Raw genomic sequence first — 144,179 nt, 5'->3', positions numbered from 1 at the left:
GCCTCAGAGTCAGTTGGACTTTTTTTCATGCTCTTGGTTGACCTGCTTGCCATTGCTGGAAATGTGGCAGTAATGGCAGTGATCATCAAAACTCCAGCACTAAGGAAATTTGTCTTTGTTTTTCACCTTTGTTTGGTGGACCTCCTTGCAGCTTTGACTTTAATGCCATTAGCAATGTTATCCAGTTCTTCTCTTTTCAATGATATTATCTTTGGGGAAGCCATGTGTCGGGTCTATCTCTTCCTCAGCATTTGTTTCATAAGTATGTCCATCCTGTCAATCTCTGCCATTAACATAGAACGATATTACTATGTAGTTCACCCCATGAGATATGAGGTGAAGATGACTGTTGGCTTAGTGATATCTGTTTTGGTTGGTGTTTGGATCAAAGCAGTCATCATGTCTATCATTCCAATTTTGGGCTGGAGCACCAAACAACTCACAAGTTCTTCTGGTTACAGTAATCGCCATTGCTCTCTACAGTGGAGCAGCACCTTCTACAGGAAGATATTCATAGTCTTTTTTGTAATCTTCTATTTTTTGTTGCCTGTCTTAATCATATTTGTGGTGTACTGCAGCATGTTCAAAGTTGCCAGGGTAGCTGCCATGCACCATGGGCCACTCCCAACATGGATGGATACACCACGTCGGAGGTCACAGTCTCTCAGTAGCAGGTCCACAATGGTCACCAGTTCTGGAGCACCAAGAACCACTCCACAGAGAGTATTTGGAGGTGGAAAAGCTGCTATTATCCTGATAGCTGTAGGAGGACAATTTCTTTTCTGTTGGATGCCATATTTTTCCTTTCACCTCTACTCAGCACTGAGTTCCCAGTCATTTCCTGGGGGTCAGATAGAGAAGGTGGTGACTTGGATTGGGTATTTTTGCTTTACTTCCAATCCTTTCTTTTATGGGTGTCTGAATCGCCAGATCAGAGGAGAGCTTAGCAAACACCTCAGTTGTTTCTTCAAACAATCTCTGCAGGAGGACATGAATTTACCTAGCCGGGATGGTTCCATTGAGGAAAACTTCTTACAATTCCTTCAAGGCACTGGATGCAATATTGAGGCAAGAAACATTAATGCCAACTCTAGTCCTAAATTGGAAGAGCCCACCATTGACTTTCGGATCCCAGGACAGATTGCAGAGGAAACCTCAGAATTCCTGGACCACCATACACAGAGTGACATTACTGCATCTGACAATTACATAAGAACGATACACTTACCAAAAAATGAGCCCTAGTAATCCTTGTACATGACAATCTCATTAGACTCACGTGTGAAACAATGCAGATCCCATTCAAGCTTCAGCATTTGCTTATGCTGATCTCATTATTTTATTTGTTTAATTTGCTCTTTTATTTTGGTTTTGGAGTCTTTAGAAGATGAAATCATGAAATGTTCACTAGATCCAGGAATAGTGTCAGGATTTAAGCATCATATTTCTCTCTGGCTGTATTTTGATTTAAATATGTCAGGATGAATGATTTGACAGTAGAGTGTAGTATAAAGTGGAAAGTCTACCGAGGGCTTACAGAGCAGAAAGTAGAGTCACAGAGATCCCAGAGTGCCATGCATGCCCTGTCTCTGCTGTCTGTGGGGCTGATGCAGAAAGCTAGTGCAGATGATAGCGCACATTTAGCGCGACGTCTACAAACAAGTTCTGGGCATATGATGCAGAAAAGGGTTTTGTGTAGATGTTAACCCTGCACAAAACCTTGCATTAGACACCAGCGCACAGCATATTAAAATGAATGATAATTATAGGCTACTAGCAATTCAGCCCTAATGCACAGACCTACGCATGAGACTTTAAGGCAAACACAACAAAGAACTTGAACACCAGGGTTAGCTGCCATAGGAATTTAATGCCAGTTTCTTCTTTTTGCTGTGAGTATAACAAAACCCGCCACTTTTAAGACAGAATGGGAGGTGGCGATTCTGCACACAGGTCTCAGTGGAAAACAATTGTGTTGCATATACTGGAATGTTGTTCTGCGCATAAATGTCGGCATTACAAAACTTTTATGTGCAGGAAATGTTTTTGATGCCAACATTCCAGCACGTGTACAGATGTGTGCCAACACTTTCATTTTAGTCAGACATGCGCACAGTTCTAGCTGCCCTCATGCCTTGTGCGCATGTGTCCTGATGAGCACACAAGTTCCACATGTTTCAGATTTGCATATGATTAGCTTACTGCATTGGCGAGCAAAACTTAAGTGTTATGTTCACATTTGAAACCGTGTGCTCTGCCATTAGTACGCAACACAGAGTAAAGGGTGACTCATGACTCTCAAGACAGGGGTGACAGATGAAAAATTCTTTATTGAGAGTTGTGAGTCACCTTTTACTCTGTGTTGCACCTTGTTTCTCTACAGACATTTCTTCCTGTTTTCCTGTGGACTCAGCCATGAATGCACAACCTTCTGCATCGCCCCTTTGTCCTTTCTTCTTGGCTCTTATGATTATACCTTAGAACCGTGCATTTTCCCTTACAGCTCCTTGCATACCCTTCAAATTTCTATTTTGAACAGGTATAGCAACATTTTTCTGGGTCCTGATTATGAATGGAAGAACACTAAGTACCAGTTTATTCATCCTTCAGTATGTACAAGACCCAGCTAGGTGTCCTCAACACAGGTGGTGTTTCGGCATAACAGCCTTCATCAGGAGAACACTGCTGAATTTCCGTATGAACATAAATTCCTTGCAGGCAAAAGAGTGGTACTAATGCTCCACTGTTTGAATTGCCAGCTTTCCTGCAAAGCCAGCATTACTGGTGATATTAGTATTTTCTCCTGATGAAGGCTGTTATGCTGAAACACCTAGCTGGGACGTGTACATATTGGAAGACAAATAAACTACCTTTGATTTACATCATCCTGGTACTGAGTGTTCTTCCACTTTCTCATGTTTTTCTTATTGGACCTATTTGTGGAAGCTTTTGGTTTTTTGCAGTTTGGAACTTCCTGATTATGAGTCTCTTTATTCTAATTTTGACCGGTTTCCAAACGATGGATCTGTAAGCTGAACAAGTTCTAGAAATGGCATTAGAAAACTCATGTCAGATCTGAGTCAGAAAATTAATGAATGTCCTTGTTGCTCCTCTCAGCAGTCACAGATACCTTTGCCTGTCTATCTGCTGCTCTCCTCCTCAGTATTCCACACCTAGCCCTCTGCTGTTACCCCCCCCCCCCCCCCCCCGCCACATGTCTCTCTCTTCTTCTGCCACTTTCCTCCGGTCTAATAACATAGGGTCAATAATGAAAGCAGTTTAACCAAGAGCACCGCCATTACTTTTTCAACCACTGAAGTGAGGCTTGGCAGCATGTACTTTCCCACTTCTTCTCTGTCCCAATTTTTGTGAAAAGGGACCATATCTGTTCTTCTGTCCCGTGGAACCTCTCCTGTCTCCAAGGATTTATTATACAAATCTCTAACAGGACCTGCATCTCATCCAGCTCCATGACTTTGTCCACTTTCAGTTTGTTTAAGTTGATCATAAACACTTTCTTCTATGAATGGTCCAATATCCACTCCATTTTCTTCTGTGAACATTGAGCAGAAGGTTTTGTTTAGCACTTCTGCTTTTTCCTCATCACTCACCACATAGCGGTTCTCAGCATCTTTTAGTCTTACAATCCACTTTTTATTTTTTTTGTTACATTTGTACCCCGCGCTTTCCCACTCATGGCAGGCTCAAAGCGGCTTACATGGGGCAATGGAGGGTTAAGTGATTTGCCCAGAGTCACAAGGAGCTGCCTGTGCTTGAAGTGGGAATTGAACCCAGTTCCTCAGTTCCCCAGGACCAGAGTCCACCACCCTAACCACTAGGCCACTCCTCCACTCCTTTCTCCTTTCCCCAACGTACCCCAAAAGAGTCTTGTTACCTATCTTTATATATCTAGCCATTTTCTTCCTTCTGTGCTTTTGCCAGCTGTACTTCTGTCTTTGTTCTTGGAGTTTTATTCAGTATTCTTTTCTGTGTTCCTCTTGTTGCATTCTTAAATATTTCACGAATGAACGTCTTCTGCCTTTATTTTTTTCCTGTCACTTGTTTGTAGAACCAAATTGGTTTTATTTATCATCTTCGTGTATTTCTTTTCCTTACATAAAGATCTGTTGCCATTTTTATAACTCCTTTCAGCTTGGACCACTGTCCTCTACTCCTTCATGTTACTAAAGTCAGCATATTTGAAATCCAGGACGTCGAGTTTTGTGTATTGGCACTCTCTTTAGCTTTTATATCAAACCATACCATGTGACAATCACTACTGCTTAGGTAAGCACCCACTCGCACGTTAGTCACATTTTCACCATTTGTGAGCACTAGATTAAGCATCACCCCTTCCCTTGTGGGTTCTATCACCGTTATCTGAGCAGAGCATTTTGGCAGGCATTCATGAAATCTCTACTCAATTTTTGGATATCTATGACAGATCTTTGTAGAAGTTCTCTGTTCGTGTTGTAGGTTTGTAGTCAACACATGTTGATAGAGGTTCCATCTTCTCTTTCCAAGATGATCCATATTGATTCCTTCTTTCCTCTGGGCCCCCTGCATTTCAGCCACTTGAATATTGGGTTTCATGTAGCCTCCTTTTCAGCCATCTTTATCCTTCCTAAATAAATATAGCCCAGTAGGTTGATTTTGCATTCATGGGAGTCATTAATCCATGTCTCTGTGATAGCAACAATATCTAAGTCTCCCTCTAACTTCAGGCCTTGGGAATCCGGAAATTTGTTGCTTAGTCTGAGAGTGCTTGTGCTCATTGCTTTCCAGCTGTATTTTATTGGTGCTTACATCTTTTCCATAGCTTGTTGCCTAGTCTCCTCCTTTGTTGCTTAAATTATTATTTTTATTTTTCCCACTGCTGTCATGCTTTTGCTGGGAGTGGCTTCCTGAACTCACTTGCTTCCATTTGCCAGCCCCATCCTCTAATTTAAAAGTGTCCCTGTCCTTCTGCCACTTGATTCTGCAGTGTCCCAGACCCTGACTCTCTGCAGGTCTCTTTTACAGTGTGTGTTGCCCTCCTCCCCAGTGTTTGAGACCTGGCCCTTTGCTGTACCACCCCCCTCCAGCTTCTCTCCCTCTGCTGCCCTCTTCCCCAGGGTTCCAGACCGGGCCCTTTTTGTACCCCTCTCCTTCCTCTCCAGTATTTCTCTTCCTCTGCTGCTTTCCACCCTAATATTCCAGACATGGCCGTTTGCTGTACCCCACTCTCATCTCTCCAATGTTTCTCTCCCTCTGCTGCTCTCCTGTTCCTGATCCTCTGCTGTTTTCCACTTTATTGCCTCTGTTTCTGTCCTTTTGCTACTCTCCACCTCAGTGTTTCTTTCAGCAGATTTCCTGACCTACGTCTCTGCCTGGGGCATTCCTAGACCTTTCTACCTGGAACCTAAACCACTCATTGCCTAAACACATCTTATTTTCATTTCTCTCTGTGCTTATACACTGCTCATAATAATTCATTTCGGCACCTAGTAGGAAATGTAGCTTATAAATTCCTCTACTGAGGAGGAGTGACGTTACATTTTAGGAGTTCATCTAGGTCCCTTCTGTACATAGTTGTCTAGTAATCAGTCACAATTTATTTCATATACAATCTACATACCAAAATCTATGCCTAAAAACAAGCATATGTGCAGCAAATGAGTTGACTCTCTTTGGCTTATGGAGAAGTGGAAGGCACCAAGTAATTCTCATCCCTCTATTACAGAGCTGGACTCTATTTAGAATTAAATATAAGTGACTTCATATTTGCTTATTATTTGAATTTGGCTAGTCACCATATCAGGGAAAAAATGCTCATAGTGATTTTCAAAATTAGAATAAAAACACAAATACCAAGGTACAGCAGATGAAGACATGACAATAAACATAAAATATAACAACAACATAGTCTGTTTAGCCAACAAATTAGCTGTAAACAACCTAAGAAAGGGGCCAGGATTAAAGTCAGAGCATATGATTCTGGCTTATTACATCAGGCTATAATCTATCAGGCTCGTTTTCAAACTGAGTTAGGCATTGGCCGCTGGATGGCCAACATTTTCAAAGTTTATACAGACAGTATTGGACTGATTAAGGGACCCTTTTACTAAACCGTAGTAAGTTCTGGGCTTAATGTGCTGTAACACAGAATTTTAAACTGCGGCAAGTCCAAAACTAATGCAGCATCAAGTAGGGGCATTGCCAGCGTTTGCCATTCTGGCCACGTGGGACCGGCACACTTTTACCGTGAAGGCACTTAGCACTACCTATTCAGTTGGTTAGTGAGCAGCAGGTCCAGCGTGTTATATACTGGGGGCTCTCCATGTCCATTCTCTCTTCTTTTTCATTAATTTTCAAGACGTCTTTTTATTGAACACCACAACAAAATTACACAGTATCCAATAAACAAAAGTTATGCAAGAACCTTAACATCCATTCTCCACCCACTGCTAAGAAAATATGCCATTAACGTGTGAGTTGCCACATGTTAATAGCATTTTTATCACACAAGTGGTTAACAAGTGTCTGCGTTAGCTGTTATCACACGCTTTACCATGCGTGAACAGCCTAACGTAGTTTAGAAAAAGGGCCCTAAATGGCTACATAATCCAGTACTGTCTGTATAATGTGGGCTGAAACAGATACTGACAATCTTCACCCGCTATCTGGATAAGTTATCTCTTGCTGAACAGTGCTGGTGCAGCCACTATATAATATGTATATTCAGCTCTGCTACCTATATGAATAGCAGTTCAGAATATAAGGATTGTATTAAACGTTATGTATCTGACCATCCTGGCTCAAAACTTACCCCTGTATTAATAGCCTGAATAATCAAACATACAATAAATTTGTGTCCTATGGAATAGTCAAAACGAGTTACTATCAATGTCAATAGCAATAAAATTAATAAAATAGATGCAAACAGAGTTAACTAATCATACACTGTCACAGTCAAACAACAGGATTAAGTATGTTTCAGTGGCAAGAAAAACAAGAGGCTGTAGAGCTTATTTTTCGAAGCACATGGACGTCTCAAAATGCCCAAATGGATGTGTACTTCAGACGTCCAAATCCCAAAAAGAGACATTAAACTCTGCAGTACATCCAGATAGCAAGAGGGCATGCTGTGGGCATGTTGTGGGTAGGACTAGGGAGGGCCCAAAATCAGGACATCCAACAAGAAGAGGATGAAACTTCTAAAAAGAAGGACTTCCTAAGTTAGACCTTTTTCCAGTCATGTCCAAGGTACAAAGAAGGTGCTCTGAGCAACTGACCACTGGAAGTATTGCAATGAAACCTCCTTAACCCCCAGTGATGCTGTCTCCATCCCTCTCCTCTGAAACTGAAATGGTATACCAGGCTCAGGTATTATGGCCATTTTTAGCAAAACATGAAGCAAGTCTGAGGAGTAGCCTAGTTAGTGTAGTGGACTGTAAACCGAGGGACCCAGATTCAAATCCCACTTAACTTCTTTTTATTATTATTATTGTTAGCCCTCGACAAACAGAAAAATTCCTACTGATCCTAAATATATAGGCCATATGCAAGCCTGAAGGCTATTGAATTGGTGAACATTTTCTGTTCCTGGAGGGCTCACAATTCCAAAATAAAAGAGTTAAAGTGGGAGTTGAACCCAAGTCCCATAGTTCAAAGTCCACTGCAGTAACCACTAGGCAATCCCACTGCTTTGCAAGGATGTCTGTGAGGTCATTCTTCTAAGAATGCTGCCAGACATCCTTGTCCCTGCTGCTTTTTTGCTATTCATATCTTCATGCTGGATGTCCTCAGCACAAAGACATCCATCTTATGTATTTTTGAACAGGAAATCCTGACGTATGTGAGATGGACATTCGTTTTGGACATTTTGAACTGGATGTCTCTATTCTGACTTGGATGTCCTTTTGAAAATGCCCCTTCATGGCTCTGATTATAACTTCAGTCTAAGAGAGGGTAAGGCAGATAAAAAGTAATATGGACAAGTGCAAGGCACATTGGGAAGAATAACTCAAATTATAAATATTTGAATACGATGCCACTTTCCACATTAGGAGTCACCACCAAGGAAAAGGATTTAGATGTCCTTGTGTACAATACATTGGAATCTTCTGCTCAGTGTGCAGCAGAAGCCAAATAGCAAACAGAATGTTAGGAATTATTAGGAAATGAATAGAGAATAAAACAAACGACATCATAATGCCTCTATCGCTCCATATTGAGGCTGCACATTGAACTGCACACAGTGTTCAATGTACAGAGAAGGGCGACCAAAATGATTAAGGGGATGGAAGGATTCTCATATGAGGAAAGGATGAAGAGGTTAGGACTCTTCAGCTTAGAGAGGGCTGAGGGGAGGTAGGATAGAGATCTATAAAATCCTGAATGGAGTGGAACAGGTGTACATTTTCAAAAGTACAAAGACCAGGGGACACTTTATGAAGTTACATAGTAGCACATTTAAAAAAAATAGGAGAAAATATTTTTTTTCACTCAATGAATAGTTAAGCTCTGGAACTCATTGCAAGATGATGTGGTAAAAGCAGTTAATGTACCTGGGTTTAAAAAAGGTTTGGGCAAATTCCTGGAGGAACAGTCCATAAATCATGATTAAAGTAGACCTGGGGAAAGCCACTGCTTATCCATGTGGTCAGTAGCCTAGAATCTTGATACTTTTTGGGGCTCTGCCAGGAACCTTTTGACTCAGATTGTCCACTGTTAGACACAGGAGACTATGCTAGATGAGCTTTAGTACTGACCTAGTAGGGCAACTCAGTTTTGGATGTAAGGGATATAGACAAAGCTATCTGTACAGTACAAAATAGATTGCAGGGGTTAAATGCCATATGGCTGTAGGAGACTGTGGTAACATGGGCATGGCAGTGGCACTCATTCACTATAGAAACAGCCAAAGAGATAAAGGTAAACCAAAACTCCTTCTTGCTTCAATATATTAAAGCCTGTTGCTAAACAGGCTGTCTGTCTTGCAATTAAGGTCTCTCATGGGAGTGCCGCCATGGATGGACCCGGGTGTATCTGTGCCCAGCAGTGCACTTTTATTGTAGCAGGTGGGGATCCCCAAGCTTTGCCAACTGAAGACATCTGCAAAAGCATGTTGAACTCCCTCCAGTGCATCTCAATCAGTGGCAACTTTAGTGAGCTGCCCCCAATGCCGGCACGCAGTACTTGCTCAGTTTTTGCACATGTGCCAAAACTGAACATGTGCCCGGTGCTGGCATCAGGGGTGGCTCACTAAAGCTGCCACTGACTGAGGTGCACTGGAGGGAGTTCAACATGCTTACCCAGAGATATCCCAGGTTATCTCCCAGTTGCCAAGAGGTCATATGTGTGTACTTGGTACAAAGAGCTCCCACCTCTCAGAGGATGAGTCTGAAGGCTATAGTAGCAGACTTAGAGGAACTGAGGCAAACAAAAAGGTATATAGAGGAGACCTACAAGGACAGAGTGGAGAAGTCCTACCTCCAATCTGGCAGCCTTTGTGCTGCCTTGGAGGAGAGAGGTCACCTAATAGCAGAACATCCCCTTGGTGAAGCAGGATGTGATACAGCCAGGACCTGCCTCCATTATCCTTTCACACCAAGAATATGTCTCCAAGGGCCCAGGAGGGAAAGGTTAGGAAGGTCATTTTAATTGAAGATTTGATTTTAGATATGCAGATAAATAGCAAGTGGGAATGAGGATTGCCAGGTCACTTGACTGCCTGGTATAAAGGTGGTGGCGGACCTCACATATCACGTAGAGAGATTTTAGACAGTGCTGTGGTGGTGGGGAGGGAGGTCAGCTGTCTTGGTACATGTGGGTACCATCAACATAGAGGTCTTGGAAGCCATATTTAGGCTCTTAGGACTCAAAGAAGGTATTACCTTCAAAAACTAATTAAAAAAATAACTAAAGTTAGCCCAATAAAAAAGGTATCATCTTTTTTTATTTGCTTTCTTTTATTGCTATTTATGGCTCTTAGGTAGAAAGGCGGGCTAGAAATAACAAACAATAAAATAAATAAGGTCGAAATCTAGAACCTCCAGGGTAGCATTCTCAGAAATGCTCTGCAAAACCCAAGGCAGAGTTTTGGAGTCTCAACGCGTGGATGAGACAATGGTATAGGGAATAAGGCTATCTTGCCATTTCCTAAAGAATCCATTTCCATCCCGGCAGTCCCTTCCCTTATTGTAACCCACTCTTGGAATGCATTTTCGATCCCATCCCTCACCTCCTTCACTAAGCTTCTCAGCTCCATTAGCCTACCTGTTCTTTAGCTCCTATCCCCTTGTCTTGGTTAACTATCCTGTATCACTGTCTCCTTCCTCTCCTTTATCACATGGTCACCACCAGCCTTTCAACAGGCGAATTCCCCTCCTTTTGGAAACATGTGGTGGTCAAACCCATCCTTAAAAAGCCAACTTTGAATTCCGAACTCCCATTCAACTGCCACCCATTTTGAATCTTTGTATTGCATCTAAAATTAACAAACATATTGTCTGCAAGGAACTTTCAGATCACATACACTCTAGCAACTTCCTACACCCATGGCAATCTGGATTTCACACAGGTCAAAGCTTCAAAACCATCATTACATCTCTTCTAAATGATCTACACAGGGTCCTTGATGATGGCAACATGATTCTCTTAATACTCCTCACTGGCCTCCCACTTAGCCATCTATAGTCTGGTGTAGAACAGGTTGGTTGGTTGCTCTCTCACTCCTCCTGGGAACCTCACTGTTGGGGTCTGCAGACTGCAGTCACTTATCCCTCAGAGATGTCTGCACTTCTTCACTCAGAGATATATATGTTCTCTTCCTAAGGCATCAGTACAGATGCCTGTGAGCTACAGCTCCAGAGCAACTGTGCCCAGTGACCTAGTGGTGAAAACAGGTGACTTGTTGTTCAGGGGTGGTGATTTTGTGTTAGCCACATGGAACATGATTGCAAAAGAAGTTTTTTTTTCTGATCGAAATGGCAATCACCCTGCATTCTGATGACGTCTGAATTCTGCGTCAATTTGCATTCCTAATCAATGGCGGCCAAGGTGAGTGGTGTTTGTTCTTTGGGACTTCAGATACTGTGTTGCCATGTTGTAGATGTAATTAGGAATTCAGATGGATGCATGCCTTCAGTGCATCACATAACCTGTACACTCATCTGACCTCTTCCTGCCTTACCTGTGTCCATTTATCTGTTTCCAATCACCTTCTGTCCCTGACCCTCCTGTGTAAAAGTATGTGTATGTCTCTGCTTCTGAACCTCTGTCCTGAAGAACAGCAAAAGATCCACAAAATATATATTTGCAAGAAAGGAGTTGTACACAATCTCTTCATCTTTAGAATATCTGTTTGTATGTTTTGTACATGTGCTGGGCAGACTTATACGGTCTGTGCCCTTACAATGGCAGATAGAAATCAAGGTACGGTATACACAAAACATAGCACACATGAGTTTATCTTGTTGGGCAGACTGGATGGACCATGCAGGTCTTTTTCTGCCATCATCTACTATGTTAATATGTATGTATAGGTGTGTTTATGGATGTCCCAGCAGCTACTGTTTGCCTGTAGTCTATGGCTATGCCTTGTGGCTGCTGGCGAAGGCAGGAGTGCAGTCCATATCATTGCTGCTGCACTTCACAATCTGCAGTTCATGAACTTCACCGATAGTCAATCTATACACAGAGAACCCTTGTGACAGGGAGACCAGCAAGCACCTCTATGGGCAGCTGCAGGCTGATATGGAGGTCAATACTTGGAGGGAACATGGCCTACCCATGGCTTCCCTGGACACCGAAACATAGCCACTTCCCTGGGAGATGGTGCAGGCCTTAGGCAGCCAGCCACCTCACATTGCATTGTGATGTTCTTGGACTGTTATTTGAACAGGTCTACTAAGAACAACAAAAGACCATGCCTGCCTTGCATGAGTTGGCAGGCCCCCAAGGTGAGGAGGGTGCTTGTCCTAGGCAGGTGACCATTAGGGTTGCCAGCTGGATTTAGAGTCGCCTGAATGGGTTGATCCAGTTCTGGCTTGATTCCATTGCACACAAGGCCTCCTTAGTCTGGCTTTTCTTAGGGAATGCAATGGGGGAAGCAGAAGTACAAGTCCCTGCAAGCAGTGGGATAGGCCCAGGGCTGGAGCAACCTTGTGAGGTGAGTCTAGGTTCAGTTGGAAAACCTAGTGACCATAGCTATCCCTTAGGAACATGGCTGGGGAAGCCCATTGTGCACCCACAGGGAGAGGCTGAGGAGAGGTTCAATGATGTTCCGTTTCCTGGATCTGTTGGGGAAGGAGCTGCACAGACGCATCCCAGTATGTAAAAGTTGTACAGCATACTGCATTAACTTTGCCCTGAGGCACTGCATCCCTAAGGCAGGGAGGAGGAAAGTGACAGCGCAGATGAGGGAGATGAGGCACCTCAGAAACAGACCCAACAGAGAGGGCAGCATGTGATAGAAGAATTGATGCAGATACAGTATCACAGCAAAAGGTTCTCACATATTTATTGCACTAAAAAAAAACCCCAATCCAAACATCCTTAAAACACACAAAATATTTACCCATCCCCCTCCCCCAACAACAAAATTAAAGGTTTGACAACCGTCTTTACATGAAACAAAAATTACCTATACCCCCACCCTGCCCCAGCCCCTCCCCCAGTAACAAAATTAAATGTTAGACAACTGTCTTTAAATCCAAACTAAAATTATCCCTTCCAACCCCCCTTCACCAAAAACAATTATAAGAATGCAGTCTGACAGAACAGAACCAATACCCAAGTTGCTGTCTGCTGGTAGCATCTGCCATAGGTCATCTGTGAGGTGGAGGATCCAAAGGAAAGACAATAGTAGCAAGATCCCTGAGACAGGCAAAGGCCACTAGGGGCATGCGCCACAGATGGCCTTCGCTTTAGGTTCCTCCAACAGCCCTCATCCCCGCACACCCCTTCCACTACTGATGGACGGCTGGCTGTGGGATGGCAAGTGCAAAGTGATGCATGTGGGAAAGAGGAACCCGAATTATAGCTATGTAAGGAGAAATTAGATCTTACCTGCTAATTTGCTTTCCTTTAGTCCCTCCGGACCGGACCAGGATTGGACTGATGGGTTGTGCTCGCCTACCAGCAGGTGGAGACTGAGAAAAAACTCTGACTCTAGAGAGCCAATAGGAGCCCTGGCCATGTGATCTTAGCCTCAGTATTTGAATAACAAAGCAGGAAAGAAAGAAAGACCTTCTGTGCCGTATGGAATCCTAGCAGCCACAAAGCACTCGGCAATGCCAAGTATCAGAGCTGACCAGCAACTCTCACCAGAGAAGTGGTATGGCCCGATATGTATTACAGCTCACCAGCAACTCTCACCAGAGAAGTGGTATGGCTCACTTGTACTATAGCTCACCAGCAACTCTCACCAGAGAAGCGATATGGCTCACATGTAAAATAGCTCACCAGCAACTCTCCCCAGAGAAGTGGTATGGCTCACTTGTCTTATAGCTCACCAGCAACTCTCACCAGAGAAGTGGTATGGCTCACTTGTCTTATAGCTCACCAGCAACTCTCACCAGAGAAGTGGTATGGCCCACTTAAGATTTTATATATATTCCATCAACTGAGCTTACCAGCAACTCTCACCAGAAAAGTGGTAAATCATATTTAAGGTTTTATAGATATTCCAGCAACTGAGCTCAGCCACAACTCTCACCAGAGAAGTGGTATGGCGTATTAAGGTTTTATAGATAGATTCCAGCAATTGAGCTCACCAGCAACCACCAGAGAAGTGGTATAGACCACGTAAAGTTCTGTATATATATAGTATTGTTCCACAAAACGTAAAAGAATGAATACACTTCCTACTTAATAAAAGAAGCTAAAGAGTAGAGAGAACATGGGAGGGGCCTGGTCCGGTCCGGAGGGACTAAAGGAAAGCAAATTAGCAGGTAAGATCTAATTTCTCCTTCCTTAGCGTCCCTCCGGACCGGACCAGGATTGGACTGATGGGAAGTACCAAAGCAGTAATCTGAAGGGAGGGACCCTATGAAAACTGCAGAGAAATGTTCATGCTGCATAGGCCACCTGGCGACAACTAACATATAGTGTGTCCCAAAGAGCAAAATAAAATGAAACTAGGACTAAGTTGCCAACTTACCAATGTGCACCGAGAGCACCAAAAATCGCTGTAGTAAGAATAGAGCCCGCTTCTGAAGTTGTGGAAGATGTTGTAATACGCTGTGGAACTGCCCTCTCAGCGAGAAGAGAAATAGACACTCTAATTTCCTTGATCCTTCGAGATATAGCGGGTTAGAAACAATGAAAAACTTTTACGCCTACTGGCTAGAAGGACAAAACCAATAAGAAAAAAACGATTGGGAAAGGTGAAAACTTTAAACTACAGCAGACCGAAAAGAAGTTACCAACCGTAGAAGTATTCCACACATAGATCTACTTGCTGCAATGGCTACTAGGAAACACTGCTTGAAGAGGAAAACTTTATAGAAAAAGTTATGGCTACTAGAAAACAGAACTTTAAGAGTCTGTTCACGTACTTCACCTAGCTGGTGAACGAAGCGGGGGGTACAGGTGCAGGACTCCTTTAAGAAAACCGCTTTGACAGTGGATGCTGCATAAGCGTGCAGTTGTCAACAGTATCATGCATCACTGATAGAGCTGCCAAATGAACTCTAATGGATGAGTAAGATAGACCAGATTTCGCAAGATGCAGAAGATATTCCAAAACATGCGAAATGGATACTGTTTGTGGAATGAAGTGGCGAGAGGAGCACCACAGAGTGAACCGTCGCCCCTTTGATTCATAGGACTTTAATGTAGATTTCTGTCTGGAAGCAATTAAAACTTGAAGTACTTCCTGCGAAAATATCAAAGACGTTGCAGACCCAGTAACCACGCCATAAGTTTGAGTGACTGGGGGTCCGGATGTAGAAAGGTGCCTTGGTTCTGCGTGAACACCTAGTGGGATGACGGAAGAAACGCATATAGAAGGTTGAAAAACCCCTGCTGGACGTTGGCATCTGTCCCTGTCTCCGTCAAGACTGTTGCTGAACAGAAGAAGCAAGAAATGTTCGTGAGCCTGAAGGCAAAAAGAGATAGCCCTGAAGTGTCGCAGTGAGGAAGTAAGGCTGAAAAAATGAGAGTCCATTCACCTAAATGCAGGGTGAGACAACTAAGAAAAAATGACTACAAACTCAAGAGTATACTCTTAACTCCTCCTTGGCGGATGACATAATCCATTGCCATGGAAAGGACCAACATAGCTCTCTCTGCCTTGTTTGTCAGTAGGGAAAACAAAATTCACCCGAAGGTAAAACGAATTGCTGAGGTCCCCCAGAAAAAAATATATACAAACAAGCTTCTGCCAAAAAGTGTACTGCACGAAGCATCCCAATGACAGAACTAAGGTTCTTGAGATAACTAGATGACACTTAAATAGCGCGATTGATGACCCTGAGATTCGCAATAGGATGAAGGAAAATTCCTTCTTGAGCATTAGAAAGTAAAATTGCATTCTGCAGAATAGAGCGAGGAAATGGCCGAAGGCCCAAGGTCACCAAGAAAAATATAAACTGGGATGTTTGCAGAGGAGACAAAAGACTGTGCGCCCAACCTGACTAAACAAAGAGAAAATCAGAGATATCTGATGAGAGATCAAATGAGAGATCAAATGAGAGGCCTGGCTACAATCACCACCCAACCTAGAGACTGTAAGAAATGCAACACCTGGTGCGTGACCTGAGAACTCTGCTGATAAGACTTTCTCCAATTAGGCAGTCGTCTAGGTAATAATGAAATGACCCTAAGAGCGCAATGAACATCCTCTTAGATCTATAAAAGAACGGAAGAGAGAGTACTGCTGAAAATGACCGGTTAATGCATAAGCAAAAAACTAGCCAATCTCTGGATCCTGAGGAGAAGAGGAAGGGTGACCAAGGACACCAGTTAAATAGGGCTACAAACTCCAACCCTAACTCTATGGCGTTCCATAGTTGGGTAAGTTCTGAATATAGAAAGTTCTGAATATAGGAGTCCACCAGCTATGGTAGTACGCTCCGGACAGAAAACAATTGTCCCAGTATGAACGTCTGATTCACCGGCCTGTAATTTCTTGGATCTCCCTAATCCACATACCACTAATCCATGTACCACGGTCATGCGTCCTCCCTCACTGAGATGTAGATTGTACGCTCCTTTGAGCAGGGGACGTCCTTCTTTGTTAATTTGTACAGCGCTGCGTAACCCTAGTAGCGCTCTAGAAATGTTAAGTAGTAGTAGTAGTAGTAGTAGTACCAGACTCACACCCAATAGATATGAATGCTGAGCTTGTTTCAGGTTAAAACACCGAATCTAGGCCCAGGGTCCCCGGTGTTCCTAGTGGTGTACAGCCATGGCAAATATTGTATGCGTTAGTTTGCAGAATTACTGCAAAGCCTTGCTTTTGGAGCAGAGATTTCTGTTCGATACTCTTGTGAGAGGGTTTTTTTTTTTTTTTTATGCTGTTCTGGTTGTAGAAAGGTGGACATTTGAGCTTTCCCAGAATGGCAAAACTTATGTACCTATGCCCATTAGATATGAATGCTGGACTTGATGGACTTTAGGCCTTACCCAGCATAACCATGCTTATGTACCTATGGCAAAAATACACAGGAAGTGAGTGAATCTCCTTCCAATTGAAAGAACACTCTGGAGTGAAGGCGCATAGAATGAAAATGAAAAAGGACAAACGTGGCAAATACCTGTAACGAAAAAAGTGAAGTTGTGCCACAGCCACTTGGTGAAGGCAGTGTAGACAAGACTGTATCTGAATTCAAGAAAGCTTGATATAACATCAGGTCTCTAAGGAAGAGGAAGAGATAGCAGATGGTATGTATAGGCATACTGGACCAAACCAGGATGTTTATAATCTGCCAATGCTGAACTGATAGAGTAGAGACAAACACGAGTAGATGGTTTGAGGACCTTCCACTATCTTTAAGTGGGAAATATGCAAAATGAAAGGATGACTTTATTCTCTAAGTGACATTGAGGCATATTTTCAAAGCACTTAGCCTCCCAAAGTTCCATAGAAACCTATAGAACTTAGCCTCCCAAAGTGCTTTGAAAATATGCCTCTATATGTCCTGTAAAACCCAGAAGAAAGCTAAAATGAAATATGAGAGGCTTCAAGGCAGTTGGAAAAGAAGGGAAGACATGAATAAAGCATGCCTGCTAAGGCAGCTGAGTGATTGGGAGCTTGGTAGACAGGACTGTCCCTCAGAGAATATGAAAGAGCTGATATATCCCCATGGCATCTGAACAATCTACTGTATGCCTCTAGAGAAGGCTTCTTAAAGTCTGAAAAAGAAAACACTGTATAACACTACAGCCATTGAGAGTGATTGTCTGTTAAGTTCTTAAAACCCTATATAACATCATAGGCATGGAGTAAAATGCTTGAAAGGAACTAAGATATTATGGTCAGAATTGCAAAGTACCAATCAATTGACTCTTAGACAATGTAGTCCTATTCACCAGGGAATGAGAAAGACAGAAATTTACTCTATGCCTATAGAGAAAGTTTCTAAAGTTCTTAAAACACTGTATAATACTACAGCTATTGAGGAAAATGCTTGAAATGAATTATGATATTATGATAAGATGTAGATTTTCCACCAGGCAATGAAAAATGACTGAGCACCAGAAAAAACTAGTGTTAACAGCCCCGTGATACATAGAAATTTAAAACAAGAAAAGCTTGTTATATATCCATATATGAAAGGAGCCCCCTTTCAACCAAATATTGCCTGCTGATGTGAAGAGCATTTTAGAATACGCCGTTCAGCACAAGAGCATTTTAGAATACGCCGTTCAGCACATACAAAAGTGTACACATCTTGGAGCCAAACTGCTCTATGAACTGCAGCCTTACCTTCAGCAGAGAGATCCCCGACTGATAAGACGGAGGGAGAATCAAAATGGCCGCCGTTCGCGCCACTGGCCCCGTGGCGATCGTCGACAGCGCGCCCGACACCTCCGAACAAGCGGAGCCCAGTGGAACGGCGAAGAAAACAACAGAGCCGGCGAAAAGGCCCCGAAAAAACCGGAGGCAGCACCGGACCCGAAGAAACCTTGAAGAGAGAGCAAAATTTACACGTTCCGGCTGCGAGAACTGCGCAACGCTGATCGACAGCAGCTGTTTGAACTTTTAAGCCATATCGGAAAAAACAGGTGGCCGCGCTTACGCGGTTCGCACCTTTCTTTTTTTTTTTTTTTTCATTTGTTTAAACTGCCGCCGCCAAAACGCAAGAAAATGGAGGAAATTAAATCTGACAAGAAAAATCGCTGTTTAAAGTCACAGACACTGAATTATTTTCTTCTATTAGTTTTTTTTTTTTTTATAACTCCTCAATCATAATAAAACACTGGAGCTGCCTGCTCATTAGAAGTCTGGGGAAAGAAAGGCTGCTTCTTTGAATTTCCTTTTATTTGATTTAATTCTTTTAAAGCAGCTGCCTGTTAAAAGTGGCTGCCTCTCCCAAAGACGGTACACCTTTCCAGAGAAAGGGACGGCCCTTCCCTGCTAAGCCAGGGAGATGGGGAGGAAGGGGGGTGGACTCGAGACACCCGAGTTTAACACCCCCGAGGCTGTCAAAGAAAGAAGAGAAAGGAAACCCTGTCAAGCCTCTAAATAAGATTCCAGGCACAGAAGAATTATCACAAATATCTGTAATATCTAAAGAGAAAAGGAGAGAGACTAATGGGCTCACTTCCTACCTGCTGGGAGACTGAGAAAATACTGAGGCTAAGATCACATGGCCAGGGCTCCTATTGGCTCTCTAGAGTCAGAGTTTTTTCTCAGTCTCCACCTGCTGGTAGGCGAGCACAACCCATCAGTCCAATCCTGGTCCGGTCCGGAGGGACGCTAAGGAATGCAAGGTTCCACATTAGGAGTCACCGACCAGGAAAGGGATCTAGGCATCGTCGTTGATGATACGTTGAATCCCTTTGCTCAGTGTGTGGCGGTGACTAAGAAAGCAAATAGAATGTTGGGTATTATTAGGAAAAGAATGAAAAACAAAAATGAGGACGTTATAATGCCTTTGCATTGCTCCATGGTGCGACTGTACTTCAAATATTGTGTTCAATTCTGGTCACTGCATCTTTAAAAAGATATAGTGAAATTAGAAAAGGTACAGAGAAGGGTGACATGTGATAGTAAAAGCAGTAACTGAGCGGGCTTTAAAAAAGGTTTGGATGGCCTCCTAAAGGAAAAGACCATAGACCATTATTAAAATGGACTTGGGGAAAATCCACTGCTTATTTCTAGAATAAGCAACATAAAATGTACTGTAGGGGTCTTGCCAGGTATTTGTGACCTGGATTGGCCATTGTTAGAAACAGGATGCAGGGCTTGATAGACCTTCCGTCTGTCCCAGTATGGCAATACTTATGTACTTATATTGTACAGCTCTCAGCCTCACCCAGCTCCTCCTCCAATGGGCCTGGGAGATCCTGCCTCTCCAGCCCCTCCTCTGCCTCAATGCCTTCAGCTCTCTCCTCTTCTTCCAGCTCTGGTGGTGATGATGGTGCTGCTGCTGCTGGCACTGGGCCTTCCTCCTCCTCAGGAGCTTGGCCATGGGCAGCTTGACCATCTGCCTAACGTGATATCAGAATGGGCAGACATTGGTATGTGATGACATGGCAGGAACTAGGGCCAAAAAGGGCTGACAGGAACACTTTTGACATGCTGGATAGATATGACCACACAACTCATTGATTAGCCATAGGGAAGAGGGATCAACAGCCAGTGGAACAGTTCCCTGACAGTGCAGGCTGCGACATTCATTGAGCAGATATGTGACTTCCAGAAGTTTTATCAGTTGCCCTGGACTCCTGTCCTTCTTTTGGCTGCCTTTGATGCATGTTCCCTACGCCCCAAGATGCTTATATCCAGGAATGGCCAACATATTAATGCTTGTAATTGGTCAAAAGGCAGCCAGAACATTCATTTCCTGACACTAATACTGGCTGTGAATAAAGCTGCATAAATCCCACATGTCCATCTAGAAGAGAGTCAATGTTTATATGGAATGTATGGTACCTAGTCTTACCTCACTGTCTGCGGGAGGAAGACCTGGAGCCCACCACTTGGAGGAGACATACCCTTCCGGTCCATGTGCGAGTGACCATGGTCCTGGCCTTCCTGGCAACTAGCACCTTTCAAAGGTCTCTGGGACTTGCAGCAGGAGTAAGCCACCCATCTGATTCATGCATCATAAACCAGGCCATTTGAGAAGGGACACCCTTTATATCCAGTTAATGATGGCCTATTACCAGCTAGCCAGTGGTATGCTGGAGCCGGCTCGCAAGAGCCAGTTGTTACATTTTTAAAGATCTTGCGAGTCGGTTGTTCTGCACGGCGAGCCAGCTCCGGTAAATGAGGTAAGCGTGGCAGGAGGGCGCCACGAGCCATGCTTACTCCGTTTACCTCACCTCCCACCACTGCCCTCGTTTGTCTGGGCCACCCTGGGGGTTTAAATCTTTTTCATTACCTCCGTCAAAGCGGCCACGTCATTGAAAGCCCTGCCCGTCTCTAGCCTTCCCTTTGTGAGTTCGTTCCCTCAGAGTCCCGCCTTCTGACGTCATTTCCTCTTTCTGCGAGGGCGGGACTCTGAGGGAACGAACTCACGAAAGGAAGGCTAGAGACGGGCAGGATTTTCAATGACACGGCTGCTTCGACGGAGGTAATAAAAGAGATTTAAACCACGCAGGGTGGCAGGAAGAAAAAGGGGGCGAAGGGAGAAGAGGGCGGGCAGGTGGATATGAATGGGAGGGGAGGATGGGGCGAAGGAGAATTGCTGGAGAGGGAGGGGAGGGGAGAGAGGAGAATCATAAGTACATAAGTATAAAATGTTTGTACGTTTGGGTAGCTTGCCAGGTGCCCTTGACCTGGATTGGCCGCTATCTGGGACAGGATGCTGGGCTCGATGGACCTTTGGTCTTTTCCCAGTATGGCATTACTTATGTACTTATGAGATGAGAGAAAAGGAAGAGAGGAGAAAAACTGCTCATGGATGGAGAAAATAGGCAGAAGCTGGATCCACTGGACAGTCAAGTCTGCGGAGTAGGACCCAGCTTTTACTTACGGATGTAGGGCAAGAAATGAAGAAGAAAGGAGGAAAGTAAAGAAATATATGGAAAGGAAGCCCTGGAAATGGAGTTAAGAGGACAGACAGCAGCAGAATCAGATACTGGACCAGCATGATCAGAAAACAAAGTCACCAGACGACAAAGGTAGAAAAAAATCATTTTATTTTCATTATAGTGTTTGGAATATGTCCACTTTGAGAATCAGGTGCTCAACGCTAAAAGTTTATATTTATTTACTTATTTATGGCATTTTATCCCACATTAAACATGAATTAGATTGGAACCTGGGATAATTTAATTTTTTTTTCCTGGAGAGAGTAATGCATTGCCCACCCCCCCCAAGGCTCTCTTCCCGGCTCTAACCAGCTCTGCAATTTTGAGGGGGGGGGGGGCGCAGAGGTGGACGAGGGGTGCAGAAGTGGACTGGGGAGATAGCCTGTTGTTAAACATTTACCAGCACACCACTGCAGCTAGCCCAATTCCCTTCTGTCCTGGGAGCATTCAATTCACACACGTGGCCCTCAGGCCACCTGCAGCTACTGAGCGAGACTACCGGAACTGGAGAAGCTATCACTTGCTCAACATGTAGGCGGTGTGCAACACTGCAATGAAAATCACAGATGTGTGTGTGTGAACTACCCAGGATCATGCCATGATTCATATAGCCTTTCATGGTCTGGCATCCATGATGCTTTCCGGAGGGGAGAGATCTGAGGTGGCTGGTTATTAGGTGAGGATCATCCTACAACCCCAGCAACCTTTGGTTCATTTACTACATCTCTCTCTTTTCACCATGGGTGCGTGGCCTGCGTGGGCCCAGTGACATAGTAACATAGTAGATGACGGCAGAAAAAGACCTGCACGGTCCATCCAGTCTGCCCAACAAGATAACTCATATTTGCTACTTTTTGTGTATACCCTACTTTGATTTGTACCTGTGCTCTTCAGGACACAGACCGTATAAGTCTGCCCAGCACTATCCCCGCCTCCCAACCACCAGCCCCGCCTTCCAACCACCGGCTCTGGCAAAGACCGTATAAATCTGCCCAGCACTACCCCCACCTCCCAACCACCAGTCCCGCTTCCCACCACCAGCTCTGGCACAGACCGTATAAGTCTGCCCAGCATTATCCCCGCCTCCCAAACACCAGCACCGCCTCCCGATCTTGACTAAGCTCCTGAGGATTCATTCCTTCTGAACAAGATTCCTTTATGCTTATCCCATGTTTGAATTCCGTTACCGTTTTCATTTCCACCACCTCCCGCGGGAGGGCATTCCAAGCATCCACTACTCTCTCCGTGAAAAAATACTTCCTGACATTTTTCTTGAGTCTGCCCCCCTTCAATCTCATTTCATGTCTTCTCGTTCTACCATCTTCCCATCTCTGGAAAAGGTTTGTTTGCGGATTAATACCTTTCAAATATTTGAACGTCTGTATCATATCACCCCCTTCTCCTTTCTTCCAGAGTACACATGTTTAGTTCAGCAAGTCTCTCCTCATACGTCTTGTAACGCAAATCCCATACCATTTTTGTAGCTTTTCTTTGCACCGCTTCGATTCTTTTTACATCCTTAACAAGATACGGCCTCCAAAACTGAACACAATACTCCAGGTGGGGCCTCACCAACGACTTATACAGGGGCATCAACACCCCCTTTCTTCTGCTGGTCACACCTCTCTCTATACAGCCTAACAACCTTCTAGCTATGCCTTGTCGCACTGTTTCGTCGCCTTCAAATCCTCAGATACTATCACCCCAAGATCCCTCTCTCCACCCGTACCTATCAGACTCTCCCCGTCTAACACATACGTCTCCCGTGGATTTCTATTCCCTAAGTGCATCACTTTGCATTTCTTTGCATTGAATTTTAATTGCCAAACCTTAGACCATTCTTCTAGCTTCCTCAGATCCTTTTTCATGTTTTCCACTCCCTCCCGGGTGTCCACTCTGTTACAGATCTTAGTATCATCCGCAAATAGGCAAACTTTACCTTCTACCCTTCGGCAATGTCACTCACAAATATATTGAACAGAATCGGCCCCAGCACCGATCCCTGAGGCACTCCACTACTCACCTTTCCCTCCTCCGAGCGAATTCCATTTACCACCACCCTCTGGTGTCTGTCCGTCAACCAGTTCCTAATCCAGTTCACCACTTCAGGTCCTATCTTCAGCCCCTCCAGTTTATTTAAGAGCCTCCTGTGGGGAACCGTGTCAAAAATCTAAGTAGATTACGTCCATAGCTCGTCCCTGATTCAACTCTCCTGTCACCCAATCAAAGAACTCAATGAGATTCGTTTGGCACGATTTCCCTTTCGTAAAACCATGTTGTCTCGGATCTTGCAACTTATTGGCTTCTAGGAAATTCACTATCCTTTCCTTCAGCATCGCTTCCATTACTTTTCCAATAACCGAAGTGAGGCTTACCGGCCTGTAGTTTCCAGCTTCTTCCCTATCACCACTTTTGTGAAGAGGGACCACCTCCGCCGTTCTCCAATCCCTCGGAACCTTTCCAGTCTGCAAGGATATATTAAACAAATCTTTAAAAGGACCCGCCAAAACCTCTCTGAGCTCCCTCAATATCCTGGGGTGGATCCCGTTCGGTCCCATGGCTTTGTCCACCTTTAGCTTTTCAAGTTGTTGATACACACTTTCTTCCGTGAACGGTGCTCTATCCACTTCAATCTCATTTGTACTATTTCCAGTCCATCGTGGTCCTTCTCCAGGATTTTCTTCAGTGAAAACAGAACAAAAGTATATATTTAGCAAATTTGCTTTTTCTTCATCATTTTCCACATAGCGTTTCACAGTATCTTTTAGTCTCACAATTCCCTTTTTAGTCATTCTCCTTTCACTAATATACCTGAAGAAATTTTTGTCACCCCTCCTTACATTTCTAGCCATTTGTTCTTCCGCTTGCGCTTTTGCCAGTCGTATCTCTCTCTTGGCTTCTTTCAGTTTCATCCGGTATTCCTCCATGTGTTCCTTTTCTTGAGTTTTTCTGTATTTCTGGAACGCCAACTCTTTAGCCTTTATTTTCTCAACTACTTGCTTGGAGAACCATATCGGTTTCCTTTTTCTCTTGCTTTTATTTACTTTCCTTACATAAAGGTTCATGGCCCTATTTATAGCTTCTTTCAGCCTGGACCACTGTCCTTCCACTTCTTGTACTTCCTCCCAGCCCATCATCTCCTTCCTCAGGTATTCCCCCATTTTACTAAAGTCAGCATGCTTGAAATCCAGGACTTTGAGTTTTGAGTGGCCGCTCTCCACTTTAGCTGTTATATCAAACCAAACCGTTTGATGGTCACTGCTGCCCAGGTGGGCACCCACTCGGATATTTGACACGCTATCCCCATTTGTGAGCACCAGATCCAGTGTCGCTCCCTCCCTCATGGGTTCCATCACCATTTGTCTGAGCAAAACACTTTGGAAAGCATCCACGATCCCTCTACTTCTTTCCGATTCCGCAGACGGAACCTTCCAATCTACATCCGGCAGATTGAAATCTCCCAGCAACAGCACCTCTCTCTTGCTTCCCAACTTTTGAATATCTGCGATGAGGTCTTTATCTAATTCCTCCAATTGTGTCGGAGGTCTGTAGACAACACCCACGTGGACAGAGGTTCTATCATCTCTTTTTAAGGTGATCCATATCGCTTCTTCCTTTCCCCAGGTCCCTGTCATTTCAGTTGCAGTGATATCATTCCTCACATACAGAGCTACTCCTCCACCTTTACGACCCTCTCTATCCTTCCTAAATACATTATAGCCTGGTATGTTTGCATCCCATTCATGGGAACCATTGAGCTAGGTCTCCGTGATTGCAACAACATCCAAGTCTGCCTCCAACATCAGGGCCTGAAGGTCATGAACTTTATTGCTTAGACTGCGAGCATTTGTGGTCATCGCTTTCCATCTACATTTCCTGGTATGCGTTTCAACATTAGTGATTTGGGGGTTTCTTTTCTCTTTGGGTACCTTCATATCTTTTTGTTCCACTTTTATTATTTTTTATTCGGCTTCCGTTTTGTTTTCAAGAACATCACAGTGCTGTAATGGAGTAAAAGAATTTTGTAGGGGCAACACTTGTGAAGTTGGATGTTTTCTTGTCACATAACGAAGTCTGCCTGAGTCTAAAGTGATCCATCTATTTTTAGGTGGTTTTATCCTTTGTGGTAGTGGTGATAATTTGGTATGATTCTGTGCAGTATGATATTGTGCGGTCCTAGATGCTGCTTTAAGTGCATCTAGTTCCTGTTTTACTTTGCTGAGCTCGTGTTTTAATCTAGTGTGTTGCAGACAGATAGGACAAGCCTTAAGTCTCCAGATAATTGGTCTTGAAACTAAAGCACCACAATTATTACAGAGAATAAAAGTCATCCTGATTGGTTGAAATGGGTATGAACAGGTGTGATATAGTGAGAAGCCTATGGATCTGTTGGCTGAGATTATTATTAGAGCAGTAATCCTTAGCTGGTGAGTAGAAGACTGGGGATTCCTGTGATAATGAGGGGTTTTCTTTTCAGAGACATCACAGAACACACTTATGGAACTTGATAACATGCAACAAAAGCTGTGTATCCCTTCTCTAATATCTTCTGTTCTCTCCTGTCTTCAATGCAGGTGACCATGACTATCCACTGAGGAGGTGGCTAATGACTCCCATAGTGAACCCCCAGAGCACAGATAAAATGGGGCCCAAGCTGCAACCTGAGCAGTGATTGAATGTACATTTGGACTCCTAAAGTCCTGATTCCAATGTCTCGACCATTCGGGGGGGGGGGGGGGGGGGAAGCTATAGACCGTCCAACTTTGTTGCCTGCTGCATGCTGCACAATTTGCCAATATCATGTCATATGCCGGAACCATAGGACCAGGCCGTACAGAAGAGTGATGAAGATGAGGAACCTTAGGGACCCCGAGATGATCTGCCACCTCTGCAAGACACATTTTTTTCTGACAATTGTGAGCTATATATTAGGGACAACCATATAGCGGTCAATTCCCCACCACATCCCCCCTCCCATCCCCATTGTGCAGTACAGTCAAATAACTGATTGAAGCTAATATGAAGAGTGAACCCATGTTTCCCCCTCCCTTACTGTTCCTCCTAGCTCCTTCCACATGCCAGTGACCTCTTCCCTAAACAGGACCTGCTGTCAATGATTTCTCTTCTCAACACTCTAACAGTCTCTCCCTCTTCTCCTTGTTCATGCTCAGGGTGGACAAGAACTTCCTCAGCTTCATGCATTTCTTCCTCCTCTGGTGGTGGCTCCTGCTCCAGATGATCCTCCTGCCTCCATGCCTGTGTTTCCAATATCCTCACCTGTTTCCACCAGTCGAATACTGACATCCTGTGCCACTGCTGCACCCTGCTCACTGGACCATGGGGCTGGGATGCGTGTCATGAAAAGTTTGGTGGTGGGCATCTAAACTCCACAGTGGTGAGAATGTGAGATATTGAGGGGAGGGGAGGGGAGGGGAGGGGAGGGGGGTTGGGAAGTGGCATAGTAGCCTAGTGGTTAGGGCTGTAGCCTAGGACCCAGGGGAATTGGGCTCAATTCCTACCTTGGCTACTGCTCACCCACCCACCTAACCCTGTACTAGGAATAGTGGGCCTTCAAATTGCTTCGAGTTTGTTTTATTTTACTCTTCATGCCTAATTTCTGTATCACTAACTATTGCATTGTAATTGCCTTCAAATTTTATGCCCATAATAAAGTGTTGAACCATTTTAAAGTGATTTTTTTTCTTATAAAACCTTCACTTACTGAAGAGAGAGAGAGAGAGATATGTCTTTCACATAACACCACCACTGCTAGTCTTGCAGGTGACCTGTGTAGTACCCTCATAACACAGCAGCCATAGAGCCATAGGCATTGAGATGAAAAGACAGGACACTGATAGGAGCGTCAACTTTGTTGTAATATAAAATAAAATGAAAGCTTTCTTATTTATAAGATATAATAAAATAAAATAAACTTTTATCTAAGAAAGTGAAGGGGTGTAAATTTGCCAACTAAAGATTTTAACTGAAAAACATGAGGGAGGGAGGGAGGGAAAAACGAATGACAATCCAAAAAAAGGGGCAGATATCTAATATAAATAAAAGGGTGAGGGAAGGGGAAAGAGTCACTGAGGGTGGAGGGGAGGGAGATGACCCCAAGAGCAGTAGGAGTAGAGTTACCATATGTCTGGTTTTACCCGGACATGTCCTCTTTTTGAGGACACTGCGGGGCATCCGGGCGGGTTTTGCCAGCCTGTTTATCCGGACAGGCAGGTGCATGGGCCTCAGGGTATCATATCATCCCCTCCCCTCCTTTAACTTGCTATCATGCCCTGGTGGTCTACTGGCCTCTTTGGGACAGGAAAGAGCCCCCTGTTTCCTGCCCGGTGCAGATGCAGACCTATCTTGGGCTGCCTCCTTGCAGTGGCCATTTTTCACACTGTCCCTGCATGGATGACATCATGATGTTCCGCATGCTGACGCTGATGCTCAGGTTCATCTTGGATCTAGAATTTCACGCTAAATAGAGTGCGCCATGCTTTGAATTGTGCTATGTGTGAATATTGGCATGATTACTTAGCCGCTCAGGCCAGGGACAGCGCCATTGCTCACGCTGTACACGATTCTATATATGGTGCACGCCCTTTGTGGAATCAAGCTGTGTGGATTTTTGGGCACACATTTTTTGGCACGTAGATTTACGCGCAGTGGGCCATATTCTATAACAATGTGAGTTAATTTTGGAATGCCCATGAAATGCCCATAGCCACACCCCTTTTGAACTGTGTGCTTTAGAATTTAGGCGCAGTTCATTACAGAATCCGGTTACTGAGCTCTGCGCCTAAATTCTAATTATTGCCAATTAGTGCTGTTAAATATGCTGATTGGCTTGTTAAGCCAATTAAGTTATGCTCATTGTTATAGCATACGCCTGGATTTCGGTGTGGCTCTCTAGGTGTGCTGTATACAGCCAGCAGGCGGCAGCCCGCATAATTGCTGCAGTCAGCGCTGACCCCAGATATTCAATGCCAGGCCATTTACGGTGACCAGCATTTAATATCTAGGGGGGGGGGGGGGGGGGCGCTTACCTAACCAGCTACGTGAATACTCAGAACTGGCTGGTTAATAGTGAACAGATAGGACCTGCTGTTTATGTGGCCCGATTTGCCTGCTAAACTTAGCCGGTCAATGCTGAATATTGCCGGATGAATTATTGACGAAAACCGAGGTTTCACTTACTAGCATAAATCAGCTTCTACCTACCTACATTTAGGCACCCACTCATACCAGGTATAAGACCAGGTATGTCACATATTAAAACATGTCAAAGGAAAGCCAAACAGCTGAAAAGTGAGTTGAAAAAGGCTGTTGGAGACAAAATAATATTTTTCAAAGAATTGAAAGAGGAGCTGAATGAAGAAAACAGGAAGCAGCATAAGCACTGGCAAGTAAGATGCTAAACCTTGATAAGGAAGGCGAAAAGGGAACGTGACTAGAATCTTGTCAAATAGCCAAAAACTCATGGTAAGACCTTTTTCAGATACATTAGAAGCAGGAAGCCTGGAGGAAGTCAGTTGGACATTAGATCATTAATGAGTAAAAGGGGCAATCTGGGAGGAGAAGGCCACAGTGGAGAGACTAAATGAAGGACTTGCTTCCATCTTTACTGAGGAGGATGTAAGGGAATCACCCACTCCAGAAATGGTATTCAAAGGTGACAATACTAAAAACAATTTTTGGTGAACCTGGAAGATGTAATAGACCAAATAAATAAGGTAAAGAGCAGTAAAATATCTGGAATGGATGCTATACACCCCAGAGTACTGAAAGAACTCAAATAAAATTGCAGATCTACTATTAGCACTCTGTAACCTATCATTACAACTGTCCATGCTATCTAAAGACTGGAAAGTGACCAACATAATAGCAATTTTTTAAAAGGACTTGCTTCTAGGGATGATCCGGAAACCTATAGACTGGTGAGCCTCATGTCCATGCTGGCAAAAATGTTAGAGACTATTATAAAGAACAAAATTATAGAATATACACACACACATGGAGGTGTATTTTCAAAGCATTTAGACTTATAAAGTTACGTAGAAGGGCATTTTCGATATGATGTCCAAGTCCGACGTTGGACGTTTTGCTCAAAACATCCAGAATCCGAATAGCAAATATAACTATTTTCGAAACAGCAAAACGTCTATTTTTTTTCTTTCAAAAATGGCCACTTACTAGATGTTTTTGCCATCTGTCCATTTATCTTTTTGGTCTGTTTAAAAAAAAAAAAAAAAGACCACCTGAAAAATGAACAAAATCAAGCCATCAGGATGTAGGAGGTGCCAGCATTCTTAGTAGATTGGCCACACAGACATTACAGCAGAGCAGTGGGGCACCCTAGGAGGCACTGCAGTGGACTTCACCTGAAAACTCCCATGTCCACATCTCACCATTGCTTCCTTATATTGTAGAGTGAGCCCTCTAAAACCCATCAAACCCTAATGTACCCAACTATACAGCACTACAATAGCCCTTATGGCTGCAAGTGTCACCTATATGTAGATACAGTAGGTTTTTAGTGGGTTTTGAATGGCTCACATTTTCCACCATAAGTGTAATAGAGTGGAAGGAATATGGGCCTGGGTCTCCTTCTGTTCTGTGCACTGCACCAACCACTAGGCTACTCCAGGAACCTGCTTGCTGCTCTAATAGGACAGGCCATAACATCTGATGCTGTCATATCTAGTACGTACTGCTTCTTTTACACTTCTTTTTTTTTCAGGGTGGGGGGGGGGGGTGGGGGGTAGGAGAGGGGTCAATGGCCACTGGGGTAGTGAGAGGGGGGGTCATTCCTTTATTCCTCCAGTGGTCATCTTGTCATTTAGGGCACTTTGTGGCTTGGTTGTTATTAAAAAAAGTTTTTGTCCTGGACGTTTTCGTTTTCTTCCATTATGGCTAAAAAATGTCCAGGAAAGCCAAAATCCCTGCCTTAACACACCCCCTTGAGGTTTAGACACACTACCAACGAACTGCATAGAAAAATGTCTATAAAATGGGTTTCGAAAAAAACATCCAAATGCTGCTTTATGCCACTTTTTAGATGCTTTTCTCTTTCGAAAATGAGCTCCATAGTAACCTATAGAACTTTGTAAGTCCAAGTGCTTTGAAAATGAGCCCCAAGGTTTAATAGGCCAGAGTCAACATGAATTTAGCTAAGGAAAGTTTTGCCTCACAAATTTGCTATATATTTTTGAAGGTGTGAATAGACATATAGATAAAGGTAAGCATACGATATAGTGAATCTAGATTATCAGAAATTCCATCATGAGAGGCTTCAGATGAAATTAAAAATTCCTGGGATAGGAGGCAATGAGGGGCATAATCGAACGGGGACGACCATCTCTAAGGACGTCCTGACGAAGGGGTGGGGAAACCGCTATTATCGAAACAAGATGGGCGTCCATCTTTCATTTCGATAATACAGTCGGGGACGCCCAAATCTTAACATTTAGGTCGACCTTTGAGATGGTCGACCTAAATGTTGAGATGGGCGACCTTAGAGATGCTTGTCCCCGGTTTTCGGTGATAATGGAAACCGAGAACGCCCATCTCAAAAACAACCAAATCCAAGGCATTTGGTCGTGGGAGGAGCCAGCATTCGTAGTGCACTGGTCCCCCTCACATGCCAGGACACCAACCGGGCACCCTAGGGGGCACTGCAGTGGACTTCACAAATTGCTCCCAATTGCATAGCTCCCTTACTTTCGGTGCTGAGCCCCCCAGCCCCCCCCAACCCACTCCCCACAACTGTACACCACTACCATAGCCCTAAGGGGTGAAGGGCGCACCTACATGTGGGTACAGTGGGTTTTGGGTGGGTTTTGAAGGGCTCACATTTACCAGCACAAGTGTAACAGGTAGGGGGGGGGGGGAATGGGCCTGGGTCCGCCTGCCTGAAGTGTACTGCACTCACTAAAAACTGCTCCAGGGACCTGCATACTGTCATGGAGCTGGGTATAGGAAAATCACAGAAGTACCAAGAGCCTTAGGAAAATGGGACACGATTCTTTATTAACAACTGTTGATATTCCAAGATAGACCCGACACGGGCCGTGTTTCAGCGCCTAGCGCCTGCATCAGGGATCTGGTGTGTTCAAAGACCAAAACTTCTTTCCTATAAAGTTGGATAGCAATTGCGGCACAGGCGCTAGGCCCGGTCGAGAGCCTCCGCTTCAGACCACAGGGATCAGCATTCAGCACGGCAACTACATCAACAGCAAACCGTTGGCCAAGCAACCGAGAGCCGTTTCACTAACATTCAAAAGTCTGTCCCATTTTCCTAAGGCTCTTGGTGCTTCTGTGGTTTTCCTGACTTTTTTGTACTTTGGACCCTCTCTGTACTGTTTTATGGAGCTGGGTATGACATTTGAGGCTGGCAAAAAAAAAAAAAAAAAATTATTTATTTATTTATTTTTTTTTTAGGGTGGGAGGGGGTTGGTGACCACTGGGGGAGTAAGGGGAGGTCATCCCCGATTCCCTCCGGTGGTCATCTGGTCAGTTTGGGCACCTTTTTGAGGCTTGGTTGTGAAAAAAAATGGACCAAGTAAAGTCGACCAAGTGCTCGTCAGGGATGCCCTTCTTTTTTCCATTATCGGCCGAGGACGCCCATCTCTTAAGCACGCCCCAGTCCCGCCTTCGCTATGCCTCAGACACGCCCCCGTGAACTTTGGTCGTCCCCGCGACGGACTGCAGTTGAGGACGCCCAAAATCGGCTTTTGATTATGCCGATTTGGGCGACCCTGAGAGAAGGACGCCTATCTCCCGATTTGTGTCGGAAGATGGGCGCCCTTCTCTTTCGAAAATGCCCCTGAATGTCTGTTGTTAATCGGGAACTACTTAAAAGAAAAGATAGAAAACTATCCAGAAGGTCAAACAGGGTTGAATTGCCAAATCTTTCACAGGGATCTGTTTTGGGAACAGTGCTAATTTTTTAACATTTTTACAAACGATCTGTGAACTTTTAAGAAGCAACTCTTCTGTTTTTTTTTTTTACAAATCATCTTTCAAACAGTTGTGCTTCGAAGCAACGACACTCAAGGCTGCCCAGTGCACATGGGAGCCATAGCAAACCGCAGCCCTCTTTTACCCCTGAACTCTGGGGGGGGGGGGGGGGGGGGGGGATCCAGCCACCCAGGTGTGACACCCCGGGAGCAGGAAGAGACCCTCATGGGCCTCAGCCCCATTCAGACTGGCAATAGCCAGAAGCACAGAAGAAGAGGAGATTTTACTATGTATTTATTTTATAATAAATCTGAAAAGAGCTCTCTGGAGCACTGCAGAAAACAGGGACCCCAAAGGCCTACCTGACCTGATCAAGCTACGCAGACTATGCACATCTGAGAAAATACTGGCTCTCTGGGATCTGCACAGCAGGGGTAGACTGATAGGGATCTGGGACCCTACACAAAAAAGGTCATGGGCCCCTAACCACCTATCAAAAGTGATTAAACTATATAGGCCCTGGGGAGAGTGGGCCCCCTACTGGTGTGGGCCCTTGGGCACTGCCCTATTGTCCCAAAGGTCAGTCCTCCCCTGCAGCAAAGGATCTCTGAGGTTTGACATTCTCAATCTCCACCTGCTGGTGCATTGGTGCATAACCAATCTGTCTGGACTGGTCCAGAAACAGGGCTTAAAACTACCTCCCTGGCCTCCTGATGTGCTGCATTTACAAGTCTCCCTTCCATCTGGATCTGTTCAACACATGCTTAACATCTGCTTACTATAATTGGCAAGAGCTAGTGGCATGCAAGGATGTCCTCACAAACTTGTTTGCACCCCCTTTTATTTGAATGCTACATTGTACTTCCTTTAGATTGTAAGCTCCTTCGAGCAGGGATTGTCCTTCTTTGTTAAACTGTACAGCGCTGCGTAACTCTAGTAGCGCTCTAGAAATGTTAAGTAGTAGTAGTATAACTTTTCTTTAAACCAAAGTTCAAGCCTACGTGGTTTACAAAACAAAAAAACCTTAAAAAAAAACTGATAAAAAAACTGAAATCTTTACATATACAGAGATGTCAAGCTACCCAGTTGCAGGCTGGAGACTTTTTGGCCAGATCTGGTTTTGAACTTACAACCCAAAGCAATTTGAAATTTGTAGTACCTGATCCTGCCCATGGAAATGAGGGATGCAAGTACATAAGTATTGCCATACTGGGAAAGACCAAAGGTTTCCAACAGTGGCCAATCCAGGTCACAAATATCTGGTAAGATCCCAAAAAAGTACAAAATATTCTATACTGCTTATCCCAGAAATAGTGGATTTTCCCCAATCCATTTAATAATGGTCTATGGACTTTTTGTTTAGGAAACCGTCCAAACCTTTTTAAAACTCCGCTAAGCTAACCGCCTTTACCAAGTTCCATAATGCACCAAGATGGAGTGGTCAGAAATCCAGGACTGTCCAAAATCTCCAGTCTGGAAATGGGTAACTTGGCATCAATTAAATATAGCAAAGGCAAAATGCCAAAAATGCTTCAATCACCAAGCTGCCTCATTTACATAGTAACATAGTAGATGACGGCAGAAAAAGACCTGCACGGTCCATCCAGTCTGCCCAACAACATAACTCATATGTGCTACTTTTTGTGCATACCCTACTTTGATTTGTACCAGTATTCTTCAGGGCACAGACCATATAAGTCTGTCCAGCACTATCCCCGCTTCCCAACCACCAGCCCCGCCTCCCACCACTGGCTCTGGCACAGACCGTATAAGTCTGCCCAGCAATATCCCTGCTTCCCAACCACCAGCCCCGCCTCCCACCACTGGCTCTGGCACAGACCGTATAAGTCTGCCCAGCACTATCCCTGCCTCCCACCACCGGATCTGGCACAGACCGTATAAGTCTGTCCAGCACTATCCCTGCCTCCCAACCACCAGTCCTGTTTCCCACTACCGGCTCTGGCACAGACCGTATAAATCTGCCCAGCACTATCCCCGCCTCCCAACCACCAGCCCCGCCTCTCGATCTTGACTAACGCCTCCCGATCTTAACTAAGCTGCCTCATGTAGGTATCTGCATGATTGTATTACAGATTAGTTATCTTGTTTTACAATTCCTTATTCTCCTTTGCGACTATTGTAATCGCTTAATGATCATAGACTTGTTCTTCCTTCTCTATCTCAGGCTCATTGGGAATCTATGAGATCTTCTGCCTTTTCGGTCCTGTCCCCTTTCCTCTGGAATAATTTACCTCTAGATTTGGAAGCCGAGCAATCCTTTAAGAAAAAACTTGACCCATCTTTTCACTGTGACTTTTATATGTGTTAGTTCTGGTGAACTTTTGAGTAGCAAGTTACTTACAGTTTTTATTTAGTTGCCTCTGTTTTCCTCTGTAGCTTTCTAAAGTTAGTTTTGGGTGTGTCTATTTTCTGGTATACCTGGGATCTGTCCTGTCACTCAATGGCATTCTGTTTTCTTTTTATTTATTTATTTGATACTTTTATTCGACATTATCCAAATACAATTATTCAGCTCTATGTAGTTTACATAAGTAATAAACAGTACAAGTTAATGTACTTGATGGACCATTAATGTAATGTACTTGATGGACCGTACAGGTCTTTGTCTGCCGTCATTTACTATGTTATTATGTATAATACATGCTATTATAAAGGAACATTCTTGAAAAAAGTAGCGGTGAAGAGAAAGATCTTGGTTATAACCGATTTCAACATCTGGTGAAGGAATTTATTGAAGAGAAAAACCTTCAAGAATTTGTGAAATGTCAGATAGTTATTGAGTTGTCTTATTTCCCTTGGGATAGAATTCCACCATTTAGTGCCTAAATGAGAGAAATCTCGAGTTAGAATGGATTTGTATTTGATATTTTTGTAATTAGGGAAGTGTAGAATGAGATAATCCCCTGCAGTTAATGTTGTTTTGAGTTGGGAGATCTATTATGTCACACATATAGCCTGGAGCCGTCCTGTAAATGATGTATATGTTATAATATTTTATTATATATTTGTGAAATTTTGTAAATCACTTAGATATGGGATTTCCCAGGATTTGGTGATTCATCAAATCACTAATAAACATATCTTCTGAAAACATACTGGTTGATATTTAGCCCGTGGCAGTCAGTGTCTTTTTAAATGCTGACTGCTGTGGGCAGAATTAGTCCAGATTCCAATATCATCTTTATGCTGACGACACCCAGCTTTGTCTCTCCACACCAGACATCACTGCAGAAACCCAGGCCAAAATATCGGCCTGCTTATCCGACATTGCTGCCTGGATGTCCAACCACCATCTGAAACTGAACATGGCCAAGACCGAGCTCATTGTCTTTCCACCCAAACCCACTTCTCCTCTCCTTCCACTCTCTATTTCAGTCGATAACACCCTCATCCTCCCCGTCTCTTCTGCCCGCAACCTCGGAGTCATCTTCGACTCCTCCCTCTCCTCTGCCCATATCCAGAAGACATCCAAGACCTGTCGCTTCTTTCTCTATAACGTCAGCAAAATTCACCCTTTCCTCTCTGAGCACACCACCCGAACTCTCATCCACTCCCTCATTACCTCTCACCTTGACTACTGCAACCTACTCCTCAATGGTCTCCCACTTAACCATCTATCCCCCCTTCAGTCCGTTCAGAACTCTGCTGCGCGTCTTATCTTCCGCCTAGGCCGATATACTCATATCACCCCTCTCCTCAAGTCACTTCACTGGCTTCCGATCAGGTACCGCATACAGTTCAAGCTTCTCCTACTAACCTACAAATGCACTCAATCTGCAGCCCCTCACTACCTCTCTACCCTCATTTCCCCTTACACTCCTACCCGTAACCTCCGCTCACAGGACAAATCCCTCCTCTCAGTACCCTTCTCCACCACTGCCAACTCCAGACTCCGCCCTTTCTGCCTCGCCTCACCCTATGCTTGGAATAAACTCCTTGAGCCCATACGCCAAGCCCCTTCCCTACCCATCTTCAAATCCTTGCTCCAAGCCCACCTCTTCAATGTCGCTTTTGGCACCTAACCATTGTACCTCTATCCAGGAAATCTAGACTGCCTCAATCTTGATTGACTGCACTTTTTGTCCTTTAGATTGTAAGCTCCTTTGAGCAGGGAATGTCCTTCTTTGTTAATTGTACAGCGCTGCGCAACCCTGGTAGCGCTTTAGAAATGTTAAATAGTAGTAGTAGTAGCAGATAGTCAATGCTGGGCCATGTCCAGGCACCAGCTATTGGGTCTTATACGGGTACTGGTTGAATATTGCGGATAAGAAAGCAAATAGAATCCTAGAATTATTAGGAAAGGAAAACAAAAATGAGGACGTTATAATGCCTTTGTTCTGCTCTGAGGTGTGACTGCACTTTCAATACTGTGTGCAATTCTGGTCACCGCATCTCAAAAAAGATATAGCGGAATTAGAAAGCGAAGGGTGATGAAAATGAAAAGTGATAGGACGACTTTCTTATGAGGAAAGGCTAAAGTGGCTAGGGCTCTTCCGTTTGGCAAAAAGATCTATAAAATGATGTGTGAACAGGTAGACATGAATCGTTTGTTTACTCTTTCCAAAAATACTAGGACTAGGGGGCACGCAATGATGCTTGAAAGTAGTATTACGTAAGCTGCATTGAACCTGCTATGAGTGGGAAAGTGCGGGGTACAAGTGTAGCAAATAAATCACTTAAACTCTGGAATTCACTGCCAGAGAATGTGGTAAAAGCGTTTAGTTTAGCAGAGTTTTAAAAAAGTCCATAAGCCATTATGAAGATGGACTTGGGAAAATCCACTGCTTATTTCTAGGATCTGTTTTACTGTTGTGAGATCTTCTTGCCTGGTACTTGTGTCCTGGATTGGCCACCGTGTTTCCCCGAAAATAAGACACTGTCTTATATTAATTTTTGCCTCCCAAAATGCGCTAGGTCTTATTTTCAGGGGCTGTCTTATTTTTCGGGGAAACATTGGGGTTGGATCAGGGTTGGCCTGCCCCCCCGGAACTAACCTTAAACTCCTCCTTTCACCTTCGCAGCAAGCAGCAGCAGGGCAGGCCACTCCTTCCTTCCGTGTCCCGCCCTCGCCTGACGTAACGTCCACGAGGGCGGGGCACGGAAGGAAGGAGAGGTCTGCCGTGCTGCTGCGAAGGTGAAAGGAGGCGTTTAAGGTTAGTTCCGGGAGCGACGGAGGGTGGGTGGAGGGGGGGCCCGGCACCCTCGGGTGGGGGGGCGGCCTTGTCCGGATCTCGGCGGCCCTGCTTTCAAACAAAAATTTGCTAGGTCTTACTTTCGGGGGAGGCCTTATATCTACCAATTCAGGAAAACCTCTACTAGGTCTTACTTTCGGGGAAACAGGATATTACTGGAAACAGCTTACTGGACCTTCGGTCTGTCCTGGGGGCAATTTCTCCAACTGGGTTAGTTTTGTGCCTACATGATGACAGGAAGGTTATTATGTTCTTATTCCAGGACTGTCCTAGGCCACTGCCTAATGGCTAGGCTGGCCCTGATTTCATTAACCATTTTTTTTTCCCTGGAGAAGAAAGAGAGCGTTTAGAATTGGTCATGACTACTTGCTTAATCTATTTTACCTGGGAAGTAAGTAAGTAACGGCTGCTTCTGGCTGCTGTGCGCGCCCTTTTAAGCGGGCCGGAAGAACTACAGCTCCCAGAGCACCTGGCTTCCGCTTCCGGTGGGCCGTTTCCGGAGTTGTTTGCCTACAATTCCGTTGGGCTGGGCTGGCTCGTGACGGTGGGTCTCGCTCTGGCAGACAGTTACTTTGAAGCCTGCTGAAGTAACGGAAAGGGTGGCAGCGGCGCTCGTGCTTAGCGGAGCCGAGGGAGGGGAGAGTCTGACCCGCTGGGCCCTGCAGCCGTCATGGGCTGCACATTGAGCGCCGAGGACAAGGAGGCGGCGGAGAGGAGTAAAATGATCGACAGGAACTTGCGGGAGGATGGAGAGAAGGCGGAGAAGGAAGTGAAGCTGCTGCTGCTGGGTAGGGAAGGGGGACGGGGTGGGGTGGGGTGGGGTGGGGGGTTGGGATCTGAATGTGCTGATGAGGGTTGCAAGATGGGCAACACCCCAGACTCCCCTCCTCTTTTCACATTACAAATATAACTCCTTTGTATCTGTCTTCAGTGGATTGTAAGTGCTGCATGGCTAGTAGCACTCTACAAATGACTAGTATGCTTTATTTAAATGTATGTTCTGCAGAGCTCTTCACTCTCACTCTTTTACAGACAGGAACATCTCTGATCACATAGTGCTACTTTTTGTGTATACCCACTTTGATTTGTACCTGTGCTCTTCAGGGCACAGACCGCCTCCCACCCACCAGCTCTGGCACAGACCGTATAAGTCTGCCCAGCACTATCCCCGCCTCCCAACCACCAGCCCCGCCTCCCACCACCAGCTCTGGCACAGACCGTATAAGTCTGCCCAGCACTATCCCCGCCTCCCAACCACCAGCCCCGCCTCCCACCACCAGCTCTGGCACAGACCGTATAAGTCTGCCCAGCACTATCCCTGCCTCCCACCCACCAGCCCCGCCTCCCACCACCGGCTCTGGCACAGACCGTATAAGTCTGCCCAGCACTATCCCCGCCTCCCACCACCAGCTCTGGCACAGACCGTATAAGTCTGCCCAGCACTATCCCCGCCTCCCACCACCAGCTCTGGCACAGACCGTATAAGTCTGCCCAGCACTAACCCCACCTCCCAACCACCAGCCCCGCCTCCCACCACCAGCTCTGGCACAGACCGTATAAGTCTGCCCAGCACTATCCCCGCCTCCCAACCACCAGCCCCGCCTCCCACCACCAGCTCTGGCACAGACCGTATAAGTCTGCCCAGCACTATCCCTGCCTCCCACCCACCAGCCCCACCTCCCACCACCGGCTCTGGCACAGACCGTATAAGTCTGCCCAGCACTATCCCCACCTCCCACCACCGGCTCTGGCACAGACCGTATAAGTCTGCCCAGCACTATCCCTGCCTCCCACCCACCAGCCCCGCCTCCCACCACCGGCTCTGGCACAGACCGTATAAGTCTGCCCAGCACTATCCCCGCCTCCCACCACCAGCTCTGGCACAGACCGTATAAGTCTGCCCAGCACTATCCCTGCCTCCCACCCACCAGCCCCGCCTCCCACCACCGGCTCTGGCACAGACCGTATAAGTCTGCCCAGCACTATCCCCACCTCCCACCACCAGCTCTGGCACAGACCGTATAAGTCTGCCCAGCACTATCCCTGCCTCCCACCCACCACCCCCGCCTCCCACCACCGGCTCTGGCACAGACCGTATAAGTCTGCCCAGCACTATCCCCGCCTCCCACCACCAGCTCTGGCACAGACCGTATAAGTCTGCCCAGCACTATCCCTGCCTCCCACCCACCAGCCCCGCCTCCCACCACCGGCTCTGGCACAGACCGTATAAGTCTGCCCAGCACTATCCCCACCTCCCACCACCAGCTCTGGCACAGACCGTATAAGTCTGCCCAGCACTATCCCTGCCTCCCACCCACCAGCCCCGCCTCCCACCACCGGCTCTGGCACAGACCGTATAAGTCTGCCCAGCACTATCCCCGCCTCCCACCACCAGCTCTGGCACAGACCGTATAAGTCTGCCCAGCACTATCCCTGCCTCCCACCCACCAGCCCCGCCTCCCACCACCGGCTCTGGCACAGACCGTATAAGTCTGCCCAGCACTAACCCCACCTCCCAACCACCAGCCCCGCCTCCCACCACCGGCTCTGCCACCCAATCTGTCTCCAGGGTGGATTTCCAGGGTAAAGGGTAGTACTGAGCCTTCCCCATATGTCCCAGTATGAGTGGTTTCAGGTTTATAGAACATATTTAAAAGGGGTCATTTACTAATGTACTTTACAGCACATAGGAATAAAATTGGCCCTGTGGGCATTAGATTGTCAACTTTTAGTAAATGACCCTCATAGATAGTGTGCTGATCATTATTATAGAGCACAAAAAAGGGGATCCAAATCTTCCACCAAAAAGCAAAGTACACAGGGATGGAACTCAACCAAATCCAAATGACAAGCCAAAAACACAGTGGTGCTCTTACCATTGTGTTTTTGGCTGGTCATTTGGATTTGGTTCACTTTCATCCCTCTGTACTTTGCTGTGATCGTAATTATGGCAGGAAATAACATTCATGAGCTTCTGATTGATAAAGTAAATAGCAGGAAGTTCAGATAGTAGTTGAGATGGAAAGATGATTTTAGACCAGGCTTTTCTTAACTTTCAGTGGCAGTTAATATGGATGGATGCTAATGTAACTTCACTATATAGATGTCTAGGTTACTGTACTGAATATATCTTGTGTGCTTGCAGGAATGCCCATGCAAGAACATGTTCGAGCCCCAAGAGTAAAAATGTCAACTTTTTTTTTTTTTTTAGAAGTTTTATAGGTTGTATTTGAGATGATGACCACAGGCTGAACTGCCACCGTGCTGTGTTTTTACTTAATTTTAAACTCATTTTTAGTTGCTGTATTAGGTTTTATACTTGGTTCTACACTCTTTTTGGAAAAGGCTGGCATGCTTTTTCTTATTTATTTATTTATAGCATTTGTATCCCACATTTTCCCACCTATTTGCGGGCTCAGTGTGGCTTACAATACATAGTGAATAATGGAGATACATTTTGTTACAATTCAATTATGGGTTACATCATGAAGGGTTATGGGAGGCAAAATCAAAGTATCATTAGGAAAAGAGAACAGTGGAGTGTAACAATGGGAAAATGATAGGGCGATAGGACAATAATAAGAAACATTTGGGTATAGCGATTTAACTATAGGTAGAGTTCTAAGTGCGGTGAGGATATGGGGGAAGAGAATTCAGAAGAGAGTGTGTTGATGCACTTCTGTTAGTTTGTATGGACTTCATGCGTTTTGATCCTTGCGATAAGTTTTATCAAAGAAATGAGTCTTCAATAGTTTGCAGAAGTCGGTTAATTCGTAGATCATTTTCAGGTTGCGTGGTAGCGTATTCCAGAATCGTGTGCTCATATAAGAGAAGGTTGATGCGTGCAATACTTTGTATTTTATGCCTTTGCACTTAGGGAAGTGGAGGTTGAGGGGTGTTCGGGATGATCTTTTAGCATTTCTGGGTGGTAGGTCTATTAGATCAGACATGTATGCAGGGGCTTCACCGTGAATGATTTTGTGAACTAAGGTGCATACTTTAAAAGTTATACGTTCCTTGAGTGGGAGCCAGTGTAGTTTCTCACGTAATGGTTGTGCACTTTCGTATTTTGGCTTTCCGAAGATGAGTCTGGCAGCTGTATTCTGGGCTGTTTGAAGTTTCCTCAGTATTTGCTCTTTGCAGCCTGCGTATAGTGAGTTGCAGTAGTCCAGATGGCTGAGTACAAGTGATTGCACTAGGCTGTGGAAGACAGATCTTGGAAAGAACGGTCTTATTCTTTTCAGTTTCCACATGGAGTAGAACATCTTTTTGGTTGTGTTGTTCGCGTGAGTCTCAAGTGTTAGGTGTCGGTCGATAGTGACTCCGAGGATTTTAAAGTTTCTGAGATTGGCAGATTTAGTTTAGGTGTGTTGATGGCGCTAAATTTTTTCGTGTTGTATTGGGAGGTAAGTATGAGGCATTGAGTTTTTTCTGTGTTTAATTTCAGTCAAAATGCATCTGCCCAGGTGTTCATGATGTGTAGACTTTGGTTGATTTCGTTGGAGATTTCTTTAATGTCTTGCTTGAAAGGAATATATATTGTTACATCATCAGCGTATATGTATGGGTTAAGGTTATGGTTTGGTAGAAGTTTTGCCAAGGGGATCATCATTAGATTGAAAATAGTTGGTGAGAGGGGGGATCCTTGTGGTACTCCACTATCAGGGGTCCATGTGTCGGACGTAGTTGAATTTGATATGACCTGGTATGAGCGCAAGGTTAGGAACCCCTTGAACCAGTTTAGGACATTGCCTCCGATGCCAAAATATTCAAGTATGTGTAATATGATTTTATGGTCAACCATATCAAAGGCACTTGACATGTCAAATTGTAGGAGGAGTATGTTGGTGCCGGTTGCAATCATTTGTTTAAATTTGGTCATTAGGGTAATTAATATTGTTTCCGTGCTGTGATTTGTTCGAAATTCTGATTGGGCATCATGCAGTATTGAGAACTTGTCGAGATAGTTTGTGAGTTGTTTGGTTACCATTCCTTCGGTTATTTTGGTTATTAGAGGTATAGATGCTACTGGTCTGTAGTTAGTTATTTCGCTTGCGTTTTTCTTAGTGTCTTTGGGTATTGGGGTGAGTAAAATATTTCCTTTTTCTTTTGGGAAAAGTCCGTTTTGTAGCATGAAGTTCACGTGGTTTGTTAGGTCTATTATGAATTGCTGAGGAGCTGATTTCATGAGGTTGTTTGGGCAGATATCTAGTTTGCATTGGGATTTGGCGAATCTTTTGAGTGTTTTAGAGATGAGGTCTTCTGATATTAATTCAAATTCGGTCCAGATCCTGTCTGCTGGGTATATTCCATCTTCTGGGTCTAGACAGTTTAGGAGTGTGGCGTATTCAATAGGGCTGGCTGGTGTTTTAAGTCGTAGTTGTATAATTTTCTCCTTGAAGTATTTCACGAGGTCGTTGACCCCTGGTGTATCTTTGCTGCTGTTTGTAACTTGTGTGGTGTCTAACAATTTATCTACTAGGAAGAAGAGTTTATGTGTGTCTTTGTAGTTTGGTCCAATCATCATTTTGTAGTGTAGTCTTTTAGTCTGTTTTATGGTGTATTTGTATTTCCTCCGAAGTAATTTCCAGGTATTCAATGTGTGTTCATCTTTCTTTTTGTTCCATGCGCGTTCTAGTCTTCTGACTTGTGTTTTGAGTTCTTTCAGCTCTTCGGTGAACCATGGATTAGATTTTTTTTCTATGTGATGTTCTGGTTTGGATTGGGGCAATTGTGTCTAGTGTTGTCTTACATATATCGTCCCATTCTTGGAGGAATTGAATGGTGTCTGCATTTGTTGACCATTCATTTTGGTAGACCTGTTGCCAGAATATTGTGGGGTCTATTTTTCCTCTCGTGGTGTATGTTGTTCGTTCGTGTTTGTTGACTGCGTTTCTGTGTATTTTTCGCCAGTGGAGGGAGACATATGCTTTATGGTGGTGTGTCCATCTTGTGTCTTTAAGTAGGAGAGTTGAGTCTGGGTCGAATTTGTGTGTAATGATGTCTAGTGTGTGTCCTTTTTCGTGTGTTGGTTGAGTATTAGGTGCGTGTAAGTCCCAGAGTTTTAGGAATTCTTTGCATTCTTGTGTGCCTGTTGAGGTGTCGTCTTCGAGGTGTAGGTTGATGTCTCCTATTATGAGGATGTTTGAGGCAGAGACACATGTGTTTGCGATGAAGTCCATGAGTTGTGTTTGGGAGTCTTTCCATTTTCCTGGTGGTCTGTAGAATAGGATTGTATTGAGGTGTCCTTGTAGGTTCGGATGATTTGATTCTTGCTGAGGCGATTTCGAGTTGTGGTGAGGTGGATTCACCAGTGGTTGTGATGGTGAACTCGGATTTGTATATTATGGCTATTCCGCCACCTCTTTTTCCATTTCTTGTCCAATGGGTGATTTTGTATTCTGGTGGGCATGTCTCTTTGATGGCGGGGTCTGTGGGGCTGTGAAACCATGTTTCTGTGATGAATAGAAGGTCTAGGTTCTCTGTGGTAATCCAGTCTAGTATGTCTACTGAGTTGCTTACTGCTGATCTAGCGTTGATGTATCCTATTCGGATTGAGCGGTATGGTTCTGTGGGGAGGTTAGGTGTGTTTATTTTTATTAGTTGTCTGTTTCCTCGGTGGTTGAATTTGTTGTTGTTGGTTTTCTTCTCTTTCTGTTGGTGGTGTTCGTGTGCGGAGACTTTGCCTTTTGGTTGGTTATTGTATTTTGGTCTGGTGAGTTGTTAATAGGTTGTACATATAGTTGGTGTATTGTGGTTGGGTTGCTGTTGATGTTGGGGGTGATCCATGCGTGGCGGATTATGGGAATGAGATAAATTATTATCAGTAGCTTATTGGTGTTCATGTTGGTGTTCATGTTGGCTCCTAGGAATGCTGATGTTAAACAGAAATGTCTCTACTTGTTTGAGCTCTCAGGGGGCCAATGCAGAAAGCCACGCAGTGCAGACACACGGCTTCTACTGCAAAACTATCTCAAAAGTATGTTGCAGCGATGCGGTCATCAAGACCTTGCAAATTACTGCTCCATTAAAAAGTGTGTGCTGTTATTGACCGCTATTGCTTCTAATGTTAAAGAAAATAATTATAAGGTTCTATATCAATAGTATTTGACCCTAGATTGTATTAGCCATTGATATCCACAGTCTTCATCCGTGTGTTGGAAATGCGGTTCCAAGGGCACAATGGGCCACGTGTGGTGGATCTGTCCGAAGGCTAAAGCCTTTTGGAAGAGCATATAATATCAGATTATGTGGATCATGGGCTTGAAAGTGCCATGGGACTCTGGGATTTTCCTTCTTAATAGGGCTGGCCTGGGTATCCGTAAAACTCAAACTGTCCTAGTTCGACATCTGCGTGCAGCTAAGTTGACACTGGCGGCAGCTTGAAAGGATCATCGCTGCTAAGCTTAATGGAAAAATTGACTGCTGTCAGATGTCGTGCAGTTGGACGTTGGAATGTAATCTGGGGGTCAGTGCATAACTGGACTTTTTTCTGAGTGAGAGAGGCCTTTTCATTTTGCTCGGCAAGCTACAAACTGATGTGGACCCTTTTTTATTCATAGGGTATGGTCCAACAATTGGAGGACTCTGAATTGTTTGCTTTCTAGGACAGCTGTTGTAGTAAGTTGTTTGTATTGTATGTTTAGTGATGCTTACTATTTTGTGTATGATTCTTTGCTGTTTAATAAAGACCTCTTTAAAAAACAAAATAAAACTCTGCGCTGTCAGAGAAAACCGTGCACTCAGTGACAGTAATATGCAACTCAGTGTGAAAATGCCCCCCATCTTGTTATTGTGTAAGTGGTGATGGTGGTTTAGTGCCACCCCCCCCCCCCCATTTGATTCCTGCTCCCCTCCAACTTTAAGCTTAATAAACCACTCCACTGTCTCTTGCCCCAACATTTTAAAATAGATCTCTGCTGGTCTGTTGTACCTCTCTCCCCTTCCTACCTATTTCAAAAAGTTCAAAGGTAAGAGCGATGTTCACTCCTGCATCTGGATCCACTGTCATTCAAAATGGGGGCATCAGACCCCTAGCAGCATGTTCTGATACACTGCTGGGGGGGTCAGCCTATCAAATAAGGCAAATATTACCTTATTTGGTAGACTAACACCTAGCAGTATGTTGAGATCCATTTTTAGGGGTCTGGCGCTGCCATTTAAAATGACATTGATGCTAGAGACAGGAGCAAGTGTCATCACTCCTGTCTGTAAGGGGGAGGGGAGGGGGTACACTAGTGTAGCAGGTAGAGACCGACTGAAACTGCTTTTTTTTCCTGTTTTGGCCAAAACCGAAACTGGCTGAAACTGAAATTACAGCTAAAGCTCATCACCTTGTTTAGGCTGAAGCTGAAACCAAAAACTCAAGTTTAGTTCTATGAATGTGAACCAGTGAGGACTCTTGGGGATTGTCAGAGCTTGTAGTCTGCATCGCGCTCCTAAACCCACAATATCCAAACTATTCATGTATCAAATCTAGTAAAATTTTGAACTCTGTTCCTAAACAAATTCATACTTTTCTTGAGTGTCTCTAGTTCTGTAAAGCTCTGAAACACATTTTAATACATGATCTGATATTTTACCAAATGATCTTTATATTTCATATTTTATTGTAACCTGCTTGGATTCCTTGTTGATACAAGTGGGATATAAATACCAAAAATAGAATGATTTTAAATAAAAAAGTACTATTACTAGTGCTGTTTAGGACAGACAAACAGGACAAATAAGAGATAAGGGAATTACTAAGGTGGGAATGATAAAACGTGTACTGAACAAGTGAGTAAGGGTAAGGAATTAAAAGCAGCATCAAAAAGGTGGTCTTTTAGCCTAGATTTGAAGATGGCCAGAGATGGAGCTATTCCAGGCATATGGTGCAGCAAGATAAAAAGAACGGAGTCTGGCATTAGCGGTGGAGGAGATAGGTGCAGATAAGAGACATTTACCCACTGAACGGAGCTTCTGGGGAGGAATGTAGGGAGAGATGAGAGGTGCTGAGGAGCTGCAGAGTGAATGTACTTGTAAGTCAATAAGAGGAGTTTGAACTGTATGCGGAAACGGATAGGAAGCCAGTGAAGTGACTTGAGGAGAGGGCTAATATGAGAATAGCGACACTGGTGGAATATAAGTCGTGCAGCAGAAATTTGAACAGATTGAAGAGGAGAGAGATGGCTAAGTGGGAGACCTGTGAGAAGGAAGTTGCAATAGTGTAAGCGAGAGGTGATAAGAGTGTGGATAAGGGTTCTGGTAGTGTGCTCAGACCATATTTTATCTTCAGGCATATTGCCTCTACACACGTAGACTGCAACTAATGAAAACTGAAACCAAAAGCCAAGGTGCTTTTACAGTGGCTGAGTTTATGCTACAGTCAGAGTGATGGTTAATGTCATAACTCCACAGAGAGGCTAATTCCTAAGGCGCTTATCGTCCCAAATTTATAGACTTAAATACCTGCTAACATTTAGTATCAAAAGCATTAATTTGCTTTATTTACCATATAAACTATTGTCAGATTATATGCATTACTTGAATAGTGTTCCCAGTTTACCTTATAATCGGTTAGTGGTGTAATCAGGGCAGGAGCAATGCCTCAGTCGTGGCAGCCATCTTGGGAGCAGAGCTGAAATGGGCAGGAATAAATGGGGATTGCTCCTGTCTCAACTACATCCCCAGACCACCAGGGATTGTAAAATGGGCCCGGGGGAAGCACTCAGGGTGGGGGAGAGGGTTCTGAGACGAAGGACAACTCCTATTTGGAGAAAGGAGACATAAGAGACAAAGTACTAATTTTCAATTTCCACCGAAAACACCTGGTCATTTTCTGCTAAAACCGAAAAAAATGTCTGAAAATTGGTTAGAAAAGGGACTTTGGCCGGTTTCAGTGCTGTAACCGACACTGAAATTTGTTCGGCCTCTACTAGCAGGTATTTTTTAAAATGTTGGGGCAGAGAGGGTCATATTGGGAGAGGGAAGGGTGCTTGCTAGCCTATCGGGTATTTTTTTGGGGGGGTGCGAGGAGGAGGGCTTCCAAACTACCATGGATTTATATTTTTATGTGGGGGAGAGTCACTATGGTTTTGGGGGGGAGGGGGTCAGGTTGGAGGCGTTAAATCCTCACAGCTAACTCTTTTACGCTACCTCAGTTGGTGGTAAATTTCGTGCATTGTGCTGACTTTGTTCTTCTTCAAATATCTGTGCATAACGACACAACTAATGGACTTCTGTGCATGCATTTTAATATGCCGTGTGCTGCTGTCTACTGTGCAAGTTAACTTTTGACGCTGAACCCCTTTCTGCATTATGTGGCTGGTAATATGCATGGAGATCACTGCTTGTGGTAGCCTTTTGCATCGGTCTCAATGGTATTCTAAGGTTGGCAAATTTTGGTAATGAAAAGTGTTTTTTCTCATCAAATTAGAGAGGTACATTTACTTTCTGTGATCTCTGCTTTACCCCTTGAGAGTGTATGCTAGCCATATTAGATCATAACAATGTTTGAATGTTCTAATTGTGTGCTTATTAGATATTCTGTCACTGTTATGCTTTCATCGTATTATATCGGTTATGTGAATTTCAGTGCTGTTAAATGTGCATATTTTTATCGTGTTTTGTGGTCATCTTATTAGATTTCAATTTGCTGTTTTCAAGTTTTCCTCTTGTTATATTTATGTTTATACTTGTACATTTTGCTATTGTTATGCTGTTAAAATTGTAAGTTTGATGTTAAACTGTACCTACTGTACACCACCTTGGGAGAATCTCTTCATAAAGGCGGTTAATAAATCCCAATAAATAAACCAGTCCCCATGAGCTCCTTTACCCTGCTATAGCCATTGTTTCTTGGCCATTTGATCTTCTAAGACCACAGACTTTTAAAGTGTCGCTCCCACTGTTTTGCTGATCGTAGTGATTTTGTTTTTGCTTTTTTTTTTTTTTACTGTTCAGCCTCTGCATGGTAAGTAAACTATGCGAATATGTTAAACGTTAAATTTTCAGTAGATGCCACAGTTTGTCAACAATGGCTATATACAAGTATCTGCATACAAGTTTCCAAATGTTGTTGTTTAATATAACGTTCTTGAGACCTTTCAGAGCGGTTTATATTCTGCAATACAGTCAGAAGAAAGAGAAAGTAACTGTAATCAAAAGCTCAGGAAATAATTCTATGGAACAAATCAGATGGCTGTGATCTTGACTTCCATAGGCAGATAGATGGCGAGGACTGAGTTCATTAACTTTATTTAAAACATTTATATCCCGCATCATCCGTAGTTCTGAGCAGAATATAAATAAAACATACATAATTATGTAATGTTGATTATTTTTATTAGTCTAACAATACATTTTCTTGAAAAAATAAGGCTTATAGTTCAGTTTTGAATTTCCTTGTCATCAAGCAGATGAAGCCATTACATATGGGTTGTGTCCATCAACCAGCAGGGGGAGATAGAGAGCACTCAACTTTTCACAGTGCCTCATGGCCAGCCAGCTCCACTGCCTCTTCAGTATTCTCTATCTCCCCAAGCAGGGTGGCTGCAGCTTCTTCGAGCTCCATCAAAAATCTGCCTGGGGGCGGCTCCTGGCTTGCCAGTTGTTAGCCGGGGTGTTAGAGGCTATAGCAGCTTCACTTTGAAGGCACATAGGTCAGCCCTTTCCCTACCTTACCCATGCCCCCATGGATGTGGACATATTAGCTTGCTTTTCCCTGTCCTTTCCCACTCAGTGGATGCAGGCACATTGGTTCGCCTTTCCCTGCCTTTCCCACTCATCTGAGCCTCCAGAGTTCTTATTACCTCTGCTTTCCTCACAGTGTTAAAAAAAAAAAATGGAACAGAGGTTTTCCTTTGATTCTTCTATGGGACTGGAGCTGTGATACTCGGTCCGATGAGGTAAGAGTGTTTTCTAACTCCTCTGGGGTGGGCCCACAATTGTTTTTGGCGCGAAACCGCCAATTTGAATTTTCCCGCCGTTTTCGGCGATGGCTGCAGCGAATGTAAAGTGCTGTTCCCAGTGTGGCAAGCGCAGATCAGCAGCGGGGCTCTGTAAATCATGCTGTACAGATGTAAGAGCCGGCCCGAGCATGGCGAGCGATGATTCTTCCTGCTCAGAGCTGGCAGTGGACGCCATTTTGAATTCTCCGCATGGCGCGGTCTCCGTAGAGACGGAGAGCCCTGAGCCCGGGGGGGGGGGGGAACCTCGAATTGAGGCTATTCAGGGAGCGGCTAGCCCCGGACGGGATCTGGGTGCCCAGGGCGAGTTTTTCTCCCCTGATTTTGTGTTGTTATTGCATAAAGCATACATGCTGAAAAGAGCTCTCCCTCAAGGGTCGTCTGAGGCCCCTTCTATTGTCGTCGTTCCCCCCCCCCTGGTGGATTCTGGCCTGGGACTGCCCGCTGAGGCTATTTTCCCTGATAATTGGCATAGAGAAAAGCGTAGAAGGGCTAATTCCCCTTCAGATTGTGGTGCATCTCCTTTTCCCCCCCTGTGGTCGGGCTGTGAGGATTCGGAGAGTTCTGGCAGGCCTTTGTGGTCTGAGGAGCCAGAGTCAGGTGCAGAATTACCACAGGATCTGGATGATCCCTCCGCTGTGAGGATTTTCCACCGTGATGAGCTGCCAGCGCTTATTTCAGATGCCCTACAGGTCCTTTCTATTGAAGAGCCTGACAGTGGCACGGCCTCCTCTGTGAATCCTAGGATGGCTAGTACCAAAAAACCTGCTCGAGCCTTTCCTTTGCATGACTCCATCCAAGAGCTTATTTTCACTCAGTGGGCTGACCCGAGGGACCTTTGAAAGAGTCCAGGGCTATGGGGCAATTATACCCTCTGCGTGAGGAGCATTTGGCTTGCTTTGCAATGCCTAAAGTAGATGCCCTAGTCACTGCGGTGACAAAGAGAACTACCCTCCCTATGGAAGGAGGAGTTGCCCTGAAGGATATACAAGACCGTAGGCTGGAAGCAGCACTTAAACAGTCCTTTGAAATTGCAGGTCTTACTGTTCGGGCGTCTGCATGCAGTTGTTATGCTGCTAGAGCCTGCCTGGCGTGGTTGCAACAGGCAGTGGAACAGCCCGGAGATGGAGCGGAGCCCTTCTCGGATGTGGCTCCGCAGCTGGAGTTGGCCTTGTCCTTTTTGGCTGATGCCCTTTATGATATTGTCAGAGCTTCGGCTAAACAAATGGCAGTAGCAGTGGCGGCTTGCCGTCTTATTTGGCTACGACATTGGGCAACGGACATGGCCTCTAAGCAAAGATTGGTGAAGTTGCCCTTTCAAGGCCTTCTCCTATTTGGTGAGGAGTTGGAAAAAAATAATTTGTTAAAGGCCTGGGAGATCCTAAACCCCAGCGCTTGCCCGAAGATAGGCCGAGGCCTTCCTCCAAGGGCCAGGCGGTCCACTCCTCTTGTTGACCTCGCTTTCGTGAAGCTAGAAGGTACCGCCCGGAGCGTTCTGCTGGGTTCACTTCTCGTGCCCGTTTTTCAGCAGAGGATCTCCTTTCGCTTGGACAAGCATTCCGCAGCCACTGGCTCTAGGCCTGGAGTTCAGGGGCGACCCTCTCAATGATGGTGCACCAGCCCCCTCCTCGCTTCCTGTCATCGGAGAACGTCTTTCCCTCTTTGCCGAGGAGTGGACCAATATTTCCTCAGATCAGTGGGTTCTGGACCTGATCGGAGATGGCTACAGAATAGAATTCAACGCCCCAGTAAGAGACGTGTTTGTGGAGTCCCGATGCGGTTCTGCCGCCAAACGGGCAGCGGTATAGGAGACTTTGCAAGGTCTGATTCAGTTAGGGGCCGTGTCCCCGGTACCTCCCGCCGAACACGGCTATGGCCGATACTCCATCTACTTTGTGGTGCCGCGAAAAGGTGGGTCTTTTCACCCTATTCTGGACTTAAAAGAATTAAACAAGTCCCTGAGAGTGCAGCATTTCCACATGGAAACCCTGCGCTCCGTTATTGCTGCGGTACAGCCAGGAGAGTTTCTCAGGTCTCTAGACGTGAAAGAAGCTTACTTGCACATTCCAATTTGGCCCCCGCACCAGAAGTTTCTGAGGTTTGCGGTGTTGGGAAAACATTTCCAGTTCCGGGCCTTGCCTTTTGGTCTCGCCACAGCTCCCTGAACCTTTTTGAAGGTAATGGTGGTAGTAGCTGCTTTGCTCAGGCGAGAAGGTATCAGGGTTCACCCGTACCTAGACGACTGGCTCATCAGAGCAGACTCTGCAACAGAGAGCTTACAAGCTACAGCCAGAGTGGTCTCAGTACTGCAATCTCTAGGCTGGGTCGTCTATATGGCCAAAAGTCACTTGTCCCCTTCACAATCTCTAGAGTTTTTGGGGGCCAGGTTCGACACAGTCTCGGGCTATGTGTTCCTACCCGAGCTAAGGCGGTGCAAGCTTCAGAATCAGGTCCGTCTGCTCCTGAGGATGCCCCGCCCGTGAGCTTGGGACATTGTCCAGCTGCTGGGATCGATGACAGCCACGATGGAAGTGGTGCCCTGGGCGAGAGCGCACCTGAGACCTCTACAGTATTCCCTACTCCGGAGATGGCCTCCAATTTCTCAGGATTATCAATGCAGACTTTCTTGGCTCCCTGCGGCCTGACTCAGCATGGAGTGGTGGCTCTCAGACAGCATGCTGCGGCGAGGAATGCTGCTGGCGCTCCCCGATTGGTGTCTAGTAGTGACAGATGCCAGCCTGAAGGGCTGGGGCGCACATTGCAAGGGGAAGCATGCCAAGGGTCTATGGACACCCGAGTAGTCGGAGTGGTCCATCAACTGCCTGGAGTTGAAAGCGGTGTTTCAGGCGCTTCTGGCCTTTCAAGTGACCCTGGAAGGATTGGCTGTCAGAGTGATGTTGGACAACACGACAGCAGTGGCCTACATAAATCGACAAGGCAGCACTCAGTGCAGAGCACTGGCCGCGCAGGCCGAACAGATTTGCCACTGGGCCGAGCTGCATCTTCAGTTTCTGTTGGCAGCTCACATTGCAGGTCAGAGCAATGTGCAAGCCGATTATCTAAGCAGGCATCAGATCGATCCAGCAGAATGGGAACTAGCAGACGAAGTATTCCTGCAGATATGTGCCAAATGGGGCAAGCCCGTGATGGATCTTATGGTGACAAGTTCAAATGCCAAAGTCCCGTGCTTCTTCAGCAGATGGAGAGATCCTCGCTCGGCAGGGTTGGATGCCTTGATTTAGCCCTGGCCTCCGGGCCTACTGTATGTGTTCCCTCCATGGCCCTTGATAGGGCGCGTGCTCCTGCGGATTTGGCTGCACCCAGGAGAAGTGGTCCTCATCGCCCCGGATTGGCCCAGGAGGCCTTGGTATGCGGACCTCCGACAGATGCTAGTGGAGGCTCCCCTTCCTTTACCTCTGGTACCGAACCTGTTGTCACAGGGCCCGGTAGCCATGGAGGATGCCTGCCGCTTTGGTCTTATGGCATGGCGATTGAGAGGGCGCAATTGAGGGACAAAGGCTATTCAAACACAGTCATTTCCACTCTCCTGCAGGCCCGCAAGCATTCCACTTCAGTGACTTATGCCAGGATTTGGCGCCAGTTTGAGTCTTGGTGTGCTTCAAAAGCGATCACACGCATGCGGGCTCCTGTCTCGCCGATTCTGGACTTTTTGCAGGATGGTGTACAAATAGGCTTGGCCTATAATTCCCTGCGGGTGCAAGTGGCAGCGCTGACCTCCCTTCGTGGTAAGGTTGAAGGCGTGTCTTTAGCTGCTGATCCAGATGTGGCATGGTTTCTTAGTGGGGTGCTTCGGCTCCGGCCTTCCGTGCGAGCACCCTGTCCAGCTTGGAACCTGGGGCTAGTTTTGAAGGTCCTGCAGGCTTCTCCTTTTGAGCCGCTTCGGCGAGCATCGGAGAAAGATTTGACACTAAAGGCCGTTTTTCTTGTGACAATTACTTTGGCGAGACGGGTGTCAGAGCTCCAGGCGCTGTCCTGTAGAGACCCATTTCTGCAATTCTCAGAGTCCGGGGTCACGGTTCGGACCGTGCCTTCCTTCATGCCTAAGGTGGTTTCAGCGTTTCACCTAAACCAGCCTATTTTCTTGCCCTCCTTTGATAAGGAGGAGTTTCCAGAATCTTTTGGGCAGTTGCACCTGTTGGATGTGCGCAGGACTCTGCTGCAGTATCTGCGAGTTACTATCTCTTTCAGGATCTATGATCATCTGTTTGTTTTGCTATCAGGTCCTCGCAGAGGGTCTCCAGCGTCTAAAGCCACTATTGCCCGCTGGCTCAAAGAAACTATCTTTTCAGCTTATCTGCTTGCCAGCCGGTCTCTGCCTGTAGCCTTTAAGGCGCATTCTACCAGAGCGATTTCTTCCTCTTGGGCTGAAATTGGAGCATTCTCATCAAGAGATATGCAGTGCAGCAACATGGGCTTCTAAGCTCTCTTTTGCCCGACATTACAGTCTGGATGTGGCTGCTAGGAGGGATGCGCGTTTTGGAGCACTAGTGCTAGCACATGGTGTGACCTGTTCCCACCCTATATAGGGATTGCTTTGTTACATCCCATACGTAATGGCTTCATCTGCTTGATGACAAGGAAGGGAAAATTAGGTTCTTACCTTGGTAATTTTCTTTCCTTTAGTCATAGCAGATGAAGCCATGAGCCCTCCCTGTATGATTGTCTGTATGCTGTGAATCTGTTTCAGGTTCTTCTTGTTTCCTGAAGTTCCTTCCTTGGGAGAAAGTTGGAAAACAGTCTTCAGGATTCATGTTCACTTATAGGAGGATGAGTCCATTCCCTCCAGTTTATGTTTTGGAGGATGAGTTTATTCCCTCCAGGAGGTTGCGTGTATTTCCTCCAGTTATACAATAAGGAGGACGAGTTTATTCCCTCCAGGAGAATGTGTTCATTCCCTCCTTTTGAGTTCATGCCCTTGTTAAGGGGCCATCGTTCGCTGTGAGGAAAGTTCATGTTATTCCCATTGCGGTTTGCCATACTGCTTTGGAAGCTTCAAATACTGAAGAGGCAGTGGAGCTGGCTGGCCATGAGGCACTGAAAAGTTGAGTGCTCTCTATCTCCCCCTGCTGGTTGATGGACACAACCCATACGTAATGGCTTCATCTGCTATGACTAAAGGAAAGAAAATTACCAAGGTAAGAACCTAATTTTCCCTTCTCAAATGACCTTTCTATGTGAAGATAGAGGGGGAGAAACCAACTGACAGATGGCGGCTCTTTCCACATTTCCAGCTTCCAATAGTCACATGCAAAAAAAAAGTCTGTTATGCATAGCCAAGCCACATAATACCATTGTATATGCACAGACCTAAGGCAGAAATAAACACTTAAAAATCTTGACTGAATCCTTCAAACAGGCTACAACCCCAAAATGATCTCAAGGAAGGTTACAGCTTAACATATCCAGAGAAAGAAAAGAAAACCACAGAGAGATTGCCTCTTGTAATGATATGCAATCCGAAGCTGGAAAAACTGAGAAGAATTGTAAAAGATTTACAGCCACTACTAAAAGAATTGCTAAAAGAGATATGTGTCCCACGCTAACTACCGATTTACAATTTATTTTCATCACTAAATTTACTATTATGCCCCTTCTTCCCAGTTAAATGAAACTGGCTTCTTAAATAGTTGTAACCCACTTAGAACTGTGAGGTAATAGCGGGATAGAAATCTAATTTACCATTTCCATATTGCTTCCTCCACCAATACTAGCCTTCTGACAATCACCAATTATGTAGCAAAAATTAGTGGAAAAACTCTCAACAGAAGCTCAGATAGAGAATGACACTAGTTCTTGTAATATAGCCAATGGCAAATTGTGCTAGCACAGATCTCAGGATCCCACTGTTTTCCACATGGGGAAAAAATTCAACATAAAGGGATCCTACTCATTCTCATCCACAAATGTCTATTATTCATCGCAGAAAATATGAAGCGTGCTATATTGGAGAGACAGGACAGATGCTAAAGACAATCAGCTCACACCGGTACTGTATCAAACAGCATATAACAAATAAGGACAACACCTGGGCATACATCCATGATTTTTATGGTCAAAATACTAAGAGTTAACTTTTAAACAATCCAGGAACGTAAGACATTTGCAGTCATGATGGAGTGGAGGAGTGGCCTAGTGGTTAGAGTGGTGGACTTTGCTCCTGGGGAATTGGGTTCGATTCCCACTGCAGGCACAGACAGTTCCTTGTGACTCTGGGCAAGTCACTTAACCCTCCATTGCCCCAGGTACAAATAAGTACCTGTATATAATATGTAAGCCACATTGAACCTGCTATGAGTGGGAAAGCAGAAGAAAGGGAGTGTTGATGCCCTTGTATAAGTCGTTGGTGAGGCCCCATCTGGAGTATTGTGTTCAGTTTTGGAGGCCGTATCTTGCTAAGGATATAAAAAGAATCGAAGCGGTGCAAAGAAAAGCTACGAGAATGTTATGGGATTTGCGTATCAAGACGTATGAGGAGAGACTTGCTGACCTGAACATGTATACCCTGGAGGAAAGGAGAAAGTAGTGGAGGAGTGGCCTAGTGGTTAGGGTAGTGGACTTTGAGGAACTGAGTTCGATTCCCGGCACAGGCAGCTCCTTGTGACTCTGGGCAAGTCACTTAACCCTCCATTGCCTGCCGCATTGAGCCTGCCATGAGTGGGAAAGCGCGGGGTACAAATGTAACAAAAAAAAAACAGGGGTGAAATGATACAAACGTTCAAATATTTGAAAGGTATTAATCCGCAAACGAACCTTTTCCGAAGGCGGTAGAACGAGAGGACATGAAATGAGATTGAAGGGGGGCAGACTCAAGAAAAATGTCAGGAAGTATTTCTTCACGAAGAGAGTGGTGGATGCTTGGAATGCCCTCCCACGGGAGGTGGTGGAGATGAAAACGGTAACGGAATTCAAACATGTGTGGGATAAACATAAAGGAATCCTGTTCAGAAGGAATGGATCCTCAGGAGCTTAACCGAGATTGGATAGCAGAGCTGGTAGTGGGAGGCGGGGCTGGAGGTTGGGAGGCGGGGATAGTGCTGGGCAGACTTATACGGTCTGTGCCAGAGCCGGTGGTGGGAGGCGGGGATAGTGCTGGGCAGACTTATACGGTCTGTGCCAGAGCCGGTGGTTAGGAGGCGGGGCTGTTGGTTGGGAGGCGGGGATAGTGCTGGGCAGACTTATACGGTCTGTGCCCTGAAGAGCATAGGTACAAATCAAAGTAGGGTATACACAAAAAGTAGCACACATGAGTTGTGTTGTTGGGCAGACTGGATGGACCGTGCAGGTCTTTTTCTGCCGTCATCTACTATGTTACTATGTATGTTACTATGAGTGGGAAAGCGCGGGGTACAAATGTAAGAAAAAAAAAAGATTTAGTTTTGATACCTGCCTGAGAGGACTTAACAAGAGAGGACTTAACAAGGCTCTGGATTTCCTATTATAAACTGTAAAATTATGCTGCTTTATTACCCTTTTATTACCCTTCCACTCCTACCCCTGCCTTTTCCTCAGCTGCCATTGGCATGGTTTTCATGTTTCACTTGTTTATTTGTTCTTGGTATACTGCCTTACTGGGCCAACCAATCAAAGTGGTTTATGTAAAAAATACAAAGGGGGTGAGAAACGCCAAGCTATTGACCAGAAAGAGAAGAGAGGACACATAAGAACTTGAGATGACCTATTTTGGTATTATTTTCCTGAAGAAGGTTATGCCTTTGAAAACTTGTCAATTAATGTATTAAGCTAGGAACATAAGGCAATATCTTTTTATGCTGTTGTTTTTAAGTGGACTAACGTGCCAACCACACTACTTTGTCCAATAAAAATTAGAAAGAAAATTGTGACTAGATGAATGTCCTCATTGTCAAACATCGGCAACTGCAAACAGTACATAAACGTAGCAACATAGTCAAAGACTATCAAACAATAGCCAGCCTTATAAGAATGACTAAACATTTTAGGAGCTATACCCAACCTCCCCCTTCCCACTTAAAGTACATAATTACTCATCCAACTTCTCTGTCATAGGCAGCCAACTCTGGAACACTTTACCAAGATCCATTCGAATAGTCAATGATCATTTACCCTTCCGGAAGCTGCTAAAAACTCATCTCTTCAAGCAAGCCTACACAAATGAACTGACTTAAAATAGAAATCCACCTCTGTTACCTGGATCAGACTATGAAGACAGAACCTGGAATACTCTCCCCCATTTATCCTTTCTAAGTCCATCCCTCTTTCAACCCCTCACTATACATTCTTCCTTACTAAACATCACACTATTCCCAATACACACCCTCCTCCCACTCCCTACCTTTACCATCCTCCTACCTTGCTCAACAAACTTACCCACATCCAATTGACCACCTCTTTATTCACTATATTACGGCTGTATCCATTCTATGGTACTTTGTAAACGTGAAATACTTTGTAAGCTGCACTGAACCTGCTCATAAGCGGGAAAGTGCGGGGTATAAGCATTACAAATAAATCAATAAATACATAATTTAAACTGGGCTTTTACTACCACAGGTAACCAGTGAAGAGTAATAAGTATTACAGCCAACAATGGTTACTTGGGGGCCACGTGTGAATCTGGCACTACCACCGACCTACCGCAGGAGCCAATGGTTATGCCGCCCCCACTGTGTGCCATTTCTGGTGTGAAAAAAACATTTTGGGGTACCGGGGACATACCTGGCGGTAATTGGTCAGTGTCGCGCTCTGCCCGGCACTTCCTAAATAGGAGGCTGTAAGGGCTCCCCCAGGAAATGGCTGCATGCCAAGTGTGTACTTCCATTTTTTTGTTTTTTTTTAAAGAAAATACCTGTTGTGGTAAAAAGGACCTCGGCACACATCAGATCCACATACTGATACTACCGCAGGGCCCCTTTTACCACAGCCTGATAAAAGAACCCTGTAATTATTCCACAGTACTATTTATAGCCACAATGTTCATATCCAACAATCAGACATCACTTCAGGAAAGTCTTTTAGTTGTATTAAGACAAAACTAAAATTTCCTCTCAATCCTTAGAGTCACTGAAAATTGCAGAACTGAGGAAGTGTGGTCTAACAGGAAATCTCTACTTAATTTCCTCTGAAACAAGACAAAGAAAAAAAAAATAATTTCAAGGACAAAGAGGAAGTTCCTAAACACTCCCAAGGAGGATCTTGCCCCCACCATAGGCCAAATCACGGCTGTCATTTATTTATCCCTCCGACACTAAAACATTAAAGAATGTGTTTGTGAATACAGAAGTATTTAATACGATTGTAACACAACGGAAACAAGGGTAAATGCAGCCATCAGAATGTTAAACAAGCTTCCTTTCTACGAAAAGATGAACCAGTTAGTGAGCAAGCTATTCAAGTTTCAACCTGGGGAGCAAGCTGATATAACTAGAAGAATCAATTGTAGTACTACATGAGCCAGTGTTGGTTTTTGGGAGATTTTACTAGTTTGTATGTTTACTTAAAAAATACCATCCATGTAGTAGAAACATAAAACATCCAAAATGAATAAATATATACCCCCTTAAAATTTGTATAACAAAGTTAACATAATAGAACAAAGATGCATTCGTACGTCCAAGTATGCTATCAAAAAAACTAGTAATTAGATATAGGTTAAGATTTGTAGTTGATACTGGCAGCTTTTAAAAACTGTAATATTATTAACAGGTACCTGAAGGTGCTAGTGTGTTTCTCTGTGAAATTTATTGGCTTGCTGATCCCACACATATTTCTGTACCCATGAAATTTGCACTTGCTTTGCTGCTACTGGTATAAAGTTGGTAACTTAAAACACGTTGCAGGGACTGCAGAATGAAAAGCCTGCATGTTGTGTGCTGTCTACGCCCTGTCTCTTTGTGCAATGAGTAGCAATATTTTTACCCTGTGTAGAGGGACAACAGTTGTCATCCACTGTTTACTTACCTGGGTAAAATCAGCTGTGTATTTTGCAAACCGTCCCTTGTATCTTTTTGATCAATTGAGGACATTTTTTTGACATAAGAGGGCTTGAGTGCAATGAGAGGTATTGCGACGGGCGTGAAAATGAGGGGGGTTGGCTGTTCCTGATCCACATTATTAATCTAAAGCTCGTCATTTGAGGCACATTTTTGATTGGCTACAAAATACAGATTATTGAACACCATTGGGGGTGGGGCAGGGGTCATTCTATCCATTGCATTTTAGTTACAAACTTCGTACCAGTTTGTAATCTCTGCTTAGAGGACAAAGGGAGATTACAAACTCTGCTTAGAGTATCTCGGCAGAGTCTCTGAGGCGCACTTGGTGATGGGTTTGTAGGACAAAAAATATGAACTGGCACTGCTCTGAGTGATTGCCCTTGATAGGAAATGCAGATTTTCCAGTGAGGATTTCATCAGGGGCTTTCTGTCCTTGCGGACAGAGTGGGATTACATCAATTAAACATGGCCTCAAGTGCAACTTTCTTTAAATTAGTCCCCTTATTTTCTAGCGCATTTCATTCTTTTACCTATCTATATGTTAACGATCTCTCTGACCTCATGTGCACTTTTCTTTAAATTAATCCCCTTATTTTCTAACTCCTCTTACTCTCTTACCTGTCTCTTACCTGCCAAGAGAGAGGTACGTCTGGCGAAGTCGCAAGCGGAAGAACAAATGGCTAGAAATGTAAGGAGGGGCGACAAAAATTTCTTCAGGTATATTAGTGAAAGAAGAATGACTAAAAAGGGAATTGTGAAACTAAAAGATACAGCGACATGCTATGTAGATAATGATGAGGAAAAAGCCAATTTGCTAAATAGATACTTTTGTTCTGTTTTCACTGAAGAAAATCCTGGAGAAGGACCACAAGGGACTGGCAAAAGTACACCTGAGAATGGAGTGGATAGAGCACCGTTCACGGAAGAGAGTGTGTATCAACAACTTGGAAAGCTAAAGGTGGACAAAGCCATGGGACAGGACGGGATCCACCCCAGAATATTGAGGGAGCTCAGAGAGGTTCTGGCGGGTTCTCTTAAAGATTTGTTTAATAAATCCTTGGAGACGGGAGAGGTTCCGAGGGATTGGAGAACGGCGGATGTGGTCCCTCTTCACAAAAGTGGTGATAGGGAAGAAGCTGGAAACTACAGGCCGGTAAGCCTCACTTCAGTTATTGGAAAAGTAATGTAAGCAATGCTGAAGGGAAGGATAGTGAATTTCCTGGAAGCCAATAAGTTGCAAGATCCGAGACAACATGGTTTTACCAGAGGGAAATCGTGCCAAACGAATCTCATTGAATTCTTTGATTGGGTAACTGAAGAATTGATCATCGACATGCTATAGATGTAATCTACTTAGATTTTAGCAAAGCTTTTGACATGGTTCCCCACAGGAGGCTCTTAAATAAACTCGATGGGCTGAAGATAGGTCCCGAAATAGTGAACTGGATTAGGAACTGGTTGACGGACAGACGACAGAGGGTAGTGGTAAATGGAGTTCGCTTGGAGGAGGGAAAGGTGAATAGTGGAGTGCCTCAGGGATTGGTGCTGGGGCCGATTCTGTTCATTATATTTGTGAGTGACATTGCCGAAGGGTTAGAAGGTAAAGTTTGCCTATTTGTGGATGATACTAAGATTTGCAACAGAGTGGACACCCGGGAGGGAGTGGAAAGCATGAAAAAGGATCTGAGGAAGCTAGAAGAATGGTCTAAGGTTTGGCAATTAAAATTCAATGCGAAGAAATGCAAAGTGATGCACTTAGGGAGTAGAAACCCATGAGAGACTTATGTGTTAGGCGGTGAGAGTCTGATAGGTACTGAGGGGGAGAGGGATCTTGGGGTGATAGTATTCGAGGATCTGAAGGCGACGAAACAGTGTGACAAGGCGGTGGCCGTAGCGAGAAGGTTGCTAGGCTGTATAGAGAGAGGTGTGATCAGCAGAAGAAAGGAAGTGTTGATGCCCCTGTACAAGTCGTTGGTGAGGCCCCACCTGGAGTATTGTGTTCAGTTTTGGAGGCCGTACCTTGCGAAGGATGTTAAAAAAAAATGGAAGCGGTGCAAAGAAAAGCTACGAGAATGGTATGGCATTTGCGTTCCAAGACGTATGAAGAGAGACTTGCTGACCTGAACATGTATACCCTGGAGGAAAGGAGGAACAGGGGTGATAAGATACAGACGTTCAAATATTTGAAAGGTATTAATCCGCAAACAAATCTTTTCCAGAGATGGGAAGGCGGTAGAACGAGAGGACATGAAATGAGATTGAAGGGGGGCAGACTCAGGAAAGATGTCAGGAAATATTTTTTCACAGAGAGGGTGGTGGATGCTTGGAATGCCCTCCCGCGGGAGGGGGTGGAGATGAAAACGGTAACTGAATTCAAACATGCGTGGGATATACATATAGGAATCCTGTGCAGAAGGAATGGATCATCAGAAGCTTAGCCGAAATTGGGTGGCGGAGCAGGTGGGGGGAAGAGGGGTTGGTGGTTGGGAGGCGAGGATAGTGGAGGGCAGACTTAAACGGTCTGTGCCAGAGCCAGTGATGTGAGGTGGGACTGGAGGTTGGGAGGCGGGGAATCCTGCTGGGCAGACTTATACGGTCTGTGCCCTGAAAAAGACAGGTACAAATTACTACTACTACTATTTAGCATTTCTATAGTGCAACAAGGCGTACGCAGCGCTGCACAAACATAGAAGAAAGACAGCCCCTGCTCAAAGAGCTTACAATCTAATAGACAAAAAATAAAGTAATCAAATCAATTAATGTGTACAGGAAGGAGGAGAGGAGGGTAGGTGGAGGCGAGTGGTTACAAGTGGTTACCAGTCTAAAGCAATGTTAAAGAGGTGGGCTTTCAGTCTAGATTTAAAGGTGGCCAAGGATGGGGCAAGACGTAGGGGCTCAGGAAGTTTATTGCAGGCGTAGGGTGCAGCGAGACAGAAGGCGCGAAGTCTGGAGTTGGCAATAGTGGAGAAGGGAACCAATTAGAAGGATTTATCCATGGAGCGGAGTGCACGGGAAGGGGTGTAGGGAAGGACGAGTGTGGAGAGATACTGGGGAGCAGCAGAGTGAGTACAATTATAGGTTAGTAGAAGAAGTTTGAACAGGATGCGAAAACGGATAGGGAGCCAGTGAAACGACTTGAGGAGAGGGGTAGTATGAGTAAAGCGACCCTGGCGGAAGACGAGACGGGCAGCAGAGTTTTGAACAGATTGGAGAGGGGAGAGGTGACTAAGTGGGAGGCCAGCAAAAAGCAGATTGCAGTAGTCTAAACGAGAGGTGACAAGGGTGTGGATGAGGGTTTTGGTAGAGTACTCGGAAAGAAAGGGGCGGATTTTACGGATGTTGTAAAGAAAGAAATGACAGGTCTTGGTGATCTGCTGGATATGAGCAGAGAAGGAGAGAGAAGAGTCAAAGATGACCCCAAGGTTTCAAGCTGAGAAGACAGGGAGAATGAGAGAGCCATCAACAGAAATAGAAAACGGGGGGAGTGCGAAGGTGGGTTTGGGGGGAAAAATGAGAAGCTCGGTTTTGGTCATGTTTAATTTCAGGTGGCGTTGAGACATCCAGACAGCAATGTCAGACATGCACGCTGAAACTTTGGTTTGGATGCAAGGTGAGATATCAGGGGTAGAAAGGTAGATTTGGGAGTCATCAGCATAGAGATGGTAGGAAAAGCCATGGGATGAGATTAATGAACCAAGGGAAGAAATGTAGATAGAAAAGAGGAGGGGACCAAGAACAGAACCCTGAGGTATGCCGACAGGCAGAGGGGTAGAAGTAGAAGAGGATCCACCAGAGTGAACACTGAAGGTGTGGAGGGAGAGGTAGGAAAAGAACCAGGGATAGAAATGGCTAAGTCTGTCTGTCCCATTTGGTTTGGAAACTTTGAATGAGCCCAACTTCATTTAGATTGATGCCCCTGCCCCTCCAAACCTATTGCAGAAGAACAAGGTTAACTCTATGTATAGAGTCTAGAGGGCTCTGGGATTTGAGAAGTTTCAGCTTCCTCACCATTCCGTGGTGGTCAGACCCCTCTTAAAAGGTCCAAAAGTTCCAAGGAAGGCAAAGCCCTTGGAATCTTTTGGGAAGAAATTTTATCGGAAAGCTGTGCCCTCCTCCCATATAGCATTCTGCCAGCTTCTAATGAGCATTCACTTGTGAAACATTGTGCACAGTCAGGCGGAATTCAGTCTTTAGTGTCGGTGCACCTTCTCTTTGGAACAATCTTCCACTCTATTCTAGTCACTGGTTCTTCAACTCGCACAAACTTTGCAAAGGAGGAGTTCCTGTTTCATTTCAATGGTAAATAAATGGAGAACTGGTGATGGAAGAGAGGAGACGGAGGATGAAAATCAAATATGATTTTTCTGTGTTTACATTGTATCCCAGGGGGAGGGGGAATAGTTGAAGATTTTATGTATGAATCATCAACAGATATAGTTTAAGCATCATTTGGCAAATTTTATGACTCCTGAGGCAGGCATTGCACCCTGAAACACGGCTCTGTGTTGAGTCTTTCTCCATTTTGATGCTTCAGTAAACATTTGACTGCTCTCATTTTTTCCAGAGATCCCCTGATTGATCCATTTGGAAGGCTTTCCATCTGTCCCTTCTTTTTGCTTTTCTTATAAATCACTGGAAACATTTGGAATAAAAAGTAATCAGATCAGCATTGTGAAATGCTGACTTAAATTGATTTTGAATATCAAGAAGTTCTATCTGAAGACAGTGCTCCAGATTTTCTTCACCCAAGAAAGGATTTCCAAAAATATTCATGTCAGCAGCATTCTTCCTGAAATCCAGAAACCTTTCATTGAATTTTTAATCAGTTTAGTAATCATATTCTTTTCATGATTAATTGTACCAGTGGGTCTTGTAGTTAATGTTAGGAATTGAACTAATTTTTTTTATCACCCAGATGGTTCTTCAACTGTTCTAATTTACTTCTGAAAGCAGAAATATGCACATACATTTTGTTCACCAACTGGTCCTTTCCTTGAAGTTTGACATTCAGGTCAACCAAGTACTTAGTTTTGCCTACCAATAAAGGCCAAGTCACTTAACCATATGTCATCCTCCAGAAATAAAATATCTTTCCTTTTTTCTTTCATGAAAGATTCAGTTTCAGCTTTCAAAGACTGGAATCTTGCAATTGTTGCTGCTGTACTAAGCCAACAAACTTGACAGAAGTAGATCACATCGCCAAAATCAGCATCATGTTCCTAAAGAAGCCATTGAAATTGTCTTTTAATGCCTCTTGATCTTGTGAAATTGATGGTAGTGACTTTCTATAATGTGTTTCATATCCAGTGTTTTAGCACACAACTGTTCTTGATGGAGGATTGAGTGGTAGGAAATCACTTCATGGGAAAGAGATTGTCAATAATCACAAAACATTGTGTTCGCTTATCATAGCAGGAGCTCCAAGAATGGTTAAATCACATAGCTTTTCTTGCCTCTCATTTTATATAGCCTTCCCTGTTGTGCCTTTTTATAGGAAAAAGGTCAAGCATCTCCTTATGACGTTGCACTTCCTTGTCATTACAAGTTGAGCTGTGTCACTGATATCGGTACACTCGTCTAGGCACAGGCTAAAAACTCACAATGACTGTCTCCCATTCAGAGTTCCCTGGATGTTGGAGGAAAGATAATCAACCCTTCAACCAACAGTCTAATGTGAAAGGCTGATTCTTTCTACCAAAGAGATTTTCTCTAGAATTTCCAAAACAATCTTTAATAAATTTGCCTTCTGAAAGTGGCATCCCTTTCTTAGGTAAGGCTTCAGATATTAAGTAACTGAACTTAGCTGCAGTTTACGATGTTTGTCTTGCAATCTTGAAGAATGACTGTCCCACACTCACTCTGTCTTAGTGTGTTAACTTGATCAATCCAAGCTTGACCCTTAACAGTGTCTTATTTTACAACATTTTTTGTCATTATATTCCTTGCAAACTGATACTGTTTCTTGGCAAATAAAAATATACATCCTTTGAAATGTTCGATAACAAAATAGTCAACCATCCATGACTCCTTAAAAGCTGGACCTTTGGCATCAATTTTTCATTCTTTACACGCAGGTGGAGACATGATACGAAGAGCAACTAGATAAGAAATGAGCAGAATTTGATTCACTCTCCCTCTCATGTTACACCCCCAAACCTTCGCCCAGTCTCAATCTCTCTCTCTCTCTCATTCATATATACCCCTCCAGCTAAGTAATGAAATGGTAGGCAGTGAATTGATAGTGAATTTATCCATCAGTTGTTTTTTTTTTTTTCCTTACACTTGCCCAAAATAACTTTTTTCAGGTGGAAGTGCAAATGTCGGGACCCCCCCATAGGCAGTCAGTAGCATGCATCCTGAATCCAGGAATTACATGCCAAAACAATCAAATAACGCACCTAAATAATACAGCATATTAAACAGAACAATATTTGCAGTATTCGAAAAATATATATGTTAACACTTGGCTTACAGACAGGCCTAACTCCCTAGTCCAGCGTTTTCTTGAACCTCCAAGAAACCACACTCTACATACAGTGCAACACCAGAAAAACAAAGTACTGTGCAAATATAGAGAGCAGATTTATTAACTGCCTTCTGAAGAGATTCTCCCAAGTTGGTGTACAGTAGGTACAGTTTAACATCAAACTTACAATTTTGACAGCATAACAATAGTAAAATGTACAAGTATAAACATAAATACAACAAAAAAGGAAAACTTGAAAACAGCAAATTGAAACCTAATAAGACTACCATGAAACAGGATCAAATAACAGATATAATACAATGCAAGCATAATAGTGTTGGAATATCTAATAAGCACACAATTAGAACATTATGGCTAGCACACATTTTCAAGGGATAAAGTAGAGACCACTGAATAAAAAAGTAAATGTATCTCTTAATTTGATGAGAAACAAAAAACCCTTTTCATTACCAAAATTTGTCAAGCTTCGAATATCACTGGGACCAGTGCAAAAGGCTACCCACAAATGCCCCTGCCCCGACTATACCACTAAATTATAAGGTAATCCTTTTATATATCTGTGTCTGTATATCTTAAAAACTTGACACATTCAATTGTTACATCATAAATTAACAAAGAACATGAAATGGAAAATAAGGTGATACCTTTTTATTGGATTATTTATTGTTCCATTTTTAACTAGTTTTCAGAGACCTTGCGTCAGGACAAGTATACTGTAACACTATACTGTCCAGACCTGAAGGATGAGGGGTTGGCCTCCAAAAGCTAGTCAAAAAAATGTATTTAGTCCAGTAAAAAGGTGTCATCTTTTTACATTATCTCTTTTATTTAAAAGGTTGCAGTTTGGGCTGGGAGACTTAACCTTCCCAAGCCTCTCTGAACAAATCTCTCTTGTCGTCCCCCTTCTCCTCCTCCGCCAACTCCAGACTTTGTTCCTTTTGTCTTGCAGCACCTTATGCCTGGAACAGTCTTCCCGAACCCATATGTCTAGCTCCATCTCTTCTTGTTTTTAAATCTATGCTGAAAGCCCACCTTTTCAATACTGCCTTTGGCTCCTAACCACTACTCATTTGCCCTCCTCCTCTTTACCCATTAATTCCCTTGCCCGTTCTATGTCTTGTCTATCTGTTCTACCTAGATTGTAAGCTCTTTGAGCAGGGACTGTCTCTCTATGTCACGTGTTCAGCGCTGCGTGCGTCTGGTAGAGCTATACAAATGCTATTAGTAGTAGTAGTATACGGGGGATGTCTGTGGGTTCCCTACCAGAGGCATAGTCCCTTCACTCTACACCTCCACTTGCATTAAAATTAGTATCTTTGCTTTCTGCCAGCTAAAGAAATTCCCCTTCTGGCGCTGCTACAGTAACATAGAAGTCGGTAGGGTGCCTCCAGCCACCAGCTCTGGGACTCCCTGAGCATGCTGAGCTCTTGCGCGAACTGAGCATGCATTAGGAATCCCTGCTTCTGTGGCTGGAGACATCCCGCCGACTTCTGGGTTACTTTAGCAGTGTCAGGAGGAGGGGAGCGTCTCGACAAGGAATTTTTTTGGCTGGCGGGGCTTTGGCATACCCATTAGCCATTTGACAGGTGCAGTGCAGGTTTGGGGGCAGCCTGATCCCAAAGGGGGGCCCCTTCCCCCTATGGCTACAACACTGTTCCCCACTATCTCAGTAATGTCAAGGGTCATTTTGAACTCAATGCTTTCTTCAGTTACTCTGACCAGCCCCAGCTTTTTTTTTTTTGTTGCCTACATGTGGTACATAAATTTTGAACACTTATGACTCCCCATTTGCCTTTTTCCCAGTGTCAGACTGATTTCTTTTCTTTGTCTTTCTTTTTGTTTCTATCCTCCTCCCCATGCCCCCCCAATCCTTCATCTGTTCACTTATATGTACCCACCCACGCCTTCACCCTTTCTTTTTCCCCTCACCTGATTATTGATTTCTTTGATGGATCCTTTCTTCCCTGCTTTGAGTATATGAATTCCTCGGGTTTTCTGCTTCCCTGATGCGAGTGGTCCGCAGAAGCTCCATGAACTTTTCTGACGGGGTTCCTGCTTCTTCTGTGACTGGTTTAACCATGAGGTTAGGCCATACTGCACCAGTAGTCGAAGTTAGTCTCGCGGTATCAAGTCTCACTATACTTGATACTGCGGGAATAGCCTTAAATTCTTGTGTTGTTCTGCTCAAGCTCCCCGTTAGACCAGTTGCGGTAGGGATGCTGGGATACCATCACAGGGCTTGATGGAGCTTATGCGGGCCAAGTTCTAGCCCGCAGGTTGGACAAGCCTGTTCTAGAATAATACTGGGGTGCACTTACTTGCACCAAGCACTGGCATATGTCGTTACCCATCAGTGTGGATATTCATCCTTCTGTTCTCAGAAAACATCTGCTACAGTTGAGTAACTTTGCATCAGTTAATGATTTTTGTTTTGCTTTGTTTATTTTTTAATCTTTCCAACCCATATGTTGGAAAGGAATATACATAAGGGGTTAAGAATTTTTGTCTGCTTGGGTTCAATATAACTCTCCTAAAACTTTAATGATGTGGGACCAAATTTTATATGGAGCGACACTGGTGAAAGAGTTTGAAAACGAGCTAGATTGGACTGGGGGTTCCAGAGAAATAAGCTCCTTATAAAATGGCCCAGTGTATTTCTGTGGGAGAAGAACTGGAAACCCCACCACACATTAATTGATTTGCTTGCTTTATTATTATTGTCTATTAGATTGTAAGCTCTTTGAGCAGGGACTGTCTTTCTTCTATGTTTGTGCAGCGCTGCGTATGCTTTGTAGCGCTATATAAATGCTAAATAGTAGTAGTAGTAGTAGATTGCCTGCTGAGAGTGTCAAGGTCAAACACTTAACATTCTTTGAAAAGGAGCTTTCTTTTTAGAGGACAGGTGAGTGTGGCTGAACCCATTCCATGGGGAAAGAAGGCAAGTATTTTTTCCAAGGTATTTCTTGATCCATAAAGGAAGCTTATACCCATATATAGATATTTCTTTGACTTGGCTGTATCTCTACCATGTACTGCCCTTGGCCCAGCGTCGGTCCTGAAAACGCCATTAATGCTGCTCAAAGCTAGCTGAGTTTGCCAAAGGTGTTCTTCAGAGTTAGTATAAACTGTTCTTAACTTGAGCCAGCACTGGAGAATTGTGTCCCTTTTTACTCTTTGGGTGAACCCATGTACTGCAGTGTTAGAAAGGGGAGGAGCCTAAAGAAAACAAAATATATGTATGTATAGAAAGAATGCTCGTTTATTTTTCTTTCTGCTTCCTGTCCTCGTTGCATAGTAACCTTTTGATATGATACTTTTCACGACTGCCATATTAGAAACAACGTATTTGACAACTGAAGAAAGGGAGGTCATCTTTGTACTAAACATTTTGTACTAGTATATTAACACTGGAGTGGAGGAGAAGCCCTCAGTTTCCAAATCCTTAGCTCAGATAAAACGTAAGGCTAGATTTACTAACATGAATTGCACATTAGTGTGCATTATGCATATGAATAGACTTCATTGACAATTTCATAGTATTGGTACTTTGTATTCATTTTTATTTATGTTGTGGTTTGCTAAGAAATGTTTCCACTGCATTAGCAGAGTAGAAATGGCTTTAAATAATGTAAAATTGCATTAAGGCACATTAGTAAATTTAGCTATTAGTAATAGTCTCCTGGAAATAATGTTTACATTGAGCAGGCAGCTTACTTTGAGCCACTAATTAAGACTGAGCTAAAATCCAAAACAAAATTGCTTATGGGCTAAAATTAGTAAATGTCAGTGAAAATGAAATGTGGCTAAGCTTATGCGGCGAGCGTAAAATTTAAGATGGGCAATCTGCATAAACGTTCAGAGCGCCAGTTTTTGTTTTGTGATTGAGAAAGCTGGCCTGGCCATCCTGGGGTGCAGAAGGCACGATCTGTGAATTGAGCAAAAGACTGTATGGAACTACCCAGCTCTCGCCACTAAGCCACAAATGGGTCATATGTAACTAGTATTTTCAACTCTGAGGTAGTGTGCAATAGGGTTCATTGAAATGTATTTATGGGCCCATGCAGGCCGTTGACATCTCCAGTAACGTTCTTGGTACTATTTCAAAGCTTCTTTGAGTTTTGCCCTGTCTTTTTAAAAGACATTCGCCTATGAATGGGTGATCTGGCAGGCAGAGGAAACAGACCTCTCATTCCTGCAGAGAATCTAAACATCAAAAAGTTCTCCATACATCTACTGTGTGTTGAAAGAAAGGTCATTAAAATGAAGAATGCTGGCAGTCCCAGGATGTTGCATACCTGTCAGGCAGCCACTGCTGTGGGAGGGTTTATTGGTCAGGCTTTGGGGACTAATGAGGGAGAGGGTTACTGCTCTGCCAGTGGCAGCTGGCATCTTGGTAATGTTGCTATTATATAACTAAGAGTTACTTCACGTATACAGGTGTGTGTTCTGTTTAATTCTGCTCTTTTGTGGAATTCTTTACCTCAATCATTATGTACACAACCACCTTGAAATAGCTTTAAACCTATTTTAAGGTGGTTGTGTACATCTCCACAACCTCCACTGGGAGGCCATCCACGCATCCTCCACCCTTTCGGTGAAAGAGTATTTTCTTAGATTCCTCCTCAATCTTTCCTCTTAACTTCATCCTATGCCCCCTCATTCCACAGTTTTCCTTCATTTGAAAAAGGCTTGCCTCCTTTATATTGACACCACTGAGGTATTTAAAAGCCTCTATCATATCCTCTCTCTCTTGCGCCTCTCTTCCAGCGTATACATGTTGAGGTTCCTAAGCCTGTCCCTATATGTTTTACGACAGAGACTGTTTGCTAATTTTGTAGCCGCCATCTGGACTGACTCTATCCTGTTTATCTTTCTGTAGGTGCAGTCTCCAGAATTGCATGCAGTACTCTAAATGGGGCCTCACCAGAGACTTGCACAAGGACACTATCCACCTCTCTTTTTCCTGCTGGTCATTCCTCTCCTTATGCACCCAAGCAACTTTCTGGCTTTGACCATTGCCTTTTCTACCTGTTTGGCCACCTTGAGGTCATCAGACACAATCACCCCCAAGTCCTGCTCTTTCTTCTTTAGTACACAGAAGCACTTCACCCCCTATATTGTACCATTCCCTTGGATTCTTGTACCCAAAGTGCATGACCCTGCATTTCTTAGCATTAAATCTTTGTTGCCAATTATCGGACCATGCTTCAAGCTTTGCTAGGTCCTTCTTCATACCATCCACACCCTCCGGGGTGTCTACCCTATTAGAGAGTTTGGTATCATCCGCAAAGAGACAGACTTTACCAGACAGTCCTTCTGCAATATTACTCACGAAGATGTTAAAAAGAGCAAGCCTGAGGACCAAACCTTGCGATACACCACTGATAACAGCCCTTTCCTCACAGCAAGCTCCATTTACCACTACCCTCTGTGTCCTTCCAGTTAACCAGTTTTTAACCCAGTCAGTCACTTTACATCCCATACCAAGGGCACTCAATCGCCTGTGTGGGACCGTGTCAAAAGCTTTGCTAATTCCCAAGTACACCACATCAAGCACCCTCCCCACGTCCAACTGTTTGGTCACCCAGTCAAAGAAATTAAATGGATTTGTTTGACATGACCTGCCTCTAGTGAAGCCATGCTACCTTGGGTCCTGCAGTCCATTCAATTTGAGAAACCTCACAATCCTCTGCTTTAGAAGCATTTCCATTACTTTACTGACCACCAAGGTCAGACTGAAAGGTGTGCAATTCCCAACCTGTTTCTTACGCTTTTGTACAGAGGGAGCACATCCGCCCTTCTCCAGTCCTCTGTGACCACTCCAGACTCTAAGGAAGCATTAAAGAGGTCAGACAGTGGTGCTGCCAGAACATCTCCCTGAATACCTTGGATGTATCCCATGTGGCCCCCATCGCTGTGGCTATTTATAGTTTAGCCAGCTCCTCCCGAAGTGTCTTCTGAAAATTGGTCCCAGACTACCATACATCCATCTCCATTAGCATTTGTTTTCTGTGGTCCTGCTCCTGGCCTTCCGTAAATGTATTGTCCCCTAGTTTTACCATATCGGCTATCCTTTCTTTCATTTGCCTCTTCGTATTCCTGACAGCTTTTCCAGCTTCTGTTAGCTTTTCTAGGTATTTTTGCCTGTGTACTTCTTTCTGAGTCTTCTTGTAATGTATGAAGGCTAACCTTCTTTCCCTTACCTTTTTAGCTACTATATTTGAGAACCAGAGCGGCCTTCTTTTCCTCTTACTTTTATATAGTTTTCTTAACATAAAGGTTTGTTGCCTTTTTAAATTTAGCATTTCAGTTTTGCCCACTGCAGTTCTGCTTCCTTCAGCTATTCCCATCCAGCTAACTCTTTCCTGAGAAGTTCTCCCATCTCAGCACAGTGATTTCTTGAAATCTTGAATAAACCTTCTCCTCTGTCTTAATATTGAACCACACCATTTGGTGGTCACTAGATGCCAAATGATCTCCCACTGTAACATCACAGACATTTTCCCCGTTTGTGAGCACCAGGTCAAGGATAGCTCCCTCCCTCATCAGTTCCATTATCCACTTCTGAAACAATTCTTTCTGTAGAGAGTCCAAGATCTCATTGCTTCTAGACGACACATCTGTTTGGGCTCGTTTTTCTTAGGAGAGAAATGTGCCTAGCAAGACCTGCAATAAATGAGATTGCAGCGGAAAGAGAGTGAGTCCACACTCCGCAGAACAACAGTATGTTGTTAGGTATCAATTGATTTTTTTTTTTCAGTTTATTGCCATCTATTCTTTCTTAATTTCAATACATATGATTTGAGTATTTTAATTTACATGCGCCATTTGTCATGTTTTTAATCTTTTAATGTTTTTTTAATATGTTTTTAATTTTGATTATTGAGCCAATGTATGTTTACATGTTGTGTTTAGATATACACGAGGTTGCACCTGATTGTCCTTTTTGCTGTGGTCTGTTTTTCTTTTATGTTTTATGTACTTATTTGCTGTCTCTCTTGTTCTTCTACTTTTATGCTCTCCTGCCCTGTTCAACTATGGATTTCCATTTCTGTTCTAAAAGACTTTATTTTGAATTTTGTAAATTGCTTTGATGCGGCTTACAAAAGGCAATATAGAAAGTAGCAGATAAACCGTGTAGCAGTAGTTCAGTTACTCTTCCCTTCTTTGTGTGTGTATGTTTCATCTTCCGCTAGATTGCTGTACGATCAGTAGGTATAGCACTAACTAAGGCATAGAGGGATGCAACGTGCCCACAGCAATGGATGCAACTCTAATTACCTTGTTTGACAGATGAAGACCTGGCGTGATTTGCTATGTTACTAATATGTGTTTTTTATTTTCAGGTGCTGGCGAGTCTGGGAAAAGTACTATTGTGAAGCAAATGAAGTAAGTGTGAGGACTAGAATGTAAACCATGTTTCTCCGAGAACAAACAGGCTAGTTGTATTCTCACATCTGGGTGACATCATCTGACAGAGCCGGGGCGGACACTGACTAGCAAGATGAATGTAGAAACTTCTAGCTGTGTGGGTCCATTTTTCTGTGGAGCAGAGAGAATGCATCATCGTGTTCTCCTCTCAGTGCGTTTTTTTTCGGTACTTTAACAGTGCTGCCTTGTGTGGGTATTTTTGTCCCTTTCATGATTATTTTATTCTGTTACTTTTTAACTTTTTAGTATTTATGGCTCTTCAAGTTTCCTTTCTTTTTTGCAAGTTGCTAGGCCCGCTTTGGCCATAGCACTGATCTCAGTTTGAACGCTGCCTGTCTTTATAGTTCACAATTCAGGAGTTTAATTTGGCTGCAATTCTTTTCTAGATGTCCAAGAAGACCCCCAGTGGCTTTAAAAGGTGCACCCAGTGTAACTGGGTGATTCCTTGACAGACCGTGCACTCTTGGTGCATCGGGTACCTTGGGCCTCACCATGGGCCTAAATCTCGTTCTCTCTGTTTGCAATTGCAGTTGAGGACACAGATGGCATGGCAGGTCCAGCAGGAAAGACTGTTTTGGCTCCTCGAAGGCCGACTACCACTGGGAGTGCACTGGCAGTCTCCACCTCTCAACATCGGGCGCTGAAAGTAGGCCCCGGGACCAGTCAGCATTGGATGACTCCGAGGGCGTATTAAGGGTTTGTTGTCCTCATTGGCACCAAAGGACCGTGATGCAGAGCTTCAGGGGAAACCCAAGAAGCATAAGCATAATTTCTCTTTGATGCATGGTACTGGGAGCTCTGGGGCATTGGCATCGCCGGGACCCGAGAAACGCCAGCACAAGAGGAGCGCTCTCCCTGTTGGTAGAGGTGCTAGTGCGCAAGTCTCTGATTATTCAGGTTCCCGCTTCCAGTTTGGCACAGACATCTTCTCAGGCTGCCTCTATCCCAGCTCCCCTGCCTTTGCTGATGCCTTCCTTTGATGAGCTGTGACGAGTCATGCTCAGGGAGGAGCTGGCGCAGATACTGCAGTTGCAAGCCACTCAGGCATCAAAGGCGCTTGCGCCAAATGCAGATCAGCCTCAGGTTCTTCCTGAAGCTCCATCCGTGCCTATGGAAAGATCCCTGTTTCTGGTGCCTTGAAGAGTGTCAAGATTGACTCATGCAGTACTGCTCTTGACGTGGGGGGAGGCAGCTTCCCCAGAGTCTGAGGGTAAGGCTTTACCTTTGTGCTCTTCGGGTTATGGACATGGTTCCACTGAACTGGGACAGGCACAGACTCTGGTCTGAGTATGATGAGGAGTCTGACTGAGACTGCTCATGATTTTCTTCTTGCATTTAAAGCTTTCAGATTGGGTTCAACACCTTATCTCTCCTCCAGGAAGTATCTGGCCAGAGCACTTACAATTCTTTTGATACTGCAGGTTGCCTTTGGCAATGTTTGTGATGTAGAGCATGTCAGTGACTGGGGCAAGAGAAGGAGAGATCCAGTTCAGCAGACGGGGAAAAATTGCCTCCTCTAAAAGGGTTAGTGCCTCAGTGAGGAGGTTATGTGGGAGAGAAGCTGGTGACCTTTACTTTCTAAGGCTTGATCTCTGGGTGGCTTTTCAAATGGGCTAAGAGAGAGAGATTCTTGGGTGGTCATTGCCCCTCCCTCACCCAGTGCTTCTTTTGACAGCTGAAGATGGGATCTCCTCAGCCTGTGATACCTGATTCTAGTCTTAGTGATCAAAACCAAAGGTTTTATATTCTCTTGAAGAGAAGAATAAGATGTCTAGTCACCTTATTACATTTGGGGATTCATTTTCCCCCTCTCAGGTTCACTCTTATAGTATGTAGGGACTAGATTTAGCAGTTAGAGGTTCACATCCATTAATAATACTTTCCTAATGTATTGTAAAATTTTCATCTTGTCTTTGGCCTTCTTCAGCTAAACTATTGTTCTCTGATAATTCATCTTTGCTTGAGTTTTCCACAGTTGCGTCCACCTTGTGTTTGGGGGAGAATTTTTTGGTAATTCTATACTCGGGAGATTCTGTTATCTTTGTGGGAACATTCAGAAAGATGAGTTTAATCATCTTGTTCTTAGTGAAATATTCAAAAAAGTATTCTCTCCTCTTCATTCTGTTATTTCTGAAGATGCTGTGTAGCCTGGATTTCAAGGATGACTATACATCAGACTGTCCTTGCTTCCGAAAATACCAAGATTCATTCTTAAAATAAACTATTTTCAATACAGCCTTGTCATTGGCTCCCAGAGCACTTATACAATCCTTTGGTGGAAGCTGACCATCTCCACAATCAAGATCTAGTTTTCTCATAATGACGACTATTTTCTAGTGGCCTCTTCCAAAATTCTTAGCCCTCAGGGGTAAGATAATGAAGCCTAGATTCAGGAGAAGATACATTATCAATTTTCAGAAATGCACTTGCCACAATGCCATCCACTTTATAGGCACCATTCTTGGCACAACTCGAGCAAAAATCTTTCTGTTGGAGGGCAGAATCCCCGGCCTTCATTTCACATGTCCGCAACATACAATTATTGCTGATGGTTGTGGCCAGAGCCCACTCTCAGATGTTGTCACATGGCCAGAGCTGTCCATGTAATACCGATTAAGAGGTGGCCTCAATGGGACCTCAAGTGCCAGTGGAATTAGTGCTCTCATGTCTTTCTGCCATCATTTCCCTCGATTCAATTTGGGACAGTGTAACACCAATTGTATATAGAATGTCCTTTTTACTTTGTTATGGTCCTGGTCAGTATTAACCACAGATGCATTAAACAGAGACTTGGGGAGCCCATATTATGTGGCTGAAATCCAAGCATTTTTGCCATATCAGCCACATGGAGCTCTGAGGACTTTACTGTGTTCTTCAAGCCTTTCTTCATCTCTTCCAAGTCACCTCAGTTTTAATCCAAACCAAAGGCAATAATTTTATGTCTGAGGAATGGGATCCCTACGTCTCTACCCTGATGGCTTAGCTTCAGATACACTAGTGATCCCTTGGATGTGGTCTCTTCAGTACACATATCCTCCCATTTCTCCCAGCAAAACTGCAGCACAAATTCTAACAGTGACCAAGTATTTATGATTCTCAGAGTGCCATGCATTTGGCTGCAAAAACCGAAGGGCGTGGTAAAATTTAGGGGCAAAGTACTTTTCTGCATGAAAGAGGAGCAGGAGTTGGGTGTGATTATATGTAATGATCTTAAGGTGACCAAACAGGTAGAAAAGGCAATGGTGAAAGCAAGAAGGATGCTTGGATGCTTAGGGAGAAGAATAAAAAGGAGGCAATAATGCCTCTCTATGAGTTTCTGGTGAGACCTCGGAGTACTGTGTACAATTCTGGAGACCACACCTTCAAAAAGATAAAAATAGGATGGCCTCTGTTCAGAGGGTGGCTACTAAAATGGTCAGTGGTCTTCATAAAAGTGTATGGGGACAAACTTAAAAGATCTCAGTATGTATACTTTGGAAGGAAAATGAGAGAGGAAAGACATGAAAAAGATGTTTAAATACTTCATGACATAAATGCACAGGAAACAGGTCTTTCAATTGAAAGGAAGTTCTGGAATGAGGATGCATAGGATGAAGGTGAAAGGGGACAGACTCGGGAGTAACCTGAAGAAATTCTTCATGGAGAGGGTGGTGAATTCATGGAACAGCCTCTCGGTGAGGTGATGGAGATGAAGATTGTATCTGAATTCAAGCAAGCTTAGGACAAGTACAGAGGGATCTGTTGGTGAGAGGAAGGAAAAGTAGATGACATGGATGGGCAGATTGGATAGGCCATATGTTCTTAATCTGCCTTTGTTTTTGTATGTTTCTGTGCTAGCCTCTATAGAACTGGTTTTCTCTCCTAAAGAGATTAATAATGTCTGCCTCCACTCAGGTTTCAGAGATTTCCAATATTAATCATTCTACATGAGGCTTCCATCTGTATCTAGATTTGAAGTGTCTTGCCCTTACAGTATGGAAATTGAGCAGTATTTAACTTTGGCTCAAGATTTGCCAGCACAAATCCAACACATTCTGGTAGCTGCAAGAAAACATCTGGTGCTTTTCGAATGCTGACAAATCATGTCACATATCTGCCTACCTGCATACAAGAAGCACAATGAGCCTTCAGAGTAGGGTAACGTCAAATGTTTATGGAAGGACCCAACATGGGCCGTGTTCGGCTAACGCCTGCATCAGGAGTCTAATAACATACTATAAATTAGTTGCAATAAAAAATAAAATTAAAATAAGAATTAAAAACATGCAGCAATACATTAAAAAGTGTCAACCATAAATTAATGGAAAAAACATATAAATTACCATTAATGAACGAATGAATCTACCAGTAATGAATCTAATGAAAAGGCTTTTAAATACTTTTTCTTCTTCAGCAAACAGCAATATAGAAACAGATACATGTGAACAAATAAGAAGCAATAAATATCAAGAAAGCTTAACATTTATAAAAAGCTGCATAAATTGTTTATAGATGAAAGCTCACAACCATAAAAAGAAAAATAAATATGTACAACTTTTGAAAGATAAACAAAATATTGGTAGATAAGCAAAATATTGGATGAAAAGACCTTACCAGTCTGGTTAAAACTTGTATGAATAGTGCAATCATTAAGTGAATAAGCGATTGAGAAAATGTTGTGGACAGACATAACAATCACCCAATATCCTTTAAAGGTGAGTAAGCAGACACAGTATCAAAAATACTAAAAACAGTTGTGCTAAGAATTTCATTTAGAAACATTAAGGCGCTTTCAGTTCTAATTATGGAGTGAAGTCATCTTGTTTAGACATAGAGTGAGAGAGTACTAAAATTAAGTGCATGACTGATTTTAAGAAGATGAGGAGTGGCCTAGTGGTTAGGGTGGTGGACTTTGGTCCTGAGGAACTGAGTTCGATTCCCACTTCAGGCACAGGCAGCTCCTTGTGACTCTCTGGGCAAGTCACTTAACCCTCCATTGCCCCATGTAAGCCGCATTGAGCCTGCCATGAGTGGGAAAGCGCGGGGTAAAAATGTAACAACAAAAAAAAGATGCTGCAGACAAACATAGCAAGCACCAGATATTGTTTAAAAGTAACAACTGACAGTGTTGTGTATGTTTTAACGGTTTTTATTGATGATACGATGCTTAACAGAATCATAAAATTTAACATGTTTCCTTGAAACATCACATTGTACTTATATACAGACATCTAAATTGCCATCATCAATAGTTTATCAATTTCTCCCACCCTCCCCCCATCATCCTCCCTTCCCCCTCCTTCAGACAACCCACTGACCTTTATGCCCCATGTCTACCATCTAGACTCCGTACCCCACCCTCCCACCTCCCTTCACCCTTTTAATCAGCATAAGTGTTCACTCTATCATTGTTCGTTCAGACATTCCAGGGCAACCCTACCATCTATGATATCATATTCTATGTTAACTATGGTCCCTTTCCCTGTAGGACTGTTGATAGGGTACCATGGAACAAGTATCTGCAATTGAAACGGGGAGCGGTTTTCTCTGCTCGCCCCGCCGCTCGTCTACGTCACCCTTGGAGTGAGTCCCTCTGTTCCCAATAGGCCCCCGTACTTCATGTAATGAACTAAATCCCCTTACAGTAGAACTTGAGAGAGAGAGAAAAAAAAACCCCCCACTTTTTTTCTTTTTTTTTTATAAGCTATTCAGTATTAAGCTTCGCGCACGCGGCGCCAGGGACTGGATGTAAGGTCTCCAAATCTCCAGGAACTGTGTTCTCTTCTTCGGGGAAATTCCCACCGCCCTACGTTCATGCAATAAAAGCTCGTGAACTCTGTTTCTCCAATGCCAGAACTCTGGTGGGTCCACACTCAACCACCCAGTCATAATCAATTTTTTCCCCAGCAGGCAGGCTTTGCGGACCAATGTCTTCTGACTTCCTCGTTGGAGGACAGAGAGCTCGTGTTTGTCAAGGATAATCCCCATAAAGGAACAAGTAATCCGAGATCCCACTAATCCCTCCAGATATTGTATTATGTTATGCCAGAACCTTTGCACCCCGGGGCATTTCCACAGGCAATGATAAAATGTACTTTCTCGTTGCCGGCACTTAGAACATAGTGGGTCCGGCACTCCCCCCATCTTGAATACCTGTAGTTTGGTCATGTATGCTCGATGTAAGATTCGATACTGACATTCCCGTAGTGTCGCATTGATCGAGATCTCAGGTATACGAGATGCCAACTTTCTATAATCCAGCGCTAAACTGGGCTTCTGCATATCTCGTGCCCAACACGCGGTAATTTGACAGTGTTGTATATAAAAACATTGAAAGCAGTTGTGCTAAAAGAATTTCATTTAAAAATTTCCGATATTAATTTTATGCATGGAGTGAAGAAGTCTTACATTCTCAATTACTCACGAAGAAACTAAACACTGGTTTATGTAAAACACCTAATGATTTATATATTATGTATTATAAATAAAGAAATGGAACTAGAACTTACCAAGTTGACATTCGGTCATCACGCTCAACTGTAAAAAAAACAAAACAAACTGCAGTGTGTGCGTGTTAGGTGCCATTTTTAAGTGTGCCTTTTACAATTAGAGTGACATAATGTTTTTTTTCTTTTTAATTAACATTTGGTATACTGTCCTATCCATCTAGGTCCTGCTTATTGATGGGAAAAAAAAACCCATTGTTGCCTGTCTGTAAGAGATGTGTGTTCTAGACCAGTATTTTCCAAGTTTGGTCCTGGAGTACTCCTTGCCAGTTAGGGTTTCAGGATATCCACAATGATTATGCATGAAAGATTTGCATATAATGGAAGCAGTGTATGCGGATCAAGTTCGTGTATTTTCATTGTGGATATTCTGAAAACCTGACTGGCAAGGGGTACTCCAGGACTGGACTTGGGAAACACTGTTCTGGACAGCAGGCTTGATCAGGCACATACTCCCTCCGCACCACATCAGGAGGTACCAGAATGTTTTAAGCTTTGTTGCTGATGGAGGAGTTGAGAGGAGACCAAGTTCTGAGCTCTGGGAGAGCTGTTCTATCCCAGTGACGTGTGATGACATCACCCACTTGTATGCGTTACACTTGCTGTCTAAGGAAAGCAGATGGCAAGTGCTTTCTCTTCTATCCTGCAGAAGTTTTGTTCTTTTATTTGTGTAGCCATATTAGCTGTGGTGTCTTTTTCCAGGATCATCCATGAAGATGGCTATTCAGAGGAAGAGTGCAAACAATATAAAGTCGTGGTATACAGTAACACTATCCAGTCCATCATTGCCATAATAAGAGCAATGGGAAGGTTAAAGATAGACTTTGGAGAAGTTGCCAGAGCTGTAAGTTGGTCTTTCTCATTTCTTATTTCTGTTATACCTAGAAGTATAAACTTTGCTTATTTTACCCTTATTACACGTTGCTTATTTCTAACTAAACATGGACAGTGGTATTTCATTAGATAAACCCTGGTGTTGCAGAATTGTGCTGGATTCATGTTTGTGTATGTTGCCACCATTTAGTAGACTCAGTAATATACTGAAATTGTTTAACTCTTGCCCTGATTTTCTAGCAAGTCCATTTTCTTTTCTGTTATTACCTACCACCTCTAGAGCAGGGGGTTCTTGGCTTCTTTATTTTCCATCATTCCGTGGAAATAAATGTAAAAGCTCTTTGTAGTCAACTTTTGTATATCAGGCTGTTTATTTTTAATGTTCTTTACCTATTAAATTTAGAACAGTGCCAACCTATCTTTTTCAGAAATCATATGTTTAATTACTGTATTTTCTTGTTTGTTGCTTGTAACCTGCTTTGAACCAGTTTACTGGGAATTGGTGGTCTCTAAGTACCATATTGTATCGTATAACAGGAGTTCAGCGGGGTAACTTGGCCACAGGTTGATAGTGTTGGCAATGGCAGTGTTGAGTTCAGACTTGTGCACTGCTAGAGCCCAGAAAAGCTGAACACGCGTTAACTATTCCCAACTCTAGGCTAACCCTCTCATCCAGTTGGTTGACTTTATAAGCCAAGAGGAGATAGTGGAAGCCTTGTGTAATGGACTTAACCTACAGGCCCCAAAGAACTTGTTATAGGTACTACTACTACTACTATTTAGCATTTCTATAGCGCTACAAGGCGTACGCAGCGCTGCACAAACATAGAAGAAAGACAGTCCCTGCTCAAAGAGCTTACAATCTAATAGACAAAAAATAAATAAAGTAAGCAGATCAAATCAATTAATGTGAACGGGAAGGTAAGGAACTTTGCTTTCTCTGTGGACAAGCAGGATGTCAGCCACACATTGGTGAATCCCCAGGCTGAGGGGGTTGTAAAGTCATGCTGTGTAAGGTTGTTTGCTTATCCTGCTAGACCAATCCAGACTGACAGTTTATGCCACCCTACCAGCAGATGGAGGCAGAGAACCTGTGCTTTCCAGTGACACTTCCAATATAAGGAGCAGTGCAGCCTGGAATTTGCCAGTATTTCTGTGTCTTCAGCAGATCATGCTAGTGAACTGCTGTAGCGGGATTCCTTTTTTGAGCTGGTCCCGACTCCTAGGGATGCAGTCTGGTCTGTAACACTTTGAGTCCTTGGCCATGGAAGCTCTTACAGACATATCTGCTAGTTGTATAGCAGTAGCTTGTCTCCTTTGGATTTTCAGTTTTGTAAATTGTTTTACTGCGGCTTGCAAAAGTCGGTATAGAAAGAAAATATCGACTTTTGAGATCTGCTGGGTAGTTGAAACTCTGACTGGCCACTGTCTGAGACAGGATGTTGAGCTTGATAGTTCTTGGGTTGACTCAGCATGGCTTCATGTGGAGTGAGGAGCAGGTTTGGGTGGATAAAAGACAAAGGGCAAGGGGTTGGGAAAAAGAGGTAAGAAGTGGAAGGGAAGGAAGGAAGAGCCTGAAGAAAGAGAGAAAAGGAAAATAAAAAAAACTTATTGTACGCCATTTTGTGTGGCTATGTTATGTCATAGTTTGTATATAGGTTTATAGTGCTGACACTATTGTAGGTCCCAGACAGATAGTAAATGTGTGTGAGTGAAAGGGAGTGTGTAAATTATAATAAAAAAAATCTCATCTGGATTTTAGAAATATTTTCCACTTCTGTATATAACTAGAGGTATTCGAGTTGACTTTGGAAATGTGCCTAGCAGGAGCTGCAATACATAGGATTGCAGCTGATTGTCCTTTTTGCTATGGTCTCTTCTCTCTTTACATATTGCTTGTCTTACTTTTATGTTGTTCTGTCCTTTTCGACTATGGATGTCTAGATTTTCTTTTAAATTTTGTAATTTGCTTTGATGTGGCTCGCAAAATGCGGTACAGAAAGTACCAGATGATTTCTTTTGATTGCTTTTGCATTTATAATTGCCAAGGCACACTATAAACAATTATACTGCTGGGCTTTGTACAATAATTCTCAAATGAAGTGAAAGTTTGCTAATTTTATAAAGCCATTATGCAGCAAATGAAAGGTGGATTACAGGAGAAGGCCGAGGAAGGCCAGTTTCTCTTTACTCCTTGGAGTCTTTATTTTACCATCGACAAGCACAAGTTTTGATATCATCCTTTCTCCTAGCTTTCAGCTAGTGTAAAGTTCTGCTCATGCACAGCAGTCTCCTTAGTCATTCTGTTTTGTTTGTTTCATTCTGCTGCAGGAATGTGAATACAAAGCACTTTTGTATTTGAGGTTTTTTTTTTTTTTTTAAACCTTTGTGTGAGCCCTTTGTTTTTGGTTTCCCTCGGTGAAAATGTCCAAAATGAAGTCAGGATTTTGCTCTTCCCAGTGTGGGAGAAAGATCCAGAACTTCAACACCTGCTCAAAATGCCTCATTTGGGCTCACACCATAATCGGACCAGTTACAAGTGTTTATGGAAAGATGTCTCAAGTCCAAAAGGTCCACCGAAATCTGTTCCATAATCACAGCAAAGTACAGAAAAGACCCACGATTAGGAAAGGAAGATGAAGCCACTATGCAGGGAGATGGTGGAAGTTTCTGATGAAATGGACCTAGTAGAGTGCACATAGTCAACCATCTCTGCACAGATGTCAAGAATCGACTACAAAGGAGCAGTTGCTAGGCCACATCCAAATTGGCACAAAACTGCTTTGAGGGTTTCCAGGTTTTCTAAACACCCACACAAGCCTGAGGGGAAGACATCTAAAGTTCCTTCCAAGTGCTGGAAAAGCACGGATGTCACTCAAGTTCCTCTTTATTTTTTATTTGCTTAGCATGCAGGTCTGGGCAGCAGTCTCCTGCACTGTCCGTGCTATCACTGGTTCTGTCCAAATAGTAACGCTGAGGAGGGGTGGAGGGGAGGGCAGGAGAGATGGACCTAAATAACATAACCTTGCAGTGCAAATTCATACATCAGGCATGATAAAGAGGATGGTGGGTGACTCTCAAAGGAACCTAATGTATTTCTCATATATCAGAGAGGAAGATTAGCTTAGTGATTGGTTCTATTCGCTAAGGGCATAGAAGAGGTGCCCTGAAAATTGTCAAGATATTGTAACACTGGACTCCAAAGCTTTCACTGTTTCTCTCCGGTGTTATGAAATACTGTGAAGAATTCCCCCCCCCCCCCCCCCCCCCCCCCCCCGTAATAATACTCATCGTTTTTAACCCACTGTGCCAGAGTGCAGGGATTAGTGTCCCTCCATTTCTCTTCTATGATTAGTCTTACAGTCAGAAGCATATAACTAGCTAAGTTATTCCTTTTTCTTGTTGGAGCCACAGTTACATGCAGCATTGCTAGGGAGTAGGATTGCTGAATGGTTTGTATGGTAATTTGCTGTTAATCCCAAACTTGATCCCAGAACTCAACCACCTTTGGCAATCCCACTCAAAAGCACATGTTTCTATGCTTTCCTTCAGCTAAAAAGATGAATTCTTCGAGGACAAGCAGGCTGCTTGTTCTCACATGTGGGTCGGCGTCTATGGCAGCCCAGGAAACGGCAAACTTTTTCAGAGCAAAAATTAAAACGTTTTTCTAGAGCCTTCTGGCGCGTGAATCGTACGCACCGCACATGCGCAGACGACTTCCTGCCCATTGCGTGAGCATTCCCGCTCAGTTTTTTTCTTGTCCGCGGCGGAGAGACAGTGTACTTCTGTTCGTCTCTTCGTTTTTTGGCCCAGGAAGAGTCTTTCGTTGATTTGCGTCATTTCTTTAAAAAAAAAAACTTTACCTTCCCATATTTTTTCTTAGTTTTTAGACCTCTTTTGTAAGTTTTCTTTCTTGTTTGAAGCGGGTGTGTTTTAAGCCACTCGGTCGGGTCTTACCCGTTTTTCTTTTGTTCCTTTCTTCTTTTCAAAGGCACAATCATGTCATTTGATTTCGCCGAAGCCGTTTTTTCTTCCATGTCATCGAAGACACCCAGCGGCTTCAAACGTTGTACTTGGTGCAACCGGACCATCTCGGGTACCGATACCCACGCTTGATGTATCCAGTGCCTTGGGCCCGACCATATCCCAGCTGCTTGCAGTCTGTGTCTTCGCGTGAAGAAATGGACCCAAGCGTCTCGAGAAGCCCAACAAGAGAAACCTTTTGGGGCTCAAGGTACCAAAGTCGGCGACATCGAGAGACGCATTGACGTCGGGAACTAAGGTAATGGCTGCGGAATGACCAACTCGTGCTGGGAGCAGTGAGGCATTGAGTGGGTCTCCACCTGTCTCGAGGTCTCCTGTTATGCAGGCCCCCGTGATCGACCTTCGTCGGACCCGGCCCCGAGGAGACGTGAGGATTCCATGTCTTCCTCATCATTACCGAGGAGTCTCGATGACAGGCGTCGAGTGAAGGCGAAGAAGCACCGTCATCGTTCCCCTCGACATACGGTGCCGGGAGCTCCAGGGCGTCGAGGGATTCGGCACCCGAGAAGCGTCGGCACCAAGAGGATCGCTCTCCCTCTATTCAAGAGGTGCCGATGCGTTGGTCTAGCAGCCCGGTACCTGTAATCTGTAAAGTATTGAAAACACAGCGGATATTATCAGATGCAAGCCTCACAATAAAACTGCATTTGTTCTTTATGAATTACTCCAGGAAGGATGAAGGCAAGCCTCTTCGTGAATACTTTAGCCAATATCTTGGCGCCAGTATTTAAGAGCTATAGGTCTGTAAGAGCTAAACATTGTGGTGGAAATGTTATGTTATAATGGCCTGTTGAAAAGACTTGGGCACTACTCCATTTTCCATAACCTTATTTAAAACTAGTTAATAAAGGGACCAAAACATCTGTAAACTCTTTCTAGAATTCAGACGGTAGCCTGTCGAGCCAGCCGCCTTCTCCTGTGGGAGCGACTAAATAATAGGAAAGGCTAAAGCAGCTAGGGCTGTTCAGCTTGGAGGGGGTAAGCAAACATGTGGACAATGGGGAGCCGGTTGATATTGTATATCTGGATTTTCAGAAAGCGTTTGACAAAGTGCCGCACGAAAGACTCCTGAAGAAATTGCAGAGTCATGGAATCGGAGGTAGGGTATTATTATGGATTAAGAACTGGTTGAAAGATAGGAAGCAGAGAGTAGGATTGCGTGGCCAGTATTCTCAGTGGAGGAGGGTAGTTAGTGGGGTCCCGCAGGGGTCTGTGCTGGGTCCGTTGCTTTTTAATGTATTTATAAATGACCTAGAGATGGGAATAACTAGTGAGGTAATTAAATTCGCTGATGACACAAAATTATTCAGGGTCGTCAAGTCGCAGGAGGAATGTGAACGATTACAGGAGGACCTTGCGAGACTGGGAGAATGGGCGTGCAAGTGGCAGATGAAGTTCAATGTTGACAAGTGCAAAGTGATGCATGTGGGTAAGAGGAACCCGAATTATAGCTACATCTTGCAAGGTTCCGCGTTAGGAGTTACGGATCAAGAAAGGGATCTGGGTGTTGTCGTCGATGATACGCTGAAACCTTCTGCTCAGTGTGCTGCTGCGGCTAGGAAAGCGAATAGAATGTTGGGTGTTATTAGGAAGGGTATGGAGTCCAGGTGTGCGGATGTTATAATGCCGTTGTATCGCTCCATGGTGCGACCGCACCTGGAGTATTGTGTTCAGTACTGGTCTCCGTATCTCAAAAAAGATATAGTAGAATTGGAAAAGGTACAGCGAAGGGCGACGAAAATGATAGTGGGGATGGGACGACTTTCCTATGAAGAGAGGCTGAGAAGGCTAGGGCTTTTTAGCTTGGAGAAGAGACGGCTGAGGGGAGATATGATAGAAGTGTATAAAATAATGAGTGGAATGGATCGGGTGGATGTGAAGCGACTGTTCACGCTATCCAAAAATACTAGGACTAGAGGGCATGAGTTGAAGCTACAGTGTGGTAAATTTAAAACGAATCGGAGAAAATTTTTCTTCACCCAACGTGTAATTAGACTCTGGAATTCATTGCCGGAGAACGTGGTACGGGCGGTTAGCTTGACGGAGTTTAAAAAGGGGTTAGATAGATTCCTAAAGGACAAGTCCATAGACCGCTATTAAATGGACTTGGAAAAATTCCGCATTTTTAGGTATAACTTGTCTGGAATGTTTTTACGTTTGGGGAGCGTGCCAGGTGCCCTTGACCTGGATTGGCCACTGTCGGTGACAGGATGCTGGGCTAGATGGACCTTTGGTCTTTCCCAGTATGGCACTACTTATGTACTTATGTACTTATGAGAAAAGACGGCTGAGGGGAGATATGATAGAGGTCTATAAAATAATGAGTGGAGTTGAACGGGTAGATGTGAAGCGTCTGTTTACGCTTTCCATAAATACTAGAACTAGGGAGCATGCGATGAAGCTACAATGTAGTAAATTTAAAACGAATCAGAGAAAATCTTTCTTCACTCAACGTGTAATTAAACTCTGGAATTCGTTGCCAGAGAATATGGTAAAGGCAGTTAGCTTAGCGGAGTTTAAAAAAGGTTTGGACGGCTTCCTAAAGGAAAAGTCCATAGACTGTTATTAAATGGGGAAAATCCACTATTTCTGGGAAAAGCAGTATAAAATGTTTTGTACATTTTTGGGATCTTGCCGGGTATCTGTGACCTGGATTGGCCACTGTTGGAAACAGGATGCTGGGCTCGATGGACCTTTGGTCTTTTCCAGTATGGCAATACTTATGTACTTATATTGTGAATAAGGAATTTCTCTGTTCTTCGGTGAAAAGCTTCTAGTGGATTCTGATATTACTCAATACCTCCAAGGAATACAGTGATTGATGAAGCTCCACAAATTGTTTCTCTATATCTACCTATGGGGGTTATCAGCTTAACCCATTGTGGTGCATATCTGACATTCTCCAATAAGTAAGCATTTCAAGAAAATGTCATACCGGAATTGGCGTTCGCCTTCACGGTACTATGTAAACCACATTGAGCCTGCAAATAGGTGGGAAAATGTGGGATACAAGTGCAACAAATAAATTTATATTGGCAGTGCAATAAGGGGATACAAACCCCACAGCTCCCCAAGTCACAAAACTGCTTCTGTGAGGCCCTCCAGCAGGCTAGTATTATAGAGCCATGCCACTGATACTAGGAAGGCCTCAGTGTCCAAAGGCAGGCTTCCCTGATATACACTTTGAACTTCAGGCCATCTCACTGGCTGCCCCTTTACCTACATTCAGATTCAAGCTGGAAGTAAGTGTTTATTATTGTCACAAATACATGATGTGATACCTGCAAACTAGCCTTCTCCGGAGTAGCCCACACACTCTGGAATTCACTCCCTGAAAGGCTCCGCTAAACATATTGACTATCTCTACTTCAGGAAGCAGGTGAAAGCTTGGCTCGTCAACTAGGCCTTTAATGGAAGATGTAACTAACTTGTTAGTCTCACAAACATACACAAGGAGTGACACAGGCTGCACATGCAGCGGGAGCATGTTTATCCACTCCTACCCTAACTGAAATAAGTTAACCATCTCTCTGACCTCATGTGCACCTTTCTTTAAATGTCACCTTCTTATTTTCTAACTCCTCTTACTCTCTTACCTATCTATATGTTCCATCTTTGCTTATACCCTACACTGTCAATAAAAATGTTATGTTACGTACTGTTGATATTGTAAGTAGTATACTATGCCGTACTTTGTATTGTTATTTGAATGTTTTTACTGCTGTAATTGTCTATTGCTCATGTTTGATTTATTCTTATTGTACACCACCTTGAGTGAATTCCTTCCAAAAGGCAGTAAGTAAATCCTCAGCTCCCCAATTGACCCACCAAAGTCAAGGCTCGTTGTCTCTGGCAAACACTGCCACCATGGCTGACTAGGCCTCCGCCAGCAAGTCAAAGAATGTCTGCCCTTTCTGGTGCACCCACAACTGGGCCAGATACAGGAGCACAAAGCGAATCTGCTTTTTGATCAGAGCTGTGCACACTGGGCTGAATTTTTGCCTCCGGGCAGCCACGGTCATTGAATAGTGTTGTACTGTTTAGTGCAGGGCAGGGTTCTAAGCTGTATTATTGAGAGTTAAAGCAATGTTGCAGCTCTGTTTGCAGGTTTTAGGAGAGATGGAGAGGAACAGCGGTATTCCGTGTCTGTCCAGCCTTATGGCTTCACTAGAAGCTTGTGTAGAGGTATTTAGTGCTTCACTTAGGGCTTGTACTTGCCTGGGGGACACGTTTTCCCCACTTGCACACCACCTGTAGTCTGGCCAGGAACAGCAGAGCCATTGGTACTCTGGTAAGTGTTGTTTCACTTTCCTGAATCGGTGTTGTTTTCTATCCACCTCAGGACTGAAGTTGGAGAAATCAAAATTTGATGTCCCTTGTACTTTCTTTACTCACCGTGTAATTAAACTTGGGAATTTGTTGCCAGAGAATGGGTAAAAGCAGTTCGCATAGCGGGGTTTAAAAAAAGTTTGGATCGCTTCCTAAAAGAAAGTCCATAAGCCATTATTAAAATGGGCTTGGTGAAAATCCACTGCTTATTTGTGGGATAAGCAGCATAAAATATATTGTACTGTTTTGGGATCTTGCCAGGTACTTGCGACCTGGCTTGGCCACTGTTGGAAACAGGGTACTGGGCTTGATGGAGCTTCGGTCTGTCCCAGTATGCAACACTTATGTACTCAATTGTTTTGTACTTTCTCAACCATCTCAACAGCTGTTCCTTTTGTTGAATGGATCTCGGTTGATGCCTCTCTCTTACTATTGAGTTGCATAGGCAGCCGGTGTGCCTGCTCCATGACAGTCATTGGAGAAAGACTCTGCAGAGAAAAGTTCACTTAGCAGTTTCTCTAGCCACTCTGTCGTTGGATGGGTTTTCCCCAGCTCAGGCATACCAAGGATTCTGTTAGCCCTCTGAGACCTGTTCTCAAGGCCATCTAGTTTCAGAAGTAGCTTAGAGATCATAGAGTCATTTGACATGTCGTGCTCCACCTCAGTTAATTGATCATCTTGATCCACGCAGCCCACTATGGCCTGCATATCCACACAGGTTTGAGAGCTGAGAGAAAATGTATTCTAATTAATTTATGTATTAGGATTTATTTACCGCATTTTTGAAGGAATTCACTCAAGGCGGTGTACAATCAGAATAAACATGAGCAATAGACAATTACAGCAATAAAAACATTCAGCAGTAAAAGCATTCAAATAACAGTACAAAGTATTGTGCACCAAGGCCTTCATTCCCTGTGTTTATGGTATGAACTTCCAAAGCTCGCATGCTATTTCTCTTAGCCCTTGGGGGTGGGGGGGGGGGGGATTCAGTATAAATAGCAAAGCTATGGGTGAGGTCTGCCTTTATGTCCTCACTCTTCCACAGCCATCATGTGACCCCAACTTAGTATCCCTTTGAACCATATTAAAACGAGATTCCACCAAATCCTCTAAGATGGTAAACTGTAAATCCTCAGACCACTGTGCAGCCAGGTGTGCACATTTATATTTTATTTAAAATTATAGGTTTATTACGCTGGTGTGTCGTCAGGCCATACTGTAAGCCAGTACCTGCCAGTACCTGCTCACTTTTGTGATCATAAAACTAGGAGGTGGGGGAGTGGAAAGTCATTTATCATTTGTTATACCGCTCTTATAGAGCACAAATCAAAGCAGTTTACATAAATAAAATAAAGGAACACCACATTTAAAAAATAGGAAAGTAAAAACATTCAGTAAACTTTAGGAAGGATAATGGATTGACTGATGTTAAAGTTAAATTGCTTATTTGTAAAGGAGTTTCTCTGTACACAGCAATTCATTAGGGATATGCTGAAAATTAGGCCTGTTTGCGGCCTACCCTAAACACTACAGTGAGAAGGATCTAAGGTAATGGCTGGCTCTTTTGGATGCCACCACTTTGGTATCGATTATCTTGCTGTCTACGTAAAACTTTGTTACATGTAAGCAGTTTTTTTTTCTTTTTTAGCCAATTTAAATTCTCTTAGAAAATACAACATAGCAGTGTTTGCTGAATTATAACTATTTTACACTCCCTAGACAAATTGTCCTGATGTAGGCTCTTGTGCACCTCTTTTTATGTCTCAGGATGATGCCCGTCAGCTGTTTGTATTGGCTGGAAGTGCAGAAGAAGGAGTCATGACCCCTGAACTGGCTGGAGTTATAAAGCGGTTATGGAAAGACAGTGGTGTTCAGGCCTGTTTTAGCAGGTCTCGGGAGTATCAGTTGAACGACTCTGCATCCTAGTGAGTAACTTGTGATGCACTAGTGCATTGTAGTGATGGGTAAGTTGTTTAGTAATAAGGAGGTATTTGACATTTAGTTTTAAAGAAATGTGTCTGCAGGGGCAGAGGTACATAATCCTTTGAACATGTTTTATAGTTCCATCAGTGTTTTGTGTTCTCTAGTACAGAGATTGATAAATAACTTATGGTTTTTTTTTGTAACAGTGTGCTGAAAAAAAAAATTTTTTTTAAACCTCTGACTACAGTAAATTAATGGCATGCAAATTATTGGGAAGATAGTAGAGCAGACCAAGGCGGGGGGGGGGGGGGGGGGGGGGGGGGGGGGAGGGCTTAGGAGGGGGGTTATAGGGGGGGGAAGTCTACTTGGAGTCAGGTTAGCCCTCCCCTAGTGGGATATGGACATCTTCCGGGGAGGGGTTGGAGGGCCATCAGACCACAGGCCCCCTGGCTCTCTTACGGAGGGGAGTAAATTCATGCATTGTGGTTTGATCTTCATTCAAGGCTTTGTGAATACGCAGATGACACCTGAAGGGGATTATATTTTTGGGGGTTAAGCATTTGAATATAGGTTGTTAATTGGTGGAGGGGAAAGATGGGGGGGAAGGGTTGTAGGGAAATTGTTGTTAATAGATCTTGTTGATTAAATGCCAGTTAATAGTACAAAAAGGGGGGGGGGGATAAAGTTAAAAGGTTAATGGAGATGAGTACTGTCGTAAAGTTTTGGTACTTGGTGAGTGTTGAACCATTTTTGTGCTTCATTAATAAAAACTGTTGAAACTAATGGCATGCAAATTACCACAGCATGTTTAAAATAAAAACCAGAAACAAAAAGTAATTGAAAAGTATGGTGACTGAAATAGTGCACACTGCTACAGTAGCATGCCACAGTTTGCTGTATTGGATGAAAGATTTTGTTTTGGGGGTTTTTCTCCCCTCCTTTCCTGTCAGTCCAGGTATTGATACCTGAATTGGGATTGACTCAGTCACTGACAGAAAAAGGACAAAGAAACTTTTCCTTTCCTCCCCACCCTGAGTTTTAGGGTGCTTAGGCCAGGGAATCCCACCCCCCCCTTCAGTGCATGAACCAGTCCCCCATTCAGAGAACTGTTGAAGCTGTTTACCCCCTTTAACCCTCTTCACCTCCTCATGAACAAACAATCCAGCAGCACCATCCTCATGCGCCCATCTTGAAAATTGGCAGCACCTGACCTCTAGCACTGCTGGGGGTCAGCCTGCCAAGTAAGGCATGCTGCTCCCTAGTGGTTACTACAGTATTTTCTGGTGCAAGTGCTGCTATTTTGCAAGAGGTGCTGGAGGTAGGAGCAAGGGGTATCATTCCTGCCTTTCGACTGAAGAGGTGGTTGGGAAAGGGGAGGGGGTAAAGGTTTGCCTTACAAGACCTTTTTGCCCTCATGCTAGAAGGTCTGAGTTAAAAAAAAATTTTTTTTTTTACATCTGCAGCAGTTTAGTTTGATCTTACTCCACCAGTCAGAGATGGTTTCAGATTTGTCTGTATCTGATGATGATTTGTACTATTTCTTGTTCTAGTTATCTAAATGACCTGGACAGAATATCCCAAACAAGTTACATTCCAACTCAGCAAGATGTTCTGCGAACTAGAGTGAAGACTACTGGGATTGTGGAGACGCATTTCACTTTTAAGGACCTATACTTTAAGTGAGTCACTGTTTATCAACATTGGTACAGTGCTGTATTCCCTGTGTGTAATTATTGCCAGGGGCTCAAAAATGCACTTGTCTGCAGAAGGGAAGCAGAAAAAGTACATTTTTAAGCCTGGATCATAGCTCTGGAAGTTGGGAGAGGCATCTTTGGCCCATATCAGGGGAGGGGAGAAGGGCAATAAGGGAAGAGGCCTAGAAAGGGGAGGAATAGGAAGAAGTTCACGTGGGGTGGGGAGAAGAAGACAAAAATATGAGTGCTGCAAGGGGCAGATAGAGAAGACAGAAAAACAAGAAGGAGAAGGTTGCAGGGGCTGTATCTACAAAAAGAGGACTAGTACGGGGTGTGGGAGGGAGATGAGAGGGCTCTACCAAGGTTAGATGGAGTAGGAGGAAGAAAATGTGATGTGATAAAGGGTAATGGGAGAAAGCAAAATTGCTTAGCTGTAATGCAGTTTCTCTGTAGACAGCAGGAAAATTTAGCCACACTTGCTAGTGATGTCATCTGACATTTCAGAATGCCCAAAGCCACCATTCAGATGAATAGATAGATATGATGTACTTCGTGTTATGCATAATATTTTAAAGAGTGAAAGATACTGGACAGGGAGCCAGTGAAGCCTGGCCAAGAGAAGTATAGAATGATCATATTTGTGGGCTTTACACAGTAGTCTTAACTGCGGAATTTTGGAGTATCTGAAGATGGCGCAATATATAGAGATTCTGCAATAAATGGAATTACAATAGTCCAGCCGTGACAGTAGAAAAGCATTAGAATACTGAAAGCATCTGGATCAATATAGCTACAGATAGATGTTTAATTTCTTAAGGAAGAAAAAGCCAATTTTGACTATTGGGGCTGTATGAGGGGCAAAACTTAAACTTGAGTCAAGTAGAATACCTTATATAAAGACCTAACTGTCAGTATTGGTCTATGAAAGAGAGTAGGAATAATGGTGGGTGTGTGGTGATAGCCTGTGGTCCGTGAGGTTACTGTTTTTGAAAGAGTAAGGGCCAATCAGCAAGAGCATCAAGACATGATTGAAGAGTTGTGAGATTGGGGGTAATATGAGAAGTTGGGTAAATCAACAGAATATCTATCATCTGCAGAAATGAAGAATCTATATTGTAATCCTGAATCAGTGTTGCCAATGGGCTTAAATAAATATTGAAAAGTAGAGGGGATAAAACGTAACCTTGGGGAACGCCACAATTTAGTGATTGGGCTCCATATTTAGAGAACAGAGTTAGTCACTGATCTGAAGCGCCAAGCTGTTGGACTAATGAATGCTGATAATGGACAATGTGAAGTTGGTAAGCTATGGTTTAACATTACATTTTGAAAAGATTTCTTCCCAGTGCTATCTAGTATTCAAGTACTCTAACGTCTTTGTTGAGAAGGATAATTCCTTTCTTAACTCTCACTTTTGGTGGCATTCTGTTTTACAAATTAAAAAATTTGATTTATCTGGAGCCATCAAAGTGAGAAATTCCATATATTTTGACAAAGTTTGGTTGCTTTTTAAAACTTATCTTTCTTTAAACAAGAGCTCTCCATAATATTTGATTGTAATTTTTTGTATCTATCCTTTGGTCCTTTCTAATTTTGATTATTAATTTATCAATTCCCATGTAAATTGCAGGTTCTGTTGTGAATTTATTTATAATATTGCTTTCCCCTAATCCCCCCTCCTTTACCTTCCTACCTTTCCCTCTGTTACATATATATTGATATTATTTGATTATTCCTTGTACTTTGCATTTCTCTTCCCTATGTCATTATAAAATTAATAAAAATTTCAAGAGTGGAGAGGGGCATGGACATTTGACTTTAAATCAGCTTCTGAAACAATTGAGTGACGGGGCTGCTGCAGGTGGTTGTTCCCTAAGGCTTTAAAGATCTTTACCTTGACAATTTTAAATGTCTCACTCCTGGATGACCAGAAAAGGTGGTTCTCCACAAAGTTGCAGATCCTGAAGAACTTGGACTGGCAAAGCTATAACTTCCTTGGATGCCCCACAAATATGAATAATAGACTGGAAATCCTTCCTATTACTTGATGTGGGCATGGAAGAAAAAGCTTTTAAAATCTTTTGAAAAAATGTTGGATATGAATAGCCCTCTGGCTGCACCTCTAAAAGGTAGGCTTGTGGTGCAATGGAGAATTATATAGACTAGCTTGAGCAGACTTACTCAACACAAGTTATGTCTTGCAGAATCGACTTATCTTAAGCAGCTGAGTGTTAATTGTCATTGATCCAAATGATTTTTCAAGAATTTTTTGCTTAAATAACATTGCAGTAAAAATAGAGCTACTTAGCTTCAAAAACAGTCAGAACCTCTGCCCACATGGCCAGGTTTCCTTTTTCTTCTTCAGGGAAGAGGTTCACCAGAAAAGAAGCATAACATTAATATCCATCTTCATAAGGAACGTGACAAAGCAAAATATACAGCAGCATCTCACATTTATTTCTTCTCATTCCATATTAAACATCAAAGAAGATGGACACGGAGTCTTTTGCCACTGCTGAAATAACAATCGGCCAATGAAACAGACACAACAGTGATTGGCTGAAGTAGCAAACAGTTGATAAACACAGTAACGATTGGCTCTAATCAGACAGCCTCAGCCAATCCAAGTTAGTAATTAGCTGATTAGGCACAACAAAGGCTGAAATAGCAAACAACTAATTAGACAAACACAGCAATGATTGCTGGACAGACAGCCTCAGCCAATCAAGTAAGCAGCCTCAAGGCAGATAACATCTCAAGCACACACTACTTGTAATTCTCAGAATGTGGTGTACGTGATTGTGTGCCCCCTGTTCGTTACTGTACATTGGATGTTCCAGTCCTGTAAAAAGCTAGATTAACTGAACATAAATACCGCATAAAGAATGTGAACTTTTCGACCCCACTTGCAAAACACTGGTTTGATCATCAACACCAATTGACTGATGTCAAATGTTGTTGTATTCTGGATGAAGTTCAAGTAGGGAGGGTGGGAATGTTGAACAACTTGTAAATTATAGAGAGCAACTTTGGATTTTTCTTCTACAAACTGTGCAGCCTAAAGACCCCACTGCCATCTTCCTTAATGTTTAGTATGGAATGAGAAGAATTAAATGAGAGATGCTGCTGTATATTTTGCTTTGTGACGATCCTTATGAAGATGGATATTAATGTTATGCTTCTTTTCTAGTGAACCTCTTCCCTGAAGAAGAAACATGAAACTTGGCCATGTGGGCAGAGGTTCTGACTATTTTTGAAGCTAAGTAGCTCTATTTTACTGCAATGTTATCTAAACAAAAAAATTCTTGAAAAATCATTTGGATCAATGACAATTCACACTTGGCTGCTTAAGATAAGTTGATTCCGCAGTATTTGTGTTGTTACATCTGAAGGTTCATATTATTTAAATGATATGTTTGCAAAGTAGTTAAAGATATGTGAGTTCCATAGGATGCTTGGAGCAATTTTGGATATGAAAAGTTTTGGGATCTTGCCAGGTACTTGTAACCTGGATTGGTCACTGTTGGAAACAGGATGCTGGGCTTGATGGACCTTTGGTCTGTCCCAGTATGGCAATACCTGTGTACTAATGACATGAAATGCGCAAAAAAGGAAACTGAACAATGAGAGAACTACTCCAGGAGGGAGGGAGGAGGGCTGCATCCAGTTTAGCCAGTGGAAAAATTTAGATGGACTCATAATGGGTAGCATTCTGCAAGGTGGGAAATTGGGCAAGCTCAGCTAGTCCAAAAAAAAAATCTGAAGGAGGGCTCTGTGTATTCTGGCTTCACGTGATGACATTGCCAGCAAGTGTGCATGCATTTGCCTTCTTGTTTATAGAAAATGAGGGTGAGGTATGCACTCACTAACGGAGAAATGCATTCATCAAGCACTCCTGCTGTCCTTAAGTCTTTGCAATGAGAAGAACAGTGGCTTGGGAAGGCATTTTATCCCCTGATGATATTACTTGTGTACACTAGAATAGTGTCTTGCTGAGCCTAATGTTACAAGGGTTTTAGAAACAGTAGAAATAGAGGCTGTGTGCAGTTCTTACCTGCATATCCCTCATGGTGGGTCAGAGACTAAGATGAGCTTGTCCAGTATTGATCATTCTTCTCTCTCTTTAGGATGTTTGATGTTGGTGGTCAACGGTCAGAGCGCAAGAAATGGATTCATTGTTTTGAAGGCGTAACAGCAATTATATTTTGTGTGGCCCTGAGTGATTATGACCTGGTACTTGCAGAGGATGAGGAAATGGTGTGTAAGAATGGAATTCTGCCCGCATGGGAGTATACAGTATACATTTGTCATCTTTGTATTATCACTGGGGTTTTGTTGGAACTTGTTCTGCTAAATAAGTCATGCTAAAATACAAAGCCCTTGTATTTCATAAATAGCTCGTCTAGCATTGGAAAAGGCACACTGTCTTCAATTCCGCAAAATGCTGCTATCTGCTGTGCGTACAAGTTCCCGGTCTGCCCAGAGAGGTCTGCTGAGTATTAGCCAGGAGCCTCTCCTTCCCACTTAAATTGTTTTGAAATCCTGTACCAGTGTGCTGCGTGGCCAGCAGGATACAAGTCCTCACATATTTAACCACCTCCCCAAGCAGTTGCATTCTCTTGAAGCTAAATAACTAGACTGAGGTATTCCCACACAATAGTGGCAAACAGGAAGTGAAGTGACTCAAAAGTGTCTAGAACTTACTAAGCTGGAGAAGCTTTCCTGCTAATGTGAGGACTTGGTTCTTACTGACAGCAGAGAAACACCTGCTGCAGGTAAGTAACTTGGTTTTCCTTCAGTTGCGTTTGTCAACATAAGGTTCTTTCATCTGAAAGAAGTTAGGTTTTGGTAAATCTTTGAAAGAGCATAATGGCTGCTTCTGTTTGAATTTACACTGAACATTTTTACAGTTTTTGCATAAAGCACTTAAAGGGTTGTGAGAATGAAATAAATGTGCAAGAATACTCTACAGTATAATATTTGCAGAAATTGTGATCTGAAATCAGTAAGGTCAAGTACCTAGAGATTTGATCACTCTTAAAATTGTGAAGAAAATTTGTTTATCACTTTTGGAAGTTCTCTTATTTAGATGTGATAAGACTGTATGGTTTATGTGGGGTTTTCCCCTTGGAAAATATATATCCCAAGTAAGGCAATAACATAGTACTTAAATCTTGATTAGTATTAGGAAGAATGCCAGTATGTTGAATCCTCATGATGCTGTTATCTGTATTTTCCAGAACCGAATGCATGAAAGCATGAAACTGTTTGACAGCATCTGTAACAATAAGTGGTTCACAGGCACCTCGATTATCCTCTTTCTGAATAAGAAAGATCTTTTTGAAGAGAAGATAAAAAGAAGTCCTCTCACGATCTGTTACCCAGAATACACAGGTGAGAAGGATTTGTGCCAGCAAACATTTTTTCAGACCCTTTTATAAGCCAGCCTTAGCTTGTCTCTTGAATACAGGTAAGAATAAGGTATTGAATCTAGCCATCCAGTTTTGAGCAGATCTGTACCCCATGCTTATATATTTTTTCCATCTATTTTTATTTATTTATTTTTGTTACATTTGTACCCCGCGCTTTCCCACTCATGGCAGGCTCAATGCGGCTTACATGGGGCAATGGGGAAGGCAACTGATAAATGTTTCAGCAAGGCAAGATAGTTCTGCCTGGGAGGCAAGAACTTAAAAGATAAGTGCACAGTTTTCACCTAGTATATACCATTTTAAAAGTAACAAGTGATTTTATAGCACTGTGGTGATTGGGACGCATAAAAAAATGAGCATATGTTGCTCTCCCAAAAAATTGTTAGAGTTACCTAATGAAAGAAGTGCTATGCCACTTTTTAGCAGCATTATTGACTGCAGTTATAGTGGTTTATATCTGAGGGTACTCTATACACATAAATTATATATTTGCCACATTATACTGGTGTGAACTGTTTTGCTAGCACTTTCTTGAAGTTGGTGGCTAAGAGTCCTGGTTTGTGTACACAAGTTGTTGAATGTTACCAGAGACATTGATATTGTGAATTCGCTTTCTGCTAGTGGAATAGCAACATTCCATGTGGAATCTCCAATAGTAGCAACATTCCATGTAGAATCTCCAATAGTATCTATTTTATTTTTGTTACATTTGTACCCTGCGCTTTCCCACTCATGGCAGGCTCAATGCGGCTTACATGGGGCAATGGAAGGTTAAGTGACTTGCCCAGAGTCACAAGGAGCTGCCTGTGCCTGAAGTGGGAATCAAACTCAGTTCCCCAGGACCAAAGTCCACCACCCTAACCACTAGGCCACTCCTCCACTGCTTCTTGTACTCGTTCTCCCCTTGTTTTCTCTCTGTGGTTTCTTCCACCTTCTCCTTCTGAAGATGTTCCAGGGGCTGTCTCCTTTGAGATGTATTTTCACTGATGCTTTTTGTTACATAGAAACATGTCGGCAGATAAAGGCCATATGACCCATCCTCTGTAACCCCTAATTCTTCCTGTTCCTAAGCGATGCCACATGCTTATCCCATGCCTTTTAAAATTCTGGAACAGTCCTCGACTTCACCACCTCCACCGGGAAGCCATTCCTCGCCTCCACCACCCTTTCTGTGAAATAATACTTTCTTAGGTTACTCCTAAGCCTATTCCCTCTTATCTTTGTCATATGCCCCCTCATTCCAGAGCTCTCCTTCATTTGAAAAAGGCTCTCTTCCTGTACATAAATGCCCTTGAGATATTTAAATGTTTCTATCGTGTCTCCTCTCTCCCGCCTGTCTTCCAGCGTATACATGTTGAGGTTCATAAGCCTGTCCCTATAATTTTTGCCTTCAAGACTGCTTACTAATTTCATAGCCGCCCTCTGGACCGACTCCATCCTGTTTATATCTTTCCGTAGGTGCAGTCTCCAGAACCGCACGCAGTACTCCAAATGAGGCCTCACCAGAGACTTATACAACAGCACTATCACCTCCTTTTTCCTGCGGGTCATGCCTCTCTTTATGCACCCAAGCATCCTTCTGGCTTCGGCCATCGCTTTTTCTACCTGTTTGAAAGCTTTAAGGTCGTCAGACACAATCACCCCCAAGTGTCCCGCTCTTCCTTCGCACACTGAAGCACTAGACCCCCCTATACTGTACCGTTCCCTCGGATTTTTGCGACCCAAGTGCATGACCCTGCATTTTTTGGGATTAAACCTTAGTTGCCAAATATCGGTCCATTCCTCTAGCTTTGCTAGGTCCTTCCTCATGTCATTCACACCCTCCAGGGTGTCCACCCTGTGGCAGAGTTTAGTATCATCTGCAAAGAGACAAACCTTATCAGACAGCCCTTCTGCAATATCGCTCACAAAGACGTTAAAAAGAGCCGGCCCTATGACCGATCTCTGCGGTATTCCACTGATGACATCCTTTTCTTCAGAGCAAGCTCCATTTACCACCACCCTCTGTCTCCTACCATTCAACCAATTTTTTACCCAATCAGTTACTCTAGGTCCCACACCGAGGGCACTCTATTTATCAGTCGCCTGTGCGGAACCGTGTCAAAGGCTTTGCTGAAATTCAAGTATACCACATCAAGCGCCCCTCCCACATCCATCTGTTTGGTCACCCAGTCGAAGAAGACAGTCAGATTCGTCTGACACGACCTGCCACTAGTGAAGCCATGCTGCCTCAGGTCCCGCATTCCATGTAGTTCAAGAAATGTCACAATCCTTTTCTTTAGAAGCGTTTCCATTAGCTTACTCACCACCGAGGTCAGATTGACAGGTCTGTAATTCCCTACCTCCTCCTTACTTCCACTCTTGTGCAAAGGAACCACATCCGCCCTTCTCCAGTCCACCGGGACCACTCCAGTTTCTAAGGAAGCATTGAAGAGGTCCGTCAGCGGAGCCGGCAGAACTTCTCCGAGTTCCTTAAGCACCCTCGGGTGTATCCCATCAGGCCTCATCGCTCTGTCTACTTTTAGTTTGGCAAGCCCCTCACGAACACAGTCCTCCGTAAACGGGTCTTGGTCTACCATACCTCCATCCCCTTTATCCCTTGTAATCGTTAAGCAATTCAGCTTTATCCTTATCTTCCACATATTTCTCTCCCTCAGCTTTGAGCCTCACAATGCTATTATGGCACTTCCTCTTGTCACTTACATATCTGAAAAAGGTCTTATCCCCCAATTTTACCATATTAGCTGTCTTTTCCTCCATTTGCTGCTTTGCTTTCCTGATAGCTTTTCCAGCTTCTCTTCGCTTATTTAGGTATTCTCTCCTTTCTTCATCTTTCTGAGTCGTCTTATAACGTGCAAAGGCTAGCCTCCTTTCCCTTATCTTTTCAGCTACTACATTCGAGTACCAGAGAGGCCTTCTTTTCCTCTTACTTTTATGTACTTTTCTAACATAAAGGTTAGTCGCCTTTAATATAGTTTCTTTCAGTCTTTTCCATTGCTGTTCTACATCCTTCAGCTGTTCCCATCCCGCTAACTGTTCCTTGAGAAATTCCCCCATCTCGGCAAAGTTAGTTTCTTTGAAATCCAGGACCTTCAATCTCAAGTGAGCCCTCTTTTGTTTTAATATTGAACCATACCATACAATGATCACTAAATGCCAAATGGTCTGCCACCTTGACATCAGAAACGTACTCTCCATTTGTAAGCACCAGGTCCAGAACAACTCCATCCCGCGTTGGTTCCGTCACCCACTGCCGGAACAATTCTTCCTGTAGGTTCCTAAGATCTCTTTGCTTCTAGACGACCCCGCAGCCGAGACACCCCGGTCAACATCCGGCATATTGAAGTCACCTATCAGTAGTACTTCCCCTTTCCTAGTTATCTTGCAGATGTCTTCAATTAAGTCCCTGTCCATTTCCTCCGACTGTGAAGGGAGGTCTGTATATCACTCCGATATAGATACATTTTCAGTCGCGGGGTGGGTGGGCTTAAACCTAAAACTTGTGGAATGTGTTTGCTGTAAAACCTATCTCTAGAACTGTGTTAAGCCCCTTATCTACACCGCTGGTTGGGATTAGGGGAAGACAAGGTTAAGAAATGCACCAGAATTGCCCAAAACCACAGCTCTAAGGTAGGGATATCCAGAAATAAAGCCAGAATAAGTCTTATCTGTGAGTTTCCTTCAGGCAGGAGTCAGACCTCGAAAATGGGGTTTTCTGCAGCTCACTCAACAGAAGCTGTCTTACAAAAAATAATGGGAGGGGGAGGGCTCAGCACACTTTTAGGAAGGAAAAGAGATCTAATACTTGTCACAATTGCAGCAGTTATCATCTTCCCGCCTGAGCTTACTGCCTTGTGGTGCCTCTTGGTCCTGCAAGGCAGCACTGACCAGAACCATCCCCAGATTTTCTGAGGCTTTGTCTAGGTAATGCCATGGAAAATCAGTGCCCGCTGCAGCGGTTAGTGGGCAGAATGAGGGCTGTCCTTACTTTAGCCAGTTGGCAATATTAGGCCTAATATCTGGATAGTTCTGCTGGTCATTGCTGAATCCAGATGCTCAGCATCATTTTCTCTCTTGATGATCAAAGCAAAAAAAAAAAAAAAATGGTGAACACTTTGGCTGAATATTGGCCCTTTTTAACATATCAGAGAAAGTCATGCAGCCTGTCCAAATGACCTACTTGACTCTTGATTTCATCTAGCACTCTATTTAGATGAATATTGACACGTTTGATTTTTGGTGCCCAACATCATAATGTAGAAATTTGATATAGGTTGGCTCTATCTTATATGTGATATTTGACACTGCCCACATAAGAACACGAGTCCATCTAGCCCAGTATCCTGTTTCCAGCAGTGGCCAATCAAGGTCACAAGTACCTGGCAGAAACCCAAATAATAGCAACATTCCAGCAATCCCAGGGCAAGCAAGTGGCTTCCTCTTGTCTGTCTCAATAGCAGATTATGGACTTTTTCTCCAGGAACTTGTCCAAAACTTTTCAAAACCCAGATACGCTAACAGTTGTTACCACATCCTCCGGCAAAGAGTTCCAGACATTAAGTATTCATTGAGTGGAAAAATATGTCCTCTTTATTTATTTTTAAAATTATTTTAATTAAAGTTTTCTAATGCCAGTACCAAATACAAATAGCCAAATACAATTCAACAGCCATATTATGCCTTAGCATTACATTATGAACAATTACCCTCCCCCCCAGAGTAACTCATGTCTACCGTACGAGACCTAAACGCTGAAACCCTAGTAAGTTATCAAACTGACAAACCTCGCCAATCCATGTATGGGGCCCATGTCTTGAAGAATTTTACCACCCTTCCCCGTCTTAAAGCTGTCAGTTTATCCATTAAACAGCAGTAGTCCACCTTAGCGAGTACTTGATCCACGGTTCGAACCACAGCTTGTTTCCACAACCTCTCAATTAAGATCCTAGCTGCCGTAAAGAAGGCAGTGATGTGTATTACGGCTACCCAATAGTAGTATGTTCAGCAGGCACAGACCTGGGTTCAATGTGTCCAAAATCCCCAAACCGTCCTGTATTCGAGCATATAAATTCAGCCAAAAGGTTTTTATGACGGGACAATCCCACCAAATATGCCAGAAATTACCCACTGCCCCACAGTTACACCAACAGGCTGCCGCCCCAGTTTTAAAGATAAGCGATATCCTAGATGGAGTTAGATACCATTGATATAACATCTTGTACCCATTTTCCACCAAGGGTGTCGCCACCGAAAAGTTCAATAGAGGTTTAAATATCTTTGACCACTTATCCTGATCATACGTAACCGATAGCATAGTCTCCCATTTAGTAACGCACTTTGACAGGGGATGAGACTTATGTAACAACGCTTTATAAATCCTAGAGAGTCCTCCCTTCCCTTCCCCAGATCCCATCACCTGCTCTAACTCCGTCACCACAAGTGCTAACTCCTTCTTAGTCTTACGGTATAGAAAATCTCTAACCTGCATATAATGAAATTTATCTCTATTCAACAGCCCATACTCTTCTTTCAAGACTTCAAACGGGTGACACTTCCCTTCTTCCCATAATTGCCCCAGCACCCGTAAAGAAGATGCTGACCACTGCCCATATACTCTCTCCACTCTGCCAGGGGTAAAGTCCATTGCATACACAATGGGAGTGTACAGATGATATTTCCGACCCGGAAACCAGGTAGCTCTACACCTAACCCACTCTCCAAGGGCCACCCCCATCTGGCCTTTCAACCCCGCTAAGAGTTCCATCAGCAGCGGCAAAGGGAGCCAAGGTGCCGCCCACAAAGGGACACCCTTCAAACCCCATTGCACCGCATAAGTCCACGGTTTAGAAAGCCCTCTCTGCTCTATAGCCAGCATTTGAAACAATGCAACTCTATAATATAACCAAAAATTGGGTACCCCCATACCTCCATCTTTCCTAGATTCGCCTTGTAGCGCTATAGAAATGCTAAATAGTAGTAGTAGATTGAAATAAAATCTTCCTATTCACTCATGGGGGTCTCTTGCGTCAGATAAAGGCAAATACGTTCCTGTTAAGTAGCTGAAAAAAGGCCTTTGGTATGGAGATTGGCAAGGCCAAAAACAAATAGAGTAGCTTAGGAAGCAGCGACATCTTTACTGCCGCTATTCTTCCCATCCATGACATTCGCAGGCCCCCCCTCCATCTCTCTAATTCTTTAAATAATTCCTGTACTTTAGGGGTGAAATTTTCCTGAAATAAATCTCCTCTATTTGGTGTCAGATTAACCCCCAAGTACCGTATATAGCGGGGAGACCAGCTAAATGGGAAAAGAGGCTGTATCCAGTGGTGTGCTGGAGCCGGCTCGCACCGGCTCGCAAGAGCCGCTTGTTAAATTTTGACAGCTCTTGCGAGCCGGTTGTTGTTGGGGGCGAGCCGGCTCCATTGCGGGAGGTAAGCATGGCAGGAGGGCGCCATCACTGGCCATGCTTACCTCCCCTGCCGCTCCGAAGCATGTACAACCATGTCCTTCGCCCCCCTCCGTCTTTTTTGAATTACCTCCGTCGAAGCGCCGCCATTTAAAGCCCTGCTGCGTGCTGGCTGCCCGTCTCCAGGCTTCCCCTGCTTGATTCGGAGGATGTTCGTGCCTTAGTCCCGCCTTCGCGAAAAAGGAAATGACGTCAGAATGAAGGCGGGACTAAGGCACGAACATCCTCCGAATCAAGCAGGGGAAGCCTGGAGACGGCCAGCCAGCACGCAGCAGGGCTTTAAATGGCGGCGCTTCGACGGAGGTAATTCAAAAAAGACTGAGGGGAGGGAGGATAATCGCTGGATGGGTAGAGGGGGGCAGGGAAGAGACTTGCTGGGCATGGATGGGCAGAGGGGGGCAGGGGAAAGAATTACTGGCCATGGATGGGCAGAGGGAGGCAGGGGAGAGATTTGCTGGCCATGGATGGGCAGGGGAGAGAATTGCTGGGCATGGATGGGCAGAGGGGGGCAGGGGAAAGAATTGCTGGCCATGGATGGGCAGAGGGAGGCAGGGGAGAGATTTGCTGGCCATGGATGGGCAGGGGAGAGAATTGCTGGGCATGGATGGGCAGAGGGGGGCATGGGAGAGAATTGCTGGGCATGGATGGGCAGAGGGAGGCAGGGGAGAAAACTGCTGGGCATGGATGGGCAGAGGGAGGCAGGGGAGAGAATTGCTGGGCATGGATGGGCAGGGGAGAGAATTGCTGGGCATGGATGGGCAGAGGGGGGCAGGGGAGAGAACTGCTGGCCATGGATGGGCAGAGGGAGGCAGGGGAGAGAATTGCTGGCCATGGATGGGCAGAAGGAGGCAGGGGAGAGATTTGCTGGCCATGGATGGGCAGAGGGAAGCAGGGGAGAGAATTGCTGGGCATGAATGGGCAGAGGAGAGAATTGCTGGGCAGAGGGGGCAGGGGAGAGAAGAGAATTGCCGGGTATGGGTGGATAGAGAGGGGCAGGGGAGAGAGGAGAGTTTCAGGACATGGATGGCAGGGAGAGCAAGAGAAATTCTGGACATGGATGGAGGGGAGGAAAGGGAGAGAGAAGAAATGCTGGACATGGAGGGAAGATAGAGGAAGGAGATTAGATGAGGGAAAAGTTAGTGAGGAGAGAAACTGCACATGGATGGAGAAAATAGGCAGAAGCTGGATCCACTGTACAGTCAAGTATGCGGAGGACCAGAAATGAAGAAGAAAGGAGGAAAGAAAAGAAATAAATGGAAAGGAAGCCCTGGAAACGGAGTCAAGGGAACAGATAGAGAGCAGCAGAATCAGATACTGGACCAGCATGATCAGAGAAACAAAGTCACCAGACAACAAAGGTAGAAAAAAAATAATTTTATTTTCATTATAGTGTTTGGAATATGTCCACTTTGAGAATCAGGTGCTGAACGTTAAAAGTTTATGTTTATTTACTTATTTATGGCATTTTATCCCATATTAAACATGAATTAGATTGGAACCTGGGATCATTTAATTTTTTTTCCTGGAGAGAGTAATGTGTTGGCCGCTGCCCCCCCCCCCCCCCCCCCCCCCCCCCCCCCCCGGGTATAGCCAGCTCTGCAATTGTTTTTTTTTGGGGGGGGGGGCACAGAGGTGGATGGGGGGCACAGAGGTGGATGGGGGGGCGCAGGGGTGGACGGGGGCGCAGGGGTGGACGGGGGGCGCCGAGGTGGAGGGGGGGGCGCCGAGGTGGACTGGGGAGAGAGCCTGTTGTTAAAAATTTACCAGCACACCACTGGCTGTATCTCAGCTTGCAGCTCCCCTGGAAACTGTAAAGGCATAAGCTCCAATTTTTGAAGGTTGATTTTAAGGCCAGCTGCCACTCCATATGTCTTAAGAATACCCATCACTGCTTGTAATGAAGCCTTAAGGGTAAGTAAGTAAGCAAAACATCATCTGCATATAGTATGATTTTGGTTTCTTGGCGCCCAATTCTTATGCCTTGCACCAACGGCTCCATCCTAACAAGAATCGCCAGGGGTTTCATGAATAAAGCATACAGCAATGGGGACAGTGCACACCCGTGCCTCGAAACAACTCAAAAGGTATGGTATTAGTACCATTAATCTTCAATTGAGCCATGGGATGTCGATAGAGCGCTGAGACCTAATACATAAACTGCCCTCCAAAACCTACCCTTTCCATCAAACGAAAAAGAAAAGGCCACAGCACTCTATCGAAAGCTTTGTCTGCATCCAATGAGAGAAACACTGCTGGCTGACCAACCACCTGAATCTGTTCCAGTATATACAGCGCCCGTCTAGTATTGTCAAAAGTCTGTCTATTTGCAATGAAGCCAGCTTGGTCCTCGTGAATCAAGTGTGGTAGTACTTTTTGCAGGCATGTAGCCAGAATTGTAGTTAAAATTTTATAATCCGTCCCTAATAAGGATATCGGATGATATGACCCGCAGCTCTGCGGACCCTTGTGTGGCTTAAGAAGCAGTACTACATTTGCCAATCTCCAGGATAGAGGAAGTATAGTATCAGAAGTAATATCATTAAACACTCAAAGCAATATTGGGGCTAAGATGGGACTAAAGCATTTATAGAACCTATTACCATAACCATCTAGCCCCGGGGTCTTCCCTCTGGGCAAGCCTTTAATGGCAGATACTACCTCCTCCAGCTCAATAGGAGCCAAAAGCAAGTCCTGTTCCGCCCCACTCAAGCTCGGCATATCCACCCGATCCAAAAGAGACTGAATAGCCTCTAACGACGGAGGGTCCTCTGGCTGATACAAATGCTGATAACCTCTTTATTTTAAAAGTATTTCCAAGTGAATTCATTGAGTGTCCCTTAGTCTTTATAAATTTTGGAAGAATAAAAAATCAATTTATTTTTACCCATTCTAAACCACTCAGGATTTTGTAGACCTTAATCATATCCCCCCTCAGCCATCTCTTTTCCAAGCTGAAGAGTCTTAACCTCTTTAGCCTTTCCTCATATATGGTCGCTCTTCTTTGAACCTTTTCTAATTCCGCTTTATCTTTCTTTATTGAGATATGGTGACCAGAACGGAACGCAATACTCAAGGTGAGGTCACACCATGAAGCAATACAGAGGCATTATAGCATTCTTGATCTTATTTACCATCACTTTCCTAATAATTCCTAGTATCCTGTTTGCTTTTTTGGCTGCTGCGACCGCCGCACACTGGGCAGAAGATTTCAGCATATTTATTTTATTTTTTGTTACATTTGTACCCCACGCTTTCCCACTCATGGCAGGCTCAATGCGGTTTACATGGGGCAATGGAGGGTTAAGTGACTTGCCCAGAGTCACAAGGAGCTGCCTGTGCGTGAAGTGGGAATCGAACTCAGTTCCTCAGTTCCCCAGGACCAAAGTCCACCACCCTAACCACTAGGCCACTCCTCCACTCTGGCAAATGTGAGATCGAGAACCCACTCATGAAAGTTGTGGCATCTGCTGAGTGCATCGGCTAGGAAGTTTGTCAGGGGAAATTTCTCCAAATGAGTTAGTTTTGCACAAGGTGATTTAATGACAGGAGGCAGAGTGACTGTTATCTGGTCCTTAGTTGTATTTTAAGGAGATAAAGGAAGGTACCAGGAGCTGACTCAGGAATGTTAGGAATTTAGAGCAATGAGCTGTAGCTGGACAGTATTGTGTTCAATGGCAACTCGTTTTTTCTTGGATGCTGATTTCCAAGGTGGATCCTAGCATTAAGTAACTGTGATTTGAGACACATCATAGACGTCCGCCCAGTACTGGTCTGACTTCTCTACTACAGGAATTGTTTTGTTTCGATTCCATTCTTTTTGCTTTTAAGGATCCCATGTGTTTTTGAATTGTCACTGTTTTTCGTCTGCAGTACCTCCCTTGGGAGGACATTCCAGGCAAGAAAAGGAGAGAGAGACCCCTACCCACAAGCACAAGTTCAAAAACACCAAAGTAGCGATGCCAAACAGCTCTGCTCTGCACAGGGTCTTTGGAAAGAATCATTGGAACCAATGTACACATACATTGCTCCTTGCTGTAATACCTGCTAGCATTTTCTTTTTTTTTTTTTTTTATGAACTTTATTTTGAATGCAAAAACAGTATAGATATATATTCCATCAATAGCACGTTTTACATCTTATAGTTATCCCCCCCTTCCCACCCCTCCTCTCCCTCCCTCCCCCTCTCCCTTCATTATCCTATAGGTCTCCTGTGTGTGTTATTTATATGATTAATACTTCTGTTCTGGGTGGACCCGGGTGTACAAATTGAGTCTATAGCGCTGGTACCACTAATTGTAACATAGTAAATGACGGCAGAAAAAGACCTGCATGGTCCATCCAGTCTGCCCAACAAGATAAACTCACATGTGCTACTCCCTGTGTATACCCTACCCTGATTTGCACCTGTCCTCCTCAGGGCACAGACCGTATAAGTCTGCCCAGCACCATCCCCGCCCTCCAACCACCAGCCCCGGCTCCGGCACAGACCGCACAAGTCTGCCCAGCACTATCCCCGCCTCCCGCCACCGGCTCCGCCACCCAATCTCGGCCAAGCTCCCTAGGATCCATTCATTCTGAACAGGATTCCTTTATGTTTATCCCATGCGTGTTTGAATTCTGTTACCGTTTTCATTTCCACCACCTCCCACGGGAGGGCATTCCAAGCATCCAAGCATCCACCTTCGCACCTCCAGAAAAGATTAGTTTGTGGATTAATACTTTTCAAATATTTGAACGTCTGTATCATATCACCCCTGTTTCTCCTTTCTTCCAGAGTATACATGTTCAGATCATCAAGTCTCTCCTCATACGTCTTGTAACGCAAATCCCTTACCGTTCTCGTAGCTTTTCTTTGCACCGCTTCAATTCTTTTTACATCTAAGATGGGGCATCTAATTCAATCCCCGCCTGGGCTCACCAGATCTTATAGTTGTCCCATATCTTAATGAACTGAATCATCTGGCCATTCTTCATCGCTGTTAGCTTTGCCATTTGATGCATATAATCCACTTTATGTATAACTTTAACAAGTGGAGGAGACAACTGTTGCTTCCAGGCCGCAGCTATTGTAATCTTAGCCGCTCCTAAAATCATGGAGGCCAAATTATGTAATGACACTGATACGCCTGGAGGGCGAAACTGCAACAAGCATTGATCCACTGTTTTCGGGTATTCTCTGCCCAAGATCTGCTGCATCAATTTCCTGCTAGCATTTTCAGTGCATTACCAGCAATAATTTTACAGAAGAGTGACCAAGAAGCTTTGACTCCTGAGGCAGGCATTTCATGCTGAAACACAGCTGTGTTGAGTCCTGGTTTAACTTGATATTCGAATAAAGATTGACTTTTCTATTTACTTTGGTGTCTCTTTATGGGTTTTTTTAGTTAGTTTTCTCACCGACGATAGTAATTTAAAGGTGAAAAATTCCAAATCATTGTCTTGGATTTGGGGTTATCAACTAAAGAGCCCTACTCATAAATGAGAACATGTACTTGGTTTTTTTTTTTTAGAATCTTACTCTTCAAATTTGGTTGAAGACTGGAATTGAACAGCTGTTCCCTGGTCAAACCACTTTCAGTTGGATGCAGTCTTATGTGTTTGTATGTCTAGGTCTTATAGTAGAAAAAATATACAAGGGGCAGCATACTTTCAAACTATCCTCAAAAGCATGAAGCCTGCAGTTTGCTATGGCTAACACAGACTATGGAGGGCTACAAAAAAAAAATCTTAAAATTTAAATAAACAAGGCCTCAAAGAGCATCAGTCTGACCAAACGTGTTAGTATTCCCAAAGGAATTCCCAGATATTATCATTGGTCTCAATAAATTGTCAAATGCAAAAAAAAAATTTGCTGGCATTAGTGGCATAGGGACATTGCTGCTGCCTGTCAAGTTTGGTAAAAGAGTTCTGGCCACCTTCAGAGAAAGTCTTGAACTGACAGATCTTGGGGATCCTCATTAGCTAAAGGATTTATATTTTGAGGTGGGGCAGAGAAAATTTGTGGCCATCCACTTTGGGCTGAGGTCCAAAATTGGCTGTCTGGCTATGCCACTCCTCTCCAGAGGGATGTGTCTCATCACTTTTGCACAGGATGCATCAAGGCATACTTGAAGCCCCATTATTTATTTAAGAGTTTTCTTGACCTCTACATAGTCTTTGCAGGGCTGGAGAAAAGTCCTGGAACATGTATATCTAATGTTCCTTATAGCATATTTCACCCAGGGCCATTGCCATAATTTGGGCCTTATGCAGCCACACAAGGCATTAGGATGCCAGCGTGAGGATGTGATTTTGCTTTATCGATCTTGATTCCTTATTCCCCTTGTGGGGGACGCTGAAGGGCATCAGGCAGCTGTCTTGTGAGAAAGCTCACAGCTTCCAACTAATCATAAATTGTCACAGTGATTCCAGTTTTCTAAATTGTGCTAGGCTTCCATAGAAGCAATTTTTTGTTCTAGCTTTTCGGTCTTGCTTGGGCTTTTAAATCTAGATTGAAAGCCCACCTCTTCAACATTGCTTTTGACTTGTAACCACTTATACCTCTTGCTTCTATCTACCCTCCTCTCCTCTTTCCTCTACACATTAATTGATTTGCTTGCTTTATTATTATTGTCTATTAGATTGTAAGCTCTTTGAGCAGAGACTGTCTTTCTTCTATGTTTGTGCAGCGCTGCGTATGCTTTGTAGCGCTATATAAATGCTAAATAGTAGTAGGAGGCCTGCTGAGAACAAGTCTTCAAGATCAGAGGTACAAGCCTTAAAATTTTCAATGTGTGCCACCGTATTTACAACCATGCTGAGGTTAGAGTCCATGCTAGCAGTAACTTTCTTGGTGAGTGTGGTGAAACAGTGGGTTTCTGAGCCTATGAACTGTATTGTTTTGCTAATGACATGTATTTCTCCTGGTTGATTTGCTGATGATATATGTTTCTTCTTGAGAGCAGGACACTCGCCCAGAGGCGGTTGAGACCCAGTCAGTGGGAGGAAGGTGCTAGTTTAGAGCTCAATTGGCAGGTGCAGGAGGAGCTGTGCTGGGGGACAGACCCTCCAGGTGGCTGTAGGGTTAGCCTCAGGCAGGTGACTAGGCGCTTTGTTGCAGTGAGCTCTAACAATTTCTTGTACTGTGTCCATCATATGGTTCTTGATACCAGTCCTTGTCAGCAGAGGTTGTCTTCTGTGCTGCTGTACTCGGCTTGCATCACCAAAGCTGAAGTAGTTTTATTCCAGATTTTTTTTCTAGGGCTGCAAAGATCAATTGGAAAGAAGGGCAGTTTTAAATGAGGCAGCTTGCTCTAGGTGACCCCCATTCCCTTTACCTATTTTATGTTGAAATTTGGAGATAGGTCTTTGGGTGAAAGGAATCTGTGGGCTTTTCACTAATGTGGGTAATTAGTTTACTCTCTTAGAGCATTATCTATGGTGATAGATCCAACCCCTAATTCTATCTGGCCTAGCAGAAATGCAAGGGCTCGCATAGCTGGTTCTGTTGGGTTACTCCTTGTGCGACCAGTAGGCTACAGAACTGATGGCCCTTGGATACTGCAGGCTAAATATATAAGGATGTGGACTAGTAGTGGTTCTCAGGACACAAATACTGCCTCCATTAGATGCAAGTTAGAGTAATGGGCTGTGAACGAAGGAAATCGAGATTCAAATCCAATTTCTCCCAATGACATCCCTTGTGACCTTGGGTAAATCTTTTGTTTCCTATTGCTTGAGGTATCTCTGAAACAAAATCTGCTTCTGCTAGTCTTTAGCCATTTCTATGATTTCAAACCAGGGAACAGCTGATACTTTGTGTATCCATGCAAGGAGGGGGTCTGCTAAACAGCAAGCCTGCACCAGATGAGGAGTAAGATATTCTGTAAAGTCACGCTGTATAACATCTCCCCTCCTCTATAGGTTCTAGCACTTACGAAGAAGCAGCTGCTTACATACAGTGTCAATTTGAAGATCTGAATCGGAGAAAAGAAACCAAGGAGATCTACACTCACTTCACCTGTGCCACCGATACCAAGAATGTTCAGTTTGTGTTTGATGCAGTCACAGATGTCATCATCAAAAACAACCTGAAGGAGTGCGGACTGTACTGAAAGCAGGTAATGGGGCAGAATGAAAAATGGGCTTTTGTGATAGGTCATTTAGTAGCACATTTCTGTTTTTTTTGGAAGTAAGGGAAAAGATTGCTGGACGGGTAATTGGATAGAAGGGTGGCTGCTGGAATGATAGGGAGGTGATGAATGGGTTGGGGGTGTAAAGTTGCCATAAGTATACGATGACGGTGGGTGGGTATGAGGGAGAGGCAGCATACGATGGGTATGTTAAGGCATATTACTGGGAGAATAGTGGGAAGGAAGCATTGAAAGGATTACAAGTACAGTGGGGGTGATAGGCAGCAGTACCAGTTCTAGGTTTTCTGCTGCCCCAAGCAAACAACTTTTGGTTACCACCCTCTTAAATTTCTTTTTGTTTTCCCATGCATAAAAATGAATCGTTCATGTGTTAATTTGTAGGTTTGCACACACTGTCAATTTTGTGCACAAAAAGTATGGTAGTAAATGCTCATCCCTAGTCTTGTCAGAACAATGGCTGCCTGCCAACATGCATATGTGCTGCCCCAAGCATGTGTTTTCTTTGTTTATACCTAGAGCTGCCCTGCTAGGTATTGATATGGGCAAGATTTGTGTTGATGATTCTCCAAGGACAAGTAGGACTCACGTTCTCACATATGGGTTCTGTCATCTGACGGAGCCTGGCGTGGAGCATCCTCCCAGAATCTTTTGCAGCTGCCACCATGCATGCACATGTGACTTCTCACCTGCCCTGCTGCTGGGTTGGACCAAAGCAAAGCAGTTAAGATGGTCATTGCACCTCTCTCCCTACAGCTCACAGCTGTGTTTTTTGTAGGCCTTGTTCAGCTTCTTTTTGTAAGTGCTGTGCAGGACCAATGTCTCCTTTCCCCTTCCTTTTTTATTTTTTTCCTAATTTTTTTGGCACTTGTTTTGTTTGTTTTTCTACGGCTCATGCCCACCTTAGGCCTGAGCATTCTGGATGGGGTATATTGTTTTCTTTATTTTATCAATGAGCCGCTTGATTTTGCTTTGGCTTTTTTTCCCCCCAGTATGTCCTCAAAACTTCCCAGTGGTTTTAAGAAGTGCTCCTGGTGTAGCAAGACCATTCCACTTACTGACAATCACAATTGGTACCTGTCATGTCTGGGACCAGAACATATTTCTCTTTGTAAGCTCTGTCGGTAGATATCCAAGAGAACTATCAATTCAAGAATAGTGCATTAGTATTTTTGGCGCTGTCAGGTCTGATCAAAGTACATAAGCATCGCTGTGCTGGGACAGACCAAGGATCCATCGAGCCCAGCAGCCTGTTACCGACAGCAGCCAAAAGAACAAGCAATTTGTCCCGCCCATCCTAGAAATACTGTATTATTCCCTTGTCTATTCAATAACATTCTATGGCTTTTTCCTCCAGGAAGCTGTCCAACCCAACCCTTTTTTGAAGTCTGCTAAGTTAACCACCTTAACCACCTTTTCCAACAACGAATTCCAGAGTTTAACTACGCGTTGAGTGAAGAAAAGTTTCCTCTGATTCGTTTTAAATTTACCACACTGCAGCTTCATCGCATGCCCCCTTGTCCTAGTATTTTTGGAAAGCGTAAACAGACGCTCCACATCGACCTGTTCCATTCCACTCATTATCTTATAGACCTCTATCATATCTCCCCTTGGCCGCCTTTTCTCCAAACTGAAGAGCCCCAGCTTCTTCAGCCTATCCTGATAGGGAAGTCGTCCCATCCCCTGTATCATCTTTGTCGCTCTTCTCTGCACCTTTTCCAATTTCACTATATCTTTTTTTGAGGTGCAGCGACCAGAATTGAACACAATACTCGAGGTGTGGTCGCACCATGGAGCGATACAACGGCAGAATAATATCCTTATTTTTGTTTTCAATTCCTTTCCTAATGATACCCAACATTCTATTCGCTTTCCTAGCCGCAGCAGCACATTGCGCAGAAGTTTTCAACGTATCATCAACGTTGACACCTAGATCCCTTCCTCGGTCCGTGACTCCCAACGCTGAACCTTGGGAAAGTTCAGTCACCTCAGGTTCCGATATCTTGTATAATAATCCAAATTTTCCATTTTTCAATATAACATCATTTTACCTTCTACCAAATTTGCTTGTACTTTCTGGGATTGTTGAACCAAGTTTAGTTGAATGAGCTATCAATTCTTCACGTTTTTGTATTCTGTGTGCGTGTTGAATTGAAGGAGTAATACCAGCACATACCTTATAGATCAATTCTAGTGCAGTCCATATGGCGTCAAGGGTCACCTCTGCCAGCTTCACTAAAAACAGGATAGCTGGAGTTCAGTTGGGTTTGCTGAAACCATCATTACCAAAGGTGAAAATTCCAGCATAGATTCAGCCAGCCTCGGCCTGTCCCAGAGCATACCTGCTGAAACCACTTCAGTATACAGATGTGATGTGGATGCCGTAGAGTCTCGCAGTGGTTGGGGAGGAATCAGGCCAGTGGGGCTGAGTGAAACTTTACTCTCAAAGCCCGGGTTCTTGCTCAGGCCTGCTGGAATGTCCCTTTGTAGGGATTGCACAAGTCTGCAAATCACCAAATACCTCAATATGAGGGTCTGAGGTGGTTTGGCAGGAACCTGTGACTTCCCTCATTTCAGCAGCAGGAAATGAAATGCATCAGTGTTAAGTAAAATAATGGTAACAGGGGAGAGATTCAAATAGCATCATCGCTGCTTCACCATCTTGTCCCCTCACCGGATTGAGTGCTGATCCTCATCTCTCAAAATGAGGGGTCGCTTCTATATCCCAACCTCCAGACCCTGGGCCTCACAGTTTGGACGTTGAGAAGTTAATAGTTGATTCTCTTCACTTGAATGAGGGTGTCTCATGTGTCCTGCTTGATTCCAAAACAAGATTCCACTAAGAGGTCATATAATTTTAAATGGAAGAGGTTTGCCATCTGTTGTGAGGTCAAGACCCTAGGTCCTCTTTCCTGTCCTACACAAAAAGTGCTTGAGTACCATCTAGACTGAGGTTTCACTTCGGTGCAGTTGATGCTTACCATCAGCGTGTACAGGTGAAGCCCATCCTCTGTACAGCCTCTAGTTGTTCGATTCTTGAGAGATGTTTGATGTTACTCAAGCCCCCTCTCAAACCTCCCATAGGGGTCATGGGATCTCAATGTCATTGTCACACAGCTGATGAAATCTCCATTCGAACAACTTGCTACCTGTCTCTTTGAAGTTTTTGACCTGGAAGATTCTATTCTTGGTGGCGGTCACTTCAGCTCACAGGGTCAGTGAGCTCCAGGCTGTAGTGGCTGATCTACCTTACACAAGATCTCATCACAACAGAGTAGCTAGTTGCATGCATCCTAAGTTCCTTCCTAAGATCGTGGTGGATTTCCATCTTAACCAGTCAATGGTTCTGCCAACATACTTCCCAAAACCGCATGCCCATCCTGGCGAAAAGCACACTGCACACCTTGGCCTGCAAGAGAGCTTTGGCAATCTATGTGGCGTGGACTAAAGCCCATAGACAGTTCACCCATGTTTGTTTCTTTTGACCCAAACAGGATGGGGGCAGCCATCAGTAAGCATACTGTATCCGGTTGGCTAGCAGAGTACATCTCCTTTACTTATGCCTAAGCCGACCTGACTCTTGAGATCATGGCTCATGTGTCACAGCCATAGCTGCATCGGTAGCCCACTTGACGTTAGCCTCATTAGAGAAGATCTGCAGGGCCACAACATGGTGGTCAGTCCACACATTCACATCCCACTACTGCTTAGAAGAAGACTCCTGATGCAACTTGTTTTGGTCGATTAGTCCTACAGAATTTATTTGGGGTCTAGAATCCAACACCACCCCAGGCCCATTTTTTTTAAATTCTGTTCCAAAAAAAGAGAAAAGGCAAAAAAAAATATATATATATATATATATATTTTAAAAAAATTCTAGTTCTTAGTCTGTTAGCCTTGTTTTTCACCCCCCCCCCCCTTTTGTTTTTTGTTTCAGGTAACTTGGTAGCTAGCTCTCTCAGCTCTTTTAATAAAGTGGCTGGTTCTGCACGGTAGTAGTGAATGGGAAGTCACTTGTGCATGCACAATGGCAGTTCCAAAAACTTCTGGAAGGAAGCCAGGTGATTGTCTTGTGCTGGGCTCTCTAGGATGACATCACCCATGTGTGAGAATGTGCCCTGTTGTCCTTGGAGAACACCTGCTACAAGTGAATAATTTTGCTGTACCACTTCAGTTTTTATCCTAGGGGATGTTGGAGTCAGACCGTTTCTTGTGCACATGTATGAAGAGCTGGACCAAGGGAGAGAAAAGCAGCACATAGAATCCAAGCCACCTTCATCTCAGACCTTTCTCCTAACGTTGGTAACAGGATGAGATGGGAATCGGTTCACTGAGAACATCATCTTGGATTCTGAACTTTGACTATGTAGCTTTTCTTTTCTTTTCTTTTTTTTTTTTTTTCTTTAACATTTACAAACCACCAGTTGGCTAATATTTTAAGCAATTTTCATCAAAAAATTATGTAACTGTACTAAATTTATTTCCTTGTTTGCAAGTAACTTCTTTCAGAATCACTTTGCTATGCATATGAAGTGATCAGATTGTGAGAAGTATTCCTCAACTGAATATTCTGTTTTAACTTTTATGGTCAGAGTTTAGTATTTTTGCACCTATTTAATGATTTATGGCATTCCCTTTGTTCTTGTTTAGGCTTCTTATGCTGCTGTTACAAATGCCCTGTTCTGGGCTTTGCAGTTTTCTGCAGTATGGAAGCCTCTCTAGCTTGTGGCTGAGGACTTATTGTTGCTGTGGAGAGCAGGGAGCTGGATGCCTTGGAGAGGTGTATGCTGCCCTTGCTTGCATTGGTCTGCACTGAGGGAGGTGGTGTGTGATGTGTACCCACCATCTCAGCTGATTACAGATTTGGAGGCTATATTGACGCATGCCATTCTTCCGTAAATGTGGTGCCAAACTCCTTTTTTCATTGCTCCTTTTGTTGTAGTAATGTTCTTAACAAGTCTGAACATTCCTTTTGCTGAAGCTGTTTTCTGAATTCAGCTTGTTCTAGTTGTTGGCAGTATTAAAATGAATAAAACAGGATTGTCCTTTCAGTTTGTTTGTTTGTAATGGAAATGTATCTCCCAGATTGCTTTCCTGCATCTTTCATGCTGGTTCTGTGGGTTTTTGGTCTCTGTGGAAATATGCAGCTTTTTTTTTTTTAATAATAAATTTTAACAAAATAAAACAAGTAATACTTGCGGTACCTGGTCAAAATAGCCCCATCAAAAAAAGCTCTGACAAAATGGCCCTGATAAAAAAAAAAAAAAAAAAAGCCCACACACAAAATAGCCCCAACAAAAAAGCTCCCGACATAATAGTCCCTGACATAACAACCACTATCAAAACAGCCTGCTCACAATAATAGCCCCAGACAAATTATTCCCCCCCCCTTCAAAATGGCCCAATCAGGCTTACAGAATATGGCCTGTGACAAAGTAACCCGACCAGTACCAGACAAGGAGGAGAACTTATCTTGTGGCACACTGCAAGAGGATCTGCCCAAATTTACTTGTAGAGGATCCCTGTATTCGAGAAGAACTGGTCACCAGCTGACCCCAGAAGTCTTGTGTCTGGCTTGTCTCTGCCACGTCCCGCCTGTGTGGTAACAGGAAGCAGCAGTAGAGATGAGAGTTCTCGGTTTGGCTGGTAAGTTTTCCTCAAATACAAGAAGTCTGCTGAAGTCTTTGCTTTGAGGTAAAGTTTTTAATACTAATTTTATAGGTAATAATGATAAAGCTAGTTTTAGGTTAAGAGTTCCAACACAGTCTTTGGGTAAATGCCTTTAAGATAAACAGACTGTGTTAAGAGCTCCAGACTTTGTTGGAACTCTAATACTTTATTAGTGAAGATTTCACTTGTAGTTTATCATCTTTTTTTGTGATGTGTTATTTTTTTCTTGGGGGCTATTTTGTCAAGGGTTATTTTGTGGGAGGGGCCATTTTGTGTAGAACTATTTTGTCGAGGGCTATTTTGTTACAAGGCTGTCTTGTTGGGGCTGTTATGTCGAGGGTGCCAATACTTGCTACAGAAAGCAGGAAGGGATTGTTACAATATGTAGTAAATAAGAATCACTCTAATTTAATCCATTCTGTGCTCAATCATCAGGACCCCAGAAAACTAGGTGGGAAAATCAAAGAAAACTGGATACTGCATTCCCTAAAAGGGCACCTGGCCGACCCTAAATTATAACCCATAGTGACTACCCTCATACAGCTATCTAGTTAGGATTTACAGTTTATTCAGACTTGATATACCTCCCTACCATAGCAGTTGAAGTAGTTTATAATAACAAAAAGTACAAACATTATCAAAAGAACTCCATAAAAAAAAGTAAAGTACACTCAACAATCCATGTCAATCATACAATATAAGAACAAAGATAATATTCATCTGCATCTGAGCTCACTGATATTTCAATCAAGCTAACCCTCAGGAAGTGAGACTGAAAAAGCCTTTTGAAAAAAGTATGCGTTCAACAACCTCTTAAAGCGATCAAGGGATTGCACATCCCGCAGCTCCACAGGTGGTGTGCCAAAAAAATAAAAAAAGCCCCCTTCATTTACAAGTTGTAAAGGAAACTTATGTAAGAAAGACTGCAATTGTTTAGTCATAGAAAATAAATCTTATATTGACTTCACCAAACATTTTTCAGGACACCTCAAAAAGAAAATTCCATTATTCTGAATTATTCTTGTCCACAGGCTCAGGAGTTGCTTCAGCCTTTCCTGAGTCTCCTTACAAACATCCAGAAAACTCTACAGTGGGGGAAATAAGTATTTGATCCCTTGCTGATTTTGTAAGTTTGCCCACTGACAAAGACATGAGCAGCCCATAATTGAAGGGTAGGTTATTGGTAACAGTGAGAGATAGCACATCACAAATTAAATCCGGAAAATCACATTGTGGAAAGTATATGAATTTATTTGCATTCTGCAGAGGGAAATAAGTATTTGATCCCCCACCAACCAGTAAGAGATCTGGCCCCTACAGACCAGGTAGATGCTCCAAATCAACTCGTTACCTGCATGACAGACAGCTGTCGGCAATGGTCACCTGTATGAAAGACACCTGTCCACAGACTCAGTGAATCAGTCAGACTCTAACCTCTACAAAATGGCCAAGAGCAAGGAGCTGTCTAAGGATGTCAGGGACAAGATCATACACCTGCACAAGGCTGGAATGGGCTACAAAACCATCAGTAAGACGCTGGGCGAGAAGGAGACAACTGTTGGTGCCATAGTAAGAAAATGGAAGAAGTACAAAATGACTGTCAATCGACAAAGATCTGGGGCTCCACGCAAAATCTCACCTCGTGGGGTATCCTTGATCATGAGGAAGGTTAGAAATCAGCCTACAACTACAAGGGGGGAACTTGTCAATGATCTCAAGGCAGCTGGGACCACTGTCACCACGAAAACCATTGGTAACACATTACGACATAACGGATTGCAATCCTGCAGTGCCCGCAAGGTCCCCCTGCTCCGGAAGGCACATGTGACGGCCCGTCTGAAGTTTGCCAGTGAACACCTGGATGATGCCGAGAGTGATTGGGAGAAGGTGCTGTGGTCAGATGAGACAAAAATTGAGCTCTTTGGCATGAACTCAACTCGCCGTGTTTGGAGGAAGAGAAATGCTGCCTATGACCCAAAGAACACCGTCCCCACTGTCAAGCATGGAGGTGGAAATGTTATGTTTTGGGGGTGTTTCTCTGCTAAGGGCACAGGACTACTTCACCGCATCAATGGGAGAATGGATGGGGCCATGTACCGTACAATTCTGAGTGACAACCTCCTTCCCTCCGCCAGGGCCTTAAAAATGGGTCGTGGCTGGGTCTTCCAGCACGACAATGACCCAAAACATACAGCCAAGGCAACAAAGGAGTGGCTCAGGAAGAAGCACATTAGGGTCATGGAGTGGCCTAGCCAGTCACCAGACCTTAATCCCATTGAAAACTTATGGAGGGAGCTGAAGCTGCGAGTTGCCAAGCGACAGCCCAGAACTCTTAATGATTTAGAGATGATCTGCAAAGAGGAGTGGACCAAAATTCCTCCTGACATGTGTGGCAAACCTCATCATCAACTACAGAAGACGTCTGACCGCTGTGCTTGCCAACAAGGGTTTTGCCACCAAGTATTAGGTCTTGTTTGCCAGAGGGATTAAATACTTATTTCCCTCTGCAGAATGCAAATAAATTCATATACTTTCCACAATGTGATTTTCCGGATTTAATTTGTGATGTGCTATCTCTCACTGTTACCAATAACCTACCCTTCAATTATGGGCTGCTCATGTCTTTGTCAGTGGGCAAACTTACAAAATCAGCAAGGGATCAAATACTTATTTCCCCCACTGTATATATTTTGGCCCAGAAACAATTTGGATCTGTGTTGAAAAAACAGAGTCCAGAATATGATTTTCATCCGTCTCAAATACAAATAGAAACAGAGAAAAATGTAGGCAGATAAAGACCATATGACCTGTCCAGTCTGCCTGTCCATGCCATCTACTCTCACTATCACTCCCTTAGAGATCCTATGTACTTGGCCCTTTCATTAAGGGGCTCATTTACTAAGAGCGCATTAACTGGCATTAGCGTGTGCAAGTTCCACATGGCCCATAGATATGATAGGATGCGTAGTATTTAATGCACACTAATTCTTTAAGCTCATGCTGGTTTTCGTCTCCACCACTTCCACCGGAAGGCTGTTCCACTATTTCCATGAAGAAGTATTTCCAGAAAGAGTCGCATGATTTTGCACAACTTCTAAGGAGGCCTCTAATATTCAAACTATCTGATGTCCCCTTGCCCACAGTTGATCTTCTCTTATAGGATAGATTTTTTTTTAAATCCTATTCACTGGGGGCAATGCATCAGATGGTATTTTCAAAATTTCTCCCACATATTTCCTAAAAAGGCCCCTTGGTGTTATGTGGGGGTACTGGGGGAAATTCAAAAACTGTTAATTTAACTTCCTCATGTTTTCCAACATCTCATGCTTTCGTTGCAGGCCTATTAAGTCCTGAGTAATGTTACATTGAACTTCCTGCACTCCAGAAACTTTCCTGCTCAGTTTATCCCAGGAAGCTGATGACCCACCTCCCCCCCCCCCCCCCCCCACCCACACACACACACTGAAGCCACTTCATATTCTGTAAATGTAGATATTATACTCTGCAAATCTTTCTCTTTTTGATAAAGCCTTTTACTCGGTCATATCCAACATAATAGCCTGCCAGATAGCCTCAGGTGTCACTGATGCAGCTGCAGAAGTACTGCTACTATGTGGAGTCACCAGCCCACTGAAAGACCCCATCAGAGCCTCTGCTGGTCCCAATCACAGCCCCAACAATTTCTGGCTCCTTCCCAGGGAGCATCTAGGGCAGAGTAACTACTCCTCGCGATGTTTCCTCCTGCAGGAGCCCCTGAACTGTTGATCCAGCCACTTTTGACTTTTCAGCATCAAGCGGTGCCTTCCCCTGAAGCAGGGAAGAACTTGCAGCAATGGGCTGTGGGGGAGTATGGGCTGGAGGTCTTAGCATCACACCCTCAACACTGGGGAGACCTCTCTCAGCTTCAGCGTGAGAGCTTCCTGTCACCTCCGAGGACGCCATCGAAGGAAAATACCACAGCAGAAGTACTAGGTAAGCTATGCTTAGTCTTTCCTTATTGCTTGCCCATTCTAGCAAACAATCTTGACAGAGGACGGCACAGCAGTCATCCTCCTAAGGTCTACCTCTCTGCTTCCTATAAGTAACACATTCTTGCATTTTCATATTTCATAGGAGACAGCTAAACACAAATTTATCAGTTATAGTGCCTTGTAGGTGTCTTCACACAGTTGTATATTTTTCATATTGTGCTGTCTAAAAATATAATTTTATTTTGCTGAATGTTGGAGTCTATCCTGGTTAAGACCTCAATCCATTAAATAAAATAGAAACCTCAAAACTCAAGAAGAGTCAATATAATTCTGACTGTTGTCCCACATAGTAACATAGTAGATGACGGCAGAAAAAGACCTGCATGGTCCATCCAGTCTGCCCAACAAGACAAACTCATATGTGCTACTTTTTGTGTATACCTTACCTTGATTTGTACCTGTCCTTTTCAGGGCACAGACCGTGTAAGTCTGGCCAGCACTATCCCCGCCTCCCAACCACCAGCCCCGCTTCCCACCACCGGCTCTGGCACAGACCGTATAAGTCTGCCCAGCACTATCCCCACCACCAGCTCTGCCACCCAATCTCGGCTAAGCTCCTTAGGATCCATTCTTTCTGAACAGGATTCCTTTATGTTTATCCCACGCGTGCTTGAATTCTGTTACCGTTTTCATTTCCACCACCTTAGAGTCCAGTCTTAGCACAGGTTTCTGCTTTGATGCCCAAAAGGAAAACCCAAATAGAAAAACCTCAAACATTAGGAGGAAAAACTCAGTTTCAAAAAAAATCCCCTTGGATATCATTAAATTATTAAGTCAATCAGAAATAAACACTCCAAACACATGCGTAATAAGAGTTCTCACGCCTGACTTCCAAATCCCATCCAGTGCAAAAAGTGTAGAAGTACAAATTCCACTTAGCTTCAGAGGATAGTGTCACTCAGTCGTCTGGTCAGCAAGAGAAGGGAACCTTTTGTGTCGGAATCTGACCCACAAACTGGTAGTTGAAACTCCTCCGTAAGCAATGCTCGATTCTTAGTACTTGAAACATTCAAAACCTCAGCCCTTGGAACTATTTTTTTGTTGTTTATATTTTTAATTGAGATATTGCAATGAAAATAGAATGTAGAGAACAACAAAGTTTTTCAGATTTTTGTATTACACTCCTGTCCTTTTTTTTTAACCCCAACTCCCCCCCCCCCCCCCCCTCTCAAATTCTGCAAAACAGATAACCATACTTCCAGGCTTGGTGGACTCTTATCCAAGTCTAAAAGTGTATATAATTGCAAAATAGTGTGTCACTGTAAGGATATATTAACAGTTCAAAAGTCAACTTTGTGCCCTGTGTGGCATTACCATTCAGAGAGGTTCCCAGATCTGGATTTTCTGCCAACGTGCAGTATGATTCCAGCCCTCCTTGTGGCGTTCTATGATCATGGCATATAACAAATTCAGCCACTGGTGCAACATCGCTGAGCCATTGTAGCAGAATGACCATTCTGGTGAGCAGGAACAAGAAATGCAAAAGGGTATGAATTTATTTGGTTTAATGATCATTATAGAGTAACAGTCAAACAAGAAAATAGGAGCTAAGAGTGGAAGGTGTAGGTTAAACATTTGCTGAACTTTAAGGGAGACCTCATCCCAGAAATGCTGAATTACTTGACCAAAACTCATTCCCCAAAGTAGCATCATCTGTACATTTGAGGCAGTGCCCATGTGGCAGTATGCCCATCAGAGATGCGCTATGTGGTGATATATAAGCTTGGTAGATGAACTTATGTTGCTGTTCTTGATATGTGGTCTTGATATGTGGTAGAAGTAATTTTTTCTAAAGGTTTGCATAGCAAGTGTTGTAGGAAGTCTGCTGATATAAGCACTCCCAGATGTCTGGTACAAGCCTCAGCTTGTTTTTGAACGTTTAAAGGAGGCAGGTCAGCTCGCAGAACCTTAAAATAAAAGGAAACTCTTTGAGGTTTTTTTGCGCCCCTTTCCCAACAGAAAAACCTCCTCCACTTTCTCTGGCATGTTCATTCAATGTCGCTGAGAGTAATGAGGACATGTAGTGCCTCTTCTGCATGTATGCCAAAATATTTGTGTGAGCAGCTGATAATCATCACAGTTTATTGAAAGAAAGAGGTTTTCCAGTAGTATCAGTAAAGAGATCCTCTTGCGAGCCCAGTCTTGGAAAGATCTACTGGTAAGTCACCAGTTGGTTACCCCGAAGTGGCAGCCATGCTGTTACTCTGTGATCAGTATTCTTGACCTTGCAGTGCCATGACCAAACTCTCCTCAAAGGTGCAACCAAACAACTGGCCTTAATATGGGGTAGCTTGTCTGGAGTAGGCTGAAGAACGTAACTAGAGATAAAAGCCATATCAAATTGTAGTGGAGTGTAAAACCAGTCATTTTAATACAGTCTGTAATTTGTCACAGATTACATGCTTTGCAATAAAGATCCAAGTCTGGAAGCCTCTCTTGCCAGGAGAATAAGTAAATTGTGTGAAAATCGGGCCTTTGTCCCCTTTCACAGGAAGCCCTGTACCAGTTGCTGTAAGGAGAGCTTGTCTGATCTGTGTAGTAGTGATAATATAGTCCAGTGGTTTCCAAACCTGTTCCCGGAGACACAACAGCCAGTCAGGATTTCAGGATATCCAGAATGAATAATCATGAGAGAGATTTGCATGCAGTAGAGGCAGTGCATGCAAATTTCTCATGAATATTCATTGTGGATATCCTGTAAACCTGATTGGCTGGGGTGCTTCAAGAGCCATGCTTGGGAATCACTGGTATAATCTGGAATATATAGAGCCATTTCTGTAAGATGACCATCCGGAATAATGCTAGGCATCCCAACATGGAGAGGGGTAAATTAGTCCAATTGTGTAAGAAGTACTTTGTAAAAGTTGTCAAAGGCTTAACGTTGACCTCGTATAACTTATCCAATATTTTTGGTAATTGGAGTGCAAGAGTGGCCTAATGGTTAATGCAGTGGGTTGCAGACATGGGGAACCAGATTCAATTTCCGCTGCTGCCTGACAGCAGTGGGTTGAGATCCTGGGGAACCAGGTTCAGTTCCCTCTGCAACTCTGTGTGACCCCCTGGGCAAATCTTAGCCCTCCGTTGCCACAGGTACAATATATAATTGTGAACCCATTAAGGACTGTGCAAAGTACCTGTAATAGAAATTATAAACCACATAGTCTCCTCAGGGATCACTTGTGGTATATTAAATGCTGAAAATAAATAAAATGAATAAGTTCCTACCCATTGAGAAGGAAAGGAATCCTGGGTAATGGCAGGAGAAGTGTTGATTTGGAATGGTAGCCATCTTTTGGTATTTCAGTTTAAAGCCTGCTGCCTGACCAAAGGAATCAAAAAGGTGCAATAAGTGAGGTATAGTTTCAACAGGGCAGGTAAGGATCCACAGATATGTTATCTGCAAAAGCCACTAATCTTGGTTCTGGTCCCCCCCCCCCCCCCCCCCAAGTTCACTTCTGGAATATTAGAATTTTGGGAAAAGAGAGGGATGCCTTGTCTAGTTCCACAATGTATGGAAAAGGGAGTTGAACTCAGACCATTAGCCCTACTGAAGTGGTAGGGTCTCTATATAATATACGGATAGTTTGCCGAAAGAACCCAGTGAATCCAAAATGCTCTAAAACTCAAAATAAAAAGGGTCATGAAACTAAATGAAGAGCCTTCTCAGCATCACAACTTACACTAGGGTCTGTATTTTATGATATATACAATATTCCCAAGCAAAAAGAATCTTCCTAGCATAACTGGCATATCGCTGACATACAAAGCTCACGTGATTAATATGGACCAGATTAGGCAGAATAGTATTTAGTCTTAATGCCAACACTTTTGCCATGATTTTTAAGTCCATATTGAATAAGGAGATGGGACAATAAGAGACCATATATTTTTGATCCTTACCTGGTTTTGGTATCGGTTATGAAAACATGATTAGCATCAGGTGGAAAAGTACCTTGTTGGATCACTTGTATAAAGTACAATTCAAGCATGGGAGAAAGCTGCATTTCTAAAAGTTTGTAACATTTGCTCTAGTAACCATCTGGGCCTGCTATCTTACCCAGCTTAAAGGAGCAAATAACCTGTTTGATCTCTCCTGTCATAATGGGACTGTTGAGCAGTTTCAAACCTCCTCCTGTTAGTTTTGGCAAGTGCAAACCCTCTAGCTCGAATATATGAGTGTCTCTCCCCCCCCCAGGTCTGTATAAAGATGTTGAAAAAATTGAGCAAAACACTTGGATGTTGTACAAGGCTGACCAGTGGAATCAAGAAGAGTCTATTGTTTTAGCTCCCAACCAAGGGTGAATTAAGTGAGCCATGACTTTACTAATTTTATTACCATAACCATATAGTTTGAATTTATAATAAATATGTGCTTTTTTTTTTTTTTTTGCTCTGTCATGGAGTTTAGTTTTCAGGGCAACTTGCATAGCCAAGAGCCTATCTTTATTGGATTGTGTGGATATAGGCAAGGATGTCGCCTCTGAGTACAGCCGTGGCTGTTTGCCAAAAAAGAATAGGATTATCTTTATGCTGTGCTATATGGAAGCAATAAAGATCTCATTTCTACAATAAATACTTTTGGAAATGCAGATCTTGATACAGATATTTAGGAAAAGTCTAATGCAGTGAAGTCTCAAAGCCCAACATATCTACTGTATATCTACTCAGACAGTGGAGTGATCTGTTATCTGCTCTTCAATATTGGCCTGTAACACGCTCGAAAACCAGTTACTACACACAAAAATACAGTCAAGCCTGGATGTTGTGTTATGTGCTCTGGTTAAGTGGGTAAAACGCTTCTCAAAAGGGTGTAACACCCTCCAGGCATCTGTGACGTCCAGGGTCGAGCTTAGATTCATGAGGCCTCTAGTAGGGTTGATCTTTTCTGTTGAATGTGGCAATTTATCTATGGAAGGATCAAAAACCATATTAAAATTCTAGTGTACCTGAATGTAACTCACCTTGAGCTACTACTGAAAAAGGTGTGAGCAAAATCCAAATAAATAAAAAATATAATTGCCAAACAGAAAATCTGGATGGTCTCCTAGGGACCAGCATTTTGTCATAACTTCCAGTTAGAAGGCATGACCTTGTTACTATAGCAAAATATAAATTATTTGACATGTCTATCCCGTATTAGCCTGAGAAGAACTCTGTTTCAATATGGCTTACATAACGATTAGAAAAACATGAGCATGTTCAAAATATATTAACAGAAAATAAAATACATCATATAATGTTAGACCAGTAAAACTTGAGTTAGGAACAGCTACCATTAAATACTTAGTGATTTAAGCTAGATAATTGAAATATGAAGGAAAAAGGTAAAGGGCTAGGATGAACTTGGAATAGACAGGATAGTGGGAGGTGGGATGAGGTAAAAATCAATGTCATGAGTTTATTTAAGAAGAGTGCTTATTTCCTTAAAGGCTGAACTGAAGAAGCGAGTTTTCAATAGACTTCAGAATAACAAATTATCATTGATACTTTTGATGGATTTAGGTAAGGAGTTCCAAATTTTAGTGCCTTTATATGAAAAGTTAGCAGTATGGATTGTTTTATAGGTTACTTTATTACAATTTGGGAACTGTAGAATAAGATATTCTCAAGATGATTGAGGCATTACGTGAGGGTAAATCAGTGAGGTTGTTCATCTATATTTGGGCCAAACCATACAAAATTTTGTGAATGAAGGTACATAGCTTGAATGATATTCTATCTTTTATTGGCAGCCAATGCAAATCGTACAGAAGAGGGGTTGGTTTGGTGAAGCATGGTAGTCTAAATATGAGACTTGCAGCAGTGTTTTGAGTGGTTTGTAGTTTTTGGAGGAGATCCCCTTTAAATCCTGCGTAAGTAAAGCTGCAGTAATGAAATTTTGTTAGGGCTAGAGATTGAACTAGGGTACAGAAGGATGGTTTTGTGAAGAATGGTCTTAGTCTCCTTGATTCCCATAATGAATTGAAGACACTTGAGACCACTTTGGAAATTTATCTAGGGTGAGGAACTGGTCAATTGTGACTTCTAAGATTTTTATAGTTAAGAAAAGAGGATATGTGATGTTCTCAGTGGTAAATGATTTAAGATTTATAGTGTGATGAGGATTAGTAACTATTAAGAATTTAGTTTTATTGGTGTTTCGTTTTAATTTGAAATTGGGATGCCCAAGATTCCATTAGAGAGAGATGTAATCTGATGATATGAGTAATTTAATTTATTTCTTTAGTGAATGGAGTATAGATGGTAAATCATCTGTATAAATGAATGTTGGGAGACCATTTTTCTCCTTTAAATTGCCTAATGAAATCAACGTAATGTTAAATAGGATGGGGGACAATTTAGAGCTCTGGGGCACTCCACAAACGGGACCTTGCTAATGAAATTGTATATGATTGTTTCACTTGGTGTGATCTAGGCCTTAGGAAGCTTGAGAACCATTTTAACACAGCTTCACAGATTCCATAATGGTCAAGGTTCTTTAGAAGGATATTACGATCAGCAGTGTCAATGGCACTGGACATATCAAATTGGAGTATTAATATTTTATTACCAAAGCTAAGTTGTCGTCTAAATTTAGCTATCAGGGTGGTGAGAACAGTTTCAATACTGTGAGAAGGTCTTAAACCAGATTGTGAGCTGTGTAAAATAGAGTGAAGTTGGAGATAGTCACACACCAACTAATGGACTTAACCCACTGGTTCTCAATCCTAGTCCTGGAGACACCCCAGCCAGTCAGGTTTTCAAGATATCTACAATGTATATTCGTGAGAGAGATTTGTATGCAGTAGAGGCAGTGCATGCAGATTTCTCTCATGAATATTCATTGTGGATATTCTGAAAACCTGACTGGCTGGGGGTGCCCCCAGGACCAGGTTTTGGAACCACTGGACTAATTCCTCAGTTACCTTTACCATTAATGGAATTGAATCCACTGGTCTGTAGTTAGAGACTATATTTAGGCTGGTTTGGGTATTGAGTGCAAATAGCTTATGAGTAAATTAGGGGCTGATTTGAGAAAGTAACTAGGTCAGTTATCAAATAGCATTGTGATTTAGTGTATTTATGAAGAGTGCATTTGACTTGATCAATTGTATGTGGGTGAAAGACCGACTAGAGTCTGTCTACTTGGGAGCACAGTGGTGAAGGATCATATAGATAAAGAAAACGATCTATTGATGATAGGGAGTTATTTAGTTCTTGTCTGATTTTAGTTATTTTCTGCTCGAAATATGACGCCAGTTGATCAGCAGTTGGATTGGGTTTGTTTGTAGTAGTTACAAGTTGAGTATTCAATAGCTTATTTACTAGTGTGTAAAGTTTTTGTGTATTAACTGTTTTTTTTCACCTATAAGCTTTGAATAGTAAGTGGTTTTTGCTTTGATAATCATGCAAGAGTATGATTTTAGGAGTTTTTTTCCAATTAGTCCATTGTTCATTTACATTTCATTTGTAGGAGGGCTTCGTTAAACCATGGAGGTAACTTCTTTTTTGGTCAGGATTTGTTTGTAATTCATGCAACTTCATCTAGAATAGTGTGTCATTTCATTTTTGGATGAAATTAGTAGATGGATTAGAGGAAAGCTACCAAGTTGTTCATTTTACCAAAATTTTGAGGAGTCAGTTTACCTCTGGTTTTGAAGGTATGTGATATGTTAGTAGGCTTAGCTGAATGGGTAGATTCTTTCCAGTTTAGCTTGAAAGAATGCTATGATCTGACCAAGGTTTTAGGGACCATTGTGGTTCAGATATGTGAAATTTAATAAGGTCTGTAAATTTGGTTGCTAATAGCTGATGCCCTTTGATGAATTGCCAGACATTAAGGAAATCGAGGAATTGTTTAGTATTTAGATTAGCATTTTCAAGATGTAAATTGATATCTCAAATCGTAATGATATTGTTATTATTGACAAATATGTTGGATATAAATTCAGTAATTCAGCCTCGGCCAGGTTCCAGCTATTGGGAGGACAATATAGTAATAGGAGGCAGATAGATTTGGATATGGAATCGTCTTTTATAGAGTAGGTAACAATTTTTAGGTTAGGGGATTGCAAGTCAGTAATAGTTTTTACCTGGAGGATTGATTTATAAATAGCTAAGCCACCTCCTCTCTTTGGCTCAGTGGAAAAGAAGAATGGCGTATCCAGGTGGGACATATGTCTAGGATTGCTGGATCATCTTTTGCATATAGCCAAGTTTCAGAGGTGAGGGTTAGACCAAATTAAGCTTTGGTTATCCAGTCTTTAATAGTTTGTTTGTTTTGCACTGGATGGAATTTGGAAGTCATGTTTGGGAATTCTTATATATGTGTTTGAGTGTGTATTGCAATTAATTGATTTAGAACATAAGAATAGCCATACTGAGTCAGACCAATGGTCCATCTAACCCAGTATTCTGCTTCCAACAGTGGCCAATTCAGGTCAGAAGTATCTGGCAGAAACCCAATTAGTAGCATCATTCCAGGCTACCAATCCCAAGGTAAGTAGTGGCTTTCCCATGTCCATCTCAATAACAGACTATGGACTTTGCCTCCAGGAACTTGTCTAAACCTTTTTTAAACCCCGATAACGCTAACTGCTGTTACCCCATTCTCCAGTAATGAGTGCCAAAGCTTAACTATTCTTTCAACAAAAAATATATTTCATTTGTTTTAAAAGTATCCATGCAATTTCATTGAGTGTCCCCTGATCTTTGTACATAAGTATTGCCATACTGGGACAGACCAAAGGCCCATCAAACCCAGCATCCTGTTTCCAACAGTGGTCAATCCAGGTCACAAGTACCTGGCAAGATCCCAAAACAGTACAATACATGTTATGCTGCTTATTGTTAAGCAGTGGATTTTCCCCAAGTCCATTTTAATAATGGTCTATGGAATTTTCCTTTAGGAAGCCATCCAAACCTTTTTTAAACTCTGTTAAGCTAATAGCTTTACTACATTCTCTGGCAACAAATTCCAGAGTTTAATTACATGTTGAGTTAAGAAATATTTTCTCTGATTCGTTTTAAATTTACTGCTTTCTAGCTTCATTGCATCCCCCCTAGTCCTAATATTTTTGGAAAGAGTAAACAAGCGATTCACTTCTACCTGTTTGTTTTATTTTTGTTACATTTGTACCCTGCGCTTTCCCACTCATGGCAGGCTCAATGCGGCTTACATGGGGCAATGGAGGGTTAAGTGACTTGCCCAGAGTCACAAGGAGCTGCCTGTGCCTGAAGTGGGAATCGAACTCAGTTCCTCAGTTCCCCAGGACCAAAGTCCACCACCCTAACCACTAGGCCACTCCTCCTGTTCCACTCCACTCATTATTTTATAGACCTCTATCATATTTCCCCTCAGCTGTCTTTACTCCAAGCTGAAGAGCCCTAGCTGCTTTAGCCTTTCCTCATAGGGAAGTCGTCCCATCCGCTTTATCATTTTTGTTGCCCTTCTCTGAACCTTTTCTAATTCCACTATACATTTTTGAGATGCAGTGACCAGAATTGAACACAATGTTTGAGGTGCGGTCGCACCATGGAGCAATACAAAGGCATTATAACGTCCTGATTTTTGTTTTCCATTCCTTTCCTAATAATACCTATCATGCTATTTGCTTTCTTAGCTGCCGCTACACACTGAGCAGAGGGTTTCGACTTATCATTGAAAACAGATCAGTAGTAGATATACACAACCTTTAATCGTAGAGTTGCACGCAAAATATGTTGCTCGACACAGGCCTGTATGAGAGCTTGAGCTATTCTGCCGCAAAGGGTAGGAAAAAACTGCATCATCCCACTGTGCAAATGTGATAGAAAACTTATCCTAAATGTTGTCTGATCATGATTACTACAAATTGGGCTTCTACTCAATAGACTCAAGGCAGGTGTGAAGACCAATTGTTCTTTCATGTGGAAAGCGTAGAGTATGGTACGTAGTAAAATGCCAGTTTAATTCCTTTTGAATTATATTTTTAGAATAGCAGGGGGAAGTGCCCTAACATTTCCTAATTCAAACGTTTGTTGATTTAAGTCTTGTTTGAAAACTTGGGTTTTAGTTTAGAAATATAAGTCTCCTCTGGAATGCTCTGCCCTGGTGGGTAGGAGAACAGACAGAAGCAATGCTTGAGATGACTTTTTATGGATGTCTCGGCAATATATAGAGTAAGCACAGAATTCAGAAGAGGGATACAGAAGGCCTAAGTAGTAGAGGCAGCAGCTCAAGTAGATTATTAACCCTCTCACCTACTTTCTATTCAAAGAAAGAGCAGGAGATTGGCTACACATCATGCGATGTCTTGTGATTGAATTAGGTGGGACACACACACACACACACACACGTCCGTCCGTCCGTCCGTCCCCCCCCCCCCCCCCGTGTAGTTCACATTAGCAGTTAGGAGCTAGGTAGGTGAAGAAGAGGGCATGGAGTGGAGGAATAGTTGAATGGTTAGTGCAGTGGGTTCAAGTCCCACTGCAGCTCCTTGTGGTCCTGGGCAAGTTACTAGCCCTCCTTTGCCTCAGGTACAAAACTTAGTGGACACACACTACTTACGTATAATGTACATATAAAACTGCTCTTTATTTTTCAAAATAATAGTTGATTAGGTATTTGCATAACCTTCACTGTATAAATTGCAGTCCCTGTGCAGGGTCACCGGCAAATGCAAACACATTTTGTCTATTTGGTGTGTTGCACAAGTTTAAACATCATTGCTCCCTTAGAAACTTCAACTATCGTGACAACTTGACAAAATTAACATGCAGACAGCAGTGAGAGCGGGGCTATCTAGTATTTTACACTGAGTGCCACTTCTCTACCAATTGTTGAGTGTTTGTACGGTGATTTTTCCCTGTCTTCTGATCACAAGCAGGACATCACTTACCATACACAGGTGCCATCATCTGATGGAGTCTGGCACGGATACTACCCAGCATTCCAGAATCTTCAGAAGCCCTTTGGCAGCACTGTACTGCGCATGTGATGGGAAGGCGGTAGAACGAGAGGACATGAAAAGAGATTGAAGGGGGGCAGACTCAAAAAAGATGTCAGGAAGTATTTTTTCACAGAGAGAGTGGTGGATGCTTGGAATGCCCTCCCGCGGGAGGTGGTGGAGATGAAAACGGTAATGGAATTCAAACATGCGTGGGATATACATAAAGGAATCCTGTGCAGAAGGAATGGATCCTCAGGAGCTTAGCCGAAATTGTGTGGCGGAGCTGGTGGGGGGAAGAGGGGTTGGTGATTGGGAGGCGAGGGTAGTGGTGGGCAGATTTATATGGTCTGTGCCAGAGCCAGTGCTGGAAGGCGGGACTGGTGGTTGGGAGGAGGGGATAGTGCTGGGCAGACTTATACGGTCTGTGCCCTGAAAAAGACAGGTACAAATCAAGGTAAGGTGTACACATGTGAGTTTATCTTGTTGGGCAGACTGGATGGACCGTGCAGGTCTTTTTCTGCCGTCATCTACTATGTTACTATGTATGTGTAGGTCCCTCCCCATCTGACTGACTCAGAGCTGATGTTAAATGCCTGAAGAGGCAGCTAGCATGACCGTCACAATATAAAAAGATAGTGTGGTTACTACAAGATTCTTCGTTATTTTTGTGCTATGACAAACTTTTCATGAAATTGTATGCATAAGAAAAAGACTTTGGTTTCTTTCTCAGAGCGTGAGATAAAAAGGGTGGTTGCTTTCTGTTAGCTGACTCAGATCCACTTTTCAGAATGGTGGGGCATACACAGATAACCTTTTGGGATGTTATTAGGGAACCTGACACTTTGTATAAATTACTAAAGGAACTGGATTCTTGCCACGTTCCAGAAGCAAATGTTTTCTGTTTATCTGTAAATCCAAGCTCACAACGCCCAAATAATAACGGAACTCCACAACCAAGTATCATTAAAAAATAAAAAGTGCTTTATTTATAATAGCAGCAAAGATAATGTGCAAAATAGGCCAGAATAAAGACACAGGAAGTCTTATCGTAGAAACAGCTCAGAGTAAATGCACATTACCTTAGACAGAATTCTAATTTCATTAACTAATCTAAACCCACAGCACTACTCAAGAATACATGGCAAACATACAGCCTAATGCAGATGTCCAGCAGGTGTAAGAGTGTCAGATGCAAAGCAGGGTCACACCTTGAATGGAATATCAACACAGCAGCCTTTTGTATCAAATATGAGCCCTCTTTTATACAGAAATATGAACTGCAGCTGGCACATGATGTGCATTCTGATTTTGTGAGTGACACACACACGTAACTTTATTTCCAGATGATGTGGTTTCAAGAGCCCAAGATTTATCTCACTGGCACCACATTGAAGGGGGGTCACCTTGACAAGGAGCTTAGTATTTCATAAACAAGGGGCAATTTTGTTAGCCACAGTCTCTCTCCGGCTTCATGGGAGATTCCAACAGTCCTTGGCTGGTCTGGGCAGGACACCAGTGCTGATGATGTTGATGTTCTGGTACATTGGCCATCTTGTCTGTAGTCATGGCGGAGACTCATTAAACAACAGGTTTTAACAATGTAAGATGAAATAAGTCTGAGTCTGCATTTTAATGTCAAATTGTTAATGCCAGAGATGGCCATGTATTATAATCCCATATATTTTGTTATATAGGAACATACAGTGCTGTATATAGTACTTGATTTGTTCCTACAGCACTGTGAAACTGTGCTTTATACCTGGTCTCCCAACTCATCCACACTGCACCAGCAGTTGCTACCCAAATGCTAGACGTTCAGGATTCAGCCCATTAAAGTTTGGAGCTATGCTGGATTCATATTCTGAAGCAGCAGCAGCACAACTGGCAACCGACACCTCTTCCCCTCTGGCGTTCTGGGCATGTGCTGAAGAGCTGTGCTTAATGCACAACCCTTCAGCGCATGTGCCAGACACTGGCCTCCTGCCAAGCACCCTAATGCTCAATGCTAACAACGTGCTTAAATTTTCAATGTCAGCATTGAACATAAGGGAATTCCTTCACTGCACTGTTGTGGTGGTATTTTTCCAGTTCTGTTTAATACAGTGCTTGAGTTTTGAGCATCTGCCCATACATTATCCACTATCCATATCAGCTGTGTGAAAAAGTAACTGCCCTCCCCCCTTAGTTAACCAATTGATCAAATTTAATTGATGATTAGATTCAGCAGATTGACCACAGTCAAGCTTGATTGCAGTCAACCCTGTGGAATCTAGACTTCACTATATATTGAACCTTACCATGACAGTGAAGTAGTCACCCCAAAGTTTCTACTAGAATGCTGTGCCATAATCAAAGGAATTTGTAGAAGAGATGAGAAATAAAACGTCTTGAAATATATTAGTTTGGAAGAATGAGAGTCATTATCTCCAAATGGAAAATACTTGAAACAGTGGTGAATCTTCCCTGGAATGACTGGCCTGCCAATTTTAGTCCAAGACTGCAGCGACAATTCATCCAGGAAATCACAGAACATCCAAAGAACTGCAGACTTTTTCATGACACCACAATAAGAAAGACTAGGCAAAAAGGGGATTCATGGGAGAATAGCAAGGCAGAAAGCACTCCCATCTGACATTAGCATTAGTGCTCGCCTCCCTTTTGCAAAAACACACCTGGATGATCCCCCAAATCTTTTGGGATAATTTTCTATGTACAGATGAGTCGAAAGTGGAACTCTTTGGACAACACAGGTCCCCAGTTATGTCCGGTGTAAAGCAAATGCAGCATTCCACAGTAAGAACATCTTGCCAGGGTCACACACAACTGCAGAGGGAACTGAACCTGGATCCCCAGGATCTCAACCCACTGCTGTCCATCAGCAGTGGGAATCGAACCTGGTTCCCCAGGTCCTCAACCTTCTGCGTGGACCATTAGGCATTCCTCCACTCCACAATTGACACCCAGTGAACCATAGAATATAAAATATAGAGAAAATTCAAATTAAACATTGAACACCTATATCCAACACCTAAATATATGGGAGGGAGAAAATGGAACCGTGATGGTGTGGGGATGCTTTGAAAAAGTTGCCATTATTGAAGGAACCATGAATTCTGAACCATACTATGGCTGAGAAGAGACAAAATTAAAGTTTTGAAGTGGCCTAGTTAAAGTCCTGACTTGAACCCAATAGAGATGATGTGACAGAACCTGAAATTGAAATATGGAGGAAAAACAAGCAAGCAATCACAACTGGAGCAGTTGAGGGGAAGAGGGGGTGGTGGTTGGGAGGCGAGGATAGGGGTGGGCAGACTTATACGGTCTGTACCAGAGCCGGTGATGGGAGGCGGGACTGGTGGCTGGAAGGCGGGAAATACTGCTGGGCAGACTTATATGGTCTGTGCCCTGAAAAGGACAGGTACAAATTCAAGGTAAGGTATACACATATGAGTTTGTCATGGGCAGACTGGATGGACCATGCAGGTCTTTATCTGCCGTCATCTACTATGTTACTAAGCAATCACAACTGGTAGCAACATACTCGTCATACAATTCGACATGTCCAGTGCCTTCGACATGGTTAATCATGAAATACTATTACATATACTAGAATACTTCGGAGTAGGAGGCACAGTAATCAAATGGTTTAAAGGATTCCTAACCACAAGATCATACCAAGTAATAACGAACACGGACAGATCACCCCCATGGACACCCGAATGTGGAGTACCCCAAGGATCCCCCCTATCACCAACCTTATTCAACCTAATGATGATACCGTTAGCCAAACTGCTACCCAATCAAATCCTCAATCCTTACATATATGCAGACAATGTCACTATCTACATCCCGTTCAAACATGATCTATATGAAATCACCAACAAGATCAACCAAAGCCTCCAAATCATGCACACCTGGGTGGATGCATTCCAACTAAAACTTAACGCAGAAAAAACACAATGTCTTGTACTCACCTCTCAACATAACACAAAAAACTTCTCTACCATAATCCACCATACTGCTGTCTTCCAGTCTCACAAAAACCTGAAAATTCTCGGAGTTATTATTGATCGAAACCTCACTCTCGATACCCACGTGAAGAACACGATGAAGAAGATGTGCCACAACATGTGGAAACTCAAAAGAGTAAAACCATTCTTCCCGAGATACGTCTTCCGCACCCTGGTACAGTCAATGGTAATAAGCCATCTGGATTACTGCAATGCACTATATGCAGGCTGCAAAGAACAGACTATCAAAAAACTCCAAACAGCCCAGAACACTGCCGACAGACTCATATTTGGAAAAAACTAAATATGAAAGTGCAACACCACTAAGAGAGAAAATGCACTGGCTCCCACTTAACGCATTGCGTTCAAGATATGTACGATTGTACACAAAATTATTCACACAGACGCCCCAATCTACATGCTAAACCTAGTGGACCTACCTCCCAGAAATGCCACAAGAACCTCCTGCAAATTTCTCAATTTGAACTTCCCCAGCTGTAAAGGACTAAAATACAAGCTGATGCATGCCACTATCTTCTCCTACACGAGCAGGCAGATATGGAATGCTCTACCCACAGACATGAAATCAATTTTCGAAACAAATAACTTTCGCAAATCTCTGAAGACATACTTCTTCAACAAGGCCTACAACAAGAGCCAACAGCTTCACTAATTCACTTTCCCAACTCATCCAGTTAGGAAAATCTGTTGGAATGTAATTGTATTTTACATGCATTGCCTGTCACCTATTATTTCTCTGTGATTACTCTGTGACCTCTGATGTGAATTACTTAGAGAGGTCACACTGCTATGCAACTTCCTGTGGGGGTAGATGCAGCACATGCAGCACATGGAGCACATGGAGCTCATGATCTCTCCTAACCTGAGAGGATCTATGGTGGTGTGAGCATCCATTACCATCTAAGCACATGGAAGGAGCTGATAATACAAATGTATAGTAATATGTATATATAAGCCTGTCTGATTATAATCTAACTACAAACTGTGAGTAAACAGATGTTTTGTTACTTCAACTTTAAAGTGACTCAGCAGTGAATTATTCAGGGGTGAATGAGAGAGAGATGAAGAAAGAAATTAACATTTCTAAAGCTGAAGCTGTGTGTACTAAAATCTGCTAATTATTTACTACAAATAATCCAACAAAAGGGTTATGGGCCCAGGGTCCAGGAATTGAAAAAGAAGAGAAATATTACCAGGCAGAAAAAAAGGCCACATTTTTCTCTTAAGTTTTAAAGGAAAGATTCAGTCTGTCTCTCTCTCCCCCCACACAGCAGACAGAAGGCTAAGAAAATGGCTGAGGGAAGAAATTCACCATTTTTCTATTCTCTCAAGGTGCCTAAATTAACTGAGTTTAATTATCAGCAGTGGGAATTAAGATTCATATGTTTCCTTCGAGCAAAAAGATTAGATATATGCTTAGATCAAGACAGAACAGCTGAAAATATGGCTGAATGGGACAATGCAAACTATTATGTGAAGTGCATGCTTTTGGAAGCTCTCTCAGAGAAACAAGCCATATTAGTGGAGGGAAAAGATACACCAAAGGACATTTTATATAAGCTGAGAACTATGTATGCAACTACATATGCAAAGCAGCAACCAATTTGGCTGGCAGAGTTGAATGAAACCAAATTAAGGGATAAAAGTAAATGTAATGATCACATTATGTATCTTATGTCTTCATTTCAAAAGCTAGAACTTTCTGGAATTCCCATGTGTGATGCATTGAAAAGAGCATTTCTTTTTACCTCACTATCAAAGAAGTTTGATGTTTTTAGGTCTGTAAATGAGGCCATTGAAGGGCAATCTTTTGAACAGGCAACATCAAAACTAAGGCAGGAATGCATAGTAAATGATTCTGAGGAGATGTGTTCTCAAAGTCAGTCAGAGAGAAATGAAACAAATTTCTTGGCAAAGAACAGAGGAAGGCGGAGCTATGGGAAAACTCCACCCAAGGGCAAGCTGATTTGCTACTCATGTGGAAAGGAGGGACATGTATCTAAATGGTGTAAGGAAACACAAAACACTCCCTCTAGCTCACCTAAGCCAATGGAACTAAAGAATTTTCAAACCAGGAAATGTATGAAGGACAAAGATAAACACAAGGGCTTTCTAATGGCAGAAAAATCTTTGACTATGGTAAATAATAATTCAAATGAAAGTACTTGGATTTTGGATTCAGGGAGCACATGCCATTTAACCAATTGTAAGAATTTCTTTCAGGAAATGTGTCCAGAGGAAGGTATTCTTAAAACTGCAAACGCAGGGACTGCTAAGATCCAAGCAAAAGGTATTGGATTCTTAAAATGCAAAGTGTCTAATGAAGTTAAAGAAATTCCTGTAAGTGATGTCTTGTATATTCCCCAAGCAGTTTGCAATATGCTTAGTGTATCTACATTAGATAAGAAGGGATTTGTGATTCATTTTGAAAACAGTAAGTGCACAATCTCTAAAAATGATGAAGTGTATGCTGAAGCTTTTATGCATAATGATGTTTATAAGCTGAACATTTCAGGTGAAGCCTCACATCTGGCGCAAGTAAGGAAGAATGATGGTAAATGTAGTCTGGAAATCTGGCACCGCCGCCTGGGACATCGTGATTCTAAGGTGATCCAGGATCTTTACAGTAAGCAACTGGCCACCGGCATTCAGATAAGTGCAGATGCTGGTAAAATGGAGAAATGCATAGACTGTGTTACTCAAAAAGGTGTGAGACCCTCATTTCCTGCATACACAGGAAATAGGAGTAATAAAGTGCTGGACTTAATACACAGTGACTTATGTGGACCGTTTAATATCCCATCATTGGGAAATAACAGATTTGTGCTAATATTCTTGGATGATTTCTCTAGATATTGTGTGGCCTATTTGCTGAAAGAGAAAAGTCAAGTCACAGACATGCTGAAGAAATACGTAGCCATGGTGAGCAATAAATTTGAAAGAAAACCAAAGGTTCTTCAGACCGACAATGGTGGTGAGTTCACTTCACAAAGCATGCACACATTTCTAGAACAAGAAGGCATTCAACATATCACAACAGTAGCTTATACACCAGAGCAAAATTCTGTTGCAGAGAGAAAATTTAGGTCAATTGTGGAAATGACCAGATGTATGCTGTCAGATAGCAATCTCCCTAAAAAACTATGGGGGGAAGCCATTCTCACAGCAGTGTACCTACAAAACAGAATGCCAACTAAAGGCGCTGAGCGCACACCACATGAGACATGGCATGGTAGGAAGCCAAACCTGTCACATATAAGAACATTTGGAAGTACAGCATATGCTCATGTACCAAAGCAAAGAAGGCATAAGCTGGATTCCACAACAGAAAGGGGCATTTTAGTTGGCTATACTCCAGGACACAAAGGATATAGAATTTTGAATCTGAAAACTGGCATTGTTGGCATAAGACATGTTACATATTTTGATGAAAACAAAAGGGTTGATAAAGGCTGGATTATCCCAGATGAGCCTTATCATCCAGAATATGAAACTAGAACCATAATAGACATGCCAGTGTATATAAATGCCATACCAAGGCAGATGTCTGAAAGCAACTCATCTGTATCTAACGAGGAACAGGCAGAGGAAGCAGACACAGAAAGGATCATTGAAGAAGACAGTACAGTTGGAGAAGGGGAATCAATTGGAGAAGAACTCTCAGATTTAGAGGATGCAGAAAGGTCGGACCAACCTGTAGTCAGACGCTCATCCAGGGAAAACAAAGGTGTTCCACCCCCAAGACTGTCTTACTTAACAAAGTCAGCAGAAGCTCAAGAGCCCTTAACATGGGATGAGATTGAGAAAATGTCAGCAGAAGAAGCTGCTGAATGGCATAAAGCTGCACAAGAAGAAATTGATGCATTGGATAAAAATAATACTTGGATTCTTACAGAATTACCTCCTGGCAAGAAAGCTATAGGATGCAAATGGGTATTCAAGTTAAAAAGGAATGCACAAGGAAAAGTGGAAAGGTATAAAGCCAGATTAGTGGCAAAGGGATATCTTCAAAAATATGGAGAAGATTTTGATGAAGTGTTTGCACCTGTAGTGAAACACACGACAATTAGAACACTTCTGAGCATTGCAGTCTCAAAAGGCATGCAAGTCAAACACATTGATGTGAAAACAGCGTTTCTTCACGGAGATATAACTGAAGACTTGTACATGGAACAGCCAACAGGTTTCATAAATACAAAACAAAGACAGCTAGTGTGTAAATTAAACAAAGGTCTTTATGGATTAAAGCAAAGTGCAAAATGTTGGAATGAAAAATTGCATGAAATATTGACAAATTTAGGATTTAAGCAAGGTGAAGCAGATAAATGTTTGTACACTAGGTGCACAAATGGACAATATGCATACATTTTAGCTTTTGTTGATGATCTGCTCATTGCAAGCAAAAGTGAGCAAGAGTACAAGGACATTGTAAAGTGTTTAAACCACAATGTTGAGATAAAAGAACTTGGAAATGTGTCATACTATCTTGGTATAGAAATTGAGAAACAAAATGATGGTTCTTATCTTCTAAGCCAGAAGCAGAAAATAAATGAGCTTATTGAAAGTTTAGGTATGCAAGATGCCCAAGTTGTAAGCACTCCCATGATCACTGATTTTCTGAAGGATGAAACAGTAAGAGAACCTTTACCAGATAACATCCAATATAGATCAGCCATAGGTAAGCTTTTATATCTAGCTACCACATACAGGGCTGATATAGCAAATGCAGTAGGAATTTTGAGCAGAAGAGTCAGCTCACCTACCAAATCAGATTGGACTGCAGTTAAAAGGATGGTAAGGTATTTAAAGGGTACCATTGATTGTAAATTAAAGATTTCAGCCAATAGTAATCCAAAACTAATATGTTACTGTGATTCAGATTGGGCAGGGGATCATTCTGATTATAAATCCACAAGTGGATATGTGTTTATGTATGGAAATGTACACATTTCATGGGCCAGTCATAAACAAAGTATTGTGAGTTTGTCTTCTACAGAAGCTGAATATGTGGCCGTATCGGAAGCGTGCAGAGAACTGATGTGGATTGAAAAACTTTTGCTGGATTTTGGAATAGCTGAAAAGAGACCAATCCAGATAATGGAAGATAATCAGAGCTGCATCCGACTGTCACAGAATGACAAGGTTCAGTCACGCACCAAGCACATCGCAACGAAATACCACAACGTGCGAGAGTTGGTGAAAGAAGGGGTCATCAGTCTACACTATTGTCACACCAGTGAGATGACAGCTGACATCATGACCAAACCGTTACCCAGAGAACATTTTGTGAATCTGCGTATAAAGCTTGGACTTTGTATGAATAAATAATTGCATGACAGTTATGCATGAGAAGGGGTTTGTTGGAATGTAATTGTATTTTACATGCATTGCCTGTCACCTATTATTTCTCTGTGATTACTCTGTGACCTCTGATGTGAATTACTTAGAGAGGTCACACTGCTATGCAACTTCCTGTGGGGGTAGATGCAGCACATGCAGCACATGGAGCACATGGAGCTCATGATCTCTCCTAACCTGAGAGGATCTATGGTGGTGTGAGCATCCATTACCATCTAAGCACATGGAAGGAGCTGATAATACAAATGTATAGTAATATGTATATATAAGCCTGTCTGATTATAATCTAACTACAAACTGTGAGTAAACAGATGTTTTGTTACTTCAACTTTAAAGTGACTCAGCAGTGAATTATTCAGGGGTGAATGAGAGAGAGATGAAGAAAGAAATTAACATTTCTAAAGCTGAAGCTGTGTGTACTAAAATCTGCTAATTATTTACTACAAATAATCCAACAAAATCCACTTCTTCTATCACCCGCTTAATCACTTCCTCTTTCTTGCCTACTTAATCTCGACACACTACTAACTGTATCTGATATTCTGTAATGACAATATCATAACAAAACTATGTAACCACATTGAGCCTGCAAATAGGTGGGATAATGTGGGATACAAATGCAATAAATAATAATAATAATATTGCAATATGGTTTATCTAGGGTTAAGTTCTAGACATCTTTAAAAAAAACCTGTATACACAGAAAACTGTATTGAGATTGATTTGTAAGTAAAAAAAAAAAAAGTTCACTGGCGTTTCTGCATTTATGGCAAGGCTACACTGGCTTCCAGTAGCCGAAAGTATGTTTTTTTTCAATGCATTTTGCTTGTTACACTGTATCGTCTATGGCTCCACTGCTCTGCTGTTAATAAATATGTTTTCTAAAAAACCTATTTGAGCATTCCTCTAGGTTGTGGGATAAGTTTATTCTTTCTCCTCCTCCTTTTAGTAAAATATGTTTTCTGGAAATAATAAACACTATTTTCTTGGTCATTGTTATTCCTGAATAGAATTTTCTCCCATTTGCTGAAAACCCACCTTTTTGAACAAGGGTCTATTTCCTCTTGCCTAATTATGCTGTATCAATTTCTGAAATTCTTATTGTTATTTGTCTATGCCTTGTAGTCAGCACCTTTTTTCAAGCAAAAAAGGTGCCGGTACTCAAATGTTAAGCCACCCTTCAGGCATGGGGTGATCTCTGAGGGACCCACCCCACAACAGGCAGGCCCCCTGCAACCAGTCACAGAATAGGACAAGGCAGAATTGGTGCCTAGAGCCTGACCTCTTTCATTAACACTTGGGGGCCATGGGCTAATTTGAGCAGACAATGGAAAGGGCGGTACTCAGTACCCCCTCAAAAAAAAAAGCCCTGCTTGTAGTATTACTGTTTAACTGTACAGAGTTGACCCCTATTCAGGGGAAACAGGGGTTTAGAAGTGTTGATTGACATTCACACTGCTGCTTTCGCCCCCCCCCCCAACTATGTCCTCTTCCTCCTGGGATATACTCTTTTCTCTGCCCCCCATACTGTCTCTGTCCTCCTCGGATATTGTGTGCTTTTCTCTGCCCCACCCCCACCAATGCAGTCTCTCTCCTCTTCTTGCATATCCTGTGCTTT

At 43.3% G+C, this 144,179-nt stretch overlaps 2 protein-coding genes across 2 annotated transcripts in view; both read left to right on the top strand.

Annotated features, from left to right (window-relative positions):
- GPR61 (G protein-coupled receptor 61) overlaps window positions 1-1,758 on the top strand; it is a 2,293-nt gene extending 535 nt beyond the window's left edge. Inside the window, exon 2 of the mRNA XM_030221892.1 lies at window positions 1-1,758. This exon is cut by the window's left edge and continues 174 nt beyond it. Within this exon, the coding sequence (XP_030077752.1) occupies window positions 1-1,245 (1,245 nt within the window). The 3' untranslated portion in view covers window positions 1,246-1,758.
- Window positions 1,759-37,862: 36,104 nt separating this feature from the next.
- On the top strand, window positions 37,863-117,612 carry GNAI3 (G protein subunit alpha i3). The gene is made up of 9 exons (XM_030221893.1): window positions 37,863-38,152; window positions 73,138-73,180; window positions 80,410-80,551; window positions 90,685-90,842; window positions 92,391-92,519; window positions 96,662-96,791; window positions 97,775-97,928; window positions 112,335-112,531; window positions 116,736-117,612. Exons 1-8 carry the CDS (start codon window positions 38,035-38,037, stop codon window positions 112,523-112,525), a joined length of 1,065 nt encoding a protein of 354 aa, XP_030077753.1. The 5' UTR covers window positions 37,863-38,034; the 3' UTR covers window positions 112,526-112,531; window positions 116,736-117,612.
- The last annotated feature ends 26,567 nt before the right edge of the window (window positions 117,613-144,179 follow it).

The sequence above is a fragment of the Microcaecilia unicolor genome, chromosome 12, assembly GCF_901765095.1.
Source record: "Microcaecilia unicolor chromosome 12, aMicUni1.1, whole genome shotgun sequence".
NCBI classification, from domain to species: Eukaryota; Metazoa; Chordata; class Amphibia; order Gymnophiona; family Siphonopidae; genus Microcaecilia; species Microcaecilia unicolor.
Note: the sequence above shows the minus strand (reverse complement) of the source record. Positions and strands in the feature narration are given on the sequence as shown.

What these genes read in the sequence shown, in the direction of transcription:
- GNAI3 (XM_030221893.1), top strand. Translation starts at nt 38,035, where the DNA reads ATGGGCTGCACATTGAGCGCCGAGGACAAGGAGGCGGCGGAGAGGAGT. An exon ending in AGTGAAGCTGCTGCTGCTGG is followed by an intron (nt 38,153 to 73,137) that starts GTAGGGAAGGGG and finishes TTTTATTTTCAG; the next exon opens with GTGCTGGCGAGTCTGGGAAA. An exon ending in TTGCAGAGGATGAGGAAATG is followed by an intron (nt 96,792 to 97,774) that starts GTGTGTAAGAAT and finishes TGTATTTTCCAG; the next exon opens with AACCGAATGCATGAAAGCAT.